General features: G+C 39.6%; 1 long non-coding RNA gene and 1 other non-coding gene across 2 annotated transcripts; one reads left to right on the forward strand and one right to left on the reverse strand.

Moving 5' to 3' along the window:
- Positions 1 to 25,044: 25,044 nt before the first annotated feature.
- LOC129034458 (small nucleolar RNA U13) lies at positions 25,045 to 25,149 on the reverse strand. The gene has a single exon (XR_008501932.1). It is a non-coding gene; the product is annotated as a small nucleolar RNA U13 (small nucleolar RNA).
- An 18,002-nt stretch (positions 25,150 to 43,151) lies between these two features.
- Positions 43,152 to 96,803, forward strand: LOC129032652 (uncharacterized). Its single transcript, XR_008501424.2, has 3 exons — positions 43,152 to 43,330; positions 70,191 to 70,283; positions 95,971 to 96,803. It is a non-coding gene; the product is annotated as an uncharacterized LOC129032652 (long non-coding RNA).
- Positions 96,804 to 144,179: the final 47,376 nt, after the last annotated feature.

Genomic DNA, 144,179 nt, shown 5'->3' on the forward strand with positions numbered 1-144,179 from the left:
ATTTACAAACAGCGTTTTGACACTCATTTTAACTGTTCAGAATAACCAACTATGCAAGTTGATGCTATCAAACAAAATAGAAAGTTTCTGAAAGTTTTCCCAGACTCAGTTGTATGACTTGATACATGCTCTTTAGTTGCTGAAAAAAGGTCAAGACACAATACAGAACGATTAAAATAAACTTTAAAAACTAGGTTCCTGGGACCATATGTGAGCTGCTAGTATTTTGCCACCAGGAACCAAAAACTATCTATGGCCAGCTGATCTTTCTGCCATTACTAATCCAAAAGATACTTCGAAATAAGCAGAATAAAGGATTTTACATCATGGGGCCTGATTAATTTTACAGATAACTCTTGCCTAAAAATCAATATAGACACTTGCAAACAAGACTAGACAATCTGTAAGAGAGTCATATTTGACTGCAGTATTGTCATCATAGGAAGAGTAATAGTGCTTTTGGTCTATGTTACAGTCAGAGTTGAAAGGACCTTAACAATGATCAAGGGTAACCCCTTCCCCTCATTTTTCAGAGGGCAAAACTGAGAGATTTCAAGAGTTTAAAATCTTTATTTAAAGCCCAACAGCTTGCTAGTAGCAGAGCTGGGATAGGAATTCAGATCCCCTGCCTAGACCTTCAACTTCATCTCGTCCCATCTCTCTTTCACCACCCCAGACACCATTGTTCTCATTCAGTTCTCCCTACCAGCCAGGCTTGATCCCACCTCAGGCCTGGGCACTTGTTTCCTCTACCTGGCCCCTTCTCTACTCCTATGGCTTCTCCTGGCAGGTGTTACCTCAATTATGATCCCTTATAGAGGTTCTTTCTAAAATCCGCCAGTCACTGTCTATCATATCACTCTGTTTAATTTTCTTCTCAACATTTATGGATATCTGAAATTATCATCTTTATTAACTTATTTCTCTATTATCTTCCTGCCATTCACAGGTAACCTTCAGGAGAGCTGGGGCTTTACCTGTCTTGTTCTCTGCTGTATTTTCTGCTTCTAGAATGATGTTTGGTACAGTGTAGGTGCGCCGTGAATACTGTTAAATGCGTAAAGGAAGAAAAAGAGAGCTTTTAAGAGTTGCTCTGTTTATCTGTGTCTTCTGATTATCCTGTACTTCCATCGTAACGTAGCACATTAATACTAACTACTATTTATTGAGGATGTGCTATCTTTTCAAATGTTATGTTAGGCCTTTTACAAATCTTACCTCATTGTCTTCACAACAACCGTAGGTGGAAGGCATAATTACCCCTGTTTTACTGATGCAAAAGTTGAGGCTGAGAGAATTTAAGTGGCTCAAGCATCTGGCAAAGCCACATCCAGATCCATACTTTTCCAACTTGAAAGTAATCATGTCTAAGATTTGCAACCTCCTGTATTTATTATATCTGTTCCCAGGTGTTCAATATCAGGGCAGTATCAGTAAAAACAATTATAGAACACTTACCAGATTGTAAGCGCTCAGAAGGGGTTTAATTTCACATTAATAATGAAGCAGTCGGTTGGAAGTACAAAGATGCTCATAATTGCATTGATCTGTGAATGTTCAAGAGAGCTTGGCATCCTCACCTGTTTAGGGTTTGATTTATTGGTTGTCTCTGCTAGGGCTCATGACAGGAGAGGGGACCTAGAGTGTTCCGTGAAAAGAAAGCTGTTGGCTGTGGGCTGAGAGCTTAGGAGGGGCCAATGTCAAGTTTGGGGTTCAGCCTGCCCTTGTGAAGGAGGCCTCCACCTGAAGGAGATGGGGTTGGGGTTTCTTCATTTAGGCAGTGAATCAGGATCTTAAGAAGAATTGAAAACAGGACCCATAGCCCTCATCTTGTTCTCTGTCATGATATGAATGACTAACTGCCCTCAGCTCCCCAATCTGTAAACGTGGAGTGCTATGTAAATGCTGACTGACAACCATGTTGGAAAATGGTTTAGTGTCATTTGGGGCTGGCAGCCTTTTGTGGAGGGCTATTTTCAAGGCGACTGTAACTTTCTGCCTTGATTCTTACATCTTTGCTATTATGGGAGAAGGGAGGTGGGACACCAGAAGAAGGTCAAACAGCTGTTCACTACAAGTCTGAGGATATTTCTAGTCTACCCAGAGAGCACCAGACGGAGAAGGTTCAGGAGTGGGGTCACTGGTCTAGTCGGCTGATTCTAATCCTGGCCCTGGTCACAGGCATTAGGCACAGGCCTAATGTCCTCCATGGACATTGTCTCCTGCCTTCTGCCCCAATGCCTCAGTCCTTTAAAATGCGTTCCTGCCACCCTTCCTGCTAGCCTATCCCCTGGAGTTCTATCACAAGAGCCCACTTTCATGACTGGAGCTTGCACTCTATAGACTGCTGGGGCATCCCTGAGCAGTGGGTTGCATGTGAAAAAAATAAAACTGGATTTTAAAATATGTTAATGGCAAAAGGAAAGAATACTACTTGGACATTAGATGTAAAGTGGAAGGGCTTTAGCAGGCTACCTGGCAGCTTCAGGATAGCAATATGGGGAAAGAAAGTAAACCATGAGGTTTTAATGAGATGTTGTGGCTTTTATGAGGGAAAACAGAAAAGGCCTGGGAGGAAAGCAGGATATGCTCACTGAGGCTGGGGGTTCACCTAAGAGGAGTGTGTAGGATTGGAAAAGACAGGGGGCCGGTTTAGGGAATTTCAGCTGCCAGAATCCTGGGGTGCCCGGGGAGAGCGGGTGTCTTTCAAAGTCAAGGGACAGGCATGGAGCTCAGATGGGAAAGGACTCAGCTGTTTTAACATAGATTTCCAGTGATCAGGGCTGGGAAGGATTGGCAGATTTTAAGGCTGGTAAGCAGAGCACCTGCACCTTGAATGACAAATCAGTCATGTGGCTCAAAGAAGCAGCACAAACAAAGCAAGCTGTTCCTAGGGCTGGCTGAGCCATTACCAAGGTCAGAGGAAGCCTTAACTGTGAGCATGGCACACTGAGCTCTGATATGGCGAAGGACTGAAGTCAGGGTGAAGTGGTGTCCAGGCTAGGGCGTGCCATGTAGACACAGGTGTGGGGGATAGGGAAAAAAGCAGAGGTTCCTAAATCCAGATGCCTACAGGAAAGAAAGGGAGTCTACATAAGCCTCCAGAGGAGCTTGAACAATAAGTCAGATCTTTTAAGGCTACTGTAACTTTCTGCCTTGATTCCAGAGGAGATTGAACAGTAAATCAGATCTTTGCCATACTTTGGGCTGATTCCCATTCTACCCTGGTTAGAGCTAACCTCTGATTGGGCTGCCTAAAGAGAAAAGCGAACAGCTAGCTTCATTGAAGAAGCCCTTAATATAATAGTGGAGATAATGTTTCTCATCAATGTTTCACTTCATCATAGGGCTGGAGCTAGAAGCAGGCAGCTAACTAACTGGAAGGGATCAAAGGGGTTTGGTTCAGAACAGACTGGGATGGTTTGCATTTATGCCAGGTTGTCAGAGTGACTGAGGCTGTGGACCCATTACCCACCCAACCACTCCTGTACTCAAGAGTGCCAGTGCTTGGGCTTGTTACAGGGAAAAAGCCCATGGGAAAAATAAGAGGAGAGAGCTAGATACTGTTCACCTTAAACCTAAATTCCAACCCAAATGGGCTGGCAATCAAGGGAGTAGTCTGAGATCAATGACCTGTACTGGGTCTAGAAGAAGCAGATGTTTAGAAGGCAAGGCATCTGTCGGGAGACACAAAGATGGGGCTCCATCTTAAGGGTCATGGCAAGGAAAAAGTCAAGAGTTCAGAAGTTCAGTCAGTATAATGCTTGTGACCGGGCGTGTTCTATTTAGCATGGGGTTGGTCTCAAGGTGGGGAAGGAATGGGTCTACGCATGGTTTGGGTGGGGTTTATTCTATCCTCATAACAGGAGTGAGCCCTGTTGACTTAATCTAGTGATTGGTTTATGGGTGCATAAGCCAATCTGAGATGATGAGAAACAACATGCTGGCTAGGGCTTCCAGGAAAGAAATTTTTCCTTTTCCATTTGATAAGCCTCTTTTCCTCTGGGCAGTGGAGTGTGAATGTGTGAGGTGCACAGTGGCTGTAGTCACGGGGTGAAGGGCATGGGGCAGGGTGGGCTGCAGCCCCACATCACGTGGAGCTGAGGATGGATCCTTTGTTGTGGCAAGGAGGAGGGAGGATTTTACTGAATTATCTGAGCTGCTGGATCAAACCCGACTTAATGTACCAATTACCCCTGTGTTTCAGATACTGGAACCAATACATATTATTATTATTATTATTATTACTATTACTATTACTTCAGCCAATTTTAATGGTATTTTCTCTTTTTCTTTCTTCAACACAGAGTTTTACCTGCTGTTTTTTCAACACAGAGTCTTAGCGTGAAGGGAGCAAAGCCTAAAGGAGGAGTAATAATGGGATACAAAGACCTCTGAGTTCAGGAATCAGGCTTTTAGAAAATAACTCCTCCTGGCTTTTCTGGGGATGGTGGTTTGGAATGTTACCTGAGCACAGTCCTCCTGGATTGGGGGCTTCTTTTTGGAAGCAGCAGCCCCTACCACAAACTGAACACAGGGCAGTGCAAGGCCAGTAAAGATGTTCAGAAGGTAAATGGTGAGAATGTTGTCACCTTGGGTTGATTTTTGTTCAGGGCTTTCCTAAAAGGGTAGATGTGTCAGAATTTCTTGTGCTCTGTTAATCGTTTTACTGATCTCATCTCTGAGGTTAGAGAAAACTCGCAAAATTGGCCCTTCCAGATTGTTCTCTAACTTCTGAGAAAGTAAGACAGCCCCAAATACCACAAGCTGGCAGAGCGTGGGTGGTGCTGGGAGAAGGCGCAGAAGTGTTCCTGGTAGACGGCCCCTGTGGGACCTTTCAGAGGGAATGTGCTCCTGGGGCCCAGAAGTCACTGTCAGCCTCAGCCTCACAGTCCACAGAGGGGGAACCCAGGCCTGAAGCTGCTCTTATGAAGCATTCTGTTTGGGGCTCAAAAAGCACATACTCATCCCAGTGAAAAATCACCTGAAAAAAAAAAATAAAAAAAATAAAGCTGTACAAATAGGTGGTCCCTTTCAGCGGCCTGACCTCAAGAGCAGAGAAACTCCCCAGTACTGCCTTGCCTCTTCCATTGGCTTGTATTCTCTCTAATGTGAACATGCTGGTGCTGGGTGATCTATGAGCAAGCACCCTAAATTAAATCATCTCTTAGTATAAATTATTTTATCAACCCTCTGCTGGGAGCAAGGTTGGTGTTTTGGAGAGAGGAGAAAGAGCATGAATGTATTGATCAGACTGGCTGGGGAAGAGACCAGGAGGAGAGAACAGATAGTTGTTAAGCAGCTGCTGTGTGTTGGGTCGGGCCTCTTCACAGACTCTTCATATACCTGTCTAATTTAGTGTTTCCCAAAGAGAGTGCTGATAAAACTAGTCTTGCAAGAGATAAGTCTCCAAACCTTTTTGCTCACTTACCTCACAAAAGAATTTTGAGGAGTCACATACCCTTTTACACATTTTTAAGTTAACATCTAAGATTTTTCATTACAAGTCTAAAGATTCCTTTTTTAATTATAGGAGTAGCAAATATCAAATGTTTGATAACTTGAAATCAGGTGGGGGTAGATCACAATTGACATAAATATTTCATAATATGACTTGATAAAATGTTTTAACTAGCTTGTTGAATAAGAGGACCAAATCTAAAATAAATAATGTAGAATTTTTACCCAAGGGTTTTCTTTAATGTATCTTCAAAAATTTGGGAGTCTCAGAAAACTTTCCAGTTATAGGCTAAAGAATATGTGTCACGAACCCACACCACTTTAGCTATTCTGAATTCAGAGCATATCAGCAGGCCCCAAACACATCATTAATGTAAAGCTTCAGGTTTAAAAATCTGTGTAAGACAGTGGGCCCTAGGGACTTCATGATTTATCATTAAAGAAGTGGGAAATCCAGAGTAATCAGATCTCGGTACAGGTCCCCATGGTAAGATTTGGGATAAGGGTGGAGCCGGACTCTCTCTTATAAGGGGGAGAAGACCACAGTATTGGGAGGGCAGGCTGATTCTTCGGTGGGTCAGTTTTATGAAAAAAATCCATGTGGAATTAAGATCTGGAAACTGGTTCATTTTACTCTATCTGTATCTCTTAGAAGTCTTTGTGTATCCCTGAAACACATGCATGTATGTATGAAGACAACTCTTGTACATTCTTCATGATAGTAGGGTTCCAAGTTTAAATTGATTTGGGAAATGCATACCAGGTTCCCTGACTGGCTTCTTAAAGACTCTGAGAGGCTCCAGTTGTGGTGGCTCACCCCTCTGTAATCCCAGCACTTTGGGAGGCCAAAGTGGGAGGACTACTTGAATATGTGTCACAAACCAGTACCAGGAATTTGAAACTAGCCTGGGCAACATAGCAAGACCCTGTCTCCATAAAAAATAAAAATAAAAAAATTAGCTGGGCTTAGTGGTACATACCTGTAGTCCCAGCTACTCAGTGGGAGGCAGGAGGATTGCTTGAGCCTAGAGGTCAAGGTCAAGGCTATGATCTTGTGACTGCACTTCAGCCTGTGTGACAGAGCAAGACCCTGTCTCAAAAAAAAAAAAAAAAAACAAAAAAACAACCAAGCATCCTTGTTTAACTTAGAGTTTTCCAAGTGTACTTATTTATTTTTGTTTTACATCTATTAGCATTATCATAAAATCTTTTGGAATATTATTATCAGGATTGTATGGATAAAGAAGTTGAGATTAAGTCACTAGCTCTAAGTCAGGGAGCTACAAACTCTGTAAAATGTCAGGCGAAAAATGTTTTAATCTTTGACAGCTGTGTAGTCTCTCTTGCGGCTACCTGACTCTACCGCTGGAGCACAAAAGCAGCCATAGAAGATACCTCAATGAGTAAGCATGGCTGTGTTCCAATAAAACTTTTCTTTATAAAATCAGGTGGCAGGCTGGATTTGGCTCTTAGGCCTTAGTTTGACAACCCCTACTCTAGGCCATGTATCTTAAGGGATTTGAACCCAGGCCTGATGACTTTATAGTGTTAACCCTGTCTCTATGTCACTCCGATGAGGTGCCATGGAGGGCCCCAAAAGGGGAGGCTGGGGCCCAGGAGGCAAATCTCATCTTCTTGAGCCTTTCTCCAAGGCTGGCTTCTTCCAGTTTGGCTGGTTCTAAGGGCAACTAGGGTCTCTCCCTCAGCGTCAGAGTTTGCCTGCCACCAACCCCACTCATCTTTAATAATAAATTAATATAGATCTCAAAGCCCAAAGAGTAAACATCCCCTAGCAGGCCTCAGTGGCAAAGTACAAAGTAAAGTACACCAGTAATTTTTGTAGCATGAATCAACTGCCCAGCAGTTCTGGGCTCAATTGGGCCCACAAGGAGTACTTTCTCTTATCATTTAATAGGCTTGGCCTTGAGTCAACAGCTTCTGAATAGTGCTGTTAATTAGATTGGCTATTTCTATTTCAGTTCTTCAAAGCTTTCAGAATGCTAAAAAATATTCGTAAACGTTTGTCTGCTGCCAAGGTAAAGATATTTACCTGGGAAAGGAATGCCACATGTAACCTGCCCTGATTTGAACTCACCCTCCCTTATACGACTGTCCTTGGGAAAAGCCTAAGCGAGTTCATTTTTTAACAGATTCCAGTGGTGGTCATTATTTCTTGACCAGAGATTGCTCCCTGGAGGCAGAAGTCACTGGGGGGCAGCTACAAAGTGCTGCAGAGGGTTCAGTAATCCCTAATCATGGAGACCAGTTACAAAGGCCTTCATTACATTATTAACCTCTGCAACAACAGAAAGAACTATTTTCATTTTTATAAGAATGGTAGGCAAGGGTCAGGTCATAAAAGCCTAGAGATGTCATGCTAAGGAAGTCAGATTGGATACTGCAGAGAACTGTTAAAGAAGGGGAGTGACACTCAAATATGCATTAAGAAAGTCCATCAAGCAACAGGATAAATGAGAAGGAGGGCAGGTGGTCTTTACAACAGTCTGGGAGAGAGATGATGGGGTCCTGGTTTTAGGCTGTGACTATGGGAGAACCCACAGAGGGTAGGTTCAAAAGAGAGGCGTCAACAATAACCCATGTTGCTACATAAATCATAGGTTGAAATGAACATTTCAGAGTAAAATGCCAAAACTAAGCAAGGCTTTCCTTGGAAGGAGTGGGAAAGATTGAGAATCATGTTGAAATGCAGGATTAAGCTAAAAGCAATGACACCTCAGGGGTAGGAAGGATGATGATTGTAGTTCGGGGGGCTTTAGTCCTCACTCCACTCTTGGTATAGAAAATTGAGGTTTTCCCAATATTGTGAAAGTTACCATGTAAATGCAGCTTCCAGCCTCCTTCTCTACTTCCAAAGATATGCGTACTTTAAACCCTTCCATTATAGAAATTCTGGATCTTCTCTTACCGCTAACCATCATATAAGATGCTGCATGTTTTCACAACAAGCATGTGCTCTTCGAAATAATCTCTATTTCGAAGCCAGGATCAGTGACCCCAGCTTCTTTGCTTAACTATAAATTAAACAATCCTTCTGTTTTATAATTATTACTGCAAACATGGATAATATCCAGATGGGCTACCTCTTGAAACAAAAAACAAAAAGTGACTTTTTCAATGCAGGGTGTCAACTGCAAAGAAACAACCCCATAGAGAAGCACTCACGGTTTAGTTATGACAAACTGCTTCCAAATCAGAGGCTGAGACAACCATCTTAAATATAGAAATCTGTGCAGGCAGTGTCCTTTCTGCCCTCTTAAAGCCTGCCAGGACTTGGAGGCTGTGTCATAGATCAGTGCCACCCACAACCAAAGGGCTGAGGACTTGTGATAATTGTTGAAGCTTCACCGATTGTTTCCAAGGCATATCAGGTCTTGGAGCGACAGGTGAGATTCCCTTTGAATCATCTCCCCTTTCACTCTGGCCAGTTCAGAAGTTGCCAACCGGCTGCTGCCTCATCTCCCTGTGGCAGCCACCTGACACCACTTTGGGCTTTATGCCTGTACCACTGGAACTCAGTGGCAAAATCAGATCCAACTCAGTGTTATCATGGGCACTGCAGAAGTGGCCGAGTCTCAGGTTTTAGATGTTCCTTTGTGTTTGGCGTTGCTTCCTCCTGGCCGTCTCCCTGACCTGCTCTCTGAGCCGGCCTCTATCTTCTAATCTATTCATTGAATACCTACCACAACAAACTAGATATGTGGGGGCTCTAAGATGCACAGGGCATGGTTCCTACCCTCAAGGACTTGACAAACCAGCTGGAGAGAGAGAGGAATATGCACAGCAATATTAAGCAGCAACAACATTCTCTTAAAGGCACACTTTTTTTTTTTCAATGTTCTCTGGTCTCTCCCTGTGTCTGTGTGGATATGAGTGCCAAATCAGAGGTATGATGTGAAAAAATGGTATTTATTTGTGGAGGTTACAGATCATTGCTTGTGAGGTTTATGGGAAAAGTGTGGACAAATGTGGATAGTGTATACATGGCTGGGTGTATCAGGAATACAAAACCCCCACAGGCTGGGACAGAATACCTTTCACTATCCAGATTCGTTTCATTCATATAAATTTTACCTGAGGTTAGTTTTTAATTTTTTGGGTAGCTAGACTGTGGGATCATGAAAGGAATTTCCAGGAAACTAGGTAAATGTAGGTGAGATATGAAACAAATATCTTACTTCAGTGTAAACCTAAACAATAGAGTCCTAACAAACTCTGTTTTTAGGTTTTTATCCCTCCCCTGCAAGGTAGCAAAGGAGTGAAACCAGGAAAAGGATGAGCGGAACCCCCACGGCATCTTCCAGGCCTCTGGTTTTTCTTCATCCACTGATCTCTCCACAGAGGAGAAATTATATTTAAGGTCCCAGTGAAACTTGACCCTAAAGCATTCTGTTCAGAAGTTTCAACCCGTAAGGGAGAAAAAGCTGTTCCAAAGGGCCGATCTTATTTTTTGTTGGAAGCTTCTGAGCTCTGTCTGTCCAAAGAACATTCTGCTGATGAGTCACAACAGACGGTTAGTTAGAACTGCTTGGTTTTTTAGGAAACAGGCATTGTACAAAGTGTAAGGATCTCTCTGGCAGTTGGGATTTCTGCTTTCAGTTTGCTAACACTGAGTTCCTCTCTGTCGCGATCAAAAAAGTCGAGCCCTTCTGTGACTCCAAGCACCACTGAGTATTTGTTCACAGGCCTGTATGTGGCTTGGAGGAGAGAAAGCTGTTAGGAGTTAGGTCTGGGCCAAACTGCAAGGCTGATTAGCAGGAAAACAGACTCTATCCTTATACATACTGAAGAGTGAATTGAAATTTCTTGGCTCATTTACTCCAGTAATTTGGACTGGGGCTGGATCATTGCCCTTGGTGGTCTTTAACTTTTTCCTCTGTCCTTGTGTGATTTATTGTATAGCAGTGGACTACAGCACAGGGCTTCGGAATCAGACAGACATGAATTCCAATCCTAAATCTCTTTGCCTACTTTGGGAGGGATTCTTAATCTCTGTAAGCCTCAATTTCTTCATCTATAAAATAGGGATAATAACTGCACCTAGGGTTACTGTGAGGATTAATCCCAGTAAAGTATATGAATGCCTGGCCCATTGCCTAATCCACCATGGGTGCTCAATAGTTGATTTTCCTCCCTGGTTCCAGCTTTGCCACTTAATAGCTGTGAGACTTTTAACAAGTCATTTCAATGTTCCTGGTCATGATTTTCCCCATCTTTAAATTGGGTAGCAATAGAACACACCAGTAATACCTGCTCACTGGGATGTTCTGAGCTGTGCCTGGACAAATGTGCTTGTGGCCGTGGGCAACTACCCCAGTGAGACCTGCCTGATGGCTTGATGGCCAGCTTCACAGTTGTTTTCCCTGTTGGATGGTAGAGTGTCAGCTGTATGTCTGAGAGGTCAGGGAGGGTCTCTTCCCAGAGTTGGGACAAGACTGTAGGTGTACTCCTGGTAGATGGACATCGTGAATCCAAATTGTAAATATTTTATTTCCTTGGGGAGTCTTTCATTTGTCCCTTTTTTGTCTGCCACTGCTGCTATTTTAATTATTTTAATCCAGGCTCTTCTCATCCCAGATATGAACAGCAGCAGTAAAACTGATCTTTTTGCTTTCTGCCTTCAGATGAGTCTTTCAGAGATTCCAGTTACCTGTACTCATTTTATTGCTCAAAGGCTCAGCAGCCCCATCATTTCCTGAATAAACTGAAGACCCTTCAGCCTGGTATTTAAGACCCTCTAACCTGGCCCACTTTATCTTACTTCCTACTATACGCCTCACAAACTCTCCACTCATCCGCTCGTGTTTCCTCACAGTTTTTCGATGACGACGTGCATATTCTTAAATGCCAGCCCTTGTTAATTCTGTTCTTCCTGGCTGGAATGCATGGCCCCTCAGCCCATCCTAAATATAACCTCACTTTTGCCATGTGGTCTTTTTAGTCATTGCAACTCACTGCAACTTGGTTTGGGAAACAAATGCCTGGGTTTGTGAGTTCAAGGATGGTCCCAATAAGTCAAGCAGGAAGGAGAAGCAGGTTGAATGGGAGAGACAGTACATCTTGGAGATGTTGAATTTGTGGCAATGGCATTTTTGTTGTTGTTCCTTCTTTCAAAATCACATGGATTTCAGTCAGAGAAATGTTGTTCAGGGGAAATATTTCTTAGTTAGAAAAAAATACATACATGTAGTTTTTTAAAATTTTGTTTGTAGAGAAGACTAGAAAGAAAGATATCAAGAAAAAGTAAAAATTACCTCTATTTCCAACACCTTGAAATTGCTACGGATATTTTAATGCGTGTCTTTCTTGGCCTTAAAAAGATATTTTTAATTTTTTAAAAAAGAAAATTATGCCATATATACTCTTTGGTACATTATATTGAACACTATATTGTGAATGTGATTTACATCAATAAATCCTGACTAAATAATAATTTTTAATATCTGTTTAAGGCTACACTATAATGTATTTAATCAATCTTGTATTGGTGAAACTTAGCTTATGTCCAGTTTTCAGTTCCTCAATATGTGACATTATTTTTTTATACCTGAGTTCAAAAAACAATATTGACCTTTAGCGACAAAATTTGAAGGTGTTCATTGTAAAAACAAAAAATAGAGTCAGAAGCAAAAATAAAATAAATAAAATAAAAATAACTCATAATTCCATTACCCAAAGTTAAACTCAGCTAGATTTTGATGGCACTCCATCCCCAAGTTGACGGAACATTTATTGCAAAATTCTGATAATTTCCTTCTATTTTCCTCTTTGCCCAAATGGCTGAAATTTTATCAGGGTACTTATGTAGTAAAAACCTACTGATGTCTTCACATTTTACACATTACTACTATTTTTCTTTCAGAGCTTATTTATTGGGTATTCAGCAAAATCAAGATGAATTCTGACATGATACATTACAAATGCCAAGAAGGAAAACCATGATTCTACTGCTCCATGTCTCGTCATTATAAAATATTTTTTAGCTTTACGCTCCCAACTTGGAAAAATGATATGATGCCACAGTGCTGTGTCACCTTCCTCCTGATACACAGAGTTCATCATGCTGGGATCATGTGTTGGGAACTTCCCAGTCACTCACATCATTGGCTTTTTGAGGAAACAATAGTCCTCTCTGGATTATTCCATCTCTTTATCACCCTCCTTCTTTGCCTCTCCATTACCTAATACTGTGCCTGATGAGCACCCCAAACGCAGAGAACCCCTCCCACTCTTTCTAGGTTTTGTTCTTTATAGGGCAGTGTCTGATCTACAGTAGCAGCTTAATGTATAAAGTTTTAAATCAAATTATCCATTGGAATAACAAGAATAGAATGATGGAAAGAAACAGGAACACATTGTAACTTTTCATGGGGCCTTTCTTTCATCAAAACAAAACAAATTATATTATGTTTTATAACCACATTGGTATAACAGTGAATATAATCCAGGCTAGATTTATTATTACATACTCATTTTTATTATATTCCTTTTGCTTCTGATTTTAAAAGAAATAAAACCTTTTCATGGGCCCTAGGCATTGTGCCTAATGGGTAAATTACCCATCTGTACTTCGAAAGCTAAGGGCAAAGAGATGCAATTCTAGGAGGAAATTCTTCATTTAGAATTGGCCAGGGCTTTTTATGTTTGCATTATTCATTGAGAGCTCACTATAGTCCAAGCAGTCTTCTTATGTGTATTATCTCATGTAGTTATCACACCAATCTCTGTGTTAATTGCTATTATTATTCCACATTTTATAGTAAAGGTAATTAAGGCATAGAGAGATGACCTAATGTGCTCACAGTCATGCAGTTAGTATTTGGTGGAACTGGGATTTCATTCATTGCACAAATTTTCTTGAGCATCTGCTGTGTGCCAGGCACTGTCCTGGACACTGGGGACGTGAGCAAAACAAAGCACCTGCCCTTGTGCAGCACCATCCTTGGTCTGATTTCAAAGCCTGTGCTCTTAAGTCTTGTGCTACTTGTCAAATTTTCAGACTGCTTGTATTCTGTGGGCTGAGGTTTTATAAGTACACATTGAGTAGCCCTTATTCAAAATGCTTGGAACCAGAAGTGTTTCAGATTTCAAATTTTTTTGGATTTGGGAATACTTGCATATGCATATAATGAGATATCTTGGGGATAGGACCCAAACCTAAAAACAAAATTTATTTCTATTTTATACACAACTTATGCACATAGCATGAAGGTAATTTTATACAATATTTTAAATAATTTTGTGACTGAAAAACTGTGCAAAGTTGTGACTGTGTTTTGACTGCAACTCGTCGCGTGAGGTCAGGTGTGAATTTTCCACTTGTGGCATCATGTCAGTTCCCAAAAAGTTTTGGGTTTTGGAGCATTTCACGTTTTGAATTTTCAGATTAGGGATGTTCAACCTGTAGTGAGAAGGTGTATTTCTTACAGATGGACAAATTCCTGACCAGAATTTTACCCATCTCTCGCTGCCTCTTGTGTCTGAAAAAAATATATTTATTGTTAGAAAAGAATAGAGGTTCATAGTCCAAAAAACAAGGAATAAGAGGAAGAAGAGGGAGAAAAGTAAGAGAAAAAGAAGAAGGAGAAGAAGAAGGAGGAGGAGGAGGAAAAGGAGGAGGAGGAAAAGGAGGAGGAGGGGGAAGGAAGAAAGAAAGAAAGAACAAAAGAAAGGAAGCAACAGACTAGGAAAAATATATAGAGAAGTGAAAATTACCTGCATTCCTTTCCTTCCCCCCCGCCCCCAGGTTCCAGGCTTAAATTACCTGTATTTCTGATATCCCAAAATTACTGGTCATATTTTGATGTACATCCCTCCTGGCCTTTTTAATTTTTTAAGAGGGAAAGTATGTTATATATACTCTTTTATATATTATATTCAACAAGATATTGTGAATGTCTTCCACATGCCATAGCTACATATTCTCTTGGACTCAGAGGATTTCCCATCTGCAATCTCTTTTTCTTTGCTTACTCTGCCCTGCCTTGGCAGAGGCTGGCATTCTTTTTGCTCCCCCATTGCCATCTTGGTTTTTCCATTGCTTTCTGACTCATTGATGCTGCTAGAGAGCTGCATCAATTCACATCTGGTCTGGTCTTTACTCCTACCTAAGACCCTCCATGGCTCCCAGTTGTCCTCAGGATAACACCCGTAATCCTCAGCCCAGTTTATCAGGTCCATTCTCATCCAGGTACTGCTTGCCTCCATCCTCACCTCATATTCCTTCTCTTTTCTCCTCTTTGTCCACTGTGTCCCTTGTGAGTTAACTGCACTTCATTCCTTAGTCAACAAACATCAATTGGGCACCAATGATGTGCCCTGCTCTGTTAGTATATCAGGATTTAAAGAAGAATAAGATCCTGTCCCTGATCTTTAGAAGTCCACAGTCTGGAGTGGAAACAGAAGAGCATAGGGATGATCAAGCATCCTGTGGGCAGGACTGAAATAGAGAAAAACACCAGGCACCATGGGAACACAATCGCGGCCACATCTTCTCACCTGAAGGGAGAAGGCGCTGGTCACTGACAGCAGGTGAGTGATCCCAAAGGCTTCTCATGGGAGGCAGTCCCCTGAGGTTTGTTCTATGGGATGAGGAGAGTGAGTGTAGAGAACAAGTGGGGGAGGTGGATTGATGAGGCAGAGTAGTGGCAGCAAGTGCATGAGGCTGGGCCTGAGGCCAGTGGGCAGGGCTGTGAGGACCATGCTGAGGAGTCCACCTTTACCCTGAAGCTTATGAGGAAACAGTGAAGGGGTTTCAGCAGGGGTGTGAGAATGACTGCAAAGCTGGTGTAGTAAGAGAGGCAAGAAATCCAGAGGGCAGCAGAGGTGGAAAGAAGTGGGCAGGTTGGAAGATGGTGAGGAAGTAGCATGGACAGGACTTGGTGTCCAGGTGGATGTTGGGGGTAAAGGAGAAGGAGGGTTCAGGGATCATGCCTTGGCTGCTGGAACACCCCATGATCTCTTCCCTCTGCTGGCTTCTTGTTGCTTGTGACTGAACCCTTTCCACTTTTCTACCCAAATAATCGCTTGTTATTCCATACTCAGTTTGGGCATCACTTCTCCCTGGAAATCTTCTCTGACCATCAGGATTCCAGAGGAAAGGCATGGCACATTATCACTGGGTAACTGAGGAGCACTGTTAAAGGGACTAGTTATAAAGGTGAGAGAAGGGTTTAAGGAAACAAACGATGGCACTGAACCTGATGGCTAGTAGTCCTGTGACCATCTGAGAGGCTGGAAAGCACCAGGGGAGAGATTACTAGGACACAGAGAAAGAGTCGGAGGAGAGGGCTGCTTGACCGGAGCTGTGTCCTTCAGTAGGGGATACAGCCAGTCTACAATGATCCTGAAAGAAGGGATTCCAGAGAATTAACACCTCAGCCTTCTTCTCCTTCCTCTAGCTCATCTTTGCTGTAGCTCCCCATTGGCCAAATCCAACTAGAAGCAGCAGGCACAGGAGCCCATTGAGACAGTCCCTGCAATCAGCCCCCAGGGCACAGAGCAGTATGGAGCATGGGCCTGTAGGGGCAAATGGGAGACGTCCACAACCCTTTCCCTGACCAACCCTAACCCCAGTCTAGGTCAGCAGCTTCTCCTGTTAGGGCCTCCTGTACCGTGTAATTCTCGCTGTCAAGCATTGCTCTATCTGCCCCCCTCCACCTAGGCTGTGAGCTACTTGAGGGGGTTCTGCCACATCTTAGCCATCTTTGTATCCTTGATACCTAACACAGAGCCTGGCACTTGGTTAAGGCTCCATAAATGTTGAATAAAGAATGATCCTCCTTTCAAATGCAAATTTCACATAGAACGTAAACTTCTTAATCTATTGTCAGCTGGTGCCTCAGGGTGGTTTATGGTAAGAAAGAACAAGTTTCTGCATTATAGGCTTGAAGTTAAAAGGCCCCCAGAGGACATGTACTCACTGGTTTTATTATCATTTTTTTTATTGATCAGTGTGTCATCAGTCAACAAGTATGCAGTAGCTTCCTCTACAAGGAACCAGAATTCCTACCAGAAATTAACACATGCTAGGGATTCATTTTCCTTTTGTAACAAAAGTAATGCAAAGTAATTGAAAGCAATGACATTATTTCATCCAAATAGTATAGGATGGATCAAATAGAAAGATGTGTTGGGAAATTAAATTTACTAGGTAAACACAGCCACAGAGAGCTCACGGCTGTTTACAGCTCAGTTGTATTTATGGGATGACATAGCCTAGCCATCAGGCATACTTGGGATGACTGGGCTGTACATTCTGGCAGTCTGTCCCGTCTGTTCCAGCTTCTTCATTTTCACAGCCATCCCAGGCCACCTCCTCTTTCAACCTGTCCTACACTGGGGAAGTGAGGAAGATTGTTCTGGCAGCAATTTTCATCACATCATATTATTCTCCAGCCTTATGTTCAAACTCTTTTGACAAGTGGCTCCCACTTCACTCTTAGTAATCTAACATGTCCCCTTGTAATTGCTTCTCAATCACACATCTATAGCTCCTCTCCTTGCTTATTATTAAAGGGAAGACATCTGTCTTCACATTGCTGTGAATTCTCACCATTCCCATACCTAGTAGGCACTCAAGGGGGATTTCTGATTAATAATCCACTTAGATATACCTACCCCATACATGTCACCATGGTAACTCTACACCTTGCTAAAAGTTGATGGCATAGTGTATAATGACTTGGCTTCTTCCCCATTCAGCCACTAATTCTGTAGATGGATTATTTTGTTCCTACCCCCACAAAGCCTGGAGAGCTCTGTAGCTCGTGAAAAAATCAGAAGAGTTGCCAGCCTGCTACCTGATTCCTCTCTGCCTCCAAACACAATGCAAAACAAGCTCCAGTTTCCATGCTGCACATAAATAGAGATTGTTCTTCAACTTCAGAAATGTCCTTAGCCCAGAATGTGCAAGCCTAGCAGTCACAGGAATTTTCTCTCTCCATCTTACAGGGCAATGGCTGAGATCTTGGGAACTCTTTCAGGAAGCCCATTGGGGAGTGAACCTTCATTTGTCCTGATTGCCCTGTGTTAGGTAGGGAGTGAATGTCCCCTCAACCACTAGCTAGAAACCAGAGCCAAACCCGTGAAAACTCTTGGATTCATTCCATGCCTCCTTCTCTGATATCCTACTGCCAGGCACAGCCACCATTTTGCACAAATCTGGGTGAATGGTGCCCCTGAGGCTGGAAACTATGATGGGCCTGGTGCTGAGCTTCATCTTGAGCCTAGTGAAGATGATGCTATGCTTCTTGAGAGGTGCTCGGCCGTTTACCCTCTGCTGTGTCCCAGGAAGCCGACTGGTATGGGCTGCATTGAGTCTTTTGCCCTCCAACTTCCTGTTGGATAATGGGGACCTGTGACAAGAGGTTGGACAATGAGGAGGAGGAGAGTGACCAGTGAACCTGCCTCCCTGCCAGTTTGCTGTGGGTTTGTTACTAGCAGCTGTTGCCCACCAGACAGTCCTGTCAGAGTTCAGGCAAACACTCTGATGACCCTGGTGTTACTAGCCCCAGAATATTGCCCTATCCCCTGTTGCCCACATCTTTCTAAATGATTCCTTTATTAAACTCCTTTGACTCAGTTTGAGTGTGCCATAATCTCTTTTTTGCAGTAACTCTGACTATACAGTGGTAAATAAGATAAAGCCTTGGCCTCCTTGGAGCTTAGGTTAGTGTGGAACAAAGACAGACAACAAATGTGTTTGCAAATACAATCTATGTAATTTCAGATAGCGATAAAAGCTATAAAAAAAAAAGTACACTAGGGTAATGGAATGGCTGGAGAGGGTCTAGGGAGGAGGGCTACTTTATTTCAAGTAGCCAGGAAAGGCCTTTCTGAAGAGGTGACATCTGACCTGGCACGATGACAGTGAGAATGAGACAGCCACATCAGCATGTAGAGAACAATCTAGAGGGGGGATCACTGATGCAAACAGCCCCCAACAGGAAACAATTGGAACAGAATGGAACCTACTGGACAAGGGGAGAGTGGCAGCAGCTGAGGTCAGGAAGGAAGGGCATAAAGGAGTTTAGAGTTGATCATTAGGACACTGAGAACTTATTGTAGGATTTGGGCAGGGAATTGTGATGGTCACTATCCTAACAGAAATTAGATGAAACAATCAAAGGGCTTAACTGAAGACAATGCAATAAGAGAATTATTTAATTAAATGTGGGCAGGATTAGGAAACTAATAAAGGGTGGTGAAGCATCCAGGAACTAGCAACAGAGAGAAGCTCTTATCATGGGGTGAGGGTCCAGGTGCGGATGGGTGATATGGCAGGCCTGGACTTCTGAGGACAATGGAGCACACAGCAATCTGAACATTTGACACAAATTACAGAGGCTGGAAAGAAAGAATTTCATATCTTCCAATCAATACCCTTAGTCCAAATATTTGTCAACAAACTCTAACTGTTCTCATAAACTTTAATGCCTTCAGGGCTCAGTCAGGAACCTGTGAGGAATGCAGGTGAAAACCAATAATGAGCAGGGGAGCGGTGATGAAAGGGTGAGGCTGGCCTTACTGAAGGGCATTCAGATGGAAGCATTACACAGTCCTGAATTCAGGAGAGCTGTCTGGTTCCTGGAGCCAAACTGCAGCTTCGGAGATGATTTATTCAGCAAGTTTCCCAGCTTGCAAAACTTTCCAAAGTCCTCTTATTGCTGTACTATCGTTGCTGTTTGGGGGCCAGTAAAGCCCATCAGGGGCTTATCTGGGGTTAACAAAGGCGTCGCTGACTTGCACCTCTTTACCCTGAGGGGCATCATTTAGGTGACTCTTCCAAGTTGGCAAAATAGATGCCTTCCATACCATTGGTCCTAAATTTAGAGAGTGCAGAGTCCTTATTAAGACTAAATTGTAAGGAAAGAAAACACTTGTGGGGTTACTGAGGGCAAGTAATTACACATAGTCTTTTTTTATTCCTCTTCTGGTTTCTGTCTCCTAGTAAGATACGTGTAAAAACAACAACAAAAATGAAGAGAGGCATTGCTCTGTTACGACACCTTGGCTGCCCCTCACTGGCATTCATCTTATCCTGTGGTTTCCAAGTGTTTTTAGCAGCAGAGCTCTTTTTCCAGACAAAATCTGCCATGGAGCTTTAATGGATAATACAGGCAAAATCCAAGTGGCCATTTCCCAGACACCTCCACAGACCCTGATTCCAATCATCTCCAGCAGGACTGTCCTGAGTGTGTGTATGTAAGTGAGGTTCATTGCGGTATGATTTTCATACAGTAAAATTCCATACAACAAAACTGTAATAACAGTCTTGTAATAACGCCACAATCAAGACACAGAACAGCTCCATCACCCGCTAAATTCCTTTGTACCCCTTTCTAGCAAATCCCCTCCCCTCATCCCCATCCCTGATCTGATTTCTGTCTCTACAGCTTTACCTTTCCCAGAATATCATATAAACGGAGTCATGCAGTGTGTAATCTCTCGTGCCTGGCTTCTTTCACTTAGCCTGATGCTTTTGAGGTTCATTTGTGCTTTTGCATACATCAGTATTTTGTTTCTTTTTATTACAGAGTAGTCTATTGTCCTTGTGGTATTTTTCAATGTCGTCCTTCAGCTTCCAATTTCTTTTCTGTATAAACTGTAAAGCTGCCCATTCAAATAATTTTCTTTTTTCCTTGAAATGCTAAGATTGAAGCCCTGATAACACCATTGCAGAGGCACAAGTGGGAAAGAGGGTGCGTGACCTGAGAGGCGTCCTCGCTGTGCCATGCTGCTGCATCAGAGCCGCTCACAGAGCTGGCTCCCGAGCCTCCAAGTGCCTCGTCTCTTCCCAGGACTAGAAGTCCTAGGAATTGTCTAATCAAAGGAAGGAAGTGCTGCTTGGATTCCCTTTTTATTGAATTTTCAATTGTAATTAAGAGACAAATTTTTAAACCAGGAAAAGAATATGAGGGAATGTGTTTCTTCAGAAATATACCTAGGCCGCTAAGTCTTCCAAGGACAAAGATGTGCCTAAAATACAATTTCCATACAAAAACTTAAACCAAAAATCTCAGCTTTGTCCACTGCATGTGTGACCACACAGTTGTAACAATCTTTTGGATTCTCAATTCTGCCATCTCATAAGTAGCTTTTGTCCCCCTCTCAAAGGCCATACCACTTGTGGATGCTCTCACGTCTAAAGAATCTACCAGAGCAGTCAAGGGCACTTTCCTTCCTCCTCCCCAGCCCCACTCTTACAGTACTCCAGGAGACTGAGGCATCTCATTCTCTGCTCCCTTTAAAATATTTTTGCTCTGGGTTTTATTTCTTTAATTCGTCATGTTTTAAAGATGCTTTAATATTTATGAACTACCCCCAGACACTTTCTTGAAATAGATGGAGTGTCATTGATAAAATAAATGTTATGAGAATTAAGCGTTTTGTTTCTTATCATTTTGAGTCCCCCTAATATTTTGCTTGTGCTGAAAATAATGGCTCCTCCCTGTCCTGCCTGCTTTGAGCTGAGCTAGATCCATGCAGTTTGTCATTGCTCCTGCAAGTGAGTTTGACTTCTTGAGACAGGAGGGAGGGAGACAGGAAAGTTATCATTTAAAAGAGAGTGCGTGACCCTAGAGGCGTTTATTAGTTCATTTAGGCCAACATATTTTGAGTCATTCTTCTCTGCAGACCTGTGCAGTACCCTGAGGCTACAAAAACAGTTGCTGCAGCTGCCAGCAAGGTGGGGTAGACTGTAACACAATGAAATGCAAAGTGCCCACATGGAGGTAGAAGGTGTTGTGCAAAGAAAGGGGAGCCCACCTCTTCCTCGGCTATGGAGAAGGAAACTTCATGGACAAGATGATTCCTGTGATGAGTATTGAAGAGTGCATGGGAATGTTCTGGGTGGAAAAAAGGAGCTAGAGCCCCTTGTGCAGAAAAAGTGACTTGTGTAAAAACGCAGTAGACTTGAGAAAGAGAGTGACAAAGAGAAACACAGAGTTTGCTGGAAAAGCAAACGCTGTCATGAAGTGGGAAACTGTGTGTGGAGAATGAGGTGGTGGGGGGATCCTCAGGGCGGGATCACCGAGCCATGGGTGTTCTGCTCCAGTTTGGACTGTAGCCTACGGCCAATGAGGGTGAGCAAAGAACTTTGGGTGGAGGAGGGTCAGTGTGCATTCTGAAAAATCCCTCTGGCATCTGTGGCAGGGGGATGGAGGGTCCTGCCAGGGTCCAGGTGAAAGAAGATGTGTCAGCGGCACAATGGAGAAAAGGGAATCCATCCCAGAGACACGTGGGATGCAGAATTGATAGAGTCCAGGAGAAAGGTGAGAGGAAAGAGGGTGCAAATTACTTCATTTCACTCCTGCAATAACACTGTGACATAGGGGTCATTATGTCCATTTTACAGATGACGAAACTGAGATTAAAGAGGTGAAGAAACTTACGTGAGTTTACACAGCTAATGAAACAGAAACTGTATCACAGTATTGAGGTGCTGCCCTCAGGAATTGCTCAAGCATGTGAGATCGTGAGAAAGAAACACATTTAATGAATTATGGAAAACTACCTTTAAAAACCCCAAAAACAAAGCTTTGGGAAAAGTTTCCTTGAGTCCTCGGAGAACAGTGTTTGGTCAATATGCTACCAGAGACACACGTGGAATGAGCAGATCTTAAAAGGGCTTGCCCTGAAGATCGAGGGTGTCTCCTCAATCATCCTCTTTCACTTTGTCCTTCTGCAACTGGGGAAGAGAGATTTGTATAATAACGCATTTGCATCTGAGAGCATTTCAGCAAAGCATGCTTCCAGCTGCCTTTTCTGACACAGGCACATCTCCCACCCTCATTTTATTGCTTTGGGGTAAGTGGCCTTCTCCCCACTCCCGACTGCTTTGGAGATAAGAGAAGGCAGTGAGGGATTTATCCTTTTACCCATAGTATTGTGGCTGTAATTTAAAGCTGCCATAATTCATGTTTAGAACTATGACTACAATATCATGGAAAAAGCCATCATTCAGACCCCAAATGAAGAAATGTGGAGTCCTGCTTCTTCCAGCTGTAAATTGCCTCAAAACCAGCAGACACCAGCTGGCGTACCCAGACAATGGCAACTAAGGTTTGGAAAGTTATCCATGACGAATTGCTTTTTCTTTCCTCTCTTTTTCCCACATCTTCACTAACATCAAAACAGTTTTTCTGCTGGAAGGTGATGAGAACTAGATAATTGATCCTTACTGAGTTAGTACATGCCAAATTTGGGAAGTGTCCTGAAACATTTTTAGAGCTGGATTAAATTTGTAGATAACACAGCCTAGTAGAGTTGGGATGGGTTACTTAGACTAGTTCTGTGGTGACAGCAGTTATAAGTCTTCCAGGAACCATGGCGTCTATTTTTCCAGTGTTCCTAGAGTGAGGTATGGCAAACCAGTAATTTCTCCAACCCTGTTCTGACCCATGATTCCCACCTATGGGCAGGGGTAATAGCCTATCCTGTAGTTTAAGCTCAGCACCCTAATCATCCTCCGGAGAGCTAACGGAGGAGATCGTGAATCCCCTGAGACCTGCTTCCCACGTGTCATGCCATGCTCAGCTCCATCTACTGGGCGCCCTCACACATGGCTCTGAGTACCTTCTATGCATCAAGAATATTTTAGATACTTTATGCTCACTGTATTATCTAACTTAACCTTATCACGGACTTGCAAGTTAGACATTATTACTATTCTCATTTTATAGTTGAGGAAATTAAGACACTGAGTGACTCAATGAATAAGGAGAAGTACAATTGTCACCCCGGTCAAGCTACCACTTTTGCCTCTGTGATTCACAATACTTTAAGCCCTCTCTTCAAAAAAGCAGGACAAAAATATTATAATTATTATTGAATGTTTAAATTCTCAAACTAATTATTACCTAAGTATTTCTGGAATATCATTTACTTCTAGAAGTTAATAATTTCCTATTCTTGTGCTTGTGTCTTCAGATTTGTGAGTTCAGGCTCTGGGATTAGGTGGCTTGGGTTTAATCCCAGCTCTGCCACTTTTTACTGGTGTGACTCTGTTCAAGTAACCTAACCTCTCTGTGTCTATTTAGAATGAAAATTGTAAATAGCATCCACTTCATAGGATTGTTTTCATTTTTAAAGAAGATAAATGGATGTAAAGTGCCCAATCCAAGGTGTGATGTATAATTTGTGTGGTTGCCTGCCACACTGGTGACGTGACCCCGAATGAGCCATGCCTTCCAGTATTTAAATCCTCATGTAGTTCCCTCTCCCATTGACTCTGGACTTGGCTGAGCAGCTTGCTTTGGCCATTGAGATTCTAGCAAATATGGAAGCAGAGTCTTAATAAGTGCTTGCAAATAGGGGTTCATCCTCCTTGCACACTTGCTCTTAGAGCCCTGAGCCACCACATAGAGAGATTACGTTGTCCTATTGGAGAGACCACCTGCAGAGAGAAAGATAGAAATGCCCAACAAAACCCAAGCTCTTTTATCCAGGCCAACTGAGGCACCAGACACCTATCTTGGACATTCTAGTCTCAGCAGACACCATGTGGAGCAGAAGAACCTCCCAGCTGAGCCCAATCAATCCATAAAATCCTAAGAAATAATAAAATATTGTCTTAAGCAACTAAATTTTGTGGCCTGTTACATAGCAATAGATAACTGAGATAGACTGCATTTAATAAAGGTTAGCTATTTTTAAGTTATCATCATTATTCAATGACTTTATTTCCTCCAGAATAATTAACATGAAGACATGAAAAACTTTCTTAAAAACTCACTCAAAAAAGTGCTGTCTTCCTACTATTTGCAGAGCAACAATGACTTGTCTCCTGTGTATATAAAATAGTATCCCCCCAAAATATGCCTTCATAGCAATTTTCAACTCTTAGATCTGCAAAGCAGATAAATTTAAATTTCTCATAATGTTTGGATTATTATTACTTATTATGTGACTATAAAATTTCTCTATTTTTAAAAAATGTTTGAAAATGCATGGGGGAATTAGTGCATTTGTGCAGAACCAGACCTTATTTTTCATCTACTTACTGACACTTCTTGAGAGAAAGTTAAAAAGTACTCAACACTACATCAAAACCACAGACTCTCGAGGATAAAAGGGACTTTGAAAGGTCAGTCAGTCTGCTGTACTCTAGGTAGACTTTTCATCTTAGCTTCCCTGAGAGCTGGCAAGGCTCCTGTTTCTAAAGTTCTGCAAGCAATGTTCCCTGGGTTAGCAGCCACAAAGCCCTTCATGCATGGCACTGGTGTTTCCAGGGGAAATCATGGGGCAGTGTTAACTTCGTGTCCCTCTTTAGTCTGCCACATTATAGACTGCTGTAGTTTAGGGTCACGTTTGCAGCCATGAAGAGTGCCATTTGGTAGAAAGTCATTCATTTTTTGCTTGTATTACACACAGCTTCTATTGGGCATATGTGAGTAAAAACAAAATTGTAAGGTAGGGAAAGTTTACCTGTCCTCCCCACTCCTCTTTTGGCTAGCACCTGCAGGCTTTCATCTTCTCAAAGACTGGCTTGTCTTCAGTTGTTTACAGGACAAGTGAGTTTTAGCCTTGCATTACCTCTCCTTCTACAATGACTTTTTTTTTTCATGTCAGGTGGGCAAAGTGCCAACCTGTAGGAAGAAGGTTTGAGGGAGGCACATCTCACACATAAGTGTGATACCCCATCATCATGCTCATGAATTGCAAAAGGATCTATACTGACATATTAGGCTGAATATCTCTCTCTGTCTCTCTCGCTCTCTCTCTTTCTCTCTTTCTCTGTGTGTGTGTGTGTGTGTGTGTGTAATATATATAAAACTATAAATCATCCAGTTGTAGAGGTAAAGGCCTTATGCCCTGTTAATCTAATTGTAAAATCAGAGAGACAGGAAGTAGAGTCTATTCCAACTCCCCCCACCCTTTTCTGCCCTAATCATTTTAAGATATGAATGGGGGTGGGAGCAGGAGTCAGGAAGGGGACCAGGAAAAGCATTTGGCTTGGAGACAAACATTTACAAAGGACCTCAAATTTAGGCTTTTAACGTTGCTTCCAAATAAGGTTATAAATATGGTCATAACACAGATACTTCTCATTCAGCTCTAAACTCACGTCCCATGATTGAACCATCCTACCTCTAGGGTGCTATAAATTAATTATATAGAAAAAAACCCTAACTTCTATATTACCTGTAAATATCACAGTTATATGCCTTTGCATTTTTTGAATTAAAGGGTATAATTTGTTAAATGTAAACATTAATGATATTCCACAATTTTGTGATCCTGCTTTTACAACTCCTTGAAATAATAATAGCTAAACATTTATGGAGTGCTTTTCATATGTTAGGCCTTTCACAGGAAACGTCACAATGACTCAGTAAAAGTGGGAACTATTACCACTCCATTTCACATCTGAGGAAACTGAGGCACAGGCATGTGGGGAAATGTGCCCAAGGTTCACAGGTGATGAAGCCATGGATCTGGGATTTGAGCCCAAGCAGTGTGGCTCCAGAGCAAACACGTGCAACACCCAAATCTGTTTCTTAGTTTCAAAAGTCTCATATGGAGAGCCCCTTGTGATCTCCAAGAGGTGCTGGACGGATGGAGAACAATGTCAGAAAGGAAAGACCAGGTGTCCCGTGAGGCTGCTGAAACACAAACTGCTGGAGCAGGGCTGGATGAAATGGCCTTTTCTGGAATCTTCCAGATGCATGTCTGTCTTCCCAGCTGTTTCCCCACCTTATTTCCTCACTACTCTCCTGCTCCCTCTTCTCTCTCTCATCCCCAGCTTTGCCTTCACCTCTTTCCACAAGATTCCAGCATGTGGGGGCCTCAGTCCTTTCTCACAGTGTTTTCTCTCTAGCCTGGCCTAGGCTTCACCCTCAGCTTCAGTCTCTGCCTCAAAATTTCTCTCGCCTCAGGCTCTGGGTCACTCCTTCTGGGCCGGAGGTCTGGGGAGCAGAGCGTGGCAGTGAAGAGGAAGGAGCCGGAAGGAGGAAGGAGCTGGAAGGAGCCGGAAGGAGGAAGGCAACCCAGGAGGCCTGGTCTGTACTGCCAGGGCCTGGTAACCAGCAGAGTGTGGGAGAGATGTGTGCTCTACATCGCCGGTGGTGTCATGGAAACCTGCTGACACCGCAGTTCATACTTCTGTGCAGTGAGATGGAGATGATGTTATTCACTTGAATGCCAGCCAGGCTGGGCCACACAGGCAGTCCTGGTCATGGCTGTTTGAATCATTAGGCCCCACAGACATAGGGGACATGAGCTTTGTAATGGCCCACAAAATGTTTGAGATCTGAAAAAATACATATAGATTACAACAACAGAAAAGTAAATCATAAAATAAAGATAAATGCCTAATTAAATGTCTGCAAACCATAACACCATATCATCTAGTCAGCCACAAGTCAACTCATGTAAATAATATTTAATGTGGAATGTGGGTGGATTTCCGTGTGAGTTAATATGCTTGCAATGATCTGAAACTGACATTGATGCACAGGGGCTGCTCCCTTGGAGGAAGCTGGTTGTGGGGGCAGGATTACATATGTTAGAGGATTTGGATAGAGGGGAGGGCCATGGGTAGGCACCAGGGACCCTTAAAAAGGGCAGAGTGAGACAAAGGGGGCGGTATCCAAGATACCCACATGTTCCCCAAAGTGAACCCCTCCTCAGGGCCCTGCAAATCTTTTGTAAAAATCCAAAAATTCCAGTTGGTTCAATTGAGTTTCTTGCAGAAGCCATCAAAGGGAGTAGGTGGGAGATTGAGGAGGGAGGTTTGCCTCTCTCAGTATCTCTACAATGGAAACTGCCTCTGTCTACTTCTGCCTGCATGTCCAGTACCTTGTAGTTCAAGCAGCCTCGCTCTCGACGCAAGAACCTCCTAACGTGTGTTCTGCTTTCATTTCTGCTTCTGTTCAATCTTCTCTCCACAAAACAGAAACACTGACCTCTTAAAAATCAGCAATCAGATCCCTTAGGACTCCCACTTAGAAGAAACGTCCACCTCCTTCTTCTGGTTACAAAGCCCTGTGTGATCTGGCCCCTTCCAGCTGCTCATCCCTCATAGCTACCCCTTCTCTCCTGAGTGCAACTAATCTCAGCCACTCAGGCCTCCCTTGTCTTTGAAATGTGCCCAGCTCAGCCTGGCCTCAAAGCTTTGGCTCTGGTGGTTCCCTTTGCCAGGAACCCCTCCTCCGGATCTCTAGGCTGCCAAGCTGGCCATCCAGGCCTCAGCCAGCAGCCACCTTCCAGGGAGGACTTCCCTAACCCCCAAGGGGAAATTCACCACATCTCAGGACCTCACAGGACCCTGTTTCACTTTCTTCATCAAACTTTTCACTATCTGAAAATCTCTTTTCTTGCATTGAATTCCTCCCTTTCATTTGTTTACCTCTCACCCACTGGAATTTAAATTCTGCCAGAACAGGAACTTGCCTGTGTTTTGCACCATTGTGTTGTTGTTATTGCCTATAATAATGCCTGGGATGTAGTAGGAGGTCAGTAAGTACTTGTTGAAAGAATGAGCTAAAAAAATGAATAAATGGGGCTGAACTGACATGGCCCACAGGAGTGTAGAAATCATGGGGATACTTTGAGATCCTGAGGTTGGGGATAAACTAATTTTTACCTAATCTGCAAGTAGTCTCCAAGTAACATCTGGTTTACATGTGTATTTAATTATACCCTATCTTGTTTCAAAAAAATTTATGGTCATTTTCAACGATACATATACTGCAATAATTTATTTTTAAATAGTGAATATGGGGAGGAAATAAGCATTGAAAAAACACGATGAAATGGGGAAAAGATTAGTAATTAAACTAATATCACAAAGTTCTCTTTACCTTGCCAGAAGTGGATTGCAAATTGAACATTGAACTTCTTAATAACCAGTGATAGCTTATCTATACCAAAGTCCCTAAAAAAGAGAAGATAGAAAATGCAAAATTTTCCTTATAGAATTTTTACTTGGCCATGAAACATAACAAGTATGCATAACATGAGAAGTGTTCTCAATTAATGTTACTAATCTTAGTTATAGCACTAAATTTGGTTTGCCATCAATTAATATTTATCGAACACGTGCACTCAAAGAGTTTACACATTCCAACAAATTTATGTGTCTTCTTCACATCCTGCTCAAGTCAGCTGGCAGGATTCAGACCAATTCAAAACATTTCCAAGGAGCACAACCCGCAGGAAGTAGGGTTGGCAGCTCCCTTGGGTAACGCGCGTCTGACTTAGCTTACTTCTAATTGGCAGAAAATTCTTACTTGAGTTAACATACAGGCTCCTTAATATTACTGAGGCTCATTTTCTTCATGCTGCCTTCTCAGCCCTCTTCTCTAGAATAAAGCCCCTCCATTGGTTTAATTTTTTCCAAAATTTATGTTTCCCCAAACTTTGGTCATCTTTGTTTCTGTCTTTGGAGCTTTTTCATGTTCTCTCTTTCACACACACACACACACACACACACATTTTTGAAAGATAGTCTAATAGCACAGTATTGAAAGTACGAGCAATGAAATACTGACGAAGTTGCTTCGCATTTTTGTGCCTCAGTTCTTTGTTGCAATTGGGGGTGATAATTTCACCTACCTTTCAGGGTGGCTGTGAAGATTAAATGCATTTGTATATGTAAAGTGCTTAGAATATAACCTGGCACGTAGCAAGCACTATGTGAGCATTAGTGATGATTATGATTACACGCTGTTCCCCTTTAAAATGGCCCTCCACCCTACTTTCCAGAAACTGTGCCCCTTGGCAGAAACTGTGTTTATTCTTGCTGTCTCCAATCTCCACATCTCTGAACATGCCTGGAATTTCCTTCCACCCTTCTTTGTTTGAAGAACTCCTACTCATCCTTCAGAACTAATCTTAGATGTCTCCCCCTGCAGAAAGCCTTTCTTGGCCAGGCGCGGTGGCTCACGCCTGTAATCCCAGCACTTTGGGAGGCCAAGGCAGGCAGATCACGAGGTCAGGAGATCGAAACCATCCTGGCTAACATGGTGAAACCCCGTCTCTACTAAAAATACAAAAAATTAGCCGGGTGTGGTTGCGGGCGCCTGTAGTCCCAGCTACTCAGGAGGCTGAGGCAGGAGAATGATGTGAACCCGGGAGGTGGAGTTGGCAGTGAGCTGAGACCGTGCCACTGCACTCCAGCCTGGGTGACAGTGAGACTCCATCTCAAAAAAAAAAAAAAAAAAGAAAGAAAAAGAGCCTTTCTTAATTGACACTGCCTCCCCTGGGCTCTCCTAGCAGCCGGTGCATACTTCTCGATCACAGGACTCAGAACACTGTGAGGTGTTATCTGTTTACTTGTCTGTCTCCACAAAGGACTGTTGGGACAAGAGCCAGGACATATTGGTTGCTATATAGTGGTTGCTCTGTTCAATGCTGGTTGAACTAAAATGAGTACAGAACTGATTCTGTGGGGGAAAAAAGCAACCAACAAAATGACAGCATCACATTCTCATATATATCATACTTAAGCAATCCAGTATCATGCGTGCTTTTCTGGCTGGGACTAAAAGAAACTACTTATTTTTATTCTTTGTCATTTAAACAAATTGAGATTTAACTCATCGTTGCAGGAGATGAAGCCTTATTTCTCTTGCAAAATAAAAACCATTTCAGGGAAGTGGTATAAAGTGTTGGACAGAACCCTTTACTGGTCACTGGATTTGAGCCCCACTACTGCCCCTCCTAGTTGTGAGATTTGGTGCAAATTAGTGAATCTTCCTGGACTTCAGTGTCCTCATCTGTAAAATGGGTATTGTGGTACCTGCCTTGTCTCCCTCTCTCATTTCTTGTGAAGATCAGATATAATGGTAGATGTGAACGTGCTTTTACAATAGTAGATCACACCTCTGTAGATGTGAGATAATGTATTATTTGGAAAGAAATCTTGGAGTTAGACACCTATTCCAATAAGGGGTAGGGAACTATTCTAGCTGCAAGGTTAACTGTAGATATTAGTCCTTTTGAATCAAGATTCAACTGTAAAGCAATTTATATTCATTAAATGTTAAGAGATGTCCCAATATATTTCACATAAATGGCACTGTTTTGAGAGGCAGGGTGTGTCTCTGCAGGCTTGTTTGGTGTTCCTAGGGAAGAGGATAACTATGTAACTTCATCAAGGGGATGTGGGGGCAGGGCTGGACAGTAGGGGCAAATGCCAGGGTGCACACTCCAAACACAGGGCTGTGCCAATTATGACTATTTTTACATGACCACTGAACTCTGAAAACTTACCATATAACAATTTGTCAGCTAGAAGATGTCTACATGCTAGTCCTTTAATTTTTCTTTGCTGCTTTCTAATTTTACTGTGATGATAACAAAATGAAACCACAGCACTTCCATCAGCAATCAGAGCATGTCCGTGAATAACTAACAGACTGCATACAGTTTTCCCAGTGAATTCTCAAAGCCAAACGTGGGTTGGCTTTTGTATATAAATTGCCAGTGCGCCTTTTCCATTCCGGTGGGAGCTCTCTGAAGGGAACATTACAGCTGTGATGAATAACAGTCCCTCTAAAGAAGCTGGCGTGAAGCACGCATTTCATCCCACTGAGTGGAACACCGCGCCTGCCGCCAAATGTTGCTGGGTCTCCCACAATTAAATAAATATATACATATGTCGCTTGGCTTTGTTTCCAAGTCTTAGGCTCTATAGAAACCAAGCACTTTATTACTATTAATAATACTATGGTTATAATAAATGCAGAGCCAAGGAATGGTACTTTGTCCTTAGTGGTTTTGATGAAAGTTCCCATTGTTCATTACTTATTTCTTACAACAACCTTTAACCCCTTGTTTACCACTATAATAAATGACAGTATTTTTCCAATACACATTATCTCTATGTAGCCAATATTTTGATCAATTAATCTATAAGAATGATAACATCTACCTCAGAGACCAGGATAATCATAGTTAACATTTATTATGTGCCAAGCATTTTTCTAATTATTGTTATACCCATTTTGCAGGAGAGGAAAGTGAGGTTCAGGGAGATTAAATTACTTCTCTAACATGGCATAGCTGGAATTTGAACCCAGACCACTATGTTCTAATGCTTCTCCATGTAAGTAAAACCCCAAACCACTGTACAATGAATTCTCTTTGCCTTTTACTGCCAAACAGTGACAGAATCACAACTATTCCTGTGTATAGAAAGGTTTTTTTTTTAGAGACATAACACTTGTTAGTGGCTCTCAGTAATGATTGTCAAGATACTTTGTTTTTGAAATGCCACTTAAAAAACCCAAGATATTATTTAGACCCAAATAAGAGACTATGGAGTAAATATCTAGTTTTCTGTTTCATTAAAAATTTCTATTATCTGTAATTCTTGAAGATAACGTCACCTGCCCTTTGGACAATTCCTATCAATTTTAATTTGTCTTGTTACTCTCCACTCGCCCTACCCTTCCACTCACCTGAAGGCTGTTTTGGAAACTGCCGTTCAATGGCCTGGCTCCCTGCCACCTCAACCCCAGCTGCAATGAGCCTATTGCCTATGGGATTGGATCCAAATTCATCACGTCAAAGCCCTCATTAATGTGGTTTCATCTTATCCATTCTTATTTCCTTCAATTTGTCCACATCTACCCTGACTTTCAATCTAGAGCAACTCCTTTCTGCTCTTCGGATATGCCCTGCTTACTCCTTCTGATTCCACACCTTTGATCATGCAGTCCCCACTCTGCGAAGTACTCAACCCCAACATATAAAGACCCTTCAAGACCCATTTCTTCCTTGAAACCAACTATTTTAGTACACCCCCATCTTGCTTTCCCCTAACTTTCTTCCTATTTCAAATATAGCTATTAACAGTTAGTTGAGCCATCAATTATTCTTTAAGGCATTGCTAAACAGGTGACATTTGGAACCCCCAAATATATTGTCACCTCCTTAAGGACAGGGCCTACCTTATGTGTTCTCTAATATCCTCCAGAATATCCAGCACAATGCGGAGGAAACATTAGGTACTCAATATATACTCACTGGGTAATGAAGATTGGAAATAGTCAAACTTGCATTTAAAAATCTTAGGTTTTTAATTTATAGCACACTTATTAATTTTATAATTTTATTTAAGTAATACTCTAAAACAATCTGAATGTACAACAGTAAGTGTTATTTAAGGAATAATACATCCATACAATGGAAATAATATGTAGCTATTTTAAAAAGTGTTCTTTCAGAAATATTATGATGTCAAATGCTTTGCGATGCATTGGTAAATTTTTAAAATGTTACAAAAAGCATGTTCAGAATATTCTCAATTTGGGAATGAAAACTCCAATATTAACAGAATATTAAAAAGTACTAACCATAAAGGAAAAGACTAATAATTCACACTTTGAAAAAAGCATATACCTTTAACAGAGTGTGGGGCAAGCCTGACAGAGGACTCAAATCCAGAAGATACACAAGAATTCTTACAAATCAACAAGAAAAAGGGGACAGTAACATTCACAAGATGGGCAAAAGGCTTGAACAGGCATAAAGAAGATGTCCAAGTGTTCAATAAACAAATGAAAATGTGCCCAACACCATTAGTTATCAGAAAAATGCAAATAAAAACCATAATGAGATGCCAGTACACACCAACTGGATGGCAAGGATAAAAACAGAACAAAAATAAAAAAACTGACAATATCAAGTGTTGACAAGGACAGGGAGCAACTTTCTGGGACTTCTATTACCATTCTTTTATGAAGAATCCCTTGTTTCTTCCATTCAATAACTTTGTATTTCTTAGTTTACCTTCTATTTTTGCTGGTATTTGTATTCTTTGATGCTTTCCTAAGAAAGAATGGATAAGACTTAAATTTTTGAGTACTCTTAGAATTTTTGTGGTATTTATCCATTATCTTCTCTTTTGTTTTTGTTTTTGAGACAGAGTCTCACTCTGTTGTCCAGGCTGGGGTGCAGTGGCACGATCTCAGCTCACTGCAACCTCCACCTCCCAGGTTCAAGCAATTCTCCTGCCTCAACCTCCCAAGTAGCTGGGACTACAGGTGTGTGGCATCATGCCCAGCTAATTTTTATATTTTTAGTAGAGATGGGGTTTCACCATGTTGGCTAGGCTGGTCTTGAGCTCCTGACTTCGAGTGATCCGCCCACCTCAGCCTCCCAAAGTGCTGGGATTACAGGCATGAGCCACCATTGTGCCGGGCCCCCACTGTCTTCTACTGTCTAGTGTTGCTGCTGAGAAAGCTGAAGCCCATTTTGAAATAATCACCAAAAGCTTTATGATCTTTTCTTGTCCCTGGTGTTCTAGAATTTTTAAATGATCAGCCTTAGTTTGGGTCTTTTTTCTTTTTCCCACTGTGATGGACTTTCCAGGATCCATCCCTTTCCATGTGAAACTCATATCCTCAAGTTCTGAAAAATGTCTAAAATTTCCTCTATCTCAGCCCCACACATCCCTCATTTTCCCTTTCTGGATTACAGGTGACCGTTGGACCTCCTGGGTTATTACTTTTCTTTCTCTCTTTTATTTCATTTCTTTGCTTCTTTTTGTTCTACTTATAGTAGATTTTCTTGACTTTATCATTCTACCCTTGACATTTTCATCTCATTTTTAGTGATAATAATCACCGAGATTTTTATTTTGGCTATTATAGTTTAAATTTCTATGAGCTTTTCCTTATTATTGGAATGTATCTTTTTTCCTAGGCTTGATTTGGTTAGTGAATACAAACAACTTCTCTTTTCTCCCATAGAATATAAATTATAATTGTTTCAATATTTTCTTCTTCTCACTTCATTATCTCATTCATATACATTCCCATAGTCTGCATATTTGTCTTGGTGTCACTTTCTTGTATATTGGAGGATTTTTCTATTGTTGGTGATCCTTGGCCTCTGTTCATATTTTAGAGGGGGGAATTAAAATGTGTAAAAGTATATATACTGCACGTATCACCCGGTGGGCCTCTCTGTTGAATTATCGAGAAGAAAAAATGGCAAATTTTATTTTTAAAAATGTCATGCAATGATTTCCAAATAAAAAAGTAACCTGTTCAATACCAAAGATTCATGAATAATAAAAATTTTGGTCATGAGAAGAATAAGTGGGTAGATGCAGAAGTAAATTATTGAATTCTAGAATCTAGTTTAACTCTACACTGTAGAGAAAAAGTTGAAGTGGTAGATCCTCAGTAAAGCAGCTCTATGGTTTATAAAAAAAAGGTATAATAGCTCTCTTCATTCTGAGCAGGTAAACAGAGCTCTTTTTAAAGTGATTGTGGAGAAAATGAATCTGACAGAATATTTAAAAGCTCATTGGTGCCTGTTGGAAAACCTTGAAAGACATTATAATTTGAAGACAAATTTGTTAGTATAGCATACACTTCCTCAGAGTTTCCTTCTTTTCCTTAACAATCTTATAAAAATTTGCACTTAAAAGCACCTTGGCTGCTGAAGAGTTCTGTGGGTTGTTGGATTATTTTCCTTTCACCTCATGGTTTCACTTCACTTAGTAATTAAAACTGTAGAAAACCAAAAAGAGGCAAATAAGAATAATATTCCTCAAGGTTGCTTTTCCTGTCATTAGCAGAAAGTCGTCAAAGTATAACGTTTTTAAAAGTTTTTCGGAAGATATTGAATTCATTGAGATATTCAAGAGAAATGAAACTTGTAAACACCATCAAAGCCTCATGAATTCCTTTTACATATTTGCCATTAACTCATTTTGTCATAGCAGCCTCATTAATTCAACATCTTTGTTTTTTGCCCCTTTTCCTTTTCTCTTATTATAACTTATAGGTCACCCCAATACATAAGCACAGCTTTGGTCATTGTTTGCTGGCTCTCCTGTCTGATATATTTGGGGGAAGGAAGTCACAAATAGTGACTGCTGGCTTCACACAGGTGCTTGCAGAAGGGATCATTGATTAATGAGAGTCTCATCTTGAAGGGGATTACTCAGCTGGGTTTTTTACAGCTTGATTCTCTGCCCAATGAGTAATGGCAGAAAGTATTCACTTGCCTAAAGATGATTCCTTGTATATTATATCAGAAAGCAGCTAAGGATTTTAACTTAACTTGTAAGATATAATTTGAGATTTTTAAATGGAGAAAGTGCAGCCAGAAGACAAATTGATGTGGCATGGGGAATTAAGTACCGCTGAGGACAAAGTCATCCTGGCTAATATGGTGCAGTGGTGCTTGCTCTTAGCTGCATATCACATTAGAATCATTTGGGGAACTTCTAAACAAGCACCCATAGGTGGGCTCTGTTCCACATCAATGGAAACTGGATCCCTGGGAGGGGGCCTGAGAATTAGCATATTGCAAAGTTCCCCAGGTGATTCTGATGCACTGTGAGGGTTAAGAATTGCTGATACTGGACAAGATACATTATGCAGGAATAGGAATAATTAAGCTCTGTCTGTCTCTCCCCAACTTTATATAAGACACATCATGGGAGAATATGCAAAGACATAGAAGGCATGGCTTTCACAGGATTTTGTAATCTATATCAGAGGCAAGATAAGCACAGAAGAATAGCTGAGAGGAGCTTAAGGCAATATCTAATCATGTGGACATTACACCTACAGGGATTCTGGGGAGGAAAGACCATGGTGGGTGAGGACGGTTTAGAGGCTTCACAGGGAAAGTGTTGACTTAGGGCTTTGTGGGGAGCAGGAAGGGGGCATTCACTGCAGGTGAGACAGGAAGCAAAGGAAAGAGTGTGCTGGGGGCGTGGGGAAGAGCTAGCGGGCTGTGGTTTAGGTTTGGTTTACTCTATACTGATTACCAGCCTCCACTGGGCACTTTACATCAGTCTTTACTGGAACTCCTCAGTGATGTATCATTACAGATGAAGAAACTGGGCCTTCAAGGCTTAAGTAACTTGCTCAGTGTCTAGTTCCCTTTTCTGTCAGAAAATCCAGGTGAGGGTCATCAAGCTGACCTGGTCCCAAGGGGGAAGATCGGAACACTCATTATCTGCAGCTGTGACATCAGTGGGCTGGAGCATTTGCAGGGGCAAGGTGGAGAAGCAGCAGCAAACTGGTCTCTAATGCGAGAGAACCTGAAGCCCCCGTCAGGATCCCAGGTGAGGATCCAGAGACTCAGATAAGCTGGGGCCACCAGACCTGGGGCAGAAGGTCAGGAGTTATTCAGACCCAACACTGGAGACAGAAGTCCTGCCTACTGTCAGGCTCTTCCATGCTCCTGGAGGCAGGCTTGCGTGTGAAGCAGAAAGTTCTGACATGGCCTCCTGGATGCCACAAATATCTCATAACCTTAAAAAAATAGCATTCTTTTCTTGTCGTTTTCTATTATTATGTAAAAATATCATATACCATTAAGCAATGTGCACCTCACCCTGCCTCACACATTCCTGACCCTTCGAGCTATAAAGAGACATTTTTGGCACCTGGGGTAAACAGCAGGAGATGTTCTTCTCCAAATCAATTTTATAATTCATGATAGGGCTCACAGATGGGCATTATTAACAGTGCACACCATCTGGCAGCTTCCCACTTTAAATCATTACTCTTGCTAAATAGATGTTAAGCTTTCAAAATCATTATTTACAATTTTTGTGTCATCTAAGTTTCATGCCTTAGGTACAAGCCTTTTCCAATGTTTGGCTTCTGTTCTTCTCCTACTCCAGTCAGAGATTGGGTACAGCTCAGGCATGGGGTAAGGGCAGATGTTGCACAGATACCGGTATGAAAACAACTGAGTTTAATGGCTTACTTCTCAGGGTCATGAAATAACGTTAAAGTTTTAATGTTTATGGCATTCAAGAGGCCATGCCCAAACAGTATAAACATTTTATGTGATATTATGAGCCCCCTAAGGTACCCAGGAGAGACAGGAGTCTGGCAGAATCAAAGCAAGCAAGTGGTATAGATGCAATTTGAATTCAGTCTGTGTGATACTAAAAAATTTCTTTCCACCATATTATGCCCTGGCTACCTAGACACTATGTGCACTGCAAAGAGGCATCAGCTATGGTTCTTGTCTTCCAGGAGTTTTCAGTTTAGCTGTACCGACAGGCCGAAACATGAGAAGATAAATAACAACTCATGATTGGCATCAGACCAAAGCCAAACAAGATGAAGGCACATTAAGTGCTGAAGAAAACCAATTCTCCAGTGATTCTCTTTGAAACTTACTGTTCTAGACTATTCGAGATTGAATTTGCATTTCCACTATTTAGTTTTTATTATTTATATTTTTCAAACAGGTATTACAAGCACATGGCAAAATATCTATTGTATTTTTTTAGAGACAGGGTCTTGCTCTGTCACCCAGGCTGGAGTGTAGTGGCATGATCATAGCTCATGCAGCTTCAAACTCCTGGCCTCAAACAATCCTCCTGACTCAGCCTCTGGAGTAGCCAGGACTACAGGTGTGTGCTACCATCCCAGGTTTTTTTTAATTTTTTAAATTTTTTTTAGTGATAGGGTCTTTTTATGTTGTCCAGGCTGGTCTTGACTCTTTGCCTCAAGCAATCCTCCCATCTCGGCCTCCTAAAGTGCTGGGGTTACAGATGTGAGCCACCACACCTGGTGTCAAAATGTTTAAATGATGGAAAAGGATAGACAGCAAATAATGTTTCCCACCTATCGCCCAGGATCCTAGCAGAAAACCAAATTTACCTCCAGAAGCTTCAAATTTAGAGGCTTTACTGAAGGGACTGCTTACAGAAGTGCAGGGTTAAGGGGAAAAAAACAAGAGATGTGGAGGCCCCAGAGACTGACAACAGCCTGAGGAAGGAAAGAGCGTTAGTGGGGCCCAGTGAGAGCCGGAGCCTTGGAGGACCTAGCTGTGGACAGACACAGCTATTGTGAGACACGGCACCAAAGCGGGGAGGGAGAGTGGAAGGAATAGCTCGTCTTTCTCACTCTCAGATCTTTTGCTGGTGCATCCCATTGGTCAAACCCAAGAGAAAGTCAACCACCAAGGAAAAAGCGTGATGGAGGCTTTGGAGGACACTCTGGACAGGGCAGAGAGGAGGGCAGGAATGTAATCTTGGGTGGTGTTGGGTTGGGGCAGGACCCACAGAACAACCAACATAGCACTACCCTACCCCTCAGTCCTCTGAGGCAACAATTCCAGTAGACTCTTGAACAAGATGGTTTGAACTGTGTGGATCCACTTATATGTAGATTTTTTTCACCCAAACTGAGCACATCAAAAATACAGCATTTGTGGGATTAGAAATCTGAGTGTGTACAAGGCTGGCTTTTGGTATAGTAGGGTTCCGCAGGTCCAACTGTGGGACGTGAAGAGTGTGTGGATTTTAGTATACATGTGGGGTCCTCAAAACAATCCCTTGCATATAGTGAGAGAGAACTATATTAGCATTTTCTTTGTAACCATCCAGAAATAGTCAATGCATGTACAAGCTACAATGTCTATGCCAACCCATTTTCTATACAAATAGTAGGAAACTCTTCCCCAACTATCCCCCCCTGCCCCGCCCACTCTTGCTTTTTATCACTCAACAGTCATATTTCTTGGATTTGGGCCCATTCTAGCATCCACAGAACTACCTTGTTGGATACCAAGGGTTCTGAAAGCATGGTCTCTGAATGGACAGCATCAGCATAACGTGGGATCTTGTTAGAAAGGCAAAGAATTAGAAACTCGGTGGATGAGGCTCAGCAATTCATGCTTTAACAAGCTCTCTGGGTCCTTCTGATGCATATCCAGATCCAGAGTTCTAAACTTTGTGAATGAGGCTGGGGTCCCACCTGATCAAGCCTGCTGGCCATTCACGTGTTGATGTACCCAAGCAATCAGTGGACAGAGGTCCACATTATCACGCCATGTCTTTCAACTGAAGCTACTGGGTAATAAAAACAAAACGCATTAAGTATTGATTCTGTATCTGATATCAGTTCTCAGTGCAAACCTGGAAACAGCATGGAAAGGAAAGACTCACTCCCTTCCTCGTGGTACATATCATTTTCTCCCTGTCTTTTCACATTGTTAGTTCTTTAGATGCAGACACTGTGTTTTAATAGGTTTGGTTGGGTGTGTGATGCAATACAAGCTAAATATAATCACGAAGATGCACAATCACCACATGCTTAGGGTTGGCATCTGCTTGGAACCCACAACTATGAGACTCACTACCCGCCCTGGTTCCTAAGGTCACTGACTCCCTCAGGAGGGCCCTGCCAGGCACTGCTCAGCCATCGTTTACTGTGGCTCAAACACCTACAGCATATACAGCAATGGCCTACACAGAAATGGACATCTTGTCCTCACAAAGATTACAAAACAGCCTGAAGCTTTGCAGGCACCTGCTGGTTTGTGATCCTAGGACCGTCTATATGCCTTGGTTTCCCCATCTGTAAAATGGCAGTGACAGAAAAGGCAGAGCTTGCTCAACTCTGGGGACATATTCAGGTAGAATGATGCAATGTGACTAGCATTCCCTGAAGGCTGAGGGTTGAATAAAAGATGAAACATGAAACCTTTCACCTGGTGCCTGGTCTGTACCGGCCTGAACCACCCAGCTGTGTGACAGTCAGCTGCTCAGGAAAGTACAGGGTGAGTCAGTCGGAAGTTGAGTCCAGGCTCCTTTCTTTCTTACAACTTTGTGACTCTCGCAAGCTCATTCCCCTAGAGACATCACTTTCATGTATTGTCTGGAGCAGTTCCTGGTACGTTATTGGCACGTAATAAATATTTGTTGAAATAATGAATGTGCACTTATGGATCTCAGTTTCTTACTTTACATAATGGGGACAATGATGTACCTCATGGGAATGAATTAGGATTAATTGAGAAAACAGTTTAAAGAGACCTGATACACATATGCAGATAATTGAAATTGGTCCCCTTCCTTACACCAGACACAAAAATTAACTCAGGATGGATTAAAGACTTAAATTTAAAACCTCAAATCAAAAAATCAAAGTGACATGTTGCTACTGAAGAAAGCTGGCTCAGAGGACATGGCTTAAGCATGTGAACACATGGGTCCTAACACTCCACTCAATTTAAGACCCTGCACAGATTCTTTGGACATACTGGACCACTGCAGGCCTTCCCTGCAAGGGCCATTTCCATAAGCTTATGTGTGAAGTTGCAGAGTCGGCCTCCCTCTGTAGCTGGGAGGACCAGACAGAACTGAGTATTTTCAGGCCCTTCTCCCAAATGCAGCATTCAGTTAAGTTGGCTCCCCCAGGGATGAGAGTGTGAAGGGACATAAAGATGCTCCTGGAAGAAAATGCTAAGGGAACCCTCCCCAAATGGAGCGGTTAATCAACCCCTTCGATGGAAAACTAAGGGGACATGGGAAGGATATGTCCCCTCTGCTAACATTTCTTATCTTGGACCTGTGTGCTTTATGCTTTTCTGTAACTATTGGAATACTTTATCAAGGCCAGTGAAAAAGAATTTTATTTCCTTCTTTTTATTTCTTTTGATTGATCTTAGATATGAAAATTTTTATTGGGAAAGACTGTATATACATTTGGCTACTATAGCGGGCATATTAATTACCTATTGTGCCATAACCAATAATCCCATACTGCAGTAACTTAAAACAGCAATAAATATTTATTATTTCACATAGTTTCTGCAAGTCGAGAATTCAGGCCGGGCACAGTGGCTCACGCCTGTAATTCCAGCACTTTGGGAAGCTGAGGCGGGTGGATCACAAGGTCAGGAGATTGAAGCCAACCTGGCCAACATGGCGAAACCCCGTCTCTACTAAAAATACAAAAATTAGCTGGACATGGTGGCGGGTGTCTGTATTCTGAGCTACTCAGGAGGCTGAGGCAGGATAATCGCTTGAACCCAGGAGGCAGAGGTTGCAGCGAGCCAAGATCACACCACTGCAGTCCAGCCTGGGCGACAGAGTGAGACTCCATCTCAAAAAAAAAAAAAAAAAAAAATTCAAGAGTGGTTTAGCTGGGTGGTTCTGCTGAAGTCACACAGCAAATGGTGGAGCTGGAATTTGATCTCAGATCCATTAGATAAAGTTTAACTTCTCAAACAGTTCAAATCAGTACTTCCCAACTAATGCATTTCCAAATCACCTGAAGAATCTAATTCAAATGCAGTCTGTTTCAGCAGGGTTTGGGTCAGGTGAGGTTCTGCATAGCTAACAATCCCCCAATTATGCTATGCTGCTGCCAATGGACCTCACAAGGAGGTAGTACAAGCCACTGCTAGTGGCTATACAAAAGAGTGAAGCCTTCTAAGTACAGTACCTGGCACAACGAATTGTCAGGCAAATGGCAAATCTTCTCTGCAGAAGGGAGCTGTGACTCAGTACCCACAATCCACGCTGGAGTCTCCTTATAATCCTGAAGAGGGAAGCCCAGAGGAAATCATCTGGTGAGCTTATCTCATTCTTCTAAAAAAGCAATGGGGATTGATTTGAGGAGAGCTGCCATGGGAGGCTGAGAGTCAAAGCCACACTATTTCTGGAGGCTTTGTCCTTTTTCCTGGGATCAGACTCTACTTTTGTGCCATCATCCACCTTTGGGGAGGTCCATGAAGGTCATCTGCTTTTGGGGGTGCATTTGGGACCAGGCAGGAAGCTGCACTTCCCAACTTACCCAAACACAGCTTCTCAACGGGGGCTTCCAAGGTGGGGGAAGGGCTGTGCATGAAGCAGTCTGTGTGTGGGTGTTGGGGAGCTGAAGGGACATCCCCAGCTGGGCCAGGGAGCTCTGGTCTCTCCTTGTTTGTCTCCTACAACTGTGGCAACAACACAAAGCCTCTCAGTATGTGCATATTGCTTTGTAGTATCTCTTAGAGAGACAAGATAATGACTATTTTTCTTAGCTTATCCATGAAGTTAACATATAATATATTAATTGCATTTAGGAGCATTTATTCAACCAAGTGTAACTAGTAATTTCAAAAAATGCCCAATAATACTGATGTTACAGCACACTTGGAGTGCTTTGCTCCAGAAATACCAAGCATTTCCTCCGTTTGGCACTGGGGAGAATCCTGGCACTTTGCTTCAGAAACAAATCTCTTTAATTCCTGCGGACTCTGAATCAAGCCTGCATTGCTCTTCGGTTTTTCCAAGGCTAGGACCTGGGCTGTTTCCCTTCTTTCATCTTCAGATTACTTTAGCCACCCACCAATGTGATTTCTGAAAGCACTGTGTGAAAATCTGAGAATCATGTTGTGTAAACCACTCTCTGTTTCATGGTAAACCTCTCTTCCCTCCATCCTCACAAAGCCCAGAGCCAGGGACAAAAAGGAATGGGAAAGTGGATTTGCCTTCCCCAGGACTTCCGAGCCAGGGCACAGGAGGATAACAATGCTACCTTCCAGCATCTCCTAATCTCTCTAGAAATGAAAATGCTGTATCCCCTTCGCACTGCAAGGAAGAGGTGTGAGGCTCTCAATCCACACAGCTGGATATCAAAATCTTAAATGTTTTGAGAAAACAAGATGAGTAAGGTTAGAGAAGTGAGTCAGAAATGCCAAGTAGCAGATGTGAAAATGTGAGTAAACCACAGCCTCAGTGAACTAAAGGCTTTACAGCAGAAGGCGCCAAAACTTTTTGATTGTCACATGTATGTTTGTCCATGTATCTCTGTGCTGTGGCTTGAATCTTTCCATCCCTTCCAAAATTTATGTTGAAATTTAATCCCCAGTGCAACAGTATTAAGAGGTAGGGCCTTTAGGAGGTGATTAGTCTATGAGAGCTCCTCCCTCACCAATGGCATTAGCACCTTATAAAAGCATTAAAGGAAAATAGCTAGGCCCTTTGTGCTCTTGTGCCCTTCCACTATGAGAGGACACAGTGTTCGTCTTCTCTGCAAAAGACAGCATTTAAGGCACCATCTTGGAAGTAAAGACTGGGCACTCACCAGACACTGAACCTGCTGGCATTTGGATTTTGAACTTCCCAGCCTCCATAACTGTAAGTAATACATTTACACTGTTTATAAATTACCCAGTCTGTGGAATTTTGTTATAGTAGCAGGACTGAACTAAGACACCCTCATATATTAATATATACATCTTAAAAATTATGTAATGGGAAATATAAAGAATAGGAGTTAAAGTCACCCTCAATGGAAGTTCCGCTCTTTTTTCGCTACACCCTAATGCCTCCTCTCATGTTATCTCTGCAGTGCCTGCATCCCACTGTGGAGAGTCCTGTTGTATTAATAATTAGGGCTGGGCAGACAGAGCTAAGCCTGAGGCTGGGTTGCTACTTTCTTACCCGTATAACCTCAGGGAAATGACTTTTCTGAGACTTCTATTGAAGAGTCTGTAAAAGCAGATAATGATAGTACTACTTCCAGGGTTGCGGTGAGAATTCAGTGAGATATTGCATGGAAAGAATTTAGCACAGTCCTTGTCCATGATAAATGTTTGATATTTGTTAGTAATAATTATTCAATGACTTGACGCTCCCAGTATAGAAAAATTATCAAAACTTCAGAAATAAGGTAAGAGGATGAATGACTGTGTGCCTTTCAGTGTCATAGCGGAGAGCTGTCCAATAGGCCTACCCAAGGTCATGTGACACTGTAGGGCAGGAACTTTGTCTGGCACAATTGGCTATTGATTTGCATCCAGTTCCCCTAAAGTTAGATATTAACTAACTAAGTTGCACATGATTTGGTCTACTAGAGGATGGAAATAGTTTTTGTTGAGTAGAACAGATAACCATAGAGGTTATGGTTGTATTGCTTTTGTTTTTGCTTTGTTTCATATCTACTTTAGGAACTTGGTGGCGTCAACATCTTGTTTCTTACTAAGTATGTATTCATCTTGTGTATCCTCTTTTGAACCAGCTTTATCATCCTGCTGGTTCCCTCATTAATTAGGTAAATAATCTCTGACTTATACGCATTATATACTGAGTAAAAGAGCTATATTTGTATTATCATAGTTATATGGTCTCCTTTATTTCAACTTCCCCATCAAGCTCTTGGCTACTAGGTGCCTCAGCCTACCCTGAAACACCTCCAAGGAAGATAATTTCCAAACTTATATCCACATCCTACCTTCCTTTTAAGGCAAATTAGCATCTTATTTTAACTGTTTAATTCAAGAAGTATTTGCTGGAAAAAATAAAATATTAACTCTGATTGCTTTTAAGTGGTAGGATTTGGGATTATTTTTTCCCATTTTCTATTTTACTATTGTCCACATTTTCTATATTAATGATGTATAGTACTTGTAATGAAAAGAGAAAAAAATGTAACTTCTAAAAAAGTGAGGACCTACTATATGCATGTCACCAGGTAGGACCCAGAAGAGAACACAATGGTGAATAATCCACTCTTCCTGACTTTGACAGTACAAAAGTGTAAGCTATAAAACAGGACAGAATGTAAGTACAGATTGGAAAATAACATATTGTGTCTGTGGGGAAAAAGGCTGAGGAGAGGATGGAAGGGAAGGAATTGTCTTGGAGGGGTAGCATCTGATAATCCCATTAATAGCTACTAGCTAGTATTTAATGTATATTTGTTACATGCCAAGCACCCTCTTAATTCCTTCACATGCTTCTCATTTAACTTTCTTCTTTTTTTGTTATTGTGTTAAAAATATGTTGTATAAGATTTTCTGTCTTAAGCATTTTTAATTGCACAGTGTAATAGTGTTAAGTATATTCACATTATTGTGAAATAGATGTCCAGAACTTTTTCATCTTTCAAATTTGACACTCTATACCCATTAAACAACAACTCCCCTTTTCATCTCCCCTCAGCCCCTGGTAACTACCATTTTACTTTGTTTCTATGAATTTAGCTACTTTAGATACCAGAGATCAGTGGAGTCCTACTGTATTTTTGTGTGTGAGTGACTGGCTTATTTCACTTAACATAATGTCTTCAAGGTTCATCCATGTCGTAGCGTGTAACAGGATTTCCTTTCTTTTTAAGGCTGAATCATATTCCATTGTTTGTATATACCACATTTTGTTTATCCATTTATACATCGATGAATGGAATACATGGGTTATTTTCACTTTTTGGCCTATGTGAATAATGCTGCTATGAACATGGTGTGCAAATACCTCTTCAAGATACTGCTCTCAATTATTTTGGGTATATATCCAGTAATGAGGTTGCTGGATCATATGGTAGTTCTATTTTTAAATTGTTGACAACCTCCATACTGTTTTCCATAGTGATTGTACATTTCACATTCCCACCAACAGTGCCCAAGGGATCCAATTTCTCCACAGCCTCACCAACACTTGTTATTTTCTGCTTTTTGACAGCAGCCATGCAAATGAGTGTAAAGTGATATCTCACTGTGGTTTTGATTTACATTTTTCTGATAATCAGTGATGCTGAGCATCTTTTCATATATTAGCCATTTGAATGTCATATCATATTTAGAAAACCATCTATTCAGATCTTTTGCCCATTTTCTGAGAGTTATTTGATTATTTTGTTGTTGAGTTATAGAAGTTCTTTATAAATTCTATGTATTAATCCCTCATCAGATATATGATTTGCTCATATTTTCTACCATTCTGTAGGTTACCTACAGAACCTACAGTAATTGTGTCCTTTGATGCACAGAAATTTTTAAGTTTGATATAGTTCTATTTGCCTAATTTTTGCTTTTGTTGCCTATGCTTCTGTCGTATCCAAGAAATCATTTTTCATATCCAAGAAATCATTGCCAAGTTCAATGTCATGAATATTTTCCTCTATGTTTTCTTCTGGTAATTTTACAATTTTAGGTCTTACATTTATGTTTTTAATCCATTTTGAGTTAATTTTCTGTACTTAGTATAAGGTAAGGGCCCAACTTCATTCTTTTGTATGCAGATATCCAGTTTTTCCCACACCATTTGTTGAAGAGATTTTTTTTTCTTCCCCATTGAGGGGTCTTGGCATCCTTGTTGAAAATTATTTGACCATATACATGAGAGTTTCTTTCTGAGCTACTATTCTATTCTATTGGTCCATTTGTGTTATGCCAGTACCACACTGTTTTGATTACTGAAGCTTTGTAATGTTTTGAAATCAGGAAGTGGGAGTTCTCCAACTTTGTTCTTTTTCAAAATTGTTCCGGTTATTGAGGTTCCCTTGAGATTCCATATAAATTTTAGGGCAAATTTTTCTATTTCTGCAAAAAATGCCATTGGGATTTTGATAGGGATTCTATTGAATCTATAGATAACTTTGGGTAGTATGACATCTTAACAATATTAAGTCCTCCAATCCATGAACATAGGATATCTTTTCATTTATTTGTATCTTCCTTAATTTATTTCAGCACTGTTTTATAGGTTTCAGTGCACAAGTCTTTCACCTCATTATTTATGTTTATTTCTAAGTATTTTGTTCTTTTTAATGTTACTAGAAATGAAATTGTTTTCTTTTTTTTTTGGTTTATTGTTAATGTATAGAAATGCAGCTGATTTCTGTATGTTGATTTTGTATCCTGCAACTTTTGCTGAATTAGTGTATTAGTTTCAATAAGGCTTTATTTATTTATTTATTTATTTGGTGTATATGGTATCTTTAGGACATTGTACAGATAACATTATGTCATCTGCAAACAGAGATAATGATCTACTTCTTCCTTTCTCATTTGGATGCCTTTTATTTCTTTTTCTTGTCTGATTGCTCAGGCTTTAATTCTCTTCATTTTATGGATTAGGAAATTGAAGCTTTGAGAAGTTAATTAGCTTGCCTGAGGTAATCAGCTAAGCAGCAAAGTTAGAATAAAAACATGACTTTTGAACTCTACAGCTAGGAATTTAATCAATAGTGTTGAGTAGGGCTTTACCTGGTTGAGATGGGAAGGGCGGGGGCATTTTGGGCAGATGGATTCTGACTTGTTTAATATGATCTGCTATATCTTTTAGCGATTGCCACATTCCAATCAATAAACTCAAAGATGCTGAAGCAAAACTATGCTCAGTATAATTTTCTTTTTTTGTTTGTTTGTTTTGTGATAGGGTCTCACTCTGTAGCCCAGGCTGGAGTGGCATGATCTAGGCTCACTGCAGCCTGGACCTCCTGGGCTCAAGCAATCTTTTCACCTCAGCCTCCTGAGTAGCTGGGACTACATCACCACACCCAGCTAATTTTTTTTTTTTTTTTTTTTTTTTTTCCCGGTAGAGATGAGGTCTCACTACTTTGTTCAGGCTGGTCTTGAAGTCCTGGGCTCAAGCAATCCTCCTGCCTTGGCTTCTGAAAATGCAGAGATTACAAGTGTGAGTCACCATTCCCAATCTTTTTTGTTTGTTTGTTTGTTTGTTTTTTAATGTTTTGGAAGACAATTTTTGTTCTAGGGTCTGTTCAAACAGCAGACTTAAATGGAATAAATTTGTACTGGCAACGAACATACTGTAAAAGTTGCCTTTGTGAATATACCCTTGATAGTCATTTGTATTCTTACAGTTTTTTTTTCTTTACACATAGACTCAAACTTTTAGAGCTGAAAGAGATCTTAGAGAGGAAACAAAAGGGGAAAAAAGGAGAACTTAAGTAATCCATTCCTCCCTTCCTTATTTTTTTCCTTCCTTCCTTTTGTAGAAGTAGTACATGCTGCTTAACTGTTTATAAAGCAACATAATTTAAAGAAGGAATTGTCTCCTCTTTGATGTCTGTTTCATCTTCACCATTCATCTTCCTATGGGTAAAACCACATTTAAAATTTGATGGGTCTCCATCTAGACTTAATTTCTATGCTTAGACATATGCCACACATACACACACATGCACACATTTGTGATATTATTTTGTCCTCTTTTTTTTTTTTTTACAAACTAACAAAAAAATGGTATCATACTATACCCAGGGGTCTGCAGCTTACCTTTAGTCCACTCTGAAAAAGCACAAATTCTATGTGTCTTGAGTGAATTTCATTTATTGAAAAGATATCCCTAGACTCAACTAACATCTTCAGACACCATCTGCCCTGTAATGACTGAAACTCCATGGCAACATATAGTATCACTAGTTACCAAAAAACAAATATTAACACCTCACTGCTGCAGACATTTAAAACCTTCATTTCCCAAGATTCCCATTTTTTGTGTTGTATGTGCATATTTAACTCCCAATGGAATCAACAGGAAAGTTGTCTTGTTTTCACTGTGGTTCAGGGCCATCCCCTAGTATAGTTTTTGGTGGAGGACTTAGGCCAAGAAAAGAGTAAAGCCTTAGTGAGAACCAAGTTCATTCATGCTATAAAACAAAAGTGCCTACCATTTTCCCAGGCCTTATCTCCTGATCCTCTCTTTGAAGGAGCTGTTCTTTTAAAATCATTAATCTCTAAAATGATACTCTCCCTGTTACGGCACTCACCCTATCACCAATTTACATCATTGAAAAAATCAAGTCTTAAATATTTCACAATTACAATAATACCAGGCACATGGTTAAACATTTTTATGAATTATCTAATGCAGTCATCTGAACCATGTGTATAATATGTAATGTTACACAGCATTGTATATTCTCCTTATTTTACAGGTGAGGGAACTGAGGCTTATGGAGCTTTTGTATCTAACCCACATCATAAAGCTTGTGAGGAAGCCAGAGTTTGAAGCCAAACAGCCTTGCTCTTATATTTTAAGTGACCCTAAAAATGAATTCCCAGGAGCTGTATTATCATGATGTGGATGTGGATGTTTAGGTGGCTGGGATTTCCTTCTATCTGGTTTCTTCAGAAAGGCATATTCTGTTGTTTGGAAGTCAATTGGTTTTGAAACAAGAACAAACCCCTTGATAGCCATATGGAGATTTGCTATTCTGCCTACACTTTAAATTAACCTTATTGATGGATTTCCTGCCAAGCTTAGTTTCATTTATTATGCATGTTCCTTTTGGTAGGTGGAAGGAAAAAAATGTGAGAATTATCCTCTAAATAAAGCAATATATAAGCCAGGCTTATAAATTTTCTAAAGTTTATTTTTATTTGCCAAGTGTTCTGTACTTTTTTGGGGGGTAAGTGTGTTTATTAAGTAAAAAAGTATAGTGATATCTTGAAATAAGGATATTTTAGTAGTACACACCGTGAGTGGATCTATTTTCTCTTTCATTCATCCTTGTCAGCTGAGGCCATTCCCAGCCAGCAGCTAGGGGTGAAGTGGTATCAAGATGGGTGAGCTGGTTTATTGTTTCTTTCTGAGTTAAAGAAATTTCAGCCTGAAATCCTATTCCTTTTGGATTCTAAAATGTGGCAACATATGAATGTATTAGAATAGTTGTCCTAAGACTTACTATAGGGCTGCAAGTCAGGACCAGGCTTCCCTGTATGTGATGTGGAAAATGAACACTCTGGGGTATTCTCATCTTGGGATAAAAAAAATATGAATCAGAGAAGGGGAAGTAAGATAAAATGTCTTCATTTAATCTTTTCTGACATTACTGAAGGTGGCCAGATGACAATGCCATGTGTATGGAATAGCCTTGGCATTTGATGATGGGGAAAGAAGTTCAGGTCAGTGGTGCTCATAAATAGCTATTTTGTAATTGTCCTATCTAAAGGAAGCTGGACTTGGGAAAGGTGAGAAGTTCCCAAAACAATTCACAGCCCAGTGGTTGCTGTAAATCACTTGGAGCTCTGGATCTTTCTGTCTGACTGGGAAAAATAATGACCCAGCTGAGCAGTTACATATGTAGGTTTGTTCAGAGAATTTCTGATGGAATCTGTGATTCTAAACCCTGTCAGGTCCCATGCTCCCTTTTATAACAAATATTTGAACACCCCTTTTAGTATACTGGAATGAAATTTATATATGACACATTTAAAAATAAATATAACACCCTGTTATAACAGGAGAACAAAATAGAAAGTCATTTTTAATAAGATATGTATCTCAATTTGCAAATGCCGAGACAAGACTACTGTTAAAAGATAACTTTTTAAAAAAAGATAAAATCATGACTCTCACCCAGATATAAAAATGAGCATATGTTGTATATTTTAATTAACTCAAAATGAGGAACCAGGCAAATGTTATAACCTGTTTAAGAGACTAACCAAATAATGGACACATTTATAGATCAGGAATATTGAAATGAATGTACAAATGAAGGCAAAACTAACTTCTTTAACAGTGGGGTAGAGAGGTCAATTGAACATTTACCAAACAGGTCAGAATTTGCATGTCTACAGACACAAATTATTTTGCATTGCTGTCAGTTATCTATATTTTACAAAGTTGTAGCATAGTCTCCATGTAATTAGAACCAGATAACCTGGAGGGGTGTCTGGTAGATGGTGCACAGTTCTCCATTGCAGCACATTCTATATTATCCCTAATGAAATAGTCAGACATTTGCAACTATAGGTAAAAACATGCTGAATGAGGCATCTATACAGGCAGACTGACTCAGTTGGCTGGATTGTCAGCCAGAATACCTTAAACAGTGATGGCTTCAGCTAGTTTCTGAACTTGGAACCAGCCCTTAGTAAATTTCTGAACAAAGAAGGTATACTCTTTCCTCACTTTACACCACACCTGAACTCCTAGAAAATTCAGTGCTTTCTAAGACTGTTCGAAAACACTTTGTATGCATAATGGGGTTGGATTTTAGTTAAGATAATTATAAGTATGTTTTTCAGATAATTATTAATATGATAATTATAAACATACAAATATCTGGCAGGATGTCCAAAAGTTGTGGGGCATGCAGCAAATCCTTTATTTTGCAGGGACTCTACCACCTTAGTCCTACCCACCAAATGCAAGTGGTGTCCTTCCAAGCACTGTGACAACCAAAAAAGTCTGACAAGTCAATACACTCCCTAGGGATGGATAGTGCCCACATGGAGAAGCACTGTCATTGCTGAAATATGTTTGGGACCCATAGCTTTATACCCACTTCCGGCAAAACCATCTGCTCAGCTGGGCAACTGTGGAGAAAGGCAGAGAGCCTTCTTGACCAGGGCTGTGCCAAAAAAAATTCTAGATTAAAAAAATTGACCCATCCTTTCTGAATTCCTCTCTTCCAAGTTTAACTCTTCATCAAGGTGAAAGACAAAGGAGGACCCTCATTGAAAGTAACTCCCAGCCTACCCACCCCCAATCTATTTGACTGGAGTTTGCTTCTGCTTTTCTGAAGAGTTCTTGCCATTAAGACCTGTGGTATAGAGGCTGATGCAGACAGAAAATAGCACAGTCAAATGACCAAAGGGGACAGGCTGTTCACAAACTAAGTGAAGTGGTGGGACCATGTGTACCTGCCACGGCTTGAGGGACAGCTGCCAATCAAACTCAACCTCATGTTGCCAGATCTTCTGATTTATTTCCAAGAGAAACTGGAAATCTGAAATATTTATATGTAATTATTCAGGTCTTAGATGTTAGCTGATATGTGTGTGTATACATATGTGTGGGTATAGATGGATAGATACATGCATCGTGCATACGTACTGTTCTTCATACTTAGACCCAAGAATAAAAGAAACAATACCTTAGGTACAGACGAGTTCTCTCCTTTGAATCAGAATGAAAACTCTGAGGTAAGTGTTATTTAGCCCCATTGCAGAGATGAAGGAATAGGAGTGTAGAGAAATTAAGCAACTTGCCTAAAGTCACACAGTCAGTAGCAGGACTGGAATTTTAATCAGGCCTGTTTTGCTTCCTGATACCAGATTGCTGCCCAGTCTATGAAGAGAATGCGCCGTCTATTAAAAAACCACAGGACATTGTTTTCTTCATTTTTTAATGACTCAAAGACAAAAAATTCAAGTGATGAGCAATGTTTGCTGAAAGCAGCATTTATTTAAGTAAAGTTAACTTTTCTTAGAGCTTCTTGATCTGGCCCTGTCAGGAGCCTACAGGGCTTTTTGGAGAAGCAAGAGTGGATGGGTTTTGATAGTGTTTGCACTGAGCTGGGTGAGTCATTTGCTGTGTTAGCCTGCCATCCATCAAAGCTGGTGATGAGAATGAATCCCTGGGGGTTGCTTGTGAAAAATGTTAAAAGCTTTAATTGAAAGGATCTCCAACTGAGGCCACAAGTAACTTTCTCATTGTGAATTCCTGTCTTGCCCCCAAATGCCCTGGGGCCCCACCAAATGGCAGGGCCAGGTCATTCTGATGTGCTTAAGCCATAAGCCTCTGGCAGGGCTTTGATGATGCTAGGCCTGGAGTCCTGTGCCACCCCCAACAGGGAGGGACACACTGTGAGAAATGTCATCTGTCAGGGTCTGCAAATTAAACCAGCCTTATGGAAAGTGGGGAAGTTTAATGTTTAAAACGTCCTGATTGAAATGCTCACATGATGAAAAAGATGGGCTTGGTCACCTGAAAGGGCATGTGTTGTACTAAGGCAGCAGGCACGGCACCTGAAGCTTCTCATTCGCTTCATGAGGTTCATAATGAACCTTTACCCCTTTCCTTTCCTTTGTTTGTGCATCTGTCTATCCATTTGCCGCCCCAGCTCAGTTCATGGTGTGACCCAGGCTGATATTCTATTCAAATCAGCAGGCATTTCTCCTTCTAGAGTGGATGTGCTACTGGGAAGCTGTCATAGGCTTCCCCAGGCTGCTTAACGGGAGAGTAGAGAAAAAGCAGTTAAGAATTCCTGTGTTAGAGCTCTCATCTAGAAGCTTTTCAAACAAGCAAACATCCTACCCCTTTAAAAAATGTTTTTATTACACCCATGATACATGCTCAATAAAGACAAAGTAGGGAGAAGAAAGACAAAAACAAAATAAAAAGTCTTGATCCCACTTCTTGAGAAATATGTGTGTGTTCAGGGTAAGCTGCAGGAGAAGGCAGCAGGGTCAGTGAAATGTCCTCTGAATCTAAAGAGAAGTTAGGCAAGAACTGGCCCCCAAATTCACTACTCTCTTCATACAGAGTCTGGCAGAAGATGATCATGCAGTTCCCTAATCTCTCTGTGGATAAAATTTCTTTTGTTGATAGATAAGACTGGGAAAACAATTATTACTGGTATTTGAAATAATATAGTAAAAAGTTTAACAATTACCCACCAATATATACTCTGAGCTTAAAATCCAAAGCAATTTAGGAACATTCTCTATGTATATTGCAAATCATATACCATTATGTGAGCCCTTGGGATGCTTAGGAGGGGAGGCAGAGAATACAAATGTGGAAATGAAATGCAGGGCAGCACAAATTGTGTAAATGAAATCTAGACTGTTTCTGGGAACATAATTTCATGAATAAAGATGATCTAGCATCTCTGAACTATGTATTTTAAGATTAATATTTCTCAATAGTACTTGTCAAAGTGAGTGGCAGTAGAATCCATAATAAGTACTTTATTGAATTATATTTAGTTTAAATATAAATGTAAAAAGGCACCATGAATTCTCATGTCAAATTATGTCACCCAAAAGTTAATTAGTTGTACCATGGTACAAAAAAAGAATTATTTTTAATTTGGCAAAATATAGGTTTGTGTTTCTAACAATTCAGTCAAAGACTTTTTTTTTTAATTAATACAATTTATTTTTAAAGCAATTTTAGGTTCATAGAAAAATTGAGCAGAAAGTACAGAGAGTTGCCATATCCCCCTGTCCCACAACTCCCTCCACTATCAACATCCCCTACCACAGTGGTACATTCATTACAATTAATGAACCTATACTGATGCATCATTAGCACCCAAAGCTCATAGTTTACATTAGGGTTTACTCTTGGTGTTATGTTTCTATGGGTTTTGTTAAATGTATGATGATGTTTATCAGTGTCTACTGCTGTAGTATCATTCAGAATCATTTCATTGCCCTAAAAATCTTCCATTTCCCTCCCTCCTCAACCCTGGCAACCACTGATCTTTTAACTGTCCCCATAGTTTTGCCTTTTCTGGAATGTCATATAGTTGGAATTATATAGTATGTAGCCTTTTCAGATTGGTTTCTTTCACTTAGTAGCGTGCATTTAAGTTGGCTCAATGTTTTTCATGGCTTGGTAACTTGATAACTTATTTAGCTCTGAATAATATTTCTTGATAAGGATATACCACAGTTTATATCCATTCACCTACTAAAAACATTTTGGTTATTTCCAATTTTTGGCAATTATGAACAAAGCTGCTATAAACATCCATGTGCTGGTTTTTGTGTGGAGTTGCCAATTCTGTTGGGTAAACACTGAGGAGTGTGATTGTTGGATCTTTGGGTAAGAATATGTGTAGTTTTGTAAGAAACTGCCAAACTGTCTTCCAATATGGCTATACCATTTTGCATTCCTACCAGCAATAAATATTGTCCTGTTGTTCCACATCCTTACCAGCATTTGGTGTTGTCAGTGTTTTGTATTTTGGCCATTCTAATACTTGTTTTAATTTGTAACTCTCTTATGAAATATGATGAACATCTTTATATATGTTCACTTTCCATATATATATGGAACAGACTATTTACATATATATCTATCTTCTTTGATTAGGGATCTGTTCAGGTTTTTGTCCACTTTTTAATAAGGTTGTTATTTTTCTATTGTTGAGTTTTAAGAGTTCTTTGTATGTTTCATATAACAGTCCTTTATTATATATTTCTTATTTTCTAATATATGTGTCCAATTCAATAAATTTACCTTTAAGCACTGCTTTTGCTGCATCTTACACATTTTGATGTTTTATTTTAATTTTCATTTAGTTCAAAATGTTTTAAAATTTCTCTTAAGATTTCTTCTTTGACCCATATATTATTTGGAAGTATGTTAATTTCCAAGTACTTTGGATTTCAGCCATCTTTCTGTTACTGATTTTAGTTTAATTCCATTGTGATCTGAGAGTAGAAGTTGTATGATTTCTCATTTTTTAAATTTGTTAGGGTGTGTTTTATGTCCCACAGAAGTACCGTCATCCCCCTCATAATGACGTTTCAGTCAACAAAGGACCACATATATGACAGTGGTCCCATCAGATTATAATGGAGCTGAAAAATTCCTATCACTTAGTGATGTTGTAATATCGTAGCATAACACATTACTTTTCTATGTTTAGGTATGTTTAGACACACAAATACTTATCATTGTCTTACAGTTGCCTACAGTGTTATGTACAGTAACATGCTCTATGGATTTGTGGCCCAGGAGCAATAGGCTACACCATTATAACATAGGGGTATAGTAGGCTGTACCATCTATGTTTGCCTAAGTATACTCTATGATGTTTGCACAGTGATGAAATTGCCTAATGATGCATTTCTCAGAACATATTCACATTGTTAAGTGACACATGACTGTAGTCTATAGATGTCAATTATATCCCGTTGATTGATGGTGATGTTGAGTTCAACTACATACTTACTAATTTTCTGCCTGCTGGATTTGTCCACTTCTGATAGATGGGTGTTAAGGTTTCCAACTACAATAGCAGACTCATCTATTTCTCTTGCATTTCTACCAGTTTTTGCCTCAGGTATTTGACATTTGGTTGTTAGACACATACACATTAAAGATCATTATGTCTTTGTGATGTATTGATCCTTTTATCATTAGCCCCTTTTTATCCCTAATATCTTTCCTTGCTCTGAAGTCTGCTCCTTCTGAAGTTAATATAGCAACTCCTCCTTCTTTTGATTAGTGTTAGCATGGTTTATCTTTCTCTATTTACTTCTAATCTACATGTGTCTTTGTATTTTAAGTGGGTTTCTTATAAGCAACATGAAGTTGGGTCCTTTTTTCTATCCACTCTGAGGATCTTTGTCTTTTAATTAGTGTAGGTAGACCATTGACATTTAAAGTGATTATATCTACCATATTTATTACCATTTTCTATTAATTTCTCTTGTTCTTTGTTTCTATTTTTATCTTCTTCTCTTTTCTACCTCTTATGGCTTTAATTGAGCATTTTATATAATTCTATTTTTCCCCTTCTTAGCATATACATTATACTTTTATCAAATAACATTATACCAATTCATGGATAGTGTGAATAACTATTTTCGTTTGTTTTTGAGAGAGGGTCTCATTCTGTCACCCAGGCTGGAGTTCAGTGGTGCACCCATGGCTCACTACAACCTCCACCAACCTCCCAGACTCAATCAATCCTCCTGCCTCAGCCTCCTAAGTACCTGGGACTGCAGGCCTGCATCACCATGCCTGGCTAATTTTTGAATTTTAATATCATATAATAACAAAATACTTGTAATTCCTCCCTCCTGCCTCTTGTATCACTGCTGTCTTTTTTTTTTTTTTTTTTTTTTTTTTGAGATGGAGTCTTGCTCTGTCACCCAGGCTGGAGTGCAGTGGTGCAATCTCAGCTCACTGCAAGCTCCGCCCCCGGGGTTCACGCCATTCTCCTGCCTCAGCCTCCCAAGTAGTTGGGAGTACAGGTGCCCGCCACCACACCCAGCTAATTTTTTGTATTTTTAGTAGAGATGGGGTTTCACCATGTTAGCCAGGATGGTCTCGATCTCCTGACCTCGTGATCCACCTGCCTCGGCTTCCTAAAGTGCTGGGATTACAGGCGTGAGCCACCGCGCCCGACACACTGCTGTCATTTTACTTACATATTGGCATATAATTGAACACATCGTTGCTGTTATTATTTTGAACTGACTGTTAGATAATTAAGAATAAGAAAAATAGGCTGGGCAAGTTGGCTCACGCCTGTAATCCCAGCTTTTGGGAGGCCAAGGCAGGCGGAACACGAGGTCAAAAAGATGGAGACCATCCTGGCCAACATAGTGAAACCCCGTCTCTACTAAAAATACAAAAAAAAATTAGCTGGGCATGGTGGCGGGTGCCTGTAGTCTCAGCTACTCGGGAGGCTGAGGCAGGAGAATCGCTTGAACCCAGGAGGCGGAGGTTGCAGTGAGCCGAGATTGCGCCACTGCACTCCAGCCTGGCAACAGAGCGAGACTCCGTCTCAAAAAAAAAAAAAAAGAAAGAAAAAAAAAAGGAAGAAGAAGAAGAAAAAAAGAATAAGAAAAATAAAATGTTTATTTTCCTTTTACTTAATTCTTCTCTGAAGTTCTACTTTTCTTCACGTAGGTCCAAGTTTCTGACTTAATTATTTTCCTTCTCTCTGAAGAACTTATTTTTAACATTTCTTGCAAGACATGTCTGCTGACAACAGATTCCCTTAGTTTTTGTTTCTCTGAGAGAGCCTTTATTTCTCTTTCACTTTTAAAAGATAATTTTGCAGGGTAAAGAATTCTGGTTTGGCAGTTTTTTCTCTCAACACTCAACAATTTATTTTACTATTGCTTGTCTGGTTTCTGAGGAAACGTTGGATATAGTTCTTATTTTTGCTTCTCTGTAGGTAAGGGGCAGCTGATCCTTGAACAATATGGGTTTGAACTGCATGGGTCCACTTATACACAGATTTTTTTCAATAAATATATTGGACAATTTTTTGGAGGTTTGCAACAATTTGAAGAAACTTGCAGGTGAATTATGTAGCTTAGAAATATTTTTAAAATTAAGAAAAAGTTAGGCATGGTATGAATGCATAAAATGTATGTAGATACTAGTATATTTTGTCATGTATTACTATAAAATATACATAAATTATAAAAAATTAAAATTTATCAAAACTTACATAGACCGTACATGATGTCATTTTTAGTCAAGAGAAATGTCATTTTTAGTCAAGAGAAATGTAAGCAAATGAAAAGATGCAGTATTAAATTATAACTACATAAAATCAATTGTAGCACATACTATACTACTGTAATAATTTCATTGCTATTCCCTGTTGCTGTCATGGTGAGCACAAGTGTTACATGTGTCCACTTAAAACATCATGTGATGCTAATCATCTCTACGTGAGCAGTTTACCTCTCCAGTAAATTGTGTATCACAGTAAAAAAGTGATCTTTTGTGGTTCTCACATATTTTTCATTTTGTTGAGTGCATACAGTAAATCTTGAATAATACCATGGGACCCATACAAAGTGCCACTAGTGATACTGGAAGTGTCCCCAAGAAGCACAGAGAGGTCATGACATTACAAAAAAGTTGAATCGCTTGATATAAGATTGAGGTCTGCAGCTGTGTTTGCCCACTGCTTCAGACAGATAATTCATCTTATAAACAGATAACATATACTTATGGTATTAATAAATACAGTACAATAATGTACTGTAAATGTATATTAAATGTTTTCTCTGTCTTATGGTGTTCTTAATAACATTTTATTTTCTCTAGCTTATTTGTAAGAATACAGTATATAATATATACCACATACAAAATACATGTTAATCAACTGTTTATGTTATCAGTAAGGCTTCCAGTCAATAGTAGGCTATTTCAAATCCATGTTCATTAACCCAGAAATCATACCAAAAACAATGTCATCAATATCATACCCTGTCTCTATCCTCTATAGGAGAAATAGACTCCCCTTTCTTTGAAAATAAAAATCTAATCTGCTGAAAATTAAATGATAGGTTTTGTACCATAGTGGTAGTATCAAGGGGTGAAACATACATTGACATATCAGTCAATATACCTGTCCCCCTGCATTGTAATTATTTGCTGATTGCCTGTCTTTCCTGTGAGACTGTCAGCTTCTGAAGGACAGAGACAAGGCTTGTTTGAGAACTCTCTGGCACATAATAGGCATTTCAATATATACATGTTGAATGTATCATTGCTTCATCAGATGTGTTAATTGTGAACCAACCTCACTAAGTTATTAAGCATCTACTTGGGATAAGGCTGCAGGTTGGAAACTTTGGATATATAAAGATGAGTAAAGTTTGTTCTCTGCCTTCAAAGGCAATCATTATAGCAGGACGTCCTTGTCAAGTTCCTATCCCCTTGACCACCCCCTTCCCTTCACAGGTGGGAAGTCCCCTAAAGGCTATAGCTTCTAGCATTTTTTGATCTGAAGGCATTCTTTAGCTTTAGAGCAGCTCAGTGCCTTATGGGCAGATTGTAAGTGCCAGAGACATAGTCTCCTGAACAACTCACCACCGATGAAGGTGGCGGTTCCTTGCTCTTCAGTAGGACACTGAGCATGTTCCACTTGGACTCAGAGCATTCCCAATGGTGCTGAGCCCTCTTTGCTCATAGCAGTAATCTGCTCATTACAGCACTCTTTTTTTTGGCTTTTTCTCCATTCTTGGTCTCACTTCCTACTCCCTCACAGTGTTTCCTGGGCTCTCCTCCTGAATAAATTCTCATACCCAAATCCTTTACTCAGGGTCTGCTTTTAGGAGCATCATTAGAACTGAGCAGGATAAGACAGGCTATGAGAATGCAGGGGAGGAGGGGATAATTCTAGCTGGAGAAGACTTGGCATTATTTGAATTGGGTTTGGGTGGGTGCAGTGAGTGCAAAGGAGAGATGCTTCAGGCACAGAGGAGCTGAAGCACACAGAGTGCTCAAGGAAATGTAAGCAATTGGGTCTGGCAGGAATGTGGGTAGAGGGGCATCTCAGACTCTCCTGGAAGGTACTCCAGAGCCCCGTGCATCCCAGCAAGGAGCCAGGTTTCTCCTGCTCCTTTCATCCTAAACTTCAGCTCAAGTTACTCACCCTTCTCATATTGGTACTCCGAAACGTCCACGTAGTCTCCTTTTGGTAGGAAAATCTAAATACAGGAAAGGACACGGCTACTACATGTAATCTGTGAGAGCAGCCATAAGTAATCACTGACCAACCCACTATCTTTTTTGAGCGCAGTTCTTTCTTTCTGTCTCTAGATTTTAATTCACATTTTCTGAGTTCCCATGACATAATCTGCATTAGTATTTTGCTATTTCTAAGAGCTTATAGTCTAAATACAGTCTCTGCAACTCAATCTAGACAAGAAACTTCCCTGCCTTCTGTTAGAGGCTAATCTTTAATTTTTTAAAAAAGAAATAGTGTGTCAGAAGATCAAAGAAAATGACCCATGTTTACTCTACATTGGGGTCCACTCTATTACCCACATCCCGTACAATGTGTATGTATAGTCTCACCCATTCTCTCTCCCCTTGTCCTGAAAATCATTTCCCTCTCATGAACTGTTCTGACAAGTCATTTCATTTCCAGTACTGACTCAATTATACACTCTTGCCATGATCAACAACTGCTAAATTGGTTGTAAACCCCAGAATGGGAGCTGAAAAATCAAAAACTAAAGGTGTGGCAGGAGGACAGGAGTGGAATAATTTGGTCATTTTCCTAGCAGAGAAAAGCTGGTTTAGGAAAGACAAAATGAGTACTTCTGGAATAGGTATACAATATTGGAAAATAACAGAGAAATTAAAGAAGTTATTAAAGCTCACAAGAGGATTTGGTGAGAGAACACTACTCATTTCAGCTCAGCATGAGCCAGTTTGCATTATTGTGTTTTGCTCTATACTTAGTCTTGGAGAAAGCCACAAATTACAATGGTTAAATAAAGCTTTAGAAAATGGAAAATAGCAACATTGCAAGTACAGAACGCTACTGCGGTAGAGCACCCTCCGAACTGGGGTGGCTGTAGTGAACTTCTAAAATCCCTCCCTCGCTCTCCCACCCCCAGGAATTTCAGCCATGTCCTTTATAAATCCCCATTACTGTAATATTGTTTGTGTAATAAATACAGCTTTGTTTAGTTTTTAAACTCGGAATTTCTACCAAAGGCTGGGAGAGAAAGAAAGCTGCTGGGGTAGCTGCAGGTTGAGTATTTTGGGAAGAGATTAATTTGAGACATACCTGGATCCAGAAGGGAATGATGATGATAACATTTATTGAGCTCTTTGTATGTCTGAGACATACTCCATAGATGTATTATGTGTTAACTAACATAGCCTCGTAACAACCTTATGAGATAGTACTGTTCCTATCCCATTTTATATATGAGGAGACTGGAGCACACAAAGCCTAAGTAATTGGCCCAAGGTCACATGGCTGGTGAGTGGCAGAACCAGGATTTAGTCTGGCTCCAGAGCCTGTCTTCTTAATGACCACACAGTAATGCCTCAGAGACATAAATATTTGTGTCCTCCAAATTCATATGTTGAAACCCTATCCCTCAATGTGATAGTATTTGAAGATGTAGCCTTTGGTAGATAGGTTTAGATGAGGCCACAAAACAGATTCTCCGTGATAGGATTAGTGCCCTTATAAAAAGGGGAAGAAACCAGAGCACACTCCCCACCCCCACCATGTGAGGACAACCATCTGCAAACAGGGAAGAGGGCCCTCACTAGGAACTGAATCTGTCTGCACCTTGATCTTAGACTTCTAGCCACCAGAACTGTGAGAAATAAATATCTGTTGTATGAACTACCCATTCTATGGTATTCTGTTACAGTAGCCTGAGCAGATTGAGACAGACCACCAAGCTGTTAATATACAATTAAGATTTTACCCAGGAATTCTAGGAAGAGGCGTTTTAGCTCAGATTCAGGAATTTATTTCAGGCGCTTCTCTGCTACTTTGCTTCCTGCAGGATGGGGCTGAGTCACAGAGCCCGCTTGGCCCAATGGTGATGGAGAATAGATTCAAGACCAGGAGCCAGACTTCCATGGGAAACTGAGTAAACTGAAGCTTGGTAACTTTGAGATCATCGGTGGGCCAGCCTATTTGGGTAGAGTGTGCTCCTAAGTGAAACAGCAGTTATGAGCTAGACTTGCAGCAATTTGAATCTGGACAGGAGTGTTGAATGAGGAGGAGAGATGAGCCAGTGGTACTAAGAAGACCCCTCTCACCTCATTCCCAGAGAGATGGTACATATCAAGATCTATGCTACATATAAGGAGATTTTTATTGAAGTGGCTCAGCATGTCCCTCTCAGATTTTCAGAGTCCCAATCCCAACTGGGTTTAACTCCAACTCAGTTTTTTTTAGGTTGAGTACATATTTAGTAGCATAAACGCAGCACAACTTACTCAACTCTTTCTCATTGAAAGACATTCACTTTGTTACTAAATTTTTGCCCAAAGAACAATGCTATCATAATATCTCAATGCACATATGTTCTTAAGTGTGGATAATTTTACTTCTAGGGAATAGATTCCAAGAAGTGGGGTTTTTAGGAGAAATAATATTTTTAATTTGTAAGGTATTTTCAGGTTTGCTTTCTAAACAGGTTCTAGCAGATCACTCTCCATGGCTACTGTAGGGGCATATTTGCCTTTCTTCTTGCAGCATCCTTTCCAAGTTTAGGGCATTCTTCTCAAGGAGATGCCAGAGACTCACTTCACCAACATCCCTTGCAGCTTGAGTGTGGACATGTGACCTAGGTCCTGCTATTCAGACATCACAAAACTTCACTGTAATGAGGCAAAGACACAGGCCTGCACAGAATCCAACCTGGTGAGCGGACTGGAGATACTTCCAGCTTTCAGACACAGCAGTGGCAGTCATCCCTTGTTCTGGAAACTCTGCTGCTCTAAGACAGAGATGTCTTGTCAACACTGTCAACATCTCAGCAGTAAGAATTAATTGAACTTCTTTTATATGCATTCACTTCTATCTATCCCATTGCCTCTACCTGAGTTGTGGCCCACCAAGACCTCTTGCTGAGACAGCAGTAACAAACTTCCAACTGGTCTCACAGTCTCTAGAATCCATTCTCCACCTTGCAGCCTAAATGGTTTTCTAAAACTCAAATCTGATCGTGCCAGCCCCCTGCTTTTAAAACCTTTCATTTTTTCCCTTTGCCTCCATCCTCCTTAGGCTGACCCTCAAAACCCCCCAAGAGGTGACCCTTGCTTTCCTCCCTGGGCACATCTCTTTCCTCCCTTCACATTCTACTGTCTGGTCATACTACATATGTTTTCAGTTCCTGGATTGTTCCATGCTCTTTCTCACCTGTGCTTTTGCAAACACTGTCCTAGCCTCTACTTTTTCTCCTTCTCCTTTGCTTGCCTAAATTCTTTTTCCTGATTGTCAGCTAAGAGGTTACTTCTCTGACTATACAATACTAAATTAGGTTTCTCTTTGCTAGGTTACCAGAGTGCTCCACAGTACCCCATAGTTCTACTTATTTTTGTTTTCCACTAAGCTACTTGAAGGCAGGGATGATGCCTATTTTCTTCCTTGTTGCACATTCCATGTCTAGAGTACTGCCTCATGCATAGAAGATAATATATAAAAATTTGATGAATTAATAAATAGATAAAACAGATACTATTGTCATCAATTTACTCACAGGGAAATTGAGGTTTTGTTGGTCCTGGATCTGGAGCTAGAACACAGAACTTCTGATTCCTGATATATTTTCAATTATTCCTCATTGTCACCTTCAAATATAGTTCAACACTCTCATAGGCTTAATAAACACTATTATGATGGGCAACTACTCTGCAAGGCAGGTTTCTCAAGCTTTGCTGTTTGCTGTGTCGGGCTGTCAGTGTTGGAAGATATTTGACATCATTCCTGACCTCTATCCAGTAGATGCTAACAGTACCTTCCTCACTCCAGTTGTCTTCAGACATTGCAAAATGTCCCCTGAGGGGCAAAATAGCCTCCCAATAAGAATGAGTACTCTAAGGATACCAGGCACCACTTAATACATCTCTATAACTTTGGGTTGAGAATATAAGTCTCATCACAGACATATTCCAGGTGGAAAGATGAAAGACAAGGACATATCTAAATATTGACCTTGAGTCTTATAAATACAGGTCTTAACCTCACTGATCCTCAGTTTTCTGATTTGCAAAACAGAGATAATAACACCCAAAATTGTGCAGAGGATTAGAGAGAATGTATATAAAGTACTCAATAAGTTTGTTGATGAAAAAAAGTCAAACTCTGTAAAATATTTAAAGAGATTTATTCTGAGCCAAATATGAGTGACCATGGCCCAGGGCACATGTTTTGGGATGGTGCCCTGGGCCATGGTCACTCATATTTGGCTCAGAATAAATTTCTTTAAATATTTTACAGAGTTTGGCTTTTTTGATCAACATTAATAGGCAGACATAACCAAAAATAAAAATCTAAGGCTCCCAACGACTGAACAGACCTCCTTCTCGGCCAAGGGAGTCCCAAAGAAACCTGAAAAGCTAGTTCAGGCCATGAGGGGAAGGGTGTTATGTTATAACCCCCTCTCTTTAGAGTTTAGGCACAACTGACTGGCATTAACATTAAAATGGAGATCATAAGACTGACAACACAGACTCTCTGTGGCAATACAAAACCAAATTCCCACCTGACTCAGGTATAGCATCACATGGCACATAGCAGACCCTGAAGGAAATCAAAAAGTATTTTACCCCAAAATATATTTCATTCACATATTTTGAAATGGTCCTCAAAGCTGTCTCTTGAGAGAGAAATTTGCATTCTGTAGAGAATCTCCTTCCCTTTCTAGGTCTTTTCCTGATCCAGGAGAGATTTGCCTGAGAGTCTGATACTTTTAAGGTTTGAAAAGAGACATTTACCATCTACTCTCTCTGAAGCCTGCTATTCAAAGGCTTCATCTACATAGCAAGAACATTGGCTTCCACAACCCCCTTTCCCCCTTATCTTAACTTAAGCATTTCTTTCTGCTGACTTCAACCATTTAGGCAAAGCTGAACTCTTTCAACTAATTGCCAATCAGAAAGTCTTTGAATCCACCAATGACCTGTAAGCACCACCTTCCTTCTCCACCTTTGAGATGTCCCACTTTTCCAGGCTGAACCAGTGTATACCTTATAGATATTGATTTACTGATTTATATCTTCACCTGTAACTTCTGTCTCCCTAAAATGTGTAAAACCAAGCTGTAACCCAACCACCTTGGAAACATGGTCTCAAGACCTCTTGGGACTATGCCCACCCTGGGTCATGGTCACTCAGATTTGGTTCAGAATAAGCCTCTTTAAATATTTTAGAGTTTGGCTTTTTGTTTGTTTGTTTTTGTTTTTGTCAACAAGTTACATTATCTAAACAACTGCTTTCTTCTGGCCAATAACTAGTGGGTCAACTCACCAAAGCATGCATAAAGAGAAACACAACTGAAGAGAGGGACTGGATATTGGAATATTCAGGGTGAAATGGTATGGGTTGGGGTTGTATGACAGAAGGCTTTGGCATTCTAGGAGGCATAGAAAAAAAAGCCCCATATTCAGTAATAAAAATAAGTATTACTATTTGAACTGACAAGCTTTTGGGCATGCAATCTCTGATTTATTCTCTCCTAATTTCACGGTTTTATGAAGAAAAGGGCAAAGTCATGCTTAAGGATCAGTTGCTATTTTTTAACTAGGATTACACACTCAAAGTTGGGGATGGGGGATATTTCAAGATCTATCAAAAATGGGAGTAGGTGAATCTCCAATTGCTTACTCTCCCTCTCCATTATGAATTTTAATGCAATTTTCATTTAGTGATTGACATACTATATTTGTGCTCAAGATTACTTCAATTTTCTTCCTTCCTTTCCTTCCTTCCTTCCTTCCTTCCTTCCTTCCTTCCTTCCTTCCTTCCTTCCTTCTTTCTTTCTTTCTTTCTTTCTTTCTTTCTCTCTCTCTCTCTCTCTCTTTCTTTCTTTCTTTCTTTCTTTCTTTCTTTCTTTCTTTCTTTCTTTTCTTTTGATGGAGTCTTGCTCTGTCATCCAGGCTGGAGTGCAGTGGCGTGATCTCAGCTCACTGCAACCTCCACCTCCCAGGTTCAAGCAATTTTCATGCCTCAGCCTCTCAAGTAACTGTTACTACAGGCACATGCTACCATACCTGGCTAATTTTTGTATTTTTAGTAGAGACAGGGTTTCACCATGTTGCCCAGGTTGGTCTCAAACTCCTGGCCTCAAGTGATCCGCCCGCCTTGGCTTCCCAAAGTGCTGGGACTACAGGTGTGAACCACCGCACCCAGCCCAATTACTTCAATTTTCAATAGCAAGTCTAAAAACATATTTTTCTTCTAAGCATCTACCATCTTTACTGACTTGCTACATTGACATAATAATGATGCTCCAGAAAAATGCTTCCTAGGGAATTCCACATGGTATAGCTTGTGGGTTCAAAGGATTAAACTAAAAGGACAATGGCATCTCCTAACTAGGAGTACAATTTACCAGTACTGAATCCTCTGGCTCCATAGAGCTTCTGCTTCTTCTCCTTTTCCTTCTTTTCCTCCCTCCCTTTCTCCTTTTCTCCTCTCTCCTTTCCCTACCTGGGACTTTAGAACTGCTTTCTCTCCTTCAACCCTAGGGAGATACTCCAACATGCAATCTTTGCCACAGACCTAGGTCATCTTACTTAGGTCTAAAGATATCTACCTCCTGAACCCTCAATTTGAAAATGTAGGGGAAAAAATATTAACCAAAAGACTTAAAATGTCCAGTATTAATAGTAGCCCGAACCTGAAAACATCCCAGTGTTCATCACGGTAGAATGACTAAATTTTAGTAAAGTCACACAGCAGAATATTATGTAGCAATGACAAGGACCAAACTGTGATGTCATGCAAATCCTGGATAAATCCACTGTTAACTAAAGAAGGAAGATGCAAGAGTGCATCTGGTACTCAACAATGAAGTTAAAAAGTAGCAAAACTAATCTCTGCCATTAGAAGTCAACCTAGAGAAAGTCAGCATGGTGACAGCCTTTGTGTCAAGGAGTGGTGTGAGGAGGGTTTCTGGGTGCTGATCATGTTGTTTCTTGCTCTGGGTGCTGGTTACAAAGTGAATTTTCACTTTGAGAAAATTCACCAAGCTCTTCACTTCTGATTTGTGCATTTTTTCATATGTAGGGTATACTTCAATCAAAAGTTCATTTAAAAAACAAAACAAGGCCGGGCACAATGGCTCATGCCTGTAATACCAACACTTTGGGAGGCCAATGTGGGTGAATCACCTGAGGTCAGGGGTTCAAGACCAGCCTGGCCAACATGGCAAAACCCCGTCTCTACTAAAAAACTACAAAAAATTAGCCCAGCATGGTGGTGGGCACCTGTAATCCCAGAGACTTGGGAGGCTGAGGCAGGAGAATTGCTTGAACCTGGGAGGCGGAGGTTGCAGTGAGCCTAGATCGTGACACTGCACTCCAGTCTGGGCAACAGAGAGAGACTCCATCTGAAAACACACACACACACACACACACACACACACACACACACAACAAAACAACAAACAACAACAAAAAAAAAACCAAAACCAAAATTTTCCTAAACTCTTTCATTTCTTCGAAAATTCTCTTTTTTTCACTTTAGGCTTCTCTCTCATAGGAAGATACAGTCTCATAACAAAATTGCTATAAGCTTTAATAACACTTTTCAGGAACTAGAAGAAGAGCTAAAAGATTTGAGTTTTAGGTTTCATTTAATTTTCTATTAATTTCTGTGAACTATGTATTAAACGCAGACTGCTACTGCTTAACTGAGTGTTTATGTTCCTCCAAAATTCCTGTGTGGAAATCCTAACTTCCAAGGTGATGGTATTAGGAGGTAGGCCCTTTGGGAGGTGATTAGGTCACAAAGGTGGGACCCTCATGGATGGGATTAGTGCCCTTATGAAAGAGTCTGGAGTGATCCTTGCCCCTTCAGCCATGAGAGGTTACAGGGAGAAGATAGCTGCCTATGAGGAAGCAGCTCTCATCAGACACCGAAACTGCCTGTGCCTTGACTTTACACTCCCCGGCGTCCAGAACTATGAGAAATAAATTTCTGTTGTTTATAAGACACCTGGTTTATGGTATATTGTTTTAAAAGCCCAAATGAGCTAATATATTGCAGGAGACCACAGGCAAGGAGTCTGGTGCGTCTACTCCATTTCCTTCCTTCTCCATACGCTGGGGAACTGAGGCCTAGAGAAATTAAGTGGCTTGCTCAGGGGCACATGTTCTTTTTTTTTTTTTTAATTATACTTTAAGTTCTGGGGTACATGTACACAATGTGCAGGTTTGTTAGCTAGGTATACATGTGCCATGTTGGTTTGCTGTACCCATTAACTCATCATTTACATTAGGTATTTCTCCTAATGCTATCCCTCCCGCTCCCCCCACCCCACAACAGGCCCCAGTGTGTGATGTTCCCCACCCTGTGTCCAAGTGTTCTCGTTGTTCAATTCCACCTATGAGTGAGAACATGCAGTGTTTGGTTTTCTGTCCTTGTGATAGTTTGCTCAGAATGATGGTTTCCACCTTCATCCATGTCCCTGCAAAGGACATGAACTCATCCTTTTTTATGGCTTGCATAGTATTCCATGGTGTATATGTGCCACATTTTCTTAATCCAGTCTATCATTGATGAACATTTGAGTTGGTTTCAAGTCTTTGCTATTGTGAATAGTGCCGCAATAAACATACGTGTGCATGTGTCTTTATAGTAACATGATTTATAATCCTTTGGGTATATACCCAGTAATGGGATGGCTGGGTCAAATGGTATTTCTAGTTCTAGATCCTTGAGGAATCGCCACACTGTTTTCCACAATGGTTGAACTAGTTTACAGTCCCACCAACAGTGTAAAAGTGTTCCTATTTCTCCACATCCTCTCCAGCATGTGTTGTTTCCTGACTTTTTAATGATCGCCATTCTAACTAGTGTGAGATGTTATCTCATTGTGGTTTTGATTTGCATTTCTCTGATGACCAGTGATGATCATTTTTTCATGTGTCTGTTGGCTGCATAAATGTCTTCTTTTGAGAAGTGTCTATTCACATCCTTTGCCCACTTTTTGATGGGGTTGTTTGTTTTTTTCTTATAAATTTAAGTTCTTTGTAGATTCTGGATAATAGCACATTGTCAGATGGGTAGATTGCAAAAATTTTCTCCTATTCTGTAGGTTGCCTGTTCACTCTGATGGTCATTTCTTTTGCTGGGGGCACATGTTCTTTAGTAATAAAATTGCCGTTAAAGAAATACATCTCAAAATGAAAGTGGCAATGGCAGTTTGTGTCCCAAAAGGTCACATGATTTCTCCTATTTAAAAATAAAAATAATGCTGGGAGGGAGAAGGGACTGGGTCAATCATTATATAAATACAGAATTTCAACTTATTTATTCAATTTATATAAAAGACAATGCTCTCATTTGGTTATTGTGACCTCTAAACAAATTTCCCTTCTAATCGGCACTTACAAGACAGTTTCTCCTTGGGACTTGGCCCCTAAATCTCGATGGTTTGAAACAGCAAAGGTGTATAATTGTGCCATTGTCCATCAAGTGCCAGCAGGAGCTTTGCTCCACTGCTTTATGTCTTCTCTCTGGGACTCAGGCTGAAGAAGGTGCTCTCTAGACCATGGCAGGTTGTCATGGCAGTGGGAAAAGAGAATATGGCCATGTACACACTGGCTTTTAAACCTGCCTGGAAGTGACACACATCACTTCCATGTACACCTCTCTGTCAGAGCAAGTCCTATGACCACTTCTAACCTCCTGTAGGCAGAGAGGTGCAATCCTACCATGTGTATGGAGTATTTTGGAACAGCCCTAATGACAATCTCAAGAAGGAACTGAAACTGTCCCCCGTGGAGTCCCATATTTCCTCATGAGTTCTATCATTATTCACTGTGACCTACGCTTTTTAAAAGACATGATGGAACAAAGATTATCTCTGCAGAAAGTAAAGCAGAGACATAAAAGGCAGCATTGGCAGGTGTAAATAAAGCTCTTTCAACTATAATTGAAAGGATTTTTATGAAAGGCACAAAGTGGTTTCATCTGCCTTTCTGCAAATAGCATAGTGGGTTGAATGATCAATATTCCTTTAAAGTGCCCAGGAACTGTTTCAGTTTTGACTAAAGGCAACTAAATAAATGAATTGTCCTTCTGGGCTTTTATATTGAACCCTTTAAATGAAGGCAGCTTACATGGCTGCAAACAATACATGTCCCGTGTGGTCACTGTAAGCATTAAATATCAATCAGAAGAGAGTGCTTTTAAATAGGGAGGAAAAAAATCCATTTGTTGGGGCTATAATCTCTAATGTTAAATTTAAAAAAAAAGAGTTTGACAGGTAATAATTTGTTTTGCATGACTTTCTCCCTTTATTTTCTCTGCACACAGGTCTAACCATAAAATCATCAATACTGGCAAATTAAAAGGGGAACATGTCAGGCCTCACTCTTTCTGTACTGGCTTTCAAGAGTATTGTCTTTGGTAAGTAGCAAAGAAAAAAAATCAAATTAAGACATACATTTAAATGGACACTGGTCAAAAAGCAAGCCTGGAATAAAAGTAGCAGTCTATTGAAACAAATACACAACTTGACTAGTTAGCAAGCACCAATGCTTGTTCTCACACTTGAAATGATGCCAGGCTCAGATGCTTGCTTTATCATTTGAAATAAGGTTATACAATACATCCTTCTCCCTCTGTAGTATAAATATTGTTGACACTGTGTAGTCATATTATTTGTTAGCTCAAAATCCAAGTGTTTGGGCATCATGGCATAGGATCTTACATGAAATTATTACAGTTGCATTAAGGAATACGAATGACTTAAATTATGAATTATCTTTCTATTTATACTTTAATTCTTTAAGCAAAATTTCTAGGTGAAGCTTTTTTTCAGTATGTAATATAAAAGTAAAATTCAGACATGATTCTGGAATATTAAAGTTTCTATGTTAATGGTTTGTAATAATGATATAAATTTTGAGGATCATACCAAGGATGTGGGCTCCTGCAATAGGGCCCAGATAGGACAAGCAGTCAGGAGCAGATGGTGGTTTAGTGAGGGTAGGCAAAGGTTGTACCAGGGGATGGTATGAGGAGTGGTGGTGGTCAGTAGGGCAAGGGGAGGAGAAAAAATGTGAGTCAAGGTCTTGGGGGCTGGAGCAGAGGTAGTCCAGATACGTGAATTCACTCCAGGAGAAAAATTACTCTGACACCTTCTAAAGGACCTTTATCCTTCCAAACTAAGATTTATTTGCTTGTTGTGATCCCCAGTAGGACTTCTCTGTTAGAGTAACCACATCGATTCATGGCACGTTTAGTCCTCCTTGAACTGGATGTCAACCTCATTCCCCTAAGAGCTGTCTAGTTAGAGACAAAGTCTTGTCTTCTGGCCTGACTTGGGCTTCCAATGGAGATCTCTATGCTTACATTCATTACCTCAGTGTCTGGGCTTGGCACATATTGGTGCTTGATAAGCATTCATTGAATTTAAAAATGTGAGCAGGATGGGAAAATATGACAAATGATGGTCACATATTCTCTTCTATTCATCTACAACAAATTGTTCATTCTTTGTCCAGCATCAGAGCCATTTTAGGAACCTGCTTAACAAATCAGGCACCTTTCAGAATTGCAGAAGTTTCATTCTATACTTGCCGGGATTACTTCCATGTTGTGAGCCTTCCTTGGCATTTCACCCTTCGCTCTTACACAGAAACTCAAAGTACCTTTGTTAACATTCATTTATGCTACAAGGTAGTTGGATTAAAAATGTCAATACTCCCATGACACAGAAAGAAGACCAAAGCTACCAGTAAAATTTCACGTGGAGGAAATATGGAAGTAGATTAGCAACCCCTTTAGTACTGTGGTATTGTTGCATTGATCGTACTATTGAATAGTGAAGAGCGAGGTACCTTATTTTATAAATGCCATAAGCAACATAAAATCACCCATGTACAAATATATGACCTTTCACGTGAATTTGATGGTGATTATACGTTGAAACCATAATAACTCTAGATCTCAGTGACTATACTTATCTTCAAACACTTAGCTAAATCTGTAACAGATGAATATCTGAAGTTTGAAGCTGTACACCCCAGGTTAATATTTTTATATCAACAAGAATATAAGAAAATGTACATTAACTTTTAAAAATAGCTTTTAAATACTCTAAGCTTTAGTGCACACTTTTTTTTTTCCAAAGCCCGCATAAGAGATATCATAATCTAACATTAACATCTTGCATTTTTAACTGTCCTTGTAAATTTATTATAAGAACACTACTTGGAAAACAGTATTTTCAAAATGTATTGTATTTACTAAAATAACGTCTTTGCCCCTTTAGTCTCTGAACAGCAGTGCACATCTTTGTATTCTTCTTAACTGGACTGATAGTAGATACATAAGACAAGTTATAATTTTTGAGACTGTAACCAAATGCAAGCTCGGCTGATCACTGCTTGTAAAGCCAAATGAACAAGGACGAGACACAGTAAAAGGAAAGTGACTTTATTCCAAAAGCCAGCCATTGGGGAAATGGCCAGTCTCATTCCTTAAAAGAAACACTTCAAACTTTAGGCTGGGGAGAGGGGCTTAAAAGAGGAACTTGGAGAGGGAGGCATGCGGGCATGGTGCTGGGTGTAAGGTCTGTGTGCCTTGTTCTGGTGGCCATCTTGAGTCATGGTCCACCTGGAGTGTGTGCTGGTGTCATCTCAGCAGTGGCTGGGCTGTAGACTAATTACCTCGAGATAATCTCTGGAATTTCACAGCTAGCTCTCCATGCCTGGTTTGTCACAAGATTGCCCCTGAAACTTCGTAACAGGCATGTAGTTGGATAAATGTGCATAGTGTAAGAGTGTATGGTGGGAGAGGGAGAGATGTGAAGTTTTGAAGCACACTTTAAGGCTATATTTTAAGACTAAGAAGGAAAAAAAGAGGTTTCTGCAATTTTCTTCAAGGATACATCTTGAGACTAGGGAGAAAAGAGAAAAAGGGGAAAAAAAGTTTGAAAAATGTGTTTTGAAGCTAAACTGCTCAGTTACAAGATGGAGACACAGCCTAGCATGGGATCAAACTAAATTCCTGTTCATTTCCATTTCAGAATGATTTCTCAGAGATCTCAACAGTGGTTCTCATGTTGGCTATACGTTAGAATAGCCTGTGACGCTTTTAAAAAATGCTAACACACAGACCCCACGGGAAACCATCTATAGTCTTTGGAGGGTGGAACCCAGACATTTGCTTTGTTAAAACTCCCATGTGGTTCTAATCCAGTCTAGGATGAGAACCCACCAGACTACAACCCACAGCAACTGAGTAGCAGGTGATGTGTCTTAAACAACTAACCTTCTTTATTTAGGAGTTCCAAGTATCTGTTAGCCAGGAAGTAACAGTGCAGTGATGTTTCTCAAACTTCTCATTTTCCTATGACCTTCATAATTTTTGCCACATTTATGTATTGTGTTCTATTCTTTAACATTTTTCTCTAAATTAACTTATATTGTAAAACTGAAATACAAGTAATAAAAAATAAAATTTCTTCTTACAACTGTGAATAGGAAATTAGTATCATTTGCCATCAAGAGAAAGCAACTGAAAAAACAACAAAAAACCCAAATGCCCCTCCCATTATTAAAATCTAGTTGAATTGCCCACTGTTTCTTGCCCAAAGGCATCCAACAAGAGGCCTGCTCTTTTTTTGTTGACAAGGCAATGAAGAGATTCTTGTTTTAACCACCCAACACTCATCCCCCTTGCCAAGGGCCCAAGCCTAAGGCTTCAGGCTACTGTTGATCATTGAAACTGTCCAGGAAAGGCCATGTGAATTGATTCGTGCTGATGAAACACAAAGAGGAAGTTTTCTGGAACCTTTTGGGAAAAGAAGATTTTTTTGTCTTTTGAGAATAGAATGCATCTTTTCCTCTGGATGTTAACTGGGGCCAATGTTGAGTATGAATGCAAGGCCTGGAGCTGCCACAGCCAATTGGAAAAGTTACTTCTAGTCCAAGAGTGAGGCCAATATTTTGAAGGCTCCAGAGCCAGCTGAGATGACCAGCCTGAGCAACCCCTCCACCCTCTAGGCTATTTCATTTATTTAAGGCATTTTTAGTTGGGTTTTCTGTTGTTAGCAACCAATCACATCCCAATACAGGGAGAGCAGCAAGCATTCAAAGACATAATAGCACCTAACAGAGACTTTCTCTTTGACATACTTAGGAGGATGGAAAGAGAACTGGAAAGGAAGTAATATCCTTATTGATTCAAGGTCATTTAATGCCGTGTCTTTCTATCAAATGAAATCATTTTGTGGGCATACCTCTCCTACTTAGGAAATATTTGTCTTAGGTTGGGAGAGATGATGGCTTCACAGAAACAATGCTGCAGTAGGCTATGAGGGACTTGTGTTTGCTTCTGGATAACTTTCCTTAACAAGAAACTGCAAAGGCATCTTTGAAAATGAGGGCTGGGGATGGGGGGAATAAATTATTCAAACAGTGTCTGTGCCTCTGGCATTAAGCATGAAGCTGTCTGAGCATGTTTCATATCCTTTGGAACTTAAACTATGGCCAATGAACTATAGTGTCCATGGCGTCACCTTGGAGCTTATTGAAATGTAGAGTCTCAGGCCCCTGACCTAGACCTACAGAATCAGAATCTTCTTATTAACAAGATGCCCCTTTAATTTGTATGCACATTAAATTTTGAGAGGCACTGTTCCAGGATGCATGTCACCAGCTGAGTGCTGCTTAGACCATAAACAGCTGTTGTGTGCAGAGCTTGGCCTCAGAGAGACCTGCTTCAACCCATGAATACCAGCTGTGTGCTCCCAGTCCAAGACTGTCTGCTTTGCTTCCCTTCAGTTTCCTCTACAACTGCTAGGTCATCGGCACAAAAGAACCAGTTTCCGAGAATTCCTTGGGGTTTACTTAATACCAGTATATCTCAGTGCATCACGAACATCCTCATCTTGTAGTTGTAGAAGTCATAGACACTGGGCCAGACGAAAACCTTTGGGCTTCTTTTCTTTGTTATTAAATTTTCTATATCCTATATTCTATATATATAAATTCATTCATTAACTCAAACATGGATTAAACTCCTTTGTGTCCCATGTAAACCACATCTTTTCAGATATTTTATCAAAGTTATTATGATGATTAGCAATTCCCCGAGATCTTTTATATTCAGTACTTTCTGGGCTGCCCTGAAGAAATGTTCAATCAGGAGCTCTCCTGACTCTATGAAACTTTAGAAATTCATTTTTTCTTAATATTGCAGTTAATAGTCATGTAAGTTACATACCACTAGCCAGCTAATGGTTAGGTGAATGCAAGCAAAATAAATAAATAAATAAAGACAAAATCAAAGCTCCTTCCTGCTAGCTGGGTTCTCTGTGCTTCACTTTGTACTTGCTCTTCAGGAACGATCTACATAGAACCTCAGGGACTTTGAATCTAATGTTCTACATCTGTAGAACGGAGATGGTGGTTCCAAAGGCTCTGAAAATGAGGGAAAGTCCCCAGCACTTGCCCAGCGTGCAGAGATGCTCAGTGAGGTGAGTGCCTGGCAGTGATGGAAGCAGGGATTTATGGCATATAAAGGGAGATGAGGTCAAATCCACTTTCTCACCAAAGGGAAACATGTCCTTGACTAATGACAGCAAAGGGAGAATTGGAGGGAAGTAACCAAGGTTTAAATGTGGATAGTTTCTGGGAAGGGGCATAGGGCCCACTGCTCTGGGGAAAAGGGGCTTTGTGTCACTTGAGCCCTTGGGTTGGAGTTAGGAGTGCAAGAAGTTTATGGGGTGAGGTAAGTGTCAGGGGAGGGCACCTGTGACAGATAAGAGGGGAAAGTTGAGCAGAGAGAGCCTATAACTGCAATCCAAATCTGACCGTCTCTGCCCACTCCTGGGAACTCTGGAGCCAAGAAAGCCTCTTAGAGGAGTTCTGTGTTGGGCAGAAATAGCGACACCCGAGGATCCTCGCTGTGCTCAATTGTTGGCTGGGCCCTGCCTGGAAAGAGTGTGGCCTCAGCTCAAAAGCTGAGGGAGAACCTGAAGAGACACATAGCTGGGGCCTGTCAGCTAATGACATTCTTGCATCTGAATGGCAAGTCACTTTCTTAAAGGGAGAGGCAAGCTATACACCTCCATGGCTGGCACAACCTGAGGGAATGAAAATCCTTCAGATAAATTTACAAGGATCCTACAGCAGAAGATACCATTCCCTGGCTTCCCAGGAGAAGCCTGGAGGGGAGCAAGCATTGTGGAAAATCCGTGCACCTGAATGTCAGAGTAGCGATAGCTGTGGAGATACTGAAACAGATGAACCTGTGGCTAGCTTCACAGCATCCTACACTCCCTGGTTGGCACAGCATCCTACACTCCCTGGTTGGGTCAAGGGAAACACCTGAGAGCTTCTGTGCTCCCGGGGGGCAGGGTGGACAGCAGTGCAGCTAAGGTCAGCAGGCTAGAGAAGCCTTTGGGCTGGGCCAGGAGAAGGCAGACTGTGTAGACTGGATTGCCCATGACTGGCAGAAATGGATGAAACAGGAATGGAGTGATGCCCAAGAACTGGTGGAACCGGGTACACCTCAGGAGGGGTTAGCAAGGCCAGCAGGTAACTTTGGACCAGATTTGTACCCATCTGAGGGCTTCACTTGGGAAAGCTACAGGGAGGAGCAAGAATCCTAAATTCATGGAGTAATTACCAAGAACAAACAGAATTTTAAACCAGAGGGACTAATTTATCTTGAACTGATGAGATTAAGTTTTCTGCTAATGAGGAGAAACAGGGAAGTAGGAGCTAGTTAAATTCAGTTACAGAAAGGAAAGAAATTTACAAACTGCATTTCCCAGTTATGTAGCCTATTAAATTTCATCTCTGTTACACAGAAAATGATATCTTTTGATATAATCATTTCATTTTTTGGAATCTAGTTTTATAAGTGGAAAAAAACTTTGCAAAAAGATTTTTTTATTTCCATATTATTTATAATTGTGAAATGAAATAAATGCCCAGCAAGAGGGGAAGTGTTAGATAAGTTATAGTACATCCACTTAATGACATATTAGACTACTAACAATGATAATTGTCATTAAAATGCAATAATATATAAGCATTTTTTAAATTAAATTAGGGGAACAAGCAGAAAGAAATATTGTGCACTGTTTCTCAAACCTTTTGACCACACCCAGGGTAAATGGTTGTTTTTGCATCTTGACCCAGGACACCCATACATATGTTATTACTGAAACAAAGGTTGCATGAGACAATGCTTGCCTACCCTGGGGAGAGTACATTTTAGCATTTTATATGCTCTTCCAATTTGTCTTTTTCCATGCTAGTTAGACCCACCACATAGGTTTCATGACCACAGATGGGCCATGACCCCTCATGGATTGAGCATGATCCCAGCAACGGAAAAGAACAATGACAAAAGAGTAACATCTAGAAAACGTGCTTGGAGAGAATGTGCCAAAATATCAACAGGACTGGAACTCTAGGGGATTCATTCACATTTTTCCATTTGTCTCTCAGAAACATATATGACTTTGTATAATGGAAATACTGTTACCATGCTAATTTTTAAATTGTTTCCAAGGCTTCTCTTTTCCAGGCTAAGTAATCCCAGGTCCTTGTTATCTGGTAAATTCACATCTACCCCTGAAAAACTTCTGAGATTAGAGGCAGCAGCCGGAGCTGCAGGCAACCTGTGCTCCTGAGCTACACAGTGCAGCTTTAGCACCTCCTGACTCACTGCCCCCCACGTGGCCACTGCTGAATTATGTGCATTTTAATGAGGAGATTGATGTCACTTTCCCTTCTTCCTCCCTCTCCAACACAATTTTATTGAGTGCCTGTTATGTTCCAGACACTATTCTAAAAGCTAGGTGTAAAATGAGATTTTTAAAAATGTGTTTCAGTTTTTTCTATGAGTATATATTTATTTCACAATCAGACAACAAAAATACATGTTGTTTTAAAAGCCTATCTTAAGACGTGACTCCTGCCTTCAAGATGCCCATAACCTAGGAAAGAAGAAGTCACCTAAACAAATATGTCAGTATGAGACTTACTTTCAGTCCCTTACCCACCTCCTACTCTGGCCAGAAAGTAGCTCCTCAAAATGCCTTTTAATTGATGGGTGCCAAGACGTTGCTTTATTCATTTGCAGGACACCATGAAAATCATCTAACACCTACCTCTGACCCAGCTCTTACTTTTCTATTTCAATCTACTGTGCAGGAAGAGGGAAGGGGGAAAGATAGGGGAGGGAAGGGGGAGAAGACAAAGAAGGACAAAGAGAGATGGAATGGCATCTAGTCCAGCACTAGATCTAGGACAGATCAGGTCTGTGCCTTGTCCATAGACCAAGCTTGTCCAACTTGCGGCCCACAGGCCACATGGGGCCCAGGATAGCTTTGAATGTGGCCCAACACAGATTTATCAACTTTCTTAAAACATTATGAGATCTTTTGAATGCAGCCCAGCACAAATTTATAAACTTTCTTAAAGCATTATGAGGGTTTTTTGTGATTTTATTATTTTTTGTAGCTCATCAGCTATCGTTAGTGTGTATATTTTATGTGTGGTCCAAGACAATTCTACTTCTTCCAATGTGGCCCAGGGAAGCCAAAAGATTGGACACTCCTGTCATACACATCTGACTGAGGTCCCCTGTCATACACATTTCACTGAGGTCCCCTGTCACACACATTTCACTGAGGTCCCCTGTCATACACATTTGACTGAGGTCCCCTGTCATACACATTTGACTGAGGTTCCCTGTCATACACATTTGACTGAGGTTAGTGTTGGGGGCATCCTGAGATGTTCAGAGCACCTTTTAGCTCTACACCTTTCTGGTTTGAGTGGTACAACACAAGACTCTTTGGTCCATCGGAGTTTATTTCCCTAATTTCCCAAATGTGTCATGGATGGCCTGGCCTGTGACCTCCAGGGAAGTGAGAAGCAGGCTCTATATTTGTCTGGCATCAATGCCTGCAGCCAGATCTTTCTGATTATTTTCAGGTTTTCTCAGTTAGTGAATAACGTTCTGATGGTAGCTTCTTCAGTACATTAACTTCTAATTCTGGTATTTCCCCAAAGACGTTCAAACAAGTAGGCAGACAGCCAGCTGGGTAAATCACTAAAGAAAACTGCATAATACTCATGTCTGTGTGTCAGTGGCTACTGCTCCTGGTGAGTGACTGATTTATCACCATCGGTTTGAAGCAAGTTGTCTATTTGCTTTCCAATCATGGGTGGCTTGTCAAATTTTAATATAATGCTAGGGGCTAATACAGTCAGTCAAGGGTATTTTAACTCAGCAATTCCTGGATCTCTTGAACTCATGTCACCTCTGCTGTAATAAGAAAAATGTCCCCTCAGTATATTTTAATAATCTCTTGAGCACAGTTGTGGAGGATTCTGACACTTTTAGCCATACTGGACTTCCCAGCTTGTTTTCACTTCAGAATGTGTGTACATTACAGGACATATGGGTTTTTTGTTTTGTTTTGTGATATGGTTTGGCTGTGTCCCCACCCAAATCTCATCTTGAATTGTAGCTGCCATAATTCCTGTATGTCACAGGAGGGACCCTGTGGGAGGTAATTGAATCATGGTGGGGAGGGGGCTCCCATGCTATTCTCGTGACAGTGAATAAGTGTCACGAGATCTGATGGTTTTATAAAGGGGAGTTGCCCTACACAAGTTCCCTCTTGCCTGCAGCCATGTAAGACGTGCCTTTCTCCTCCTTTGCCTTCTACCATGACGGTGAGTCCTCGTCAGCCACGTGGAACTGTGAGTCCATTAAACCTCTTTTTCTTTATAAATTACCCAGTCTCAGGTATGTCTTTATTAGCAGTGTGAGAACTGACTAATACACAGAGTCTTGATCTGTTGCCTGGGCTGAAGTGCAGTGGTGCAGTCACAGCTCACTGCAGCCTCAAATTCCTGGGCTCAAGCATATCCTCCTGCCTCAGCCTCCCGAGTAGTTGGGACTACAGGCACATGCCACCATGCCCAGCTAATTTTTTTAGAAATGGGGATTTTGCTTTGTTGCCCAGGCTGGCCTTGAACTCCTGGCTTCAAGCAATCCTCCCACTTTCGTCTCCCAAAATGTTGGGATTACAGGAGTGAGCCACCACACCTGGTCCATGTACTCTTCTGATACTTGCTTCTGATACTTACTGCACAGGTTAACCACAGGTGTCTCAGAGTGTTTAGGAGACATGTTTCAGAATTCTGGGAAACCTGGTGCAAAACATTTCTCTCCTGTGCTTGTTTTGTTTGCACCTCATGATAAATGTTCCTTTGGCAGTTTTATAAACAGACTGCTAAAATATCACCTTTCAGAAGTGTGACAAGCTTGCTGGAGAGGACTGCTGGGAGTTGGGTGGGCCAGGCGCTGTGAGTATCCGCCTTGGCCTGAGCTGGTGATTTGACAACATGCAGGTCATTTGTTTGCAGAGTTGGACCAGCTCGGAAAATTTTGAGATGCCATCCTTCATGCAGACATAAAAATGACATGGCTGATCCTCTGAAAGCCAAACATGCTCTTTCTGTGTGAATTTTAATCTTCAAGAATGCCTCTTGGACCAACTTGTGAACAGCATGAAAGACAGTGCCTCACAGAATGTAAGAGGGTCTTAGACCTGGGAAGCTAGCTGGTCTGTAGTGGAAGCCTGCCCACCCGCCTGCCCCTAATCAGGTCTCTCTTGGGAGAAACAAGCTCTAGCTCAGTGAATGAAGCAAACACAGATAAAACTGGGTATTTACCAACCAAAACAACCAGTTAACAGAGCAAGAATGAATTAGGTCATCTTGATAATGCATTCATAATCTCTAGAATCCTAATGTATTGTAAGGCAAAGGAGTATGTTATTTGAATTCATGTTCAATTAATGTAGAAATTAGTTGTAATTGGGTTCAGGCCTATCCATGCCACAGAGCACATGGAGTTCATTCTGTTTTACACATCATCACACCATCAATGGAATTCCATGTAAATTCCAGAGATTCCCAAAAGGCTCATAAACACATCTTAGTTGCTACATGAGGCATGTTGGATATCCAGAAAATAAAGTCTTAATTTGTAAAGTGAGGAAAAATACTAGATGCATTGGGAAAGGAAAATGCCCAAGACTTCATAGCTAATAGGAGTTGGTCCTTCAGGCAGAAATCCTGTTTCCATTCACTGGCCCCAAATGCCTATGTCCAGCGGGCTACAGAATGTTCTCAGCTGAGCGATGCAATTCCTGTTGCCAAACAAACTTGCTTTGCATATAAATGGTTTGCGTAAACCAATTTGTGACCTTTTGAAGCTCACAGATTATAGTCACAACTTTTGCTTCCCTTTGAAAAGGAATGACTTAATATGGCCAATACAGTAGCCGCTGACCATATTAAGCACTTGAAATGTAGCTGGTTCCAACTGGCATGTACTGGAAGAGTATAGCATATGCTGTATTTCAAAGACTTAACACACACACACAATGTCAGATAGCTCCAAGATTTTTTAGAATTGATTTCATGTTGAAATGATAATGCTTTGAATATAGTGAATTAAGTATATTATTAAAATTAATTTCACCTGTTAAAATTAATTTCATATTGTTAAAATTAATTTCTCTGAGCATAAAGACAGGGTGGGACACAATGGAAGTGCATGCATTAGAAAAGATCCTAGCACTGTAGGAACACTTGGACCAGATTCATTCTTTCAGTGAATCCACATATATTTTATGTGTGGTTACTAGTTGCTAAAGATTTAATGATGAACAAAGCATACACAGCAGGAGAGTTGGTGAGCATGTCATCTACAGTTGCAGTCTCACATCTTCACTCATATTCTTTCCTCAGGCCACTTCTTTCAAGCTTCTCTGGATACCATCACTCTATGAGGCTGCTTGGTCAAGGTCACCAATAACCTCTGTGTTGGCAGATGCAATGGCCACCTCTCTGTTTATATCCTATTTCACTCTTACCGTATATAGTTGAACTCCTTCAAACACTTTTCTTTCTAGGCCTCCAAGATACTGCACTCACCTGATTTTCTGCCTATCTCCCCAACAGCTCCTTCTCAGTCTCCTTTGCTGATATCTCCTTCTTTGCTTGATGTTTATATGCTGAGCCTGCACTTTCTTCCTGCCACTATCTGTACAGATTGTCTGGGTAATCACATTTATCTTGTGACTCTAAATAAAATCTATGCCCCTTCTTTCCGGAACTCCAAATTCATTGTATCCAACTGTCTACTCAACATCTGCAATTAAAATGTCTAAAAGGCATCTTAAAATCAACATGACCAAAAAAAATGTGGTCGTTCTTTCCAAACCTGTTTTATTCTTAGCTTTCTCCATTTTGACAAATGCCAGATACATCTACCCCAGTTGCTGAAGTCAAAAATGGAGAAGTGAGGACTTCTGGTTTCAAGATTGCTGAGTAAAGCAAAGCCCTTTCTGCCTTTCTTCTTTCAAAAACTACCCCCTAAATTACTAGAATAGAACAAAACAAAGGACTGCGAACCTCCATTTGAAATAAAACCAGAAGTCCTTGGTGATTTTGAACCATCAAGTATAAAGCTAGAAAGCAGATGAAGAGGTGGGAAGAGGCTTAGCAGAGTGGATGCAAGTCAAACCTAAGCACCTATAGAGAGACAGACCAAGGAAGAGCAAGCTGGGTGACCACATGAGACCCTGAAGAAGCTCCAGAATGGGAGGCATACATTATCACTAAAGGCAGAAGTAGAGCACAGGGTTGCAAACATTGCAATTGAAGATCTGTATAAGCAGTAGTTGGACCTCCCCCTACTATCTCAACTAGATTATCCCTCTGGTAACCTCACAGTAGACAAAAGTTAGAGTCCCTGGAAAGACTGAACTAGAAGGGTACTGTATTTAGGAACCAAGGTACAGAATTAGAAGAAAATTAAGTGGGTCTGCTAACTGAAAAGTACAACCACAGAAACTCCCAATCACCAGCTCCAGAAGTCAAAGGAAACTTGTAGACCATACCCAGGCAGGAGATCGGAGGATCCTTTCTGGAGAAACTGAACTGCCACAGAGAAATTACCCAGAAACTGACAAATGAAGGTCTCTGTGAGAAAGCAAGATGGCCACACAGTTGCCCTACACTAAAGCCCACCCACCAACAAGTTCCACCCAAACACACGTGATGGCTTAAGCTGAATTATGATATCGAAGGATGATCAGCCTTTAAGAAAAGCCTCTGGTATAGAAGAGAGAGATCAAAATTAAACAGAAAGCCAAAACTTAGAAGAAAAAGAGATGATGCAAAAAAGCCCCAAGACTTTAGATGCAGAAAGATAGAACTTAAAAATGGTAAAGAGAAAATTATATTAATATATAAAATTCTTACTAATTATATAGGAAGTATTTTCAGAACTGAAAAACCTAACTTTCCAGATTGAAAGAGTCTCAGAAATGCATGAAAAAAGATATGTATCAAGGCACATCATCATAAAATTTAAGATCTCCAAAGCTAAATCAAGGAGTTCAAAATCTTTCAGAGAAAAAGCATGTCACATAAGTGTTAGAAATCAGAATGGCAGCAAATTTCTCAACCTCAACATTTAAAATAAAATACAATTAAAGCAATGAGTTTATGTGGAGAAAAGAGAACCCTTCTACACTGTTAAGGTAAATTAGTACAGCCATTATGGAAAACTTTATGGAGGGTCCTCAGAAAACTAAATATAGAATTACCATATGATCCAGCAATTCCATTTAATGCATGAAATGATATTTACCCAAAATATTTGAAATCAGTTTGTCAGAGAGATGTCTGTATTCTCATGTTCATTACGGCACTATTCATAATAGCCAAGTTATGGAATCAATCTGTGTCCATCAACGGATAAATGAATAAAGAAAATATGGTTTATATATACAATGGAACATTATTTAGCCTTTAAAAAGAAGAGAATTCTCTCATTTGTGACAACATGGATGAACTGGACAACATTATCCTGAGTGAAATAAGCCAGGCACAGAAAGATCTCAGTTGTATGTGGAATCTAAGACAGAAACAGTCAAACTCATAGAAGCAAAGGGTAGCATGGTGGTTACAGAGGCTAGAGGGTGGGAGGAATAAAGGGAACATGGTCAAAGGATACAAAATCTCAGACAGAAGGAATGAGGTTTTATTTTGTGACCTGTTGCACATCATGGTGAATATAGTTAATAATAGTGTATTGTACATTTCAAAATTGCTAAAGAGTAAATTTCAAATGTTCTCAACAGGAAAAATAATAAGTGAGGTAATGGATATGTTGATTAGCTTGACAATTATTCCACATCATATTCATAAATCATAACATTACTTTGTACCCCATAATGTATATAATTATAAATTTTCAATTTATAATAAAAATATTATATTCAGAAGTATTTTATAGAGCTAATAGAGGTATGAGAAGACCTAGCCAGTGAGTCAAAAAAAGAGGCAATTAATAACTCTAGCTAAAACAAACATTTGGAAAAGAAAATTGTATATGTGAACTATAATTGAGATTACCTATATCTAGTATGTAGGGAAAAAAGAATGAGTCCAAGAAAGATAGTATCCCAGTTATAGAAATGTCTAAAATCATTATACTTGATTCCAAGATAGTAAAAATAATATAAGGTTAGATCCCTCTACTGTGTTCTTTTCCATGTTTACTTTCCTTCATGTTTATGAGTTTTAGGTATGAGTAACTAGGCATAATGTGGTGTCACTTGCTAAGACAGAAAGCATGAAAAAGAAGCAAATATAGAGGATTGGGAAGCACTGGTTTGTGTCTTAATTTTGGATATGTTGCATTTGAGGTGGTTGTTAGACATTGGGCAGGCAGGGGTATATTGGCTATATGGATCTGGAGCTCAGAAGGAAGACTGGGGACATCTAACTGGGAAGGGTTGTAAAGGCATTAGTGACAGTGCTAAAGTTACCTAGAGAGGAAATGTAGTGTGAGAAGAGGGTCTGGAAACAATTCTTGAGGAATGATGAAACATTAGGGAGAGAGAAGGGAAAGCATCTGGCAAAGGAGATTGGAAATGAGAGGACAGACAGGTAGAAAGAAAAGTCAGAGAGTGTAGCTCGTGGAAACCAGGAGAAGCCTTCCTGACCCATAAGCCACTTCCTGATATGAATTTAGACTCCTCTATTATCCTTCTTTTCACGTTGTACTTTCCCTCATGTACTAAGATGAAATGAGTATTTATGTAGTTGATTATTTGTTCATTGAACAGTGCCAGAACTGTTCTAGGATGCAGATACAGCAGGTACAAGTCAGACAAGGCCTTTGCTTTCATGAAGTTTATCTTCTAGTTGGGGTTAACAGTTGGGGATATTAAGGAAGGAAGTGGAGGAAGGACATGGTTAGTGTGTCAAATTCTTCTAATAAGTCAATGACAATGAGGACCGAAGAATGTCTACTAAATTAAACCACACAGAGCTTATTGGGCATATTAGCGTGGTAGAGACAGAAATGAGATCAGAAAGTCCTAAGGAACAAATGATGAACCAGTTGAGAAAGGAAATATAGACACATCTCATAGGGAGATTGAGCCAGAAGGGTGAGAAGAGAATAGTGATGGAGGAGATACAGGGAAAAATCCAGTTTAAGATCAGAATGGTCAGAACGTGTTTAACAGATGATGAGAAGGACCCAGTTGCTAGATTGAAAAGGTAGGAGAAAATAAGAGTAGATAACAAGCAGCATAAGGTTTCTCAGAAGATGTTTGGAGAAAGGGACCAGAGCACATATGGGGACCTTTGCCTTTGATGGCAGAAAGGACACTTTATCCATCATAGCAGGGTGGCAGGGATTTGCAGAGAATGATGAATTTTAAGTAGCAATTACAGGAAGAGTGCTTTAAGATCTAAAACATATGCATTCTTTATTCCCTACCATTGACTGGGGGCATTCATTTATTAAGAGGAGCAATAGAGGAAGAAGGTGAGGGACAATAGATGAGAGGGGCTTGTGAGGTCAAAAAAGAGTTGAAACAGCAGTATCCAAGCAAAAACACTGGAAAGAGAGAAGACTGAGGATCAAAGAAAGGATACTTGAATTCATGAATTTAAAGATCTGTGGGCAGGAATGGGTGAGATGGAGTATAGGGGAAGGTTATCGGGAATGAAGAAGCTCAGAATGTTCATGGCCAATGAATCAGATGGCCATCCAGTGTGATTCTGGTGTTGCCTAGGAGGATGACAGGAGATGGAGTAGAGAAAAAGGCGGGGCTACAGTCCTCACAGCCTTTTGCCGACTGGTCTCTGTCAGGTCCTGGGGTCTGGGTCCAGCCCATGCTGAAGTCCGAGGGGAGTGGGTGGATGAGCAGAAAGAACACTCGGTGGGGGCATAGGCAGGTGAATATGGTTTTATTCAGCAGCAGCTCTCTTAGCAGCTTATTCACATTGTCCACCTTTATCTCAGCTGTTTGTTCTGGCACTGCGGCTCCAACAACCTCCACGCCTGCAGCTGCACGGCCAGCTCTCTCTTGCCTTCAGGGTCAGCAGCTTAACTCTTTCTCTTTTTGGGCACCAGCGCACTGAGCTGTGTGGCTTCCTTCTGTCCGTCTGCAAGACAGACAGCTTTGGCTCTCTCTCTCTCTTTCTCTGGGCGCCAGCACGCCCACCATGTTAAGCCATATTGAACCTAGCCGAGCCCCAAGCGTCCCTGTACAGTGTTAGCAGGGCAATTATACCTTTGTGACTTAGAGCAATGTATGCTTACACAAAGAGGTTATATAACAAGCGGAGGTGTGCGCCTGCTTGCCAAACTTGCTGAGTCATGCAGGCCCGGATATTCGCCTTGGCCTATTCCTTAACCAAAGCACATCCATGTACCTTACAGCCTCGCTCATGGGACCCACCGAGGGGACTAAAAGTGGGAGAGGATGGATTCATCAACAAAAATCTGGCCCTATAGTCAGAAGAAAGGGTGTGCTGGGAGGCAAACCCCAAATGTTGACCGTGGTCCCAGTAGATGCACTATTTGGGACCAGCCTGCCTCATAAGATCAGCCCTGGAATTGGGGCCAGGGATTTCTGTTGTTCCCTTCCACCTTTAAGCTCCACACTTTATAGTTAACATGGCACTTCACAGTTTACTTTAAAGCCAGAGGCCTGGGTGTCGTGCCAATAGTGGCATCCGTCTTCAGACAAAAGCCACATGTCCCAAGCAGTGTTTGGGGCAGGTCAGGCTTATGTTCCCTTAAGCTGCAGGTGGAGGAACACTGCCCTTTTATTTAGAGAAGTACTTCTCAAGTGCTTCAGCATATGCCAGCATCACCTAGAGGGCTTGTTAAAATGCAGATTGCTAGGTCCCAGCCCCAGAATTTCTGATTCAGAGGGGCTGGTGTCAGATCAGAGAATTTGCATTTCTAACAAGTTTCTAGGTGATGGCAATGCTGCTGGTGTGGGGACTGCACTTTGAGGACCACTGATTTAGGCCACTGGTTCTCAATTCTGGCAGCACACTGGAATCACCTGGGGAGTTTTAAAACCCACTTGGTCTGGGGTAAGGCCTGAATATCAGGAATCTTCAAAGCTTTCCTGGTGGGAGTTGAGAGACTCTGATTTAGAGTATGAGCCCTGCTTGAGAAAAGCACATGGGACAATTGATTTCTTTCTCCCTTCAAGCGGCAGTGGATATTTACTTAATCTGTTTGGACGTTTGGTTTCCAAGAGAGAGTTCGTTATGCATGTTACATCTACTATATCTCTGATATATTCCCTTATTGACTTCATGGGCTTTTTTCCCAGATCATCATAGACTGTGCTTTCCAATCCAGAGGGAAATTGTGGCATTTGTTTATCTGAAACGACCCATTTAGATGGATTTGCAATTTAAAGGGAGATTTGGAAATGTGGCATATTTCATTTCATTAATGGAAGTGACATACATGGCTCATTAAGCCCCACCAGTACGTTTCTACTTGAAAAACTTTATAACTTCCTGGTCAGCCTTGGGGGCCTTTGTATACTCAAAAAACACATTTCAATTTGTAGGAGCTTATAATTTGGAATTCACAGTACTTGCTTCTAGGTTGTCTGCATTAGCAAGCTAGTAGCAACCAGGACTAAAATGCTACACAGTGCCTTTTGCACTCAGGAAGTCGTCGTTTATTTCTTATTTCTTGGTTGATTTACACTTAGCTAATTATTGCTCTACTCTTGGCCGGTTATAGTTTCTTCTGTAGGGTCCATGATTCTGGAAGTTTGTAGCTGTGGCCAAGTTATAATGAATTCCTTTTGGCATTCCTATAACCAAATTACATTAATCAAACTTAAAGAACTCTCCCCAGATTCTGCAACATTAAAAAAAAAAACCAACAACAATAACAACAAAAGACATTGTGACATAATCAAACCTATTCGTGGTGCTGTTTAAGGGTATGAATATTGGAGTCTGAATACCAGGTTACAATTCCTATATAAAGCACTTTACTTTTCAGGCAAATTACATAATTTATCTGAGTTTTAATTTCTTCACCTGTAAACTGGCCATTTTAAATCACCTGGCTTAACTACCTCACAGGTTGTATCAAAAAACACGAAGTGTGTGTTTTCTTTCTGTAAACTGTTAAATAAAATACAAATGTTATTTCTACCATAGTGCTTGCAGAAAGTAAACTTCCAGAAAATAGACTTTTAGGGATAATTGAGGCTTCACCACAAATATTTTTTATTTTAATTAGAACAAACATACTTTTCTTCTGTGTTCAACAATCCTGGGACCAGACCAAATAACTTACTCACTTGCTCCAGGAAATTCTTGTTCCCAGAGGCTGACTGAGAACCAATTAAATGACTGACTTACCAAGAGTAACATCTTGTTCTTAAGTACTCACTTCTATACCCTCTCCTCACTGTGCCCAACAACCCAAAGATATTGTGTTATAAACTCTGCCCAATCCTAGTTTCCTGCCTTGCAAGACTTGCCATAAAAGCCATCCATCCCAGGCACTAAAATACTGTAAGTATCCTCTCCTGACTTTCCCCTTTTGAAACACAACCAAGACTTTGTCAAGGTGGTGTTTTCTCTTTCCACAGTAGGATAAAAAGCTTAGCTTTGCTTGATCAACATGTTTTTCTGGTAGTTTTTTTGGGAAATAAACATAATCCTGTGAAAAATCTTCCCTAAATGTAGTCATTCCAACTTTCTCTCTTCCACAGCAGGATGGCCTGGTAGAACATACTATTCAGTGCCCTGGGTGATCATTTAAAATATGAATTTTTCATCCAAATGTGTAGTCCACTAAAGTTCCAATAATTTCAAACCTCTGAATGGTTGAGTCCTAGTTGAGAGTGGAATGAAGTAGTCCCCAAAGCTTCTGCCTCAGAATTTGGGGCCCAATAATAGGGCAATTCAACTTCCATGGGAGCTTCTGGTGCCCAGTCAAGAGCTGAGGTCTTCTGGCTTAATGTTTGTTAATTACGGTATAGTTGAGGTTTTCAGACTTCAGTGTGTATAAAATCATTGGAGAAGCTTATTTGTAATGTAGATTTCAAAACCCCATCCCCAGAGATTCTAATTCATAGACACAGAATATAGGGCCCCAGAATCCATATCTTAAGTCTATAGTCTTTTACAGACCATATTTTGAGAAATATTGAATGATTATAGGGGAAGTAAGACCCTCGTGGATGCAGGAAACTGGTTATGATGAAAATCTTTAGATAACATCTAGTAATGAGGCACAATTTCCTGAAATAATACTGTTTATTCTGGGCTTTAGTTTCCTCATTTGCAAAATAGAATTGCTAAGTTTTATTAACCACAAGAGTCAAAGTATATTTGGGTTCATGAGCTGCCCGATTCTCCTTGCTTGATGCTCTGCAAATAAAAACCCTCCTTTCTCTCGCTGCAAACCTCAGTGTGGATGTTTGGTCTTACTGCCCCAGGCAAGTGGACCCCAGTTTGGTTCAGTGACACCCGGGGCCAGGGAACAGGCTCCTACTATGCCGTTGATCTGTCATCCTCAGCACGTGGCTTCCACTTTATAGTTTAAGACTCATGCAGCCACCACTTCTGCATTCCAGGCATCAGGAAGAAGAAGGGAGAGCAAAAGACAGGAATCTTCTCCATAAGGCACTTCCCAGAAGTTGCACATGTCACTTCTACTCACATCTCATTGGCCGAATTAAGTCATGTGATTATACCTAACTAAAACAGAGGCTTGGAAATGCAGTCCTTGTTCAGAGCAGCCAGTGTCTGGCTAACATTCAGCAAAGGAAAGCCTATCTATTATTAAGGAGAGGGGAGAGAACAAATTATTGGTTTCTGCTACATGGACGTTGTATAAAGGGCCTTAACTATCATGTTGGAATAGTTTGTATTTAATTCATCTAGGAATTTGGAGACAATAAATTGTTATGTGGCAAAAATGTGACATTATTTTAGGAATGTAATCCATCTTTCAGTGATCTGTAGGAGGGACTAAAAGAAGGAAAACTTGAAGCAGGAAGGCCAAATCCGTGATGGCAACAGGTAAAGCAAGAGGTAATGTGGACAGAATTTAGCAGCAGCAGTAAGAATAGAAAGGAGACACTCAACTGAAAAAATGGAACCAAAAAATTTGGTAACTGAATTTACTGTGTGGATGAACAATGAAATGAGAATATCAAACTTCAATCATGACTGCCCGGAATGGAAGAGCACAAGCTCAAATATCTACAGAGGCCCTGTAGATAAGTAACTGGGCAAAATGGGCTCCCATATCACCCAACAGGAAGGCAGGGGGCCTTCCTGGTGCCTAGCAATAGAAAAGCTGCTCAGGCCCCTGGAGACACCCCTGTTCAGACTTTGAATACCACTGGGACCATCTTGGGGGGCAGGGGCAGGGAGATAGGAGTCTCGAAAGAGACTCCTACAGCAGGAGAAATAAAACATTTATCAATATCTCCCACTTAAAAATCTCAAACTACCCTATTAAATGAGTATAAAATACTTATGTAACCACTTCCACCCTAAGCCTCCAAGACGAATAAGGATTATAAAATAGTCAGCATTTCTACATGCCCTAACAATATCTAAGAGCTAACATTTATGTAATGTTTTGTTGTTTTTATTTTTTAAAAATTCATTTATTTACTCATTCTCTTAAATGGGATTCCCATTTTACATGTGAGAAAACTGAGAAATAGTCACGTTAACTAACAGTCATATTGCCGGAAGGGGTAAAGTTGAGATCCTAAATCAGGCCTTTTTGCCTCATCATCCCAAGGTCTCCCACCTCTGTTACATGAATGAGCAGAAAGCGATCACTTCTGGATTGTGTGGATGTGCATGCATGCTGTCGATTTTGTTGATCACAAAGAACTAAGAATGCCCTGAGTAATCTGGAAAACACAATTGTTATGTCACTTCCAGAAAAACTGCTTCCATCTGGATTGGTAGTCAGTGTTCCTGTAATATGAGAGTTTTCTCTTCACTTGGGACATTGAGACCTAGTGATGTTTCTGGCTTTCTGAAATCTCTTGTACATATTCTCTTGGTTGATGTGGCAACTGCTTCTGTTGTTGCTACTGACGTACGCAGGCCTTTCATGTTGCTCACTGAACTTACTGAGACTTCTAGGTTGGCTCATGACCCAGATGCATTCCTTAAACTCTTCCCACCTGAACTCAAAAACACACAAACCCTGCTTTGAGCCTCCTTCAGAGAATAAAATCTCTGTTAACCTGGAATAAAATATATCTAGTAAATAAAGAATAATGTATTACAGTTGTTGATGACATAAGGAATTTTGAAACAGCCCAAACATCTCATCATAGGGTTTTATGTGCCCTACTTATGTATCATCATAAGCTTATAATGAAAGAGCTACTCAATGAAATGTTATTTATTTATTCATTAAAAAATGATAAATGAGCAGTCAAGAAATTGAATGTGGCTGTGGTTTTTATCACGTTAAAAAAAAAAAAAAAGAAAATGGCAGGAAGGAAATATACCAACATGCTAACATTGGTTACATAGCCTGTAGCACATTTAAACAGAAAGAAGTCTTGTCAAAGGAACATTTTGTGAGAACTGCAAATCAACAGAACACCAGCATCTCAGCTGTTAGATTCGGTTCAGATATTGATCAATAATAATAACAAGAGGGGTTCTTTACTTAAGACTTCATGAAGTGAATAGAAATTTGAAGAGAATGACTAAACCCATACTTTAAAGCAAGAATTATATGCAGTCTTACAAGAGAGTTGAAAGCATGATGAATAATCAAGTCCTGGAGTCAGACTACTAATTGCAAGGCTTTGGGAAAGTTACTTAACCTCTTTGTGCTTCTATTTCCTTTTTTTAAAAAAAATGGCACGGTGAAATCCCATCTCACTAAAAATACAAAAAACTACCCGGGCGTGGTGGCAGGTGCCTGTAGTCCCAGCTACTTGGGAAGCTGAAGCAGGAGAATGGCTTGAACTGGGAGGCAGAGCTTGCAGTGAGCTGCGATCATGCCACTGCACTCCAGCCTGGGCGACAGAGCGAGACTCTGTCTCAAAAAAAAAAAAAAATGGTGTTGTTAAGGATGAAATAAAACTACCTGGCAAACAATAAGTACTCGATAAAAGTTACTAGAAGCATTCTGACATTGATTCTCTTTCTTTTCTTGCTAAGAAAATGTTGATAAGCATTAGCCACATGTAGCAAAAGAATGACTGTGTCCGGTGTTTGGAAACATATTTGGCACCTCCTTCTGCTTGCTTAGGAAAAGCTCCCTGAGTGATGTAGCCCTTAGTTCTTTCTTTGATCTGGGAGCTTTGTAGTCTGTCCTTTGGGTGGAAAATTAACCCCATATATGGGATCCAAAATGAAGTTAATTTCCACAAGTGGGAGGAAAAACAGACGCCATGATATTTCCTATGTAATGCCATCACGCGTTCTCCTTTCCACTCTGCAGCACACCAGGGTGGCACAGCTCCAATATGCAGCTTGCATTATGTTAGAGGCTTGACTAGGATGGAAGGGCCACATATGAGCCAGCTGCAGGAGGAGTAAAGTGTCAGGAGGAAAGGGACAGAGTAGGAAAGGGACAGAGCGTCACGCTCTGCCCCAAATTTACTTTATGACGTTGGGCAAGTGGACTCACTCTTACCCTTGGTTCCTCCCCAGGCAAAATGAGGGGCAGAACTGAGTAAATTCCTTCCAACACTAACATCTATGATTCTATTTTCCCCTCCCAGTGACCACTTCCTCTGAAAGTACAGCTGACTCACAACCCCAGGCAGCTTAAGATGTGCTCCAAGCCCTTTCTCATCAGTAAAGCCTGATTAATATCAGCCTGAATTTAAGGCTGTTTAGCAATTGTCCTGCCTGCAGTTGGGGGTGAAGGAGGTGAGCTCCCCATCTGTGCAGGCTGGGGGCTCTGCATTTACCCACTGTGATCATTGCTATGGTCTATTGCTGCCTCATCTTTAAACACTGTTTACTCTGCCTTTCCTCTCTCCCAGCATTCTTCTGAATTGGGCTGGATGATTTCTCCTTTTCCTTTTCAGAAGTTTAGTTTACCTTTAGCTTTAGCTTGGAGCTTTGGTGATGAAAGAAAAGAGATCATATTTCCTCTAGTCAGAGCTGTATTTTCAGGGCACAGCTGCCTGGACCCACTAGAAATACAACAAGAGTACATATGAGGTCATGGTCAAATCCCATCCAGCTCCCTCCTAATAGGAGAAGAACCCAATGAGAGTTTAGTCTCCGGAAAGTCAAGCTTAGCCAGGCTTGTGGGCTGGATGCTGGGTGCTGGTGTCATAGTAGATCAGTTGAAGGGAGGGTGTTTTTCTAGGTTCTGGATGGAGCTCCAATCTTTTCTCTAATTCTAAATTCTCATGACTGCCTAAGGGCTAGGAGAGGCCTTAATCTTTGATTCATGGAATGTTGGAACCAGAAGGTCTCCAAGAGCTGTTGTGTTGTGACACTGAAGCACTGTTTATTGATTCCCTGGAAAGCCCTAACAAATATGACTGGTGCACTTTGGAAGGCCATCTAGTTGAATTAGGAGTCTTGCAATTCCATGTTCACGTCACCTGTGCGTGTGACCAATGTACACATAAGCACAGATTTGCGCATGAAGCAGGTGACTGGGGAACAAATGATGTATTTGCCAAAGCATTTGGAATATTCACTCCAAGACAGCAAATAGCAATAAATCCAGGTCTTTGAGCTGGTAGTAATATCTACATGTATACAGTATTGCTTGAGTTCTTATGATATGCTAGGCACTATCCTGCGGGCTTCATAAAGATTGTATTATTTAATGTTCACTATGATCTTATCAGATTAGGGCTGCTATTCTTCACACTTAATGAATGGGGAAACAAGGCTTAGAAAATTTAAGTGAAATTTAAATTTTCCGAACTCACAAAGCTGCTCATGGTAAAAACAAAATTTAAACCAAAGTAGTCCGTCTGCAGAGCTGTGGATCTATCAAAAAAACTATACTGCTCCCCTACATGTGGTCTCTGTCCCAATGACATGGTGAATACTTTTCATTTTGCAATGAATTTCACTTAGTGTAGGTTAAGAACCAGGATTTTGGAGATTTAGTACTGCCTAGGTTCAATCTCAGTTCTGTCATCTGTTGTTAGAATCTTGGCCAAGTTGATTAACCTCTGTGCCTTAGTTTCCTCATCTATAAAATGGAGATGATAATAGTATCACTCTCATAAAGTTGTGATGATTAAATAAGAAAACATAAGCAAAAGTCTTAGAACATAGTAATGCTAGCCATTCTTATCTTTTTAGCTATTATTAGTAACAAGCATGTATTGATTACCTACTGTATTTCAAGTGTTAGGTTCTTAGATGTAGGCAGAGAAGACGGACAGGATATTATGGTTAATAAAAAAAAGAAATTATAGAGAGGGAAAGATAGATTTTAAACCAATCATGATATAAAGTGTTATAATCCATAGTGGATCACTAAGAAAGGATTGACAGGCAGAGACAAAGTTGCAAAGGATGGTTTGGGACCAGACTTGAAAGGGTACAGAAACTGCAAGTGCTAAAGGGTTGGGACTTCATCGTGTGTAGGCAATGTAGGCAACCAAGGAGCTGAGGTGTTTTTAAAATAGTGGTTGGTGGCACAATCATTTAAGGGTTTTACTAACCACTGTCTGAATCCTATTTAATCAAAGGTGAGTATTAGAAAAAGTTCCAAGAGAAGAGAAATGGTCCTTATAAAAACATTTTTGCCAGATTTTAAAAAATTCTGTTTGCAAGCTGATCTGTAGATTTTATATAACATTAAAATATTCTCTGTACCAAAAGAGGACTTCAAATCATTTTATATCCTGATCCCATATGCATTGTGCAAATGACTCTCATTGACTTAGTACATTTGGCACCCTCTAGCATGTATAAAACATGCTTTATAAATAGTAACATAGCCCATGCTGCCAGGGCCTCCTCTTGACTCAGGCAAAGATGACAGTGTATTCTCTTAAGAATATGAGATAATGCATGAGGCAGTTCTTGCAATATGTATGCCAGAGAAAGTTTGAGCTGGGGTATAATCTCTAGGGAATGGGAATAATTTTAAAAGTCAAAGCTATGGTTGGCTGGTTTTTTACAGCAATAAACCCAACCTGTTCCACCAGTTCCATTCTGCATGGTTGATTAAGTGACCAGCATGACCAGCCAGTCATTCCCTGCTGTGTATGCCCAGCTCAAACACAGAGAGCTAAATGAAGCGGAAAAAAACCCACGTTTATAAAGGAAGAGCTGAGGATGTGCAAGGATTTAGCACAACATGTTCATCACAGTGTTAATTAAAATAGTAAGGATGCCCAACAATTGGTAAAGTGTTTGACTATTATAGTACATCTGTAAGACTCACTACTTCATAGTTATTGAAAAGGATGATCTATAAAAGAATATAATAACACAAGGGAGTTATACCACAGTAAATGATAATTTTAAAAAGAAAGCTTCTAATACTGTATGCACAATAAAATCTTATTTTTGTAAAAGAAAAAAGATTCCTGTTTTAATAGCTATTATCTTTAGAGGTTGAGATTATTGGGGACTTTTGTTTTATTCTTTTGCTTATGTATACTATTTAATTTTTCTATAGTGAAGATCTATTAATTTTGTATCAAAAGTTAAAAAAAATTATCTTCCCCTCTCTTCCTGGGTGTTGCCTACAGAGGGAAAGCCATCTCCTTCTTGACACCGTGGCTACCCTTAGACCCCTCGTGAAGCCCAAGATCATCAAAAATGGACCAAGAAGTTTATCCTTCACCAGTCGGACTGACATATCAAAATTAGATGTACGCATATAGCAGCAACCCAGAGGCATTGACAACAGGGTGTGGAGAAAAATCAAAGGCAAGACCTTGACCGCCAATATTGGTTGTGGGAGCAAAAAGAAGCAAAACATGCTCCCCAGTGGCTTCCAAAAATTCCTGTTCCACAATGTCAAAGAGCTGGAAGTGCTGCTGATGTGCAACAAATCTTACTGTGCTGAGATTTCTCAACATGCTTCTCCAAGAACAGTTAAAGCCACTGTGGAGAGAGTAGCCTGACAGCCCACCAGAGTCACTAGTCCCAATGCCAGGCTGCACAGCAAGAAAAATTAATAGACAGCTCATGTACACATTTTATTTGTGGTAAATAAAACCATAAATACTCTGTCATCTGGCATCCTCCCCCTTAAAAACATACAAAAAATACAAAAACAAAAACCAAGAAAATCTAAATAAAAGAATAAAATATTTGTGGGTGCTTTATACATGTTGCTCATTTAGTTCTCACACCAGTCCTATGAGATGGTGTGGCGAAAACCATCAGTGTTCTCCCAAATCCATGTGTTTCATGGCATTTCCAGCCTCCTTTGCAGTCAGATTGGCCATATAAAAGACTTCTGACAGATGAAATATAGACATGAGTTATGCACCCCCTTCCAGCCTGGCCTTACAATAGCCTACAGTGCTTTTTGCTCTCTCTCTCCTTCTCTTCTTCATCACCCTGAAAGCAAATAACTCCAACTCGTAGCCCAATTAAAGGAGCTCAAATGTTCAGAGAGCTGCCCAGGAAAACCACCTATCTTCACCCACTTTGTGCTCCCTCTCTCTTTCTGTCATGTGAGGATACAACAAAAAGTTGGCAGTCTGCACCCTCGAAGGGGGCCCACACTTGGACCCATGTATGCGGGCACTCATCTCAGACTTACAGCCTCTGAAACTGTGAGAAATACATTTCTGTTGTTTGTAAGCTACTCCATATAAGAATTTTTTATAGCACCCCAAACTGTCTAAGGCAGTGCATTTACACGATTGATATTCACAGTCATTACTGATATAATTGCATCAACATCTAACATATTTGTGATGTTTTCTATTTGTTGCCCTTGATTTTTGTTTTTATTTTTGTCTTTCACATTTTTTCTGCCTTTTGTGGTTTTAATGAGCATTTTCTCCTTTATCAGCATATCATTTGTAGTTCTTTTTTTTTTACTTTTATTTATGGTTGTCCTAGAGTTTGCAGTAGACATTTATAACAAATCCAAGTCTACTTTTCAATTACACTATACTTCTGTAGTGCAAGTACCTTATAGTAACAAAATTTTTGTAATTCCTGTCTCACATTCCTTTTATCATGTTGTTATTCATTTAACTTATACATAATCATGTATATATGAATATATTGTTTCTGTTATTATTTTGAACAAGCTGTTAGAACAATTAAGAATAAAAAATAAAGAGTTGAAGAAAGATATAACACACTAACATTAATTAAAAGAAAGCAAGAATAGCTATATATTAATTTCAGACAGAATAGCCTACAGACCAAGGAAAGTTATCAGGAATAAAGAGAGGAATTACGTACTGATAAAAGGGTCAAGTCTCCAAGAAGACAGGGCAATCCTCAATGAGTATGTGCCTAACAACAGGGAATTGAAATATGTGAGAAAAAGCTAATAGAACCGTGCAGGAGGATTATGGCAGGATGGCACTGTAGAAAGCACCAGGAATGTGTCTTCTCACCTAAACACCAACGGCACTAGCAGAATCTGGCTAATGTAATGGTTTTGGAACTCAGGAGTCTATTGAAGACTTAAAATTTTCAGGGGAAGGCTTAGATGGTAAATGCTGGTTAATTTCAATCAATTTCTGCTCTTAGCACAGTTGCAGTTACCTATCCCCCATCCCTCAGCTCTGGGACAAGTAGCTGTGCACATGTTCCTGGAACAGCCTGCAAACAACTTGCAGAAGCCAGGTTGGGTGAAAAGGATTCTGTTCTCAAATATCCTGGATTGGTGCCCTTCTGATCTCAGAGATGCAGACAAAGAAGAAGCCATTGTTGTTGCATTTCCCAGCATTGCTGCAAGTCCCTTCCCCCTTGGCTGATGTGACTTCCAGCAGAATGTAGTATACCACATTAACAAAATGAAGAAAAGTTCACATGATCATTTCAATTGATGCAGAAAAAGCACTTGACAAAATTCAACACACTTTCATGATAAAAATATTCCACAATGTAGGAATAGGAGGAAAAATTACCTCAACATATGAAAGTCATATGTGAAAAATTCATAAGGCACATCATACTCAATGATGAAAGACTTAAAGCTTCTCCTCTAAGATCAGGAATAAGGGAAGTATACCCACTTTTATCATTCTATTCAACAGCATACTGGAAATTTAGCAAGAGCAATTAGGCAAGAAAAAGAAATAAAAGGCATCCAAACTGGAAAGGAAGAAGTAAAATTATCTCTGACACAGATGATATAATCTTATATGTGGAAAGCCCTAAAGATTTCTTTAAAACACTGTTAGAACTAATAACTGAGTTCAGCAAAGTAACAAACAAAACTCAATTGCATTTCTATGCACTAATAATGAACAATCTGTAAAGGAAATGGACAGATCCAACAGGCAGAAAATCAGCAAGGACTAGTCCAACTCAACAACAGTATCAATCAAATGATTATAAGGGCCTCTGTAGACTACATCATCCAACAACACAGTACACATACTTCTCAAGCTCACATGGAACATTTTCTAAGAGAGACCACATTTTGGGGCATAAAACATGCATTAATAAAAATGAAAGAATATAAATTGTACAATGTCTTCTCATAACACAATAGAATTAAACTAGAAATCTGTAACAGAAAGATAGCTAGAAAATACTGAAATACTTAGAGATTAAACAACATACTTCTAAATAACACATGGGTCAAAGAAGAAATCACAAGAGAAGTTTTAAAATACTTTGAAGTAAATGAAAATGAAAACACAACTCATCAAGATTTGTGGGATGCAACAAAAGCAGTGCTTAGAGGAAAATTTATAGCATTGAAGGCATATATTAGAAAAGAAGAAAGAACTAAAATAAATAATCTAAACTTCCACTTTAGGGAACTAGAAAAAGAAGAGCAATAGAAATCCAAAGTAAGCAGAAAAGAAATAATAAAAATTAGAGCAGAAATCAATTAAATGGAAAAGAAGAAATCAAGTGAGAAAATCAACAAAACTGAAAGCTTGTTTTTTGAGAAGATGAACAAAATTGAGAAGTCTCTAGCCATATTAGCAAATAAAAAAAGAGAGATAATACAAATTACTAATAACAAAAATGAAAGAGGGAATATTATTATCGTTCCCATGGACATTAAAAAGACAATAAAGAAGTACTATGAGAACAACTCTATGCGTATAAATTTGATAACCTAGATTAAATGTACCAACTCACTGATAGACTCAAGTGGCCAAAATACACACACAAGAAGAAATAGACAATCTGAATAGACATATATATATATATATATGTGTGTCTGTGTGTATAGATGTTTATATGTATATATGTATCTATACATACATATACAATATATGTGTGTCTATATATGTATACATATATATTTAAAATTTGAATCAATAATTAATAACCTTCCAGGCCAGGTGCAGTGGCTCACACCTGTAATATCAGCACTTTGGGAGGCCGAGGCAGGCAGATCACCTGAGGCCAGGAGTTGGAGACCAACCTGGGCAACATGGCAAAACCCTGTCTGTTCTAAAAATACAAAAATTAGCAGCGAGTGGTGGCACATGCCTGTAATTCCGCTACTTGGGAGGCTGAGGCATGAGAATCGCTTGAACCCAGGAGGCAGAGGTTGCAGTGAGCCGAGATGACACCACTGTACTCCAGCCTGAGCAAAAGAGAAAGACTCTGTCTCAAATAATAATAATGATAATTATTATTGTTATTATTAACCTTCCAAAACAGAAAGAAACAGGTCCAAATGGGTTCACTGGTAAATTCTACCAAAAATTTATGGAATAAATTATACCAATTCTACAATATTTTCCAGAAAATAGAAGCAGAGGGACTACTTCCCACCTTATTCTATGAGGCCAGCATTATCCTAATACCAAAACCAGACAAAGACATTACAAAAAAACAAAACTACAGACCAGTATTTCTCATGAACATAGATACAAAAATCCTCAATAATATATTAGCAAATAGAATCCAATAAAAAGAATTATACGCCACAACTAAGAAGTATTTATTCCAAGTGTGCAAGCCTGGTTCAACATTTGAAAATCAATTAATGTAATCTACCACATCAACAAACTAAAGAAGAAAAATCACACAAGCATACCAATTGATGCAGGTCAAGCATTTGACAAAATCCAACACTCACTTATAAAAACTCTCAGTAATCTAGAAATAGAAGAGAACTTCCTCAACCTAATATAGAATATCTACAAAAACCCACAGTAAACATCATATTTAATGTTAGGAAACAAAGATTCCTGCTAAGATCAGGAACAAGGTAAGGATATACCCTTTCACCTCTCCTTTTCAACATCATACTTGAAGTCCTAGCTAATACAATAAGACAAGAGAAGAAAATAAAAGGTATAAAGACTAGGAAGAAGGAAATAAAACAGTCTTTGTTTACAGAATATGTAATTCGCTATGTAGAAAATTTAGAGGATCAACAAAAAAGTCTCCTGGAACCAAAAAATGAGTATAGCAGTTTTGCTAAATACAATGTTAATAGACAAACGTCAATAGTTTTTCTATATACTAACAATGAACAAGTGGAATTTGAAGCTAAAACATACTACCATTTATGTTATCACCCCTCAAAATGAAATACTTAGTTATAAATCTCATAAAATATGTGAAAAACTTATATGAGAAAAACTGCAAAGTTCTGATGAAAGAAATCAAGGGGGAAATAAGTAAATGTAGAAATATTTCATGTTCATGGATAGGAAAACTGAATATTGTAAAAATGTTGATGTCAGTTCCTTCCAACTTGATCTATAGATTCAGCACGATTGAAATTAAAATCCCAGCAAGTTATTTTGTGGATATTGACAAACTAATTCTAAAATTTACATAGAGAAGCAAAAGATTCCAAATAGCCAATTCAACATTGAAGGAAAAAAAAATCAGAGAAATGATGCTGTCTTTAATACTTATTGTAAAACTACAGTGATCAAGACAATGTGGTATTAGCAAAGAATAGACAAACAGATCAATGAAATAGAATGGAGAACTCAGAGATAGACCCACATAAATGTAGTCAACTGATCTTTGACAAAGGAGCAAAGGCAATACAATGGAGAAAAGATAGTCTTTTCAACAAATGGTGTTGAAATAATTGGACATCCACATGCAAAAAATCTAGACAAAGACCTTAGGCTCTTATAAAAATTAACAGAAAATGGATTATAGACCTAAATATAAAATGCAAAAATAAAAAACTCCTAGAAGATAATGTAGGTGAAAATCTAGATGAATTTGGATATGGTAATGACTTTGCAACATCAAAGGCAAAATTCATGAAATAAAGAATTTGATAAGTTGGACATTATTAACATTTGAAACTTCTGCTCTGTGAAAGACAATTCAAGAAAATGAGAAGATAAGCCTTAAACTAGGAGAATATACTTGCAAAAGACAGATAAAAGACTATCATCCAAAATATAAAAGAACTCTTAAAACTCAACATAAGAACTCAAACAACCCAATTACAATTACAAAATGGGTCAAAGACCTTAACAGACATGTCACCAAAGAAGATATACAGATGCCAAATAAGCATATGGCAAAATGCTATATACATCGTATATCATTAGAAAAATGCAAATTAAAACAATAATTAAACACTAACTATGCACCTATTAGAATGGCCAAAGTCCAGACAATTGATAACACCAAATGCTGGCAAGGATGTGGAGCCACAGGAACTCTCATTCATTGCTCCTGGGAATGCAAAATGGCACAGCCACATTAGAAGACAGTTTAGCAGTTTCTTACAAAACTAAACATACTCTTACCATATGATCCAGCAATCATGCTGCTTGGTATCTACCCAAAGGAAATGAAAATTTATAGCCACTCAAGAACCTGTACATGGATATATACAGCAGCTTTATTCATAATTGCCAAAACGTGGAAGCAACCAAGATGTCCTTCAGTACATGAAAGGATAAACTGTCATAAACTGTGGTACATCCAAATGATGGAATATTATTCAGTGCTAAAAGGATATGAGCCATGAAAAAACATGAAGGAAACTTAAATGTACATTATTAAGTGAAAAAAAGTCAATCCAAAAAGGCTATATACTGTAGAATTCCAGCTATAAGACATTCTGGAAAAGGCAAAACTATGGAGACAGTAAAAAGATCAGTGGTTGCTAGTGGTTAGGGAGGAGGGAGAGATAAACATGTGGAGCACAGAGGACATTTAGGGCAGTGAAACTGCTCCGTATGATACTATAGTGGTGGGTATACGTCATTATACATTTGTCCAAACACATAGAATGTACTACAGCAAAAATGAATTGTATTGTAAACTATGGACTCTGGGCGATAACGATGTGTTAATGTAGGTTTATCAATTGTAACAAAGGTACGATTCTGGTGAGATGTTGATAATTGGGAAGGCTGTGCATATTCAGGGCAGGAGTTGTTAGGAAACCTCTGTACCTTCTACTAAATTTTGCTTTGAACCTAAGGCTACTCTAAAAAAATTTATTCAAAAGAGATAAACCTTCACTATGTTAAGCCATCATGACTTCAAGCTGTTTGTTTCAGCAGCATAGCCTATCCTACCTTAACTAATGTAGGTTTATATTATTGTTATCCCATTTTACAGGTGATGTAACTAAGGTTCAGATTGTCTTAGTCAGTTTTGTATTGCTGTAATAGAATACGACAGGCTGGGTAATTTATAAAGGAAATAACTTTATTTCTCACAATTTTGGAATTTGAAAAGTCCAAGATCAAGGTACTGGCATCTGGTGAGGGCCTTCTTGCTGCATCATCCCATGGCAAAATGAAAGAGGGTGAGACAGGGCAAGAGAGAAAGAGAGAAAGCAAGAATGAACTCACTTTTATAACAAACTCACTCTCATGATAACAAACCCACTCCTTAGATAATGACATTAATCCATTCATGAGCATAGAGCCTTCATGACCTAATCACCTCTTAAACGTCCCACTTCCCAACACTGTTGCATTGGAGGTTAAATTTCCAACACATGAACTTCAGGAGACACATTCAAGCCATATCAGAGAAAAAGCAACTTTTCTAAAATTGCAGAACTATATACAGGGTAAAATTGGAACTAACCCAATGCCTGTTACACTCTAAAGCCATAGACTCTACAACCGCCTATAGAGAGTTATACTTTATTTCCCAGGATGTGAATGCTTTCAACATATGGTGATTTTTAGAGTGATTGTTAGCTATACCCACGGGCTGATGGGGGTGTATATAAAAGCTCGAGGTACATAAAAATCATTTGAAGTGCTGGTTTTTAAAATGCCAGTTCCAGGACCCCATTCTCATAGATTATGATTCAGTAGCTCAGGGAAAGGAAAATGGAATCTGCATTAAACAAATACTAAAGAACAAACCTGTGCCCACAGATTTATGAGGTAGTTAACCTCAGTGATAGACAAGAGACATCTTTCTGGTTTTTTTGCCCATGACCTCATCTGATGTTTGGGGACATTCTCCCTTCTTTTGTATCTTACACCACCACCCACCACAGAAGCTGAAAAATAACAATCACACGTATTCCCAGTTCTCAGGCAAATGACCTAGGCTTAGCCTGTCAGACACACCTGCCCCACACTTGGAACCAAAGTTAGTGAAGGAAAGAAGTAGACTTGAGAGGAGCCCTGTGATAATCTTGTGACTCAGTGGGCCAAGCGACAGTGCTGGTAGCATCCTTCCCAGAGAAGTCCTGGGGTGAGGTTTTAGGATCATTCTGGACATAGATCACTCCAAACCCATTTCTTCTGCTTTATTGCCATTTCTGTGAGCTACTCAAAACCCTTTTCACAGTTCAGCTTAAATCCACCAGAGTGGATGGTGTGCTGTTGCTTACTATTAAGAACTCTGACTGTGAATTGAAATTGCAGCCAACAGTGTTTGGGTATTTCATTCACACCTTGAATACATGCAACCCCCCCACCCCCAACTCTCTTTCCCCAAGACTATAATGGTACTTCCTTCATCTTATTCTACCTTTTCCCTAGCCCTCTCAATTATTTTGTAGACAAACCTCAGGAGACCCTCTCTGGCAAAGGCCGACTTCTCTCATGGGGGGGCACTAAAATGATTAATGTTGAACGGGCAAAGACAGAATCCATTTGAATGAGCTTGGAGAGGAAATCTGAGAATGTGCATATGTATATAAATTTTTTGTCACATATTCTAAAAGTGAATGAGGCCACCTCCCCCATTCTTCTGCTGCTTCACACTGCCTTATAGCTAGAAGTAGAATGGATTTTGCACAGGGAAATCCAGAGTCTCCATATAGCCTTGTTGTGCTGCTTATGAGAGCAGGATGAGCAGATGATTGGAGCACCCACAACCCAAACACTTGCACTCTAGAAAAGCATAAGGTGTAGAAACCCCAGGACACATTCCCGGTTGTGTAAGAAATACTTTCCTTTGTTTTTCTTTGACAACTGAATTCATGTTTTAGCTTTCATCCTGCCTGGTGGCAGAAACTTAATCTCAGTCAATTCAGAGTTCCCTTTTCTCCCTGAGTTTGTGGCTAAGTTCCAGGAGGCTTATGTCACAGCTTTGGGAAAGGACATCTGGCTCTTGGTAAATCATCTATGAGGCTGGCATCTGCTAAGATTCACAGCATTTTCTCTCCTCTTCAGTCCATAGGTGTGCTGTTATCCATCCCCATTTCTGACATCTGGGCCTCCCCAAGTGTGGCTCTTTTTTATTCTCTCAGCCCACTTTTTTGTCTACTTTTCCATGTATCTCCTCTCTCTGCTTGTGAGTATGTGGGACTTCTACGAGGCTGCTTTAGGCCCCTCATCTGGGACACCCCGTAGAACCATCTTTACTGGTCACCCCTGTGTCCTGCTAGTGCAGGATCAACCAGGGAGGCTTACCACCCCCCAGGTTCTACATGGAAAGCAAGAATAGATGCCCTGTGCACGTGGATTCCTCAAACCTAGTTGGGATTCTGTCACTCCTCCTTCTACCCCCAGGGAAGGCAGGGAAGGGGTGAGAGGGGGAGAGTGAGGGAGTTGGGAGAATGGTAGGGGGACCTCTTCATGGGCCCAGCTTTTTATACTTCCCTCCAGTCCTCTTCTGCCATTAATCCAGGAAATATGTAGAGCTAATTTGGTGGGTGGGTAAAACTGGCTCTAAGCCATTATGTGTTCTTTGAAATCTTTTGTCCTATGTCCTGTGCTCTTTCTGGTCCCTGCTGTGGCTTAGGCATTTAGACCTAAAAAAACTTCTCTCCCTCTCTGCTGCGTAGTTCCTACCCTGAGACAAAGTACACTGTACTCTCCACAAGCTGGAGTGGGAGGAAGAGCTGCAGGAAAATCCTGGGCTAGGGTGGGCACCCAGTGGTTATCTTAAAACATTATTTCACAACAGGGGTCTGATATGTAATGTACTGCTGAGGGTTTTTTTTTTTTTTTTTGCTTTTTATAAATTTCCAAGAACATCATGCTCCTCCTACCCAGTCTTCCCAGCTAAACAGTGATTAGATTATAAGACAGGCATTCAGAAGGGTTAATGGAATTGATCCTTTTGATAATGTCTATTTACTAAAAGAACAGAGATTGTCTTATTTTTATGTACTCTATATATGTAACTTTTATGTACATTTGAGATTAATTGCTATGAAATGAAGTACACCATTTTCCTCTTCTTGACTTTCATATAAATGACATCATGGAGTATGTACTTTATTGTGTCTGGGTTCTTTTGCTAAGCTTAATATTTGTGAGATTCACTTATGTCATTCTGCATATTTTTCATTACTGTGTAGTATTCCATTGTATAAATAGGCCAGGGTTTATTTACCTATTCTTCTGTTGGTGGACATTTGGATTGTTCCCAATTTTTGGTTATTATGAAAAAAGCTGCTATGAACATTCTTGTACATGTCTTCTAGTAGACACAGGCTTCATTTCTCTTGGATATACACCTAAGAGTGGGATTGCTGGGTCAAAAGATAGTTATGTGTTTAGCATTGCGATATAATGCCAAACAGCTTTCCAGGACTTGTAGGGATTTATACTGTCACCATCAATATGAGAGTTTCAGTTTCTTGACATCTTAACCAATAATTCATATCATCAGTCTTTAAATTTAGCCATTCTTATGAGTATATAGTGTTATTTCATTGTGGTTTTAATTTCTATTTCCGTTATGAGTAATAATGTTGAGCACTTTTCCATATGTTTATTAGACAATTAGGTATTTGAATATCCTCCTTTGCCTTGTGTCTGTTCATGTCTTTTGACCTTTCTTGTTTCTTCATTTTTAGAGACAGGATCTTACTCTGCTGCCCAGGCTGGAGTGCAGTAGAGCAGTCATAGCTCACTACAGCCTAAAAGTCCTGGGCTCAAGTGATCCTCCTTCCTCTGATTCCCAAGTAGTTAGAACTACAGGTGCTTGTGTGCCACCACACCAACTAATTTCTTTGCTCATTTATTATTTAGGTGTCTTTTTTCTTATTGATTTATAGGAATTCTTTATACATTCTGGATGTAAGTCTTCTGTTGGATATATGCATTGCAAATATTTTCTCCCAGGCTATGGCTTGCATTTTCACTCCTTTAATGGTGTCTGACTTTTGATAGTAGAAGTTCTTAATTTTAGTGATGTCCAATTAATTAACGTTTTACAGTTAGTGCTTTTTGTGTCCTATTTAATCTCTGCTTAATCCAAGTTCATGAAGATATTATTCTACATTTTTTCTAGAAGCTTTATTTTTTCATCCTTCACATGTAATTTTTACTATCAATCTCAAAATAATATTTGTGTCTGATGTAGAAGGCAAAGTTCTTTTTTCTATATGGATATACAATTGCTATAAAACCATTACTGAAAAGATTCTACTTTTGCCTTTGTGTTGTTATTGCATATCAAGTAACTGTATGTATGTGGGTATATTTCTAGGCTTTCTAGTTTATTTTGTTGATGTATTTGCCTGTCCTCAGGCCAGTACCACACTGTATGAATCACTGTGGCTTTATAGCAAATCTTGAAATGTGGTTGTGTAAATCCTTCAACTTTGTGTTTTTCTTCAGGGTTGTCTTGATTATTCTAGGCCATTTGCATTTCCATGAAAATATTATGAATTTCCACAAAAAAATCTGCTAGAATTGTGATTGGAATTTCATTGAATCTGTAGGTCAATTTGGGAAGAAATGACATCTTAACACTATTGAATATCTAATTCAATTTAGCAAGGTTACTGGATAAATCTATGTATATTCCACTATATTGTCTGATTAAAAACAGTGTCACTTCTTCATTTCCAACCTTTATATATATTTTTTTCCTGACTTAATGAACTAGTTAGTTCCTCCAACATAATGCTTAATACTAGTGGTGATAGTGGGCATTCTTGTCTTATTTCTGGCCTTGGGGATAAGGAGATCACTATTTTACCATTTACGTAATGTTAACCTTAAGAATTTTATAGGTACTCTTGATCAGATTAAGGAAGTTCCCGTCTTATCCTAGTTTACTAAGAGATTTTATCATGCATAACTTGAATTTTGTCAAATGCTTTTTCTGCATATATTCAGGTGATATTATGATTTTTCTCTTTTATTTTGTTAATTTGGTGAATTACTTTGATCAATTATTGAATAATAATCAGTTTTGTAGTTTCGTAAAGCTTCACTTGGTCAATGTATAATCTTGTTTCTTTATCAATAGATTCAATTTATTAATGTTATCTTGTTTTGGATTGTAATGTCTTTGCTCTTAAAACATAGTGGCCTATAATAGTCCTTTCTTAGAATGTCCTTGGCAGTTTTTGATATTAGAATTATGCTGGCCTCATAAAACCCCCAAATTTGGAATTGTTTCCTCATTCTTCTTGAAAAGTATATTAATTTTCCCTTAAGTATTCAGAAAAATTTATCAACAAAGCCATCCGAGCGTACAGTTTTGCTCTGTTTTCTGGGGTGGGGCAGGCTTTTAATTACAGATTCGGTTTTTAAAATCAATATAGGATTACTTATTTTTCCTATTTCCTCTTGCGTCAGTTTAAATAATTTACATTTCTCAAGGAATTTCTTCATTTCATTTTTTTAAAAATCATTATTATTATTATACTTTGGGTTTTAGGGTACATGTGCACAATGTGCAGGTTAGTTACATATGTATACATGTGCCATGCTGGTGTGCTGCACCCATTAACTCGCCATTTAGCATTAGGTATATCTCCTAATGCTATCCGTCCCCCCTCCCCCCACCCCACAACAGTCCCCAGAGTGTGATGTTCCCCTTCCTGTGTCCATGTGTTCTCATTGTTTAATTCCCATCTATGAGTGAGAACATGCGGTGTTTGGTTTTTTGTCCTTGCGATAGTTTGCTGAGAATGATGATTTCCAATTTCATCCATGTCCCTACAAAGGACATGAACTCATCATTTTTTATGGCTGCATAGTATTCCATGGTGTATATGTGCCACATTTTCTTAATCCAGTCTATCATTGGTGGACATTTGGGTTGGTTCCAAGTCTTTGCTATTGTGAATAATGCCGCAATAAACATACGTGTGCATGTGTCTTTATAGCAGCATGATTTATAGTCCTTTGGGTATATACCCAGTAATGGGATGGCTGGGTCAAATGGTATTTCTAGTTCTAGATCCCTGAGGAATCGCCACACTGACTTCCACAATGGCTGAACTAGTTTTCAGTCCCACCAACAGTATAAAAGTGTTCCTATTTCTCCACATCCTGTCTAGCACCTGTTGTTTCCTAACTTTTTAATGATTGCCATTCAACAATGTTGTAAAATGTTTTGGCATTTTGTTTTTAAAATTTAGGATCTGTAGTTATACTTCTTTTAAAGTTCCTGACACAGGTAATTTGTGATTTTTTTCCTTCTTAATTCTATAGTCAGAATTTATCAATTTTATTGCTCTTTCCAATAAAACAATTTTTTGTGTTATTCATATTTTGTTTCTACCTCCATTTCTATTTCATTGATTTCTCTTTTTTTCTTTATTTCCAGTCTTTTTGTTTTTTTGTTTGTTTCATTTGTATTTCTTTTTCTTGCTTCTTGAGATGGAAACCCGGTCTGGGTTGTATACCATGATGGTACACAAAATAGTACAAGGAGTTGATTTTATATTACACTGAATCACATACTAAGAAATTTATTCTTTTAAATTATCTTTCAGTCCTTCTAATTAAATCAAGAAGAGTTTCCACTTGAAAGTTTTAACAGTTCTCTAATTCTTGCCTATCTTGCTATTTTTCTTGTTTAAACAGAGAACAGGCCCAGGTTCAGAGCTTTTGTCAAGCCCCAGGATGGAGCTAAAAGTTAGCAACATTGTTTGGTTTGCATGGCACTAATTTTCAAAGTTAGTTTCTGTTTATGGCAAATACTCCTGGTTTTCTACTCATGGGGATGATATAAGATCTCTTTTTAAAATATATGTATCTAAGTAAAAGACAAGTTAGTTTAAAGAAAACTATTAATATGTTGAGGCAAGTACAGTGAAAGGATACTTGAATGACTGCATTTGGACCATGCAATTCAATACTATCGCAAGGTGTTCGTTATTATCTTCCTAAAAGCTTCTATTCCAGATTATAGTATTCCAGTACCTTCTCTGCTTTTGATACAGGAACCATTGGCCCCTCAGGGAGACAAACCTTTATTTGGTCTTAAGATCATATCTTTTTCCTTGGGCATTTCTTCAGGTGTAGAGCACACAACTGAAACCAGCAATGAGAGCTGTTTAAAGTTTTTTTGTAGTATTTGTTTTATCTTAGGGCTTTTATTTTTTATTTTTATTTTATTTATTTATTTATTTTTGAGTCGGAGTTTCACTCTTGTTGCCCAGGCCAGAGTGCAATGGCATGATCTCTGCTCACCACAACCTCTGCCTCCCAGGTTTAAGCAATTCTCCTGCCTCGGCCTCCTGAGTAGCTGGGATTACAGGCATGTGCCACCACGCCTGGCTAATTTTATATTTTTAGTAGAGACGGGGTTTCTCCATGTTGGTCAGGCTGGTCTCGAACTCCTGACCTCAGGTGATCCACCCGCCTCGGCCTCCTAAAGTGCTAGGATTACAGGCGTAAGCCACTGTGCCCGGCCTATCTTAGGGCTTTTAATAACAACCCAGTATTTCTCTTTCCATTTTCTATTTTTTGAAAAAAAAAAAAAATACATTCTCCCTGTCTGTTCATGTCAATGGTGGTTAAACAAAAACTAAAACAAAAACAATCCTCGTGTTTCCTTCCTTTGGGTTCTTACCTAAATATGAAACTGTACATTTTTTTTTTTGGAAGATGGTGAGGAGAATTGGCAGTTAAGGTTTTTATTAGACATAATAGGCCCAAGTGGGATGCCCCCACCCATGCAAAAAGCCTTATTTGATTTCCTTCTTTGAACATGTTGATGTTGAATAAATTATCTTAATAAGTATCATATAAGGCAAAAAGATGAAAAACAAATTTTTTAATCCTAAATAGATGGAGAGAAGTATGATAAAACAAATATTGTAAGATGTTAATTGTAGAATCTAGGTAGTAGATATATCTGTGCTCACTGTAAATTTCTTTCAACTTCTATATATGATTGAAAATTTTTATAACAAGACATTGGGAAAAAATCTAACCCATTTTGTGTTTTCCACAGGAAGCATATAGAAAATAGGACCTTTCAGATCTGCGTGCAGTGGCGGTGAAATGGTGTATTTGGGTCCCTAAACAGCATCCAGCACATCGTGAAGGTTCATCAATTGCTGCTATGTTGCATGTTTGTAAACTCACGGTCGTCTGACTCACCACCTGTGATTCCACCTGGGAGGCTGGCAAGGCAGATGTTACCACCACCATTGTTCTCTCTTTTCTTTTAAGATTAAAACCATTTTATTTTGTCTCTAATACATTTCTCCCTAAGTTGATAGATGAAGTAGTAACCAATAGTAAAATAGTCATGCATACAATTCATCTTGTCACAGAGAATCATGACTTTACAAACACAGACTTACAATCTGTCGGGAAAGAAGAAGGCTGTTTTTAGAGACCAAGCCCCTTGTAAACCTGACTTTGTTATAAAGTACTGTTCTTTTTATATAATGTTAAATTTGATGTGCTTAAATTTTATTAAACATTTTTATATCTGGGTTTTTTGTTTTGTTTTGTTTGAGACAGAACCTTGCTCTATCACCCAGGCTGGAGTGCAATGGCATGATCATGACTGACTGCAGCCTATGACTGCAGCCTAGAGAACTTCTGGGCTCAAGTAATTCTCCTGCCTCAGCCTCCTAAATAACTAGGACTACAGGTGTACAGGTGTACACCACACCCAGCTCATTTTTTAAAAATTTGTTTTGTAGAGACAAGGTCTTACTATGTTGCCCAGGCTGGTCTCAAACTCCTAAGCTCAAATGATCCTTCTCCTTCAGCTTCCCAAAGTCCTGGTATTACAGACATGAGCCTCTGAGCCTGGCCCATTGTTCTCTTTTTGTAAATAAAGAAACTAAGCCTGTGAACTAAGTAATGATGACCTTGGGGGATGCACCAGGCCTCTGATTCCCTTTTTGCAGAGTGCTGCTCTGAGTTATCAGGGTGAAAAGTATCTGATAAGGAATCTGTTTAGCCAACGTATTGGTGATTCAAAAGTGTTAAATATGCTTCTCCCAAGGGTTTTCGTATTTTTTAGAAAGATCAGTAGAGCAGTAACTAAGCCAGTGAAATAACTAAAGCTTTAACTGTGTAATTTCAGTCATAGTCAATGGAGACTGTTGGGAAAGGGTGGGCAGAAGATGGGAAAGGAGAGGGCAATTGGCCAGTTGCCAATCACACCCTGTAAGGAATGAGCTTCTCCATTCACATGCAAAGCTAGCATTGTCAAAAAAAAAAAAACCCATCAGCTGAGGATTTTTTTGTATTGTGGTAAATCCATTAAATTGCAAGCACAAGTTATTAATTTTATTTACATTTTAAAATGTATATTTATGACAGAAAATCCACCTTTAAATTAATGGTATTGATATCCATTAGGTCTGATGCAGATTTCCAAATTTTATTTATCAGTAAATAATATAGCATCAGCTTTTTGAGAACAGATACAGAAGAGGAAGTGCCCATATTTATTAAATGAAAGTAAATTATCATTCTAAAAGCAAGGTTTGAGCAATGTTCTCGCTGGTTTGGTTTTGCAGATATTTATGGACTCTAAGTGGGAATTGAGGTCTTATAAGAAAAACAGGAAAAGTTAATTGACCTGAGCTTCCATAACTTTTAACTCAGGCTTGTTGTTACAACACTATTGACAGTACGAAGGGTGTACTCTGTTGCAACGTCAGATGAAGTGTTCATTTAATTAGAAATTAAAATTAGAGCATTAAAATTTTGAAATTTTTCAGATGTTTCACAGCCTATTTTTAATAACCCAATATTCTAGCACACTCAAAAAATCTGGGTGAGATTACTTTAAATATAGATACATCACCAAGACCTGAGAGAGCATATAATGAGGTGTAGGGTTTCCCAACAAGAAGGAGAAGCATGAACCCCCAGATAGGGCAGAGAACTACTGCTTGGATAGAAGGCAGTGCATGTAGGGCTTTCTTAAGATATACTCTGTACCCCTCTACCTCTACAAGACTTTTACCAGCTTTGAGATATAATTCACATATAAAATTCACCTACTTTAAGTGTACAATTCAGTGGCTTTTAATATTTATGGAGGTGTGCAACCATCACTACAATCTAATTTCAGAACATTCTCATCATCTCCAAAAGAACCTTGTACCCATTAGCAGTCACTTCCCTTTCCACCTCCCTTGAGCCACTGGCAACAATTAATTTCCTTTCTGTCTCCATAGATTTGCCTATTCTGGGTATTTCATATAAATTGAATCACACAACACCTGGATGTTTATGACTGGCTTCTTTCACTTAGCGTAACGTTTTCAGGATTCATCCATGTTGTGGCGTGTGTGAGTAATTCATTCCTTTTTATTGCTGAAAAATATTCTCTGGTATGGATAACCCACAGTTTTATCCATTCATCAGTTTGTGGACATTTGGGCTATTCCCACTTTTGGGCTATTCCCACTTTTGGGCTATTATGAATTAATGCAGCCATAAGTATTTGTGTACAGGTTTATTCATAAACATAGGCTTTCATTACTCCTAGGTGTAGACGTAGGAGTAGAACTGCTGGGTCATATGATAACTCTATGTTTAACATTCTGAGGAACTGGCAGGCTGTTTTCCAAAGTGGCTGCACTATTTTACATTATGATCAGCAATGTATGGAAATCCAAGTAATGCTGACTTTAAACCTCAGAGATCTTCACTAGCAAGACTGGAAAAGATGGCTTGGACCCAGAAGATCGTGAGTCCAGAAATCCCCAGTTGCCAATTGCTGCCATATAAGACCTGTAGATTCTCGATATTCAAAGTGTGGATCTTTAATTCATAGCATCTCCATCACCTGGAACCCTGTTAAAAATGCAGAATCTTAGGCCCCATCCAAGATCTACTGAATCAAAATAATTTTGGTAAGAATTACAGTGATCCATATGCAAATAGCTTGAGAATTACTGCCATAGAAATCTTAAAGTAGATTTTAAAACTGCACTGCAGAAGGCCTCCCTGGGTACCTGTGCCAGATGGAGCTGATGAGTGCTGAAGATTGGCTCATGGAAAAACAGTCATGCAGGCAAATTTATCTCCAGTGTCTCCAAGCTAACCCCCCTCAATTCTAATTCTTTCCTTTTATATTTTGGATCCCCCTTTTGCCTTTTTCTTTTTTATAGCCAGTACCTTTTTGTCTGACCCCTCTCCCATAGCACAACATGATCTGTGCAACACTCCATCACACCACGGGGAACAATAGCATCTGTGGTGTCCACAATTTATATTTTTTGTGCAATTAAAAAATGAGAAGACCTAAGCCCTTTGGAGAAAACTGAATAGCCTGGGATGCCCGGGGCTTTTTCCAGGTCCTGAAATGAGACCAGAGATTACCTTTATTATTTATATCCTATATCCTGCATAGTGCTGAAAATAATTGAAGAATTGAAATGATGATAGGAAAAAATATAAAAAAGACACCAGGGGTAGGTTTTGTGTACCAAATCCACGCCATATTGCTAGAAACAGGTTGCAAATTTGGCTGTAGCAGCCAACAAGATCAGAAAAATACTATGAATTATGTATTCAGTGTCTGTAAGATAAAAACCAATCAGCTGCTCAAGAGTTGCACAGCCATTCCTGGTGCTGAGGTTAAAGAGAATTTTTCTCTTCAATCTTCAAATTTTCAGGTAGAAACAGACAGATCCAATCACATGAAACCTCAGTGAGTTGACATCCTCTTAAGAAAACCAAGTACTCTAACGTGAGCACCTTGGGTCAGCACAAGGGTGAACCAAAAAGAGTATCTCAGGCAGTGCCTGGCATCAGGACCACTCTAACATACCCACATGTAGGTAACTGAGGCTCCATATAAATAAAAAGTGCTGTGTAAGTGACCGCCAGGATATTGCTAGTCTAGTGAGCTAATCTTTTTTTCCTGTCTTTTTTTTTTCTCAACTATTTCTCTCCTAAAAGAAAAAAAGAAAAAAGAAAACAAAAACCTTAATGTCCAGACAACCGGGTCAAAAGATGTGTTCTCTTTTACCTAATAGGGAAACTTGCCTTTGCTTTCTTAGCTAAAATCATCTGAGAATGTTGGGAGTGACAGGGACCTTGGAGATCATCTAGGTTATTCTCCACATGTCACCAAGCCAGAAAGCTCTGGAAATTGGCTGCCTCCATGGGACAGTCATCACAGACTTTGCCAAGGCAAAAGTGCTGATGTCACTCATCATACCAGCAGTTGGCTGCCAAGTGATTAAGATAAAAGGGGCCAAGCTAGTGAAAGCTTGTGGGGGTAAGGAAGGAGGGCACAATGTGACTTATATGCAAGAAGAGTTTGTATAATGGAAAGAGTACTGGGCTTTTATTGACTATGTGACCTTGGGCATTAATCTCCTTGGATTTTCCTCACCTACAATAATCTAAGCAGTTAACACTTACTGTGTTCTTAGTACTTCACATGAACTGTTCATGTTGAAACTTCACAACAATCTATCGGCTAGGGCCTACTATTTTCTTCATTTACAAATGAGAAAACTGAGGCACAACGAGGTTAAGTTACTTGCCCAAGGCCACTCAATCAAATTCAGGCAGTCCAACTTCAGAGTCTGAACTTTGTCAACTGAGAGGGTCAAGGAGATGAATGCTAAAGACACCTTCCACCTCTACTATTAATTTTTCCCTCCTGTTAAATTGGGATAATAATAAAGTTGTTGCCAAGATTATGAGATAATGCAGGTTAAGTCCTTAGCGCAGTGCCTGAAGCATAAGTGCTCAGTAAATGTCAGCTATTACTATTGTTCATACTTGTACTCTTGCCATTAACATTTTAGGGAACAAATCACTTCTGTCATCTCAACAGCTGCCTGAGTGTACAGTTATTCCAACTGAACTGATTAATAAATTCAAACAACGAGTCAATTTAATCACAAAATCAAGCGAGCCTGAATTGATGCTGGAGTGAATTGCCTAGTTAGTCTTAAGCGGCGCTGTCTGAGAGAACTTTCTGTGATAATGAAAATGCTCTATATGTGTGCTGTCCGATACAGTAGCAGGTAGCTGCACGCGCCTCCTGAGCACTTGAAATGTGACTTGTGTGCCTGAGGCACTGAAAATTTAACATATTTAATTTTACTTAATTTACATTTTTATTTTAGTCACCTCATGTGGCTACTGGCTGCCATGTTGGTCAGTTCAGGCAAAGCCTAGCTGGCAGCCAGGAACCCTTCGTGAGGGGATGCCAAGGTGTCAGGCACAAGAAGGAAATCCAGGAACTCTCTGGCCACAGCTGTTTTGTTAACAGATGTCTTAAAGAATCACGAATATTCTAATGCTGGGGGTTCCCTCCCCCTGGTATGTGGGAATGTGTATTTTGGGGGAGAGGGCAGGAAAGAAGACAATTCCACCTTCCTCACCAGGATGCCACCAGTGAATTCTCAGTATATTTTAATTCCTTACTGTTGTTAAAAATCATTTTGGGTATTTTGTTTTCTCTTCTTGTGTTACTTTACTGAGAATGATGGTTTCCAGTTTCATCCATGTCCCTGCAAAGGACATAAACTCATCCTTTTTTATGGGTGCATAGTATTCCATGTATACCTATGTAACAAACCTGCACGTTGTGCACATGTACCCCAGAACTTAAAGTATGATAATAAAAAAAATCATTTTGGGGAGAAGATAGTTTATACCTATGCAATGTGACAGCACCATGACATCACATCTTTTAAATGCTCGATTTTAGTATGTGCAGAAACTAAAAAGTGATTTTAAGTCACATTTTAGCTTGAATGTTTAATTAGGAAAAAGATTATCAAAATGGATGATTAAAGAATCTTGGATTTGGAGTTTATTTCAAAAATGTGTTCATTACAAATTGTCATCTTAAGGAGCCACCCATATATCCTCAGAACACAGGTATGACATTGTGCCTTGCCTTTTGGAATGACTGACTTTGGATCAAGAGAGAAGGGGCAGCCAGAAAGGTGGTAGCAATGTTGATTCTAGCTCTCATTCTGGTCCTCCAAGGATTCTGTTTGTTTTTTTTTTTGTTTTGTTTTTTTAAAAAAAAAAAGAAAGAAAAAATTTCCTGATGACAGGAGGACATCAGTGAGCACCTTGGGGTCTAAGCATGTGATTACTGTCCTAGTACAAATTATTAGGCCCGGTATCATATTCTGGTTCTAAATACTTTCAGCAATGAAGGAAGACCTCCCCCTCCTCTGCCAACTGCCCCCGCACCACCAGCATTGGTTGGGTGAATAATTCAATGGCTGCCAAAATTTGCAGAAAACAAAACTGAAACCTAATGAGGCTTGCTTGTGTTAAACCAATGTTTAAATGATAGTAATTAAGAGAGTTTTCATATAGAAAAGGCTTTGTTTAGATTGAAACGTTAAAAGCCACCACCAGAAACACGAGGGTCTCATGCATAAAGGATTCTCTTTTTGCTGTCTCAAGATCACACCAGCTAGTGTTGATCAGTGAATGCTAGCACAGTGCCCTGCCCTGGCGTTTGCTCTATGCCACCACTGCCCTGTGGAGTTCACCGCAAAGAGTGCCTTGCACCAGGGCTATAGCCTCTCAGGCTGTCTGCAGACAGACACCAGGCCATCTGCCCTCTCGCCTTCCACCCAAACACAGCTGCTGGGCTCCATCCCAGCTTCAGCCATCTGGAGGAGGAACAAAGGCTCCCCTCTCCTCACCCTCCTCCTGGCTGCCGGAGGGGGACTGGGGAATCTTGGCATATTCAGCCTCAGTGAAGAAAGGAAAATGGAAGAAGCAGCAAGATCTAGCTACTAGTGGCAGGCAGTTCTTCCTCTCTGGTTGTCAGAGTCACTGACACCCTTCATTCATTCCCCAAACATGGGTTGAGTGTCAAGTCCTGGACCAGCCTCAGGAGACTTGAGAATGAGACACAGCCCTTGGCCTCCAGAGGTTCACACTCTGGTCAGGGCAATGAATATGTACACAGCCAAGTCTACTGGAAAGGGATGCTCAACCCAGATGGAGGGAGTCAGAGCAGTTGTCCCACAGGAGGTGACATCAGGCCTAACATCTGAAAACAAGTCTGTACTATGTGCCAGAAAATCAAACGGGGAAAGGCTGGCCCATGTGGTGAGTAGGAACAGGAGGTGATGAAAAGAACCAGATTCTAGAGGACATTGATGCCCAGCAGAAAACAAGTGGTAGGTAGTGCACGGCTATGAGCGCAGGAGGCAGATCAGTGATTCCAGAACATTCTTCAGGTGATACAGAAGAGAAGGGCTTTGAGGCAATAAGATCAATTAAGAGTGTCACAGTAATCCAAAGGAGAAACACTGGTAGCTGAAAAAAGCTATGGTAGAGACAAAGAGATGAATTTTAAGGAGAAATCTTTACTAAAACTCTTAGCTGTAAACTCTCCAGGCCAATTTGCAAATAATTTTGATGCTCTCAGTAAGCCCTGCAAAGGACAAACTCAAAACTACTCTTCAGTATGTCTGGACCCTCTTCTCAAACAGGAAAAAGTTTGACTGTAGGAATAGCTGTTGTCTGAATGGCCCCAAGAGCCACTGGGCAGCTACAGATGGGGTAACATGGCACTTAAGGCTACTCTCAAAAAGGATATGTGCAAGAGGTATCTGATTCTCTGAAATGGCCCAAATCCCAACTTACAGCATTTGCCTATGATACTCATTCCACTTGGGTCCTCAAAGCCATCAGGAGAGACTTCCTTCCAAAGACAGCTTGTTCAGCTGGTTGCGGTCAGCTCTTTGCTTTTGGCCTGACTAGGAGAAATGCCAGTGCAGTGAAGAACAGCCTCAAGGGTCAAGAAGAATGTCAGCCACGACATCTTCCCTCCTCTCCTCTCCACAGGGGCAGATGCTACCCACAGGCTCTGCATGCCAGAGGCCACTGGACTGCTAGTTTCTTTCTTCAATCAAAGGGAAAGAAGGCTGCTGTTGTTTGAATGTTTCTGTCTCCTCCAAAATTCATATAGAAACTTAATCCCCCAAAGCCATAGTATTAAGAGGTGGAGCATTTAGGAAAAGATTAGGTCATGAGGACTCCTCAGTTGTTAATGGAATTAAGGTCTTTATGAAAGGAGGCTTCACACAGTGTTCAGCCCTTTTTGCCTTTCCATCCCTTCTGCCCTGTGAGGACACAGTGTTCATTCCCTCCAGAGGATGTGGCATCAAGACGCCATCTTAGAAGCACAGACCAGACTCTCTGCAGACGTGGAACCTGCTAGCACTTGATTCTGGACTTCCAGCCTTCAAAACCATGGGAAATAAATATCTGCTGTTTATGAATTATCCAGTCTTGGGTATTTTGTTACAGCAGCAGGAACAAACTAAGGCAAACACAAAGGCCCCTTTTATGTTCCAAAGCCCTTCATTCCTGGCCTTCTTACAGTGCCTGGAGCATGTAATTTCAAGAGCCCTCATGAAGAATCAGGAGCCAAAAAGCAGGGATGGAAACTGGCTCCTCTTGCAAAGGCAGGGACCAAATGTTAGTGACAGTCTGATTTAAGATAGAAGAGGAAATGAAAGATGCCCCAGATCCATCCCTTAGACCCATGTCATGGACTCAACACCGGCTGTTGGAGACAGGCTCTGGGGCCTCACTTGAAATCTGAGTTTCTAATTATAAAAAAATGCTTTCAAAGCATTTTTCTATTTTCCTCTTTGCAGATTTGGCCATTTTTGAAACATGAGACTTGAAGAACTATAGTAGGTTGTAGATCTGGCAGCTAGATTAAAACATTCTTTAAGTCACTGAAAACACAAACGATTTTATTCTTTATTTTTTGGTGATTAATCAATTTCCATTCTGATGGATTACTTTTTACTTTAGCCACATAAAATTTTAAAACTACAACTGCTAAAAATAACCATGGGTAGATTTTCTTTTCCTTTTCTTTAGCTTCTCAGGCCCTTACATCATTGCTGCTTCTTCTAAGGAGGGTTTTTGTGTTTGGTAGATTTTTAAAATAAATGCTTTTCTGTTGCTTTAATTCTTGTGTTTTAAAATGGCTTTTGTTTTTAGTGTTACCCTAAATTAGGCACTATAAAAACAATACAGATAAGCTTGTTGATTAAGCTGATTCATAATTCCTTACATAATGAAAACACATTGGCAGTTTAGAAGACATGATAAATTAATACTATAACCTTCAAAATGATTGCTGAAGGGTCCAACGATTACCACTTAGTGCATTCTTTAAGAAAAATGTATTTCTATATTTAAGGGAGCAAAAGAGAGTATTTTTTGAATGTTAAATCTGTTCCTAAAATTCATGCTGCTTTTCATCCTCAATACATTGGTTTCAAGGACACTGAGCTTTGTAAAGTCCCTTCACTTTACTGGGCCTCAGTGTTCTCATCTGTGAGAGGAAGCAGGAGAAGAAAATGACATATAAGATCTTAGGAGTTTTACTGTTCTATAGTTTACTCGTCTAAAATGCTGTTTCATTCTGTATAATATAATCCACGCTCTTTTTTCCTATTTCAGTTCCTATGTGCCAAATGCCTGCACTCTTCAGCATCTGTCCAAGCCCCTTGCTGTGGGGCTCTCTGTTACTGTGGTCCTTAAATCACACCCTTTCAGTCAGAGAGCTCTCAGCATAGTTCGCTGTCTAAGAACTCACATACTTTGGTTGGATGGACCAGCAGGACAAGTCACATGACTTCCCTTCACTTGTCTAGAAATTGCTCAGTCTAAAGATTTCTCAGCATTTCTTTCACTTCATTTATTCCAGATCCTTCAAATCCCACTTTGTTCTCATGTTCAGAATTTCAGCAGATGGTCTTCTCAAAGGAAAAATATGTTGTGATGTTCAACTCCCCTCCCTTATCCCTCACTTACCTATCCTTGAAATATTTTCCACATCCTACCCTCTTCTAAGCTTTTACATATATTTTCTCTTTTGAAGTACATTGACCCAATTTCTTATTCTTTCCTGCTTGAAATATAAATTCATCATTTCCTGGATTAAGGACTTAAACCTAAGACCTGAAGCTATAAAAATTCTAGAAGATAACATTGGAAAAACCCTTCTAGACACTGGCTTAAGCAAGGATTTCATGACCAAGAACCCAAAAGCAAATGCAATAAGAACAAAGATAAATAGCTGGGACCTAATTAAAGTAAAGAGCCTTTGCACGGCAAAAGGAACAGTCAGCAGAGTAAACAGACAACCCACAGTGGGAGAAAATCTTCACAATCTATACATCTGACAAAGGACTAATATCCAGAATCTACAACAAATTCAAACAAATCAGTAAGGAAAAAAAACAAACAATCCCTTAGCAGGCTAAGGACATGAATAGACAATTCTCAAAAGAAGATATACAAATGGCCAACAAACAAATGAAAAAATGCTCAACATCACTAATGATCAGGGAAATGCAAATCAAAACCATAATGCAATATCGCCTTACTCCTGCAAGAATGGCGATAATCAAAAAATCAAAAAACAGTAGATGTTGGCATGGATGCGGTGAACAGGGAACACTTCTACACTGCTGGTGGGAATTTAAACTAGTATAGCCACTATGGGAAACAGTGGAGATTCCTTAAAGAACTAAAAGCAGAACTACCATTTGATCCCACAATCCTGCTATTGGCTATCTACCCAGAGGAAAATAAGTCATTATTCGAAAAAGATACTTGGACACGCATGTTTATAGCAGCATAATTCACAACTGCAAAATCGTGGAACCAACCCAAATGCCCATCAATCAATGAGTGGATAAAAACTGTTATATATATATATAGATATATAGATATATATAATGGAATACTATGTAGCCATAAAGAGGAATGAATTAACAGCATTTGCATTGACTTGGATGTAAGTGATGTAACTCAGGAATGGAAAACCAAACATCTTATGTTCTCACTGATACGTGGGAGCTAAGCTATTAGGATGCAAGGGCATAAGAATTATACAGTGGATCTTGGGGACTTGAGGGGAAGAGTGGGAGGGGGGCGAGGGATAAAAGACTACAAATATGGTGCAGCGTATACATGGGTTATGGATGCACCAAAATCTCACAAATCACCACTAAAGAACTTACTCATGTAACCAAACACCACCTGTACCCCAGTAACTTATGGAAAAAAACATACAGTTAGTGTCCCAGAAGTTATAAGTTCTAATGTTGGATAGCAGAATAGGGCAAAATCAATAACAAATTAATTCATCATTCCCAAGACAAACTCTGCAGGCAACACCATTCTGTACCTTGACAAATGCTGAGGTTTTAATCACAATAGTCTTCATTTTCCATTAAAAAAAATAACAAAAAATGTTTTAGGAATTCCAAAATGTAGTTTCCTAGGGCCAAAACATAGAAGCCCCAAATCAGGGTATTTTCAAGGAAGAGGAGTCCTTTGAGATGATTCAATGAAGTATCTCCATCTTACAGATGAGAAACTGACAGTCCAGAACTGTGAGGCTCAAATTCATGTCCCAAGTCATGGCAGAGTCAAAACCAGAAGCAGAGATAGCTGCCTGCCAGATCACAGTCATCTCTACCTCAGTTTCCTCTACTGTCAAGTGAAGAACTATAATGTGCAAAATGTAAGGCAACTGTAAAGTGAAGTACCCAGCTCACAAGAGTTTTGTGAAAAAAAATGAGCTAATATGTGTAAGTTCTTAGAACAGTGCTCAGCACAGTTAATGTTCCATAAATGTTCATTCTGCTTAGCAAATGTATTGAAACTCTATAGTATAGGAAAAGGATGTCCTATATTCTCATCGTGTGGATTTTGTCAAAACCATTGTATTTCTTTATTCTCTGACGTTCCTGTTAGTAACTTGGAGGATAGGATTTGATCCAAAATAACTGTGATATTGGTAAATAAATTCTTCAACATAAAATATAATGATAATAACTTAGAAATAAAAATAAAAGTGTCCCGGCATTAAAATATGTTTGATAAGGCAGATGGCATTACCAAGGCCATAGGAAAATCTTTCATAATATGCTTTTTCTTCTTTGCCATATTTATCAATTTTCTGTTTTATTATTTTACTCCAAAAATACATACCAAGTTTTAAAATATTTCCCTCTAGTTTCATTCCTCAGTATTTTTCTCTTTCTTCTTTTCCATCATTATCCTCAGTTGAAAAACAGATTCAGGGCCTTCTAGAGTTAGAATATGGCCACATATTTGAAAGTACTAGTTTGTCTTTTCTATAACCCAACAATGCTATTTGTTCATCAAATACGTAACTCTCTTTTTAGTTATATGATTTGTTCCCTTATCCCTCTGATATTTTCATTCTTAAGAGGAGTAGACAGGGGATAGTGGTGAGAAATCTTCAAGGAAGAATGGCTTAAAATGAGAAGACTTTAAAACGTCTGCGTGTCAATACGCTTACAATATAATGTTCATGGGAAATAAACAGCAAGGGCAGAGAGAGGTGAAAATACCTAAGTAATCAGCAAAGTGGTTAAAAATGTGGTATACATTTAGAATTCCCTTTCAAATTTGTGAGACTATTTTTAAAATGTGCAGCTATTTTACATGTGCATAATTGATACAGATACCCTTAAGAACAACAGAATTTTGGATAAGTTTGGGTCTTATTGAAGTAATGCGCTGTACACGTATGTTTATTTTCCAGTTGATCATATAACCTGGGCATTTCTTCTGAACTTAGGAAAATGGAGAAAGCATTATGAATGTTATTCCTCCTTTGCTAAGAGGAGGTGTATAGAAGAGGGTAGGACAGTGTTTGAGAAAGGAAGTTTAACAGCATAGACAGACTGGATCAGGAGACTCCCTGCCAGTAAGGAAGAGCTGCGGGAGTTGGATGTCCACTGTGGCCAAAGCTTTGGGCCCTGACCTTTCACACCATGATCTTGTTCAGCCCTCACAGCAACCCTGCAAGGTAGTACCATGATTCACATTTCCAGATGAGGCCACTGAGGGTCAGAGAACTTAAGCAAGCTATCCGAGATCGTTCAGCTAGTCAAAGATACTCAGTGAAATGGGAAAGGCATAAAGAAAAAAGAAGAAGTATTGCCCAGGGTTAGCTGGTGGGGTGTGGGGGCAACTGTCCTTGACTCATAGTCAAGCTTGTTTGGGGTGAGGCAGGGGGCAGCTAAGGAACCAGGAGAGAGGCTGGTAGCTGAGATGGCACAAAGGAGTGATGGCTTTCCTACTGCTGCCTTAGCTCATAGAGGACAGGCAATTTCAAAACCATGAAGGAGGTAGAGGTGGGGAAAACATAAAGATATATAGCATTTTTTATGATGTCTGATAGAGTACTCTGGCTATAATGAGGGTGACCATCCACTGGTTTTCTGGGGTCACTATCAGTAGATGAGCTAGAAGACTACAGGGATCCTTACAGTTCTCTTCTTGTGATTTTTGCTTTCTCAATGAGTCACTCATTCACTGCTAGGATGTGAGGTTGCTATTAATCTTGTACAAGCTGAGCTAAGCAACATGAATCATTCGTTTAGACCAGATGACCACCATCTTGCTAGAGAGGTAAAAGCCTGGCAGTGCATGATGGAGAAAAATAAGAGCTATAGTCCCACCCCCAAAATGGGAAGTTTCTTAGGAAGTAGGGAGACAGGGAATGCGTGCAGACACATAGTCATCCAAGCACATGAACATGTATACACCCACAGACACACACACACACACGTACTTCTAGCACGAACATTTTAGCAGGAGCTAGGAGACACAATTTTTATTTTGGTTCTTATTCCAGGTTGGGTTCCTTGGGAAGCACTCTCTAAGATAAAGGTTAGTGAGCAAGAAGTTTATTGAGTAGTGCTCTTGCAATCAACACTGGGTGGGGGTTAGGGAGGAAAGCACAGGGAGAAGTCGAGCCACAAAGCAGGCCCACTGACTGCCTGATAGCCTCAGCCAACCCCACAGGGAGCTTGGGAGACAAAAAGGCCAATAAAGGTGTCCCTCATTAGGTCAAAATGTTGGGCATTTATACTCTTACCTCAATCAGTTGTTGTATATGGGCTGCCCCAGGAAGCGCCTGATCCTGGGTGAGGCTACTCTCTGCAGCTGAGGCAAACCCTAACAAGGCTGACAGTTGAAAGTTGTCTGCCAACTGCCCTCCCAGTGGCAGAGCAATGATCTTTCTGCTTTAAGAGAGATCTGAGGGGCCCATCACTGAGGCCACCATGGATCGAATCCTACCTAACAAGTATGTACTTGTCTCTCTGAGTTTCAACTTTATCCCCTACAAAAGGCCTGGTTGGATTGGATAATCTCTAGGATTTCATTTACCTCTAAAACTCTAAATTTTAGAAATCAAACTAAGTTTTTATAGCCTGACTTCTACTTTGTCTTTAGCAAATGTAGAAAATAATCCCATATTTCATATATATATAATTAAAATGGTATATACATGCATACATATAGCTGGAAAATCTTGTTCCTTTAGTCACACCAGGAGTTTGGCCAGAAAGCAAAACCAAGAGGAAAAAAAAATGGGAATGATTAGATAAGAATTCCATTCTTGGGGATCTCTAAAGAGCTACGAAGGTGGCCAATGTGTGTCTTTAGACTATGGAATATAAAAATAAGGTTGTTGTCTTAAGCTTTTAGATGTTCCACACTCTTCACCTAATAGTGATAATTCTCTCTCTCTCTCAAATTATGGTGATTTGGTCCAACTGTAGGAACATTAAGGGAAAAAAAGTCCCCTTCTCATTTCTTCCTTTACCAGCCAGCCCACAGGATCTTCCACCTCCTCCCCAGCTAGATTTTTCGAGGCTCATGTGGGCATCTGCAGCGTGGAAACCAGATGGCAGTTTTCTTGAATCTGCTTGTTCTACTTTAAAAGCTTCTTTACAAAAAGCTCCCCAGAAGAGTATGTTGCAGGTAGGATCAGCATGAGAAAACAGCAGAATCAGGTCATCTGAGAATGCGGGATTCCCAAATACTAAGTAGATATGAAGGATAGCTAAGAGGCAAAACTCAGTGTGGGGACTTTAAAGAGTCTCTCACTGGGCAAAACAAGCAATATGGTGAAAAGTATCCTGGAAATAGATCTCAGGTTTTTATTTGAGTTGTAGAAATGGTCACCTGTTTGCAGGTAAGAACTGATTGGTAGGGGAACATTTTGATGTCTAGTAGAGCTATTTGCTAAAGACTTTGGGAACATATCTTTGTTTCATGGTGAGAATCTCAGGATAAACCAACTCAGTTACTGGTTTTTGGTTGCTAAGAGAAGAAGGCTAGGGCAGGATGGATACTGGAGGGAAAAAGAGATATTATGGGATTCTGGGGTGAGGAAAGATAAAGTGGTCCATTGGTTTTCAAATGCCAGTCTGCAGGCTGGAAACAAGCTGGCTACTTCAGAATCTCTTGGGGTGGTAGTTAAAAATAAAGATTTCTAAAACCCAACCTCAGAAATCTTGATATAGCCACAAATTCTCCTACTTGATTCTGATACCCAGTTAGGTTTAGTAACTAGAGGAGTAGTTAGAATGTAAAACTTAGAAAACTGGAATTCATCCATTATTCAAATATATGGTTATTAAGCATATTCTATGGAAAAGTAGCTCAGTTAAGTTCTGTGGGATTTATAAATATGTATAAGAAGACTGCCTCAAATCCCTTTGAACATGAACAGAGAACTAGATAGGTAGGCAGATAGGCGGCAGACAGACAGAGATGTTCTCAAACACCAGTTTAGTTCAGTGGAATGGAGAGAAAAGAATGCAACTATGATGGAACTATATGAGGAAAATAAGCAGATGTTTTAAACCAAGTAAGGAAAGGAAAGAGAGACAGCTTGGCAGATTTCCCAGCAATAGTCCTCAGTTCAGATGTCCAAAGGTTAGAGAAGACAAACATTAAATCAAGCTTCTAAGTTTGTAGAAAAAAATTCAATTAAAGCATGTAGTAGTACTTAGCATAATGTGTGGTAATGTCAATAAATGATAGACATTGATCATTGTAGGAGATTTAAGAGGCTATGGCTAGTACCTTTTTCAAAAATATTTTTATCTCCCTCCCTATCACAGTGCCTATAATTCCATATCATGAATGAGTTTTGAAGTCTTTTCCAATTTCAACTATTTTATGAAAGAAACAATTTTGAAAGGCTTTTAGTGGTTAATCTAGAAGCTTAAGCTTTTAGTGGTTAATCTAGAAAAACAGGGGACAGTGGCCAGATGAGAGAGCAGAAGTCAGAAAGGAGATGAGGTGGTGTCAGAGGCTAACTTTCTTATATCCGATACCATTCTGTGAAGCCGCCCTCGTAAAAGTGGGGCAGCAGGCCACGACTGATTGTATGGCCCATGTGACCATTCAGACCCCTGTCCCTTCCACCTAGCGGTTTCTTCCTCACAGTGGCTGGAAGATGGGGAAAGTGACTAAGGAGAAGGTACATCTGCTTCTGTCTTTTTTTTTTTTTTTTTTTTTTGAGACCGAGTCTCTGTCGCCCAGGCTGGAGGGCAGTGGCGCGATCTCAGCTCACTACAACCTCCGCCCACCCCCCCCCGGGTTCAAGTGATTCTCCCGCCTCCTGTGTTCAAGTGATTCTCCCGCCTCCTGTGTTCAAGTGATTCTTCCGCCTCCTGGGTTCAAGCGATTCTTCTGCCTCAGCCTCCCGAGTAGCTGGGACTACAGGCATGCGTCACCACGCCCGGCTAATTTTTGTATTTTTTGTAGAGACGGGGTTTTGCCATGTTGGCCAGGCTGGTCTCAAACTCCTGGCCTCAGATGATCCGCCCGCCTCGGCCTCCCAAAGTGCTGGGATTACAGGCGCAAGCCACCGTGTCCATCCACATCTGCTTCATAACCCTGTGGGTTTTTACAGAACTCTTCTGCTCACATTCGGTTGGTAAGAATCAGTCACATCGCCCAACTAGCCATAAGCGGGTGTATGGATAGGGGAGGCTGGGAAATGTAGCCCCTGGCTGAGCAGGGAGAATCAGGATTCTTTGAGTCCTAAGGACTCCTGAGACTGCGACAGTGCATTCATGAAGAGGTGCCAGAAACAGAGAGACAGAGTCTTGGCCAAAGAAAGACTAGAGTCAAGACACAGGTCAATGTATAGAAGCGCCCCCCCTACAAATAAATGAACTTTTTCAGGGGTAAGAAAGGTGTTAAGCAGGATTCAAGTCTGAGAGAAAGGAAAACATTTGGGGGGCTTATACGGTATGGAGAGAGGCCTCATGCTTAAAACAATAAAAAATGAGCTAGAAAAAGGTAAGAAGTCCGATGATGTGAGACTAATCTCCAGATGAAAATTTGCCTTCAGGGGTGTGACAAACATAGCTATTTGACTGCAAAAACCCATGTTCTTCCTAGCCAGTCAGGGGCTACATTTCCCATCCTCATCAACCTTTACGCATATATGGGCCAATTAATTAGTTCGCCCAATAAAATGTGAGCAGAAGAGCTTTGTAAATGGGTAAGAAGCAGATGTATTTCCCACAGTCTCTTTCCCTACCTGCCCGCTACTGAGAGGATGAAGAGGAAGAGGAACCACAAGGGGGAAGGGGCCTGGGCCTCTGAATGTTCACATGGAAGGCCGTACAATGTGTCTTGGACTCTGATGTGAATAGAAAATAAACCTTATTAAATCTCTGAGATTATAGGTGTATCTGTTTCAGCAGCTAGTTTTACTTAACACATGTGAAAGGCCAGAGGAGGCTTATGGAGAGCAAAGGAAATTCAAGAATCTAAATGATGACTCTTTTCAACTCCTCCCACCTATGAATAAAGATCTTAGGCTGATAAATACAGACACCCCGCCTACGTCTTAGGCAATCATCAAGGCAAGGTAAAAGAAAGTTTCCCTGTCTCTCGCCACTTCTACACTTAGCCTTAGGCTCCATACTTTTAGTGGTTTATTTATCTACCTCAAGGTCTCCATCTGTCATCTTTTAAATCACTTTTATTCTAGCTAAAAATGTTGCAGGATAGGAAGGACACTGGGTATTTATTCTAACTATTTTGGGGGACAGAAAGGTAAAGTAACAGAATCAGATAAACTGGTGAACATCTTTAGTTGTGAAGAAAACGGGGCGCTATTATAAGAAAACACTGATCTATCTCTGAACTTTAGGTTTTCTAAGGGAGACTGCTCTTTAGTTTGGCTAGTACATTGATGGGTTTTAGATGGGCAAACCTGGGCTCAGAGAAGGATCTAGGAAGAGTTGAATTGAGTTATTCAGCATGAAAGTATGAAAAGAGTTGAAAAAAGGAAAAGAGATGAAAGAGAGAGGTGACAGCAAGACCCTGAGATGCCAGAGGGGTCCATGGGATGGGGCATTATGGATGGTCCCAGTGATGGGGATGGAGACGAGACTGTTAAATCCAGGAAACATGAATGTTGAGCGTTAGACTGTCTGGTCACCTCTATGTAGCTCCCGCTGTCTACCCAAATTTTCAGTGGAGGTTTTCACATCAAAGACACCTTCTATGGGAGGTTTTTCAGGGGCACCTAAGGAAGGGGTACAGTTCCACAGACAAGTTGACAAACTGTGGAACGCAGACAGCATATACAGGCGGGAGAAGACCCATAAATGAAATGGATCCAGATGGAGCTTGGAATCACAGGACCATTCACTCCACAAACACTGAGCACCCAATATGTGCCTAGGACCATTCCAGGGCACAAGGACCATGCCTGGAACTAGACAGACAAAGTCCATGGGAACTCACAATCTAATGGAGTGACAGACAATGAATAACTGAACAGATAAATAGATGAGAAACATAAAGCAGAGGATATGGTGATGAATGGAGGCTCTACTTCAGAATGAACGGTTGCCTTGCAGAGGCAACACTGAAGCCGAGACTATTCCCATTAGGAATTTACTATCAGCTTTGTGGGGGTGGGGGCGTAGGTTGGTCAGGAGCAGAGTGACCCTAGTACATGTGGATTACAGACCAATCATTTACTCATTCCTCCTGCTAATTCTCTTCCTTTTCCCTACGATGATGTAATGTTATTTTTTCAGTGAACAATAAAAAATGTATTGAGTCCTTCTTTATATGCTAGGGGGAGATATTTGCGACTCAGAAGGTTATAATCAAGGTTGTCGCTGAAGTGGGAGTTCATGGATTCCGCTTCCCTCCGGTCTCTAAGGAAAAGGCAGTGAACTGTAGGTTCGAAATCATTTGATCTCACGCTTGCCTAGAAGCAGAAGAATGAAGCTGACTACAACACCCCTTAAGCCTCTTAGCTGCCCTGAGGGAAAGGAGCACTGCACCCTCCCCCAGAGTAAAGACATCGCGAATTAATTCCTGGGTGGTGGACGGCGACGTCCTTGTCCTGCGGGAAGTGCAAGGGCACCCGCTCAGGGTTGTGAGAAACTGCGGGGCCCACGCTGTTGGCGAGAGTCAAGAAGGAACGAAAAGAAGGAGCTCCATCTAGCGTTGTTACGAAACAAGACCGGCGGCATCCTCAACAGCTCCTTTCTGAAGGGCGAGTACCAAATGAAAAACGCACCTTATCTTCCGCCTAAAAATTTTACCGAAAAAGCCAGAGCCGCTGGGCTATGGGAATTTAGCGCACAGTACAAGCCAGACATCGCCTTTGTCTGGGAATGAACCCAGGAACGGAAAGGAGACTAAATTATCTTAAGATCTTGCTTATCAGTAACTACACATGAAATGTTTCCTCCTAGGACAGGAGCGCGGGCTTCTTTGTTGTTATAAAATCAAGATCTGGGGACTTGACAATGTCCAGAGCAATCTGGGGAGGCCCCTAAATGGGATCCTGCACATTATGACTTTGGGGACATTTGTGCAAGTATTTGTAATTGATGGGTCATAGGGTTCACATACCTTCAACTTCAGTAAACAATGACTAACTGCTTTCCAAAGGGAAATATAACAGTTTACACTCTCATCAAGACTATGAGGTTTCCCTTTTCTCCTTATCATCTGCAAAAGTTGGTATTGTCAGCCAGTTTCATTTTTGTCATTCTGATGGGTGGGGTCAGGATACTTCATGGTGTTTTAGTTGGCATTTTCTTAGTTACTAGTGAAGTCAAGCACTTCCCATATATTTCTTGGCTATGTAGATATCCTCTTTTGAGAATTACTTATTCAAGTCTGTTGGCCAATTTCCCAAGGTCTGCCTTTTTCTTAGTTATTTGTACTCATTCTTTATATATTCTGGTTAAGAGGCCTTTATTAGTTCCATAGGTTGAGATATATTCCTTCAGTCAAGGCTTGTTTTTCATTTGCTTAATTGGTGTCTCTTTAGGAACAGAGGTTCTTAATTTTTATGAAACTCAATTTATAACTCTTATGATTTTTGTTTTGTATCTTATTTAAAAAATATTTCCCTGCCCTGAGGGAAGACATTGTCCTATATTACCTCTCAAACCTTTATTGTTTTGCCTTTTGCATTTAGGCCTAGTCTCCTGGAATTGACATTTTATTAGACAGAAGGTAGTGGTCAAGTTTTATTTTTTCTATTTGGGTTTCCAATTGTCCCAGGTTTATTTGTTGGAAAGACACTCCTCTTCCCACTGTTCTACAGTATCACCCTTGTCATAAATCGTGTTCATTTATGTGTGAGTTTGAGAATGACCTACTCTGTTCCATTGTTCTACCTTGCCTGAATATAAAACTGTCCAAGTAACCTATAGATTCAATGCAATCCGTATCAAGATTCCAATGTCATTTTTCATAGAAATAGAAAAACATACTAAACTTCATATGGAACCACAAAAACCTGAATAGCGGAGGCAATTATGAGCAAAAAGAACAAAGCTGGAGGCACTACACTATCTGATTTCAAACCATACTAAAAAGCTATAGTAACTTAAACAGCATGGTACTGGCAAAAATCTAGACACATAGACTAATGGAGCAGAATAGAGAGCCCAGAAATTATCTCACACATCTACGGTCAATTGATTTTTGGCAAAGGTGCCAAGAATTCACAATGGAGAAAGCCTAGTCTCTTCAATAAATGGTGTTTAGAAAATTGAATATCCACATGCAGAAGAATGAAATCAGACCCTTATCTCACACCATATACAAAAAGTCACCTCAAATGGATTAAAGACTTAAAAGTAAGACCAGAAACTGTAAAACTCCTAGAAGAAAACACAGGGGAAAACCTACATGACATTAATCTGGTCAATGAGTCAATGAGATTTAACCCCAAAAGCATAGGCAACAATAGCAAAAATAGACAAATGGGATTGCATCAAACTAAAAAGCTCTGCACAGCAAAGGAAATAACCTACAGATTGAGAGGAAATATTTGCAAGCCATACATCTGATAAAAGGTTAATATCCAAAATATTTAAGAAACTTGAACAACTCCACAGCAAGAAAAAAACAGTTAAAAAATTGGAAACAACTTATATACATAACTCTCAAAAGAAAACATACAAATGGCTAACAGATACATGAAAAAATGTTCAACATTACTAAATCATTAGAGAAACACAAATTAAAACCTCAGATCTCACACCTGTCAGCATGGCTATTATAAAAAAGACAAAGGGTAAGTTGGCAAGGATGTGGAGAAAAGGGAACATTTGTACACTGCTAGTGGGAATGTAAATTAGTACAGCCATTATTGAAAACTGTATGGAGGTTTCTCAAAAAACTAAAAATGGAATTACTGTGTGACCCAGCAATCTCACCTATAGGTATTTACCCAAAAGATTTGTCAAAGAGATGTCTAGACTCCCATTTATTGTAGCACTATTATTCACAATAGCCAAGTTATGGAGGCAACCTAAGGGTCCATCAACAGGTGAATGAATATAGAAAATGTGGTATATATAAATAATAGACTACTACTCAGCCTTTAAGAAGAAGAAAATTGTGGAATCTAAACAATCAAATTCATAGAAGCAGAGAGTAGAATGGTGGCTGGGGGGTGGGGCAAATGGGGAGATGATGGTCAAAGGAAACCAAATCTCAGTTAGATGAGAGGCATAAGGTTTTTTAAATATCTATTGCACAGCATGGTGAATAGAATTAATAATAGTATATAGTACATTTTTAAATTGCTAAAAGTAAATTTCAAAAGTTCTCACCACAAAAAGTTTAAAGTATTTGAGGTGATGGATATGTTAATTAGCTTTCTTTTTATTTTTTTCCACATTATTTATAAATCAAAACATCACTTGGTACCCCATAAATATATACAATTAGAAACTATCAAATTACAATAAAATAAAAACATACCAAACTGTCCTAATTACTAGAACCAATACATCTTCATATCCCGGAGAGCAAGTCCTCTCATTTGTTTTTCAAGAGTATCTTGGCCATCCTTAAAGCATTTGCATTTTCATATAAAATTTAGAATCACAGGTTTGCATTAAATCTGTAGACTACAGGAGAAAAATTATCATCTTTATCATATTAAGTATACAATATATGAATATGGCATGTCTTTCTATTTATATGTCTTTAATTTCTCTCAATAATACTTCATGATTTTCACATAGAGGTCTTGGACATCTTTTGTCGGATTTATTTCTAGGTATTTTATATTTTATGCTTCTGTAAATATTTTTAATAGAATACTTTTAGAGCAATTTTACATTCATAGCAAAATTGAGTAGAAGGTGCAGAGATGTCCTACATACCCCTACTCCCTGCCCCCAACCTTCCCAACTATCAACATCCCCCCCCACCAGAATGCTATTTTTTATAATTGATGAGTCTACATTGATATATCATTACAACCCAAAATCCATACATTAGGGTTCACTCTTGGTATTGTATATTCTAAGGGTTTTGACAATTGTACAATGACATGTATCCACTGTTATAGTATCATACAGAGTATTTTCACTTACCTAAAAACCTCTATGCTCCACCTATTCACCACTGCTTCCCCTGTAATCCCTGGCAACCATTGATCCTTTTACTGTTGACATAATTTTGCCTTTTCCAGAATGTTCTACAGTTGGAATCAACAGATCAGCTTCTTTAACTTAACAATATGCATTTAAGATTCCTTGATGTCCTTTTATGGTTTAAATCATTTCTGTTTAGCGCTGAATAATATTCCATCATCTGGATGTACCACAGTTTATCCATTAACTTACTGAAAGACATCTTGGTTGCTTCCAAGTTTTAGCAATTATGAATAAAGCTGCTATAAACATTTGTGTGCAGGTTTTTGCGTAGACATAAGGTTTCAACTCCTTTGGGTAAATACCAAGGAATGCAATTGCTGGATCATATGGTAAGAGTATGTTTAGTTTTGTAAGAAGCTGCCAAATTGTCTTCCAATGTGGCTGTACCATTCTGAATTACCACCAGCAATAAATGAAAATTCCTGTTGCTCCACATTCTCACCAGCATTTGGTGTTGTCAGTGTTTTGGATTTAGGCCATTCTAACTGCATGTGGTGGTATCTCATTGTTTTAATTTGTATTCTCTGTGACTTATGATGTTGAGCGTCTTCTCATATGCTAGTTTGGCATCTGTATACCTTTGGTGAAATGTCTGTTCAAGTCTTTTGCCCATTTTTATTCAGGCTGTTTGTTTTCTTATTGTTGAATTTAAGAGTTATTCATGTATTTTGGATAACAACTTTTTCTCAGATTAGTCTTTAGCAAATGTTCTCTTCCAATCTGTGGCTTGTCTTCTCATCTCTTGACAGTGTCTTTCTTTTGCAGAGCAGACATTTTTAATTTCAACGAGATCAACCTTATCAATTATCTCTTTATGGATTGTGCCTTTGGTGTTATATGTAAAAAATCATTACTATGCCCAAGGTTATCTAGATATTTCCCTATGTTATCTTCTAGGAGGCTGATAGTTTTGCAGTTTACATTTAGGTCTGTGATCCATTTGGACTTAATTTTTATGAAGGGTGAAAGGTCTGTGTCTAGATTTTTTTTTTGCCTGTGGATGTGCAAATTGTTCCAGCTCCGTTTGTTAAAAAGACTGTATTTTATCCATTTAATTTTTTGCTTCATTATTAAAGATTAGTTGACTATTTTTAAGTGAGTCTCTTTCTGGGCTCTCTATTCTATTACACAGATATATTATTTCATTCTTTTACTGTTACTATACTGTCTTGATTACTGTAGCTTTATAGTAACTCAAATTGGGTAGTGTCAGTCTTCTGATTTTGTTTTTCTCCTTTAACATTGTGTTGGCTATTCTGGGTCTTTTAATATCCTTAAAATAATTTGCTAATATCCCTAAAATAATTGCTGGGATTGTGATTAATTTGCATTGAATCAATAATTCAAGTTGGGAAGAACTGACATCTTGACAATATTGAGTCTTCCTATCCATGAACATAGAATATCTTCCTTTTATATAGTTTTCAATTTCTTTCATCAGAGTTTTATAGTTTTCCTCATATAGATCTTGTAAATATTTTGTTAGATTTATACCTAAGTATTTCCTTTTATTAGGTGCTAATGTAAATAATATTGTGTTCTGGTTTTCAAATTCCACTTGTTCATTGTTGGTATATAGGAAAGTGATTAACTTTTGTGTGTTACCCTTGTATTCTGAAACTTTGCTATAATCACTTGATAGTTTCAGGAGTTTTTTATGGATTCTTTCAGATTTTCTACAGACACAATCATGTGATCTGTAAATAGAATTTTATTTCTTCCTTTCCAATCTGTATACCTTTTATTTATTTTCTTGTCTTATTGTCTTAGCTAAGATTTCTAGTATAATGTTGAGAAGCAATGGTGAGAGGAGACATCCTTGCTTGTTCTTCATTATAGTAGCAAAGCTTCTATTTTTTCTTAAGTATAATGTTAGTTGTAGGTTTTTTGCAGATGTTCTTTATCAAATTGAGAAAGTGCCCCTCTATTTCTAGTTTGTTGAGAGTATCTATTATAAATGGGCATTTAATTTTTGTCAAATGCTTTCTTTGCATCTATTGATATGACAATGTGATTCTCCTTCTTTAGCCTGTTCATGTGATATAGTATGTTAGTTGATTTTTGAATGTTGAACTAGCCTTGTATACCTGGAACATCGTTGAATTTGTATTGATAATATTTTGATGAGGATTTTTGTGTCTGTGTTCATGAGAGATATTGATCTGTAGTTTTCATTTTTTGTAATGTCTTCACCTGGTTTTCGTATTAGGGTAATGCTGGCCCCATAGAATGAGTTAGGAGTATTTTCTCTGTTCTGTCTTCTAGAAGAGATTGTAGAGAATTGTTATAATTTCTTTCTTAAATGTTTGGTAGAATTCACCAGTCAGCCCATGTGAACTTGGTCCTTTCTATTCTAAAAGGTTTTAATTATCTATTCAAGTTCTTTAATAGATATATGCTTATTCAGATTGTCTATTTCTTTTTGTGTGAGTTTTGGCAGATTGTGTTTTTCAAGGAATTGGTGTATTTTATGTAGGTTATCAAATTTGCGGACATAGAATTCTTCATAGTACTCATTATCCTTTTAGTGTACAAGGGATCTGTAGTGCTGTTCCCTCTTTCGTTTCTGATATTAGCAATTTTTTATCTTTTTTTCTTAGCCTGACTAGAGGCTCATTGATTTTATTGTCCTTTCATATAACAAGCCTTTGGTTTCATTGATTTCATCTATTGACTTCCTGGTTTTAATCTAAATGATTTCTGATATAATTTTTATTATTTATTTTCTTCTGCTTACTTTGGATTAATTAGCTCTTCTTGTCCTAGTTTTCTAAGGTGGAAGCTTAGATTACTGAATTTAGAAATTTTTCTTTTCTAATGCAATATACACATTAAATGCTATAAATTTCCCCCTAAGCACTTGTATTGGGCTGTGATCACATTGCTATAAAGAAATACCTGAGACTGAGTAATTTATAAAGAAAAGAGGTTTAACTGGCTCACACTTCTGCAGGCTATACAGGAAGTAGGATGCCGGCATCTGCTTGGCCTCTGGAGAGGCCTTGGAAAACTTACAGTCATGGTGGAAGATAAAGGGGAAGCAGCCATGTCACATGGCCAGAGCAGGAGGAAGAGAGAGAGCAGTGGGGGAGATGCTAAACACTTTGACCAGATCTAATGAGAACTCACCCACTATCTATTGCAAGGACAACACCAAGAGGGATGATGCTAAACCATTTATGAGAAATCTGCCCCCATAATCCAATCACCTCCCACCAGGCCCCACCTCCAATATTGGGGAAAACAATTGAACATGAGATTTGAGTGGGGACACAGATCCAAACCACGTCAGCACTGCTTTTGTTGCATCTCGCACATTTTAAAGTTGTGTTTTCATTTTCATTTAGCCCAAAATATTTTAAAATTTCTTTTGAGATTTAATCTTTGATCCATGTGTTATTTGGAAGTGTGTGGTTTAATCTCTAAATACTTTGGAGTCTAACATTCTGTTATTGATTTTTCATTTAATTCCCTTGTGGTATGAGAGCAGATATCACATGATTTCTATTCTTTTGACTATATTAAGGAGTGTTTTATGGCCCACAAATGTGGTCTATCTTGGTAAATATTCCATATGAGATTAAGAAGCAAGTATAATCTGCTGTTGTTTGATTAAGCAGTATATAGATGTCCATTTTATCCAGTTGATTGACAATGTTGTTGAGTTCAACTATGTCCTCACTGATTTTCTACCTGTTGGATCTGTTCATTTCTGATGGAGGAGTGTTAGGGTCTCTAACTATAATAGTGGATTCATCTACTTCCCCTTGCAGTTCTATTAGTTTTTTTGCCTTCAGTATGTGACATTTTATTGTTAGGCATATACACATTAAGGATTTTTATGTATTCTTATGGGAGAATTGACCCTTTCATCATTATGTAATATACCTTTTTATCCCTAATAACTTTCCTTGCTCTGAAATCTGCTCTATCCGAAATTAATATAGCCACTTCCACTTTAATTAGTGTTAGCGTGATATATCTTTCTTCATCCATGTATTTCTAATGTATTTGTGTTTCTATACTTAAAGTAGATTTATTATAGACAGCATATAGTTGGGTCTTGTTTGTGGATCCACTCTGAAAATTTCTTTTAATTGGTGCACTTAGACCATTGATATTCAAAGCAGTTGCTAATATCGTTGGGTTAATATCTATCATATTTGTTACTGCTTTCTATTTGTGGCCCTTATTATTTGTTCTTGTTTTTGTCTTCTGCTCTTTGCATTCACTTTATGGTTTCAATTAATACATGTATACAATATTTACATTTAGTATTTATATAAGTATTATATTATGTTATAAAAATATCAATGTTTTATATAATATAAATGTATTGTATATATAGTCTTTTCTTTCTTAGAAAATCAAATGTACCTCTTTTTTAAAACTTTTTTTAGTGATTGCAATATACATTTACAATATACATTTACAACTAATCAAAGTCTACTTTCTAATAACACTGTACTACTTCACAGTTAATGAAGTAGATTATAATAAAGATATATTCATAATTCCTTCTTCCTGTTCCTTGTATCATTTCTGTCATACATTCCACTTGTATATAAGCATATACACACACACAGAATACATTGTTGCTGTTATTATTTTGAACAAGAATATTATTTTGATCAATTTAACATTTTACAAATAAAGGTTTACATTTTACTTTCATTCGTTCTTTCTCTGATGCTCTTCCTTCCTTTATGTAGATCCACATTCCTGACCTGTATCATTTGTTTTCTCTCTGAAGAACTTTCTTTAACATTCATAGATCTACTAACAACAAATTCCCTCAATTTTAGTTTGTCTGAGAAAGTTTTTATTTTTCCTTCACTTTTGAAGAATAATTTCACAAGGTACAGAATTATAGGTTGACATGTTTTTCCCCTCAACACTTTAAATATTTCACTTCACTCTCTTCTTGCTTGCATGGTTTCTGAGTAGAAGTCAAATGTAATTCTTATTGTTGCTCCTCTATAAGTAAGGTGTTTTTTTCTTCTTGCTTCTTTCAAGATTTCTTCTTAATCTTGGATTTTCTGCAGTTTGAATATGATATGCCCAGGTATAGGGTCTTTTGTTTGTTTGTTGTTTTGAAGGGAAGAGGGGGATTTGTATTTATCTTGCTTGGTGGTTTCTGAGCTTCCTAGATCTGTGATTTGATGTCTGACACTAATTTGAAAAAATCCTGAGTCAATATTATTTCAAATATTGGTTTTTTTTCTTTCTCTATTTCCTCTCCTTCTGGTATTCTTGTTATTCATAAGATACACCTTTTGTTGTTTTTCCACAGTTCTTGTATATTCTGGGGTTTTTTTTGTTTTTTTTTTTTTTTTTGGACCTTTTCTTTCTCTTTGCTTTTCGTTTGGAAGTTTCTGAGATATTCCTAAGCTCAGAAATTCTTTCCTCAGCTGTGTTCAGTCTACTAATGAGCCCATCAAAGATATTCTTTGGTGTGTGTGACAGGGTCTCTCTCTGTCACCCAGGCTAGAGTGCAGTGGTGTGATAATAGCTCACTGCAGCCCCAACCTCCCCAAGCTCAGGTGATCCTGCCACCTCAGCCTCCCGAGTAGCCTGGACCACAGGCGTGTACCACCACACCCAGCTAATTTTTGTATATTTTTGTAGAGATTGAGGTTTCATCATGTTGCCCAGGCTGGTCGCAAATTCCTGGACTCAAGCAATCTACCCACCTCAGCCTCCAAAAGTGCTAGGATTATACGCACGAGCCACCACACCCAGCTCCATGAAAGATATTCTTTGTTTCTGTTAGTGTTTGGTTCTCCAGCATTTTTTTATACTTTCTTAGAAATTTCATCTCTCTGTTTACATTATTCATCTGTTTGTGTGTGTTGTCTACTTTCCTATTAGAGCCCCTAGAATATTAATCACAGTTGTTTTAAATTCCTGGTCTGATAATTCCAACACCTTCTGAGTCTGTTTTTTATCCTTGCTCTGTCTCTTCCAATTGTGGGGGTTTTTTCCCCTCTCTAGTATGCCTTGTAATTTTTTTCTTGATAGATAGACATGATATCGTAGGTAAAAGGAACCTGGGGTTGGTTTCCATGGGAGTTTCTGCTTGTGGGTTTTTGCTCTGGTAAATTTTAATTTTCTGTGTTTACCTAATTGTCTCTACAACTTTGAGGGCGGTGGCTTGCCCTGTGGCCTCACTTCTCTGACAGATATAAAAAGAGTTACTGACTTTTCAGTTTGTTCAATTTTTTAGCTGTTGTTAGGACAAGTGACTGTTTCCAAGCTACTAGATGCCAATCTGGAAATTGGAAGTACAATTATTTTTAAAGGTAATTTAATAATGTTTTTTTCACTCAAAAATGTATTCATGTATAGTTATTGTAATTGACAGACATACATGGTTTTATCACTGTTACTGTTTGTACCATTTTTCCCTCATATAATCCTTTTTTTTTACTTCATTCAGATTGATTCTGTATTCTCAGTAATTTACCTAAGTTTTTTGCCATGCTTTTTTTTGTTTTGTTTTTTGGCTAGATGCCTGTATATGTATTCCTGAGTATTTACTCTGCTTGGAATTCATTTGGATCCTTGATTCTGTGAATTAATATCTTTCATTAGTCTTGGATAATGCTCATTCATTATCTTTCCAAATATTACTTTACCAATTTTCTCTTTTTCTCTTTCTAACTCTTATTTATGTAAATGTGTGAAGCCATTCTTGCATTGCTATAAAGAAATACCTGAGGCTGGGTAATTTATAAAGAAAAGAGGTTTAATTGGCTCACAGTTCTGCAGGCTATACCAGCATGGCTCCAACATCTGCCTCTGGTGAAGGCCTCAGGAATCTTACAATTATGGCAGAAAGTGAAGGGGAGTAAGCATGTCACATGACAGAGCAGGAGTGAGGGAGGAGGAAGGTGCCACACACTTTGAAACAATCGATCTCCTGTGAACTCAGAGTGAGAACTCACTTATCACCAAGGGGATGGTGCTAAATCATTCATGAAGGAACCCCCCACTCCCATAATCCAATCACCTCCCACCAGGTTCCATCTCCAACACTGGGGATTACATTTGAACATGAAATTTGGAGAAAACAAACAGCCAACAATATCAGTAAATTAGATCTTCTCTCTGTCTTATGTTTCTTATATTCATTTCTTTGCTCCATCCTTTTGTATCTCTGTACTTCATTTTGCATATTTTCTTCTTACCTGTTTCCAGTATACTAATTTTTCTTCAGTTGTGAATAATTGGCTTGATTTTATTCATTATATTTTATTTTTTTTGCAGTCTCTTTTTATTATTATATATAATATATATTATTTTAACTTTATTTGTTATTTATTTTTTATTATTATATTTTATTTTTATTTTTTTGCAGGGTCTCCCTATGTTTCCCAGGCTGGTCTCGAACTCCTGGCCTTAAGGGATCTTCCCACCTTGGCCTCCCAAAGTGCTGGGATTAAAGGCATGAGCCACTGCACCCAGCCCATTTTTGTATTTTTTTCATTCTAAAATTTCTATTTGTTTTTTTAGCTGGCTACACATTTTTTAACTTTTCAATTCTCTAACCATATTTTCATTTTGTTTTTCATCTTCTTGAACATAGGAACCATATTTATTTTATTTCTTTTTTTTTTAATTTTTTGAAACTGGGTCTCACTCTGTTGCCCAGGCTGGAGTGCAGTGGTGTGATCACAGCTCACTGCAGCCTTGACCTCCCAGGCTCAAGCAATCCTCTCACCTCAGCCTCCCTAGTAGCTGAGACTACAGGTGCATACTAACACAATGGGCTAATTTTTTTTTTTTTTTAATTAGTGACAGGATCTCATTATGTCACCCAAGTTGATCTCACACTCCTGGGTCAAGTGATCCTCCCATCTAGACCTCCCAAAGTGCTGGGATTACAGATGTGAGCCACCACGCCCAATCAGTATATTTATTTTAATGTTTGTATCTGATAACTCCAATATCTGGAGCTTCCGTAAGTCTCTTTCTATTGCCATTATTTTTACTGATTATGGTTTATGTTGTTCTACCTTCTTGTATGCCCAGTTTTCTTTGTTTGTGTGCCAGACATTGCATTTGAAAATTTGTTTATTAAAATTATTTGAGGCCAAAGTGATATTATATTTTTTTCAGAGAGCATTTTGGCTTGCTCTGCCAAGCATCTGAGTTCCTAGCAACACTGAACTATTTGTGTGAAGCCTGCAAGAGGTCTATGAGTGATAGTTTATTTCAGGCTCACTCTTAGTTCCAAGGTATAGTCTTTTCAGTCCCAAATCAAAATGTGAATATTCACCCAGGCCCTGTCTTGACAGACCATTTACTCCAACTTTTAGCCCCTTGCTCCTCAAAGCTAACAGAAGTACTGCTCCACCTCTAGGCCTTTTGCCTACATCTTTTAAATCAACAAAAATCCCAAGGCAAACACTTCTCCTTTCTGAATTTTCATTTTCTTTCCATTATTGAACTAATAGGCTCTCTGATGTAGTAAGGATAAATGCCCTAAAACAAATAATATACCTTAGGTATAAATGCCGTAAAACAAATAATATACCTTGGGTATAGCATATTGAATAAAAACATGGTTGATTTTTCCTCACCACTAATACAAAGTTTGATGCACTTAGAAATTACCACACTCCAGTATAGTAGGATTCCAAGAAGACCACTCCTGGTTTAATGAGACTGACTCTTATCTGGATGAGTTTTAAGGTCTCAGGGTCTACCAGTAGATCTGAATATACTCCCCTCCATGATCTACCCAGTATCACCCAATTTATATACTAGAACAAAAGTATTCAGGGTATTTTTTTCCTCTTATACAGAAAGCATTTAGTTGGAGGTATGCCTAAAGAAAATCTAGTTATAAGATATGGTCTGGTCTTCCTTGAATGGTCTTATCTTTCCTGCCTACTGACACTCACAGCTGATGTAATGTTTATTTGAATGAGCAAAACACAGCTTACTATCAACAATTTTATTTGATACAGGAACCATTAATCTTTTATTAGATATAGAAGTAGATTTTCATGTGTTCTTTTGGTATTTATAACTAATGCACATGAGAGAACAAAAACAACAAATCAGGCAAGGGAGAGTTGGCTTTAAGTATATATATTTTGGGTGTTATGCATATAAAATCAAAATCTCAAGACCCCAAACTCATTACGCTAAAGAGAAAGTTAAGCCTGGAGACTGAGTCTTGCAACATTGCCATCTTTTTCCAAATGCATAGCTGTTATTTTACAACCTTGTGTCAAAGCATTATACAGACCCCTGCAGAAAGGCAAAATGCCATAGGCCTAGACTGCCCTTACAAATTGTTATTTGCTGGCTTCAAAACCTTTCAAGATGTAATCCTCCCATAAAACAAGGACATGTCAACTGTATAGATCTGCAATCTAAGTCTAGCTCCTAAAATTAAAGCCTATTAGATTTCACACTGATAATGCTTATCTTCTCAGGTACAAAACAAAGACAAGATGAATCATTCTTCTACCTACCCCCCTCTTCCTACATGCCTTTTCCCATTTAAGAAAATGTATAAACACTAAGCCTGCTGAAAACCTCTTCAGAGAAACAAAAGCCATAGACGTCGTCTGTGTCTTGTGTTTTCCCAGGCACACCCTTAAGCTCTGGCTCAATAAATCTCAATTGACTAGGATTCATTTCAGTCACTCATTTTGGTTAATACACATAAGGTTTAGAAAATGCAAATGCTTCTCAATTTATAATTGGGTTACATCTAGATAAATCCATCATAAATCAAGGAGCATACTGAATGTGAATGTAAATCACTTTTGGACTATCATAAAGTCAAAAAGTGTAAGTTGAACCATCATTCACTATAAAAGAGTAAATTTGTATTATGTGCACTGATGAAAACGTAGGATTCTGTATCTGCTTGCTAATAACACTTTTTAAGGGAAAGTTGCATGCCTGGTAGCCCCATGGATTATGTTCCTATTTAGTGTGCTCTCTGGATTTAAATTCATATTGATAAGAATTAATATGAAAGAGAAAGCATATACAATTTAAATTTTTAAAACTCTGTGTTTTGAAATATACAGAACAACTCCTGGAACTAGCAAGTGAGTTGGGCAAGTCACAGGATACAAGATCAAAATGCAAGAGTCGCTTGTATTTCTGTATATTTCAATGAATACCTAGAAATCAAAATTTAAAATACAATACCATTTATAATCACCGAAAACATACTTAGATATAAATCTAATAAAATATGTACTAGACTTGTATGCTAAAAATGCAAAATGCTGGTGAAAGCAATTAAAAATTTAAGAATGGAAGGATGTACTATGTTCATGGATTGAAAGATCCACAAAGTAAAAATGTCAATTCTTTCTAAATTGAACAATAGTTTTTAAAAAACTACATTTTGGACTACCTATTCTTCACAACTGGATGTCAGAGACCCTGAATTGAAATGAAGTATCT

This window comes from Pongo pygmaeus, chromosome 2, assembly GCF_028885625.2.
Source record: "Pongo pygmaeus isolate AG05252 chromosome 2, NHGRI_mPonPyg2-v2.0_pri, whole genome shotgun sequence".
Classification (NCBI taxonomy): domain Eukaryota; kingdom Metazoa; phylum Chordata; class Mammalia; order Primates; family Hominidae; genus Pongo; species Pongo pygmaeus.